General features: G+C 39.4%; 17 protein-coding genes and 2 long non-coding RNA genes across 28 annotated transcripts; 9 read left to right on the top strand and 10 right to left on the bottom strand.

Moving 5' to 3' along the window:
• The first annotated feature begins 7,791 nt into the window (after positions 1-7,791).
• Positions 7,792-9,631, top strand: LOC103453129 (uncharacterized). The gene is made up of 3 exons (XM_008392678.4): positions 7,792-8,611; positions 8,728-8,877; positions 9,009-9,631. Exons 1-3 carry the CDS (start codon positions 7,901-7,903, stop codon positions 9,300-9,302), a joined length of 1,155 nt encoding a protein of 384 aa, XP_008390900.3. The 5' UTR covers positions 7,792-7,900; the 3' UTR covers positions 9,303-9,631.
• Positions 9,632-10,105: 474 nt separating this feature from the next.
• On the top strand, positions 10,106-13,610 carry LOC103453130 (uncharacterized). The gene is made up of 6 exons (XM_008392679.4): positions 10,106-10,253; positions 10,395-10,500; positions 11,503-11,547; positions 11,715-11,823; positions 12,288-12,576; positions 13,120-13,610. Exons 1-6 carry the CDS (start codon positions 10,206-10,208, stop codon positions 13,309-13,311), a joined length of 789 nt encoding a protein of 262 aa, XP_008390901.1. The 5' UTR covers positions 10,106-10,205; the 3' UTR covers positions 13,312-13,610.
• Positions 13,611-14,797: 1,187 nt separating this feature from the next.
• Positions 14,798-16,061, top strand: LOC103453131 (uncharacterized). The gene has a single exon (XM_008392680.4). The coding sequence runs from the start codon at positions 15,174-15,176 to the stop codon at positions 15,906-15,908; it is 735 nt and encodes a 244-aa protein (XP_008390902.2). The 5' UTR covers positions 14,798-15,173; the 3' UTR covers positions 15,909-16,061.
• A 314-nt stretch (positions 16,062-16,375) lies between these two features.
• LOC103453132 (uncharacterized) lies at positions 16,376-20,938 on the bottom strand. Of its 3 annotated transcripts, none has more exons than XM_008392681.4 (6): positions 20,651-20,938; positions 20,435-20,478; positions 18,979-19,421; positions 17,734-18,296; positions 17,582-17,648; positions 16,376-17,415 (listed from the first exon to the last, which is right to left on the bottom strand). In XM_008392681.4, exons 3-6 carry the CDS (start codon positions 19,373-19,375, stop codon positions 16,997-16,999), a joined length of 1,446 nt encoding a protein of 481 aa, XP_008390903.1. In that variant the 5' UTR covers positions 19,376-19,421; positions 20,435-20,478; positions 20,651-20,938; the 3' UTR covers positions 16,376-16,996. The 3 variants fall into 3 exon arrangements, with proteins under 3 accessions (XP_008390903.1, XP_008390904.1, XP_008390905.1); XM_008392682.4 differs by having other exon boundaries at positions 18,979-19,359; positions 20,651-20,838; XM_008392683.4 differs by having other exon boundaries at positions 18,979-19,368; positions 20,651-20,833.
• Positions 20,939-39,333: 18,395 nt separating this feature from the next.
• Positions 39,334-39,813, top strand: LOC139190818 (CLIP-associated protein-like). The gene has a single exon (XM_070811306.1). It carries the CDS (start codon positions 39,334-39,336, stop codon positions 39,811-39,813), a length of 480 nt encoding a protein of 159 aa, XP_070667407.1.
• Positions 39,814-44,003: 4,190 nt separating this feature from the next.
• On the bottom strand, positions 44,004-46,205 carry LOC103453133 (pentatricopeptide repeat-containing protein At4g14850). Its single transcript, XM_008392684.4, has 2 exons — positions 44,617-46,205; positions 44,004-44,524 (listed from the first exon to the last, which is right to left on the bottom strand). Exons 1-2 carry the CDS (start codon positions 46,203-46,205, stop codon positions 44,059-44,061), a joined length of 2,055 nt encoding a protein of 684 aa, XP_008390906.1. The 3' UTR covers positions 44,004-44,058.
• An 86-nt stretch (positions 46,206-46,291) lies between these two features.
• On the top strand, positions 46,292-48,474 carry LOC103453134 (lactoylglutathione lyase). Its single transcript, XM_008392685.4, has 4 exons — positions 46,292-46,532; positions 46,647-46,877; positions 47,777-47,852; positions 48,239-48,474. Exons 1-4 carry the CDS (start codon positions 46,446-46,448, stop codon positions 48,265-48,267), a joined length of 423 nt encoding a protein of 140 aa, XP_008390907.1. The 5' UTR covers positions 46,292-46,445; the 3' UTR covers positions 48,268-48,474.
• Positions 48,475-51,347: 2,873 nt separating this feature from the next.
• LOC103453135 (late embryogenesis abundant protein D-34-like) lies at positions 51,348-52,955 on the top strand. Its single transcript, XM_008392686.4, has 3 exons — positions 51,348-51,748; positions 52,182-52,472; positions 52,581-52,955. The coding sequence occupies exons 1-3, from the start codon at positions 51,422-51,424 to the stop codon at positions 52,743-52,745; spliced, it is 783 nt and encodes a 260-aa protein (XP_008390908.1). The 5' UTR covers positions 51,348-51,421; the 3' UTR covers positions 52,746-52,955.
• A 5,273-nt stretch (positions 52,956-58,228) lies between these two features.
• On the top strand, positions 58,229-59,545 carry LOC103453136 (transcription repressor OFP12). The gene has a single exon (XM_008392687.4). The coding sequence runs from the start codon at positions 58,460-58,462 to the stop codon at positions 59,207-59,209; it is 750 nt and encodes a 249-aa protein (XP_008390909.1). The 5' UTR covers positions 58,229-58,459; the 3' UTR covers positions 59,210-59,545.
• Positions 59,546-66,254: 6,709 nt separating this feature from the next.
• On the bottom strand, positions 66,255-71,277 carry LOC139190694 (uncharacterized). Its single transcript, XR_011575039.1, has 2 exons — positions 70,658-71,277; positions 66,255-66,542 (listed from the first exon to the last, which is right to left on the bottom strand). It is a non-coding gene; the product is annotated as an uncharacterized lncRNA (long non-coding RNA).
• A 28-nt stretch (positions 71,278-71,305) lies between these two features.
• Positions 71,306-74,079, bottom strand: LOC103453128 (prefoldin subunit 2). The gene is made up of 2 exons (XM_008392677.4): positions 73,841-74,079; positions 71,306-71,957 (listed from the first exon to the last, which is right to left on the bottom strand). Exon 2 carries the CDS (start codon positions 71,949-71,951, stop codon positions 71,505-71,507), a length of 447 nt encoding a protein of 148 aa, XP_008390899.1. The 5' UTR covers positions 71,952-71,957; positions 73,841-74,079; the 3' UTR covers positions 71,306-71,504.
• A 2,424-nt stretch (positions 74,080-76,503) lies between these two features.
• LOC103453127 (uncharacterized) lies at positions 76,504-78,956 on the bottom strand. The gene is made up of 2 exons (XM_008392676.4): positions 78,762-78,956; positions 76,504-78,498 (listed from the first exon to the last, which is right to left on the bottom strand). Exon 2 carries the CDS (start codon positions 78,492-78,494, stop codon positions 76,557-76,559), a length of 1,938 nt encoding a protein of 645 aa, XP_008390898.1. The 5' UTR covers positions 78,495-78,498; positions 78,762-78,956; the 3' UTR covers positions 76,504-76,556.
• A 614-nt stretch (positions 78,957-79,570) lies between these two features.
• Positions 79,571-87,384, top strand: LOC103453126 (SART-1 family protein DOT2-like). Of its 3 annotated transcripts, XM_008392675.4 has the most exons (15): positions 79,571-79,915; positions 80,210-81,070; positions 82,411-82,552; positions 82,636-82,690; positions 83,196-83,309; positions 83,425-83,521; positions 83,691-83,757; positions 83,885-83,944; positions 84,212-84,833; positions 85,272-85,744; positions 86,089-86,309; positions 86,669-86,753; positions 86,970-87,055; positions 87,146-87,167; positions 87,254-87,384. In XM_008392675.4, exons 2-13 carry the CDS (start codon positions 80,241-80,243, stop codon positions 87,042-87,044), a joined length of 2,841 nt encoding a protein of 946 aa, XP_008390897.1. In that variant the 5' UTR covers positions 79,571-79,915; positions 80,210-80,240; the 3' UTR covers positions 87,045-87,055; positions 87,146-87,167; positions 87,254-87,384. The 3 variants fall into 3 exon arrangements, with proteins under 3 accessions (XP_008390897.1, XP_008390896.1, XP_008390895.1); XM_008392674.4 differs by having other exon boundaries at positions 87,146-87,384; XM_008392673.4 differs by having other exon boundaries at positions 86,970-87,384.
• On the bottom strand, positions 86,971-91,520 carry LOC103453200 (probable LRR receptor-like serine/threonine-protein kinase At3g47570). The gene is made up of 4 exons (XM_029091857.2): positions 90,709-91,520; positions 90,438-90,509; positions 87,991-90,360; positions 86,971-87,818 (listed from the first exon to the last, which is right to left on the bottom strand). Exons 1-4 carry the CDS (start codon positions 91,253-91,255, stop codon positions 87,280-87,282), a joined length of 3,528 nt encoding a protein of 1,175 aa, XP_028947690.1. The 5' UTR covers positions 91,256-91,520; the 3' UTR covers positions 86,971-87,279.
• Positions 91,521-91,866: 346 nt separating this feature from the next.
• LOC139190693 (uncharacterized) lies at positions 91,867-93,724 on the bottom strand. The gene is made up of 3 exons (XR_011575038.1): positions 93,110-93,724; positions 92,250-92,379; positions 91,867-92,172 (listed from the first exon to the last, which is right to left on the bottom strand). It is a non-coding gene; the product is annotated as an uncharacterized lncRNA (long non-coding RNA).
• Positions 93,725-93,792: 68 nt separating this feature from the next.
• Positions 93,793-134,284, bottom strand: LOC103453124 (cysteine synthase-like). 5 transcript variants are annotated; one of them, XM_070811115.1, is made up of 12 exons: positions 133,244-134,276; positions 97,389-97,435; positions 96,962-97,023; positions 96,750-96,859; positions 96,550-96,607; positions 95,917-96,180; positions 95,675-95,812; positions 95,466-95,517; positions 94,853-94,932; positions 94,463-94,522; positions 94,238-94,318; positions 93,793-94,154 (listed from the first exon to the last, which is right to left on the bottom strand). In XM_070811115.1, exons 1-12 carry the CDS (start codon positions 134,173-134,175, stop codon positions 94,062-94,064), a joined length of 1,977 nt encoding a protein of 658 aa, XP_070667216.1. In that variant the 5' UTR covers positions 134,176-134,276; the 3' UTR covers positions 93,793-94,061. The 5 variants fall into 5 exon arrangements, with proteins under 5 accessions (XP_070667216.1, XP_070667221.1, XP_070667220.1 ...); XM_070811120.1 differs by lacking the exon at positions 133,244-134,276 and adding an exon at positions 116,908-116,926; XM_070811119.1 differs by lacking the exon at positions 133,244-134,276 and adding an exon at positions 97,909-97,927.
• On the top strand, positions 113,775-114,445 carry LOC103453123 (ferredoxin C 1, chloroplastic). Its single transcript, XM_008392671.4, has one exon. The coding sequence runs from the start codon at positions 113,901-113,903 to the stop codon at positions 114,351-114,353; it is 453 nt and encodes a 150-aa protein (XP_008390893.1). The 5' UTR covers positions 113,775-113,900; the 3' UTR covers positions 114,354-114,445.
• On the bottom strand, positions 114,789-117,047 carry LOC103453122 (uncharacterized). 2 transcript variants are annotated; one of them, XM_017336705.3, is made up of 2 exons: positions 116,908-117,047; positions 114,789-115,929 (listed from the first exon to the last, which is right to left on the bottom strand). In XM_017336705.3, exon 2 carries the CDS (start codon positions 115,919-115,921, stop codon positions 115,154-115,156), a length of 768 nt encoding a protein of 255 aa, XP_017192194.1. In that variant the 5' UTR covers positions 115,922-115,929; positions 116,908-117,047; the 3' UTR covers positions 114,789-115,153. The 2 variants fall into 2 exon arrangements, with proteins under 2 accessions (XP_017192194.1, XP_017192193.1); XM_017336704.3 differs by lacking the exon at positions 116,908-117,047 and having other exon boundaries at positions 114,789-116,816.
• LOC103453121 (FRIGIDA-like protein 4a) lies at positions 118,442-122,595 on the bottom strand. The gene is made up of 3 exons (XM_008392669.3): positions 121,141-122,595; positions 120,093-120,268; positions 118,442-119,230 (listed from the first exon to the last, which is right to left on the bottom strand). The coding sequence occupies exons 1-3, from the start codon at positions 122,039-122,041 to the stop codon at positions 118,739-118,741; spliced, it is 1,569 nt and encodes a 522-aa protein (XP_008390891.1). The 5' UTR covers positions 122,042-122,595; the 3' UTR covers positions 118,442-118,738.
• Positions 134,285-141,021: the final 6,737 nt, after the last annotated feature.

Below are 141,021 nucleotides of genomic sequence, written 5' to 3'. Positions count from 1 at the left end.
CATAACTTCATAATTTCTATCAATGAGCTAAATCTTGTAAATGTCACGCTAATCTAGGCATGTTGTAGAAAACTCTTTATGAAATGTATAAATGGAAACTAACAATTATATATATACTATATAAGAGAAAAGACACACTCACAACCACAAGTACTTATGATGTCAAATCCGTTCAAGCTTGGAAGGTCGGAGTCCCCGATAGTAATTGCACATAAACATAATATTGGGACCCATTAGTAAAACTCAATTAAAATGTTTGAATTTAGAAAAACGGACAGTAGTTTCGGAATCAGCGCGTCGAAATACGCTAAAAATGGTTATGGGAAAAATTTGTAAAAGTCAATGAAAAAGTCAACTGAGACGCTCCAGCAGTCAACTACATTAAAACTTTGAATTTTCACTAAATGGATGTCAAAAACAAAATCAGGACGTCGAAATTAGCCTATGAGGGTTTTCAAAAAAATTCCAAAAAAGTCAACAAAAGTCAACTAACTGTCAACAGTTAACTTTAACGGAATATTCCTTTAAAATCCCTAAATGGGTCCAGGTCAGCTGGTTCAGATCCGAGTTTAGATCCAGGCTTGGGCCTTTTTTTTTTTTTTTTTGAAATCGGGCATGGTCAACTCGGTTGTAGGTTGCCAGATTCGGCCAGAATATAGGCAGCAAACTCGAGCTCCGTTCGAGCTCAAAACTCAAGCATTTTCAACGAAATAAAAGTCAAAATGAAGCCTGTGAAGTAATGGTTCGAAATATACCAATGGGAGACGGAGTCGTGGCTGGAAATGGCCTGCAAAATTCGAATGGTTCGTCGGAAAATTGGGGAGTATTTCCCCTAGGTATTTTTGCACCAAAACACATTCGTTTTTCACATGGTAACTCAGAAGCCAAGCCATCTCATCGAGGGAAAGAGAAATGATAGACATCAAATCTTACCTAGGCCGTGAATGGTGGGGTCATGCTTGAGACAATTAACTCGAAATGGACCTCTCCTCAGTTCGTACATGCCAAAGAGTTTAGATCTTTAGTAAGGGAGAAAGAGTGAGGGAACAAGAGAGTCATGATATTCACTGGTGGCTATGGTGGAGTTCACCGGGAAGGTGGTGCGTGGCAACGCCGTTACAGCATCTCGGTCCTTGCCGGGGAAGAAGAGAGAGAGAGTTGAGCGTTTGAGAGAGAAGTGAGTAGGTGGCAGAAAATAAGTGGTCCAAGAAATTTGAAAGGGAACACGGAAGAAGGGGAAGAGTGAGGTGTTGACCCCATGGCCAGAAAATATTTTTTAAATAAACCCAAAGAAAAATAATAACATAATAACATATTAATATAATAATTAAAAGAAATATATAAAATATAAAATAGTAATATTTTTTACAAAAGTATATTTCGGATTAGTAGTTCCGTAAAATCTTCATCGTAACTCCAATTTCGATTCCCCTTATACTTGCGTGTTCGTACCGTCGAATACTTAAAGAACACGATAAAATGGTAACTCGTACGCGTCACAAAAAGATGGTCAACGAAAGTCAACAATCTCGCCTCAAGGGTATTTTTGTCAATTCATTCCTTTAAAATGAATAAAATCGTAAAATTATGGACGAGTTGTCACACTAAGCAGCTGTGTTATTACCAGTGTCTTAAATGCCGATAATATCGGTGATATTTCGTCGATATTATCGGTTTTTCGCAAGACCGATATTTTAATGGTTATCCAATTGGTTTTCGTCAAAATATCGCGATATTATCGATAATATAGCGATATTGTTGATATTATCGCGAAATTTCAGAACTGTGCAAATCGGAGAAGAACGCCAGAACTTCTACAGCTCTGGCCAACTGTAAAAGAGCCCCCTAGACTCCGATCTAGGTATGAAAATGCAATAGAAGACGAAAGGAACATCTTTATAACGTCTGTTTGCCGTGAAACGGTCGGAAGTGTTCGAAAAGTTCGTCGACACCCACGGCCTTGCCGGAGATGGGTGTGCCTATTCCCGAGTCGATTTCATCCCAAAAACCTTGTAAAAACACGAGATAGAACTTCAATTTCACATCTAAGCTTCGATCTAGAACAGAAAAAGAAAAACCCGAAGCTTACCTAACCGGAGAAATTAAAGAAACTCGCCGGAGCAGGTGCGATGGTGTGCATGTGGGTTTCGGTGCAGAGAGAAATGAGAGGTGTATGTGGGTCTCGGTGCAGAAATGAGAGGTGTATGTGGGTCTCGGTGCAGAAATGAGAGGTGTATGTGGGTCTCGGTGCAGAGAGAAAGGAGAGGGAGGAGCAGAAGGCTGTGGTGTGTGTGTGGGAGAAGGGAGAAGAGAGATCGAGAGATCTGTGTGTGTGTGTGTGTGGGAGTGGAGAGAGAGAAATTGAAGAAACTCGCCAGAGCAGGTGTGATGGTGTGCGTGTGGGTCTCGGTGCAGAGAGAAATGAGAGGTGTATATGGGTTTCGATGCAGAGAGAAAGGAGAGAGATAAGCAGAAGACCGTGGTGTGTGTGTGGGAGAAGGGAGAAGAGAGATCGAGAGATCTCTGAGTGGAGAATGGAGAGAATAGAGAAGGATCGAGAGAGATAGACAAAGGTCTCTATGTGTCTGCATGTGTGATGTTTGTGTGCGTGCGTTGTTGTGTGCGTGTGTGGTTGCGTGTGTTGTGTGTGTGTGTGGGGTTCCTCCTATCAGGACTCAGGACACACTCAGGAACTTCTGACAACTTTTACAATTATTTTGACAATTTCAGACCATAGACAAAAATAATGGTGATTTCTTTGAAAAGAATCTAAATAATTCAAAGCGCAGACAACCTTTACAATTATAACTTATACAATTTCAAACCATGGATGGTGGTTTCATTCAAAACCGTGTGCCACTGTGATATTCTTTCAAGAGGTGGAGTATCGGAGTCATTCAGAGCATTTTCGTTTCTTCTTCTTCCCTTACCCCTTTCAAAGCCATTCCAGATCCATTCCAGAGCTTGAACACAAAGGGTTCCATATTTAAAGTAAGTTTACAAACTTATATTTATATTATTGTAATTTATACAACAACAAAAAAATTTGTGTGGACTCGTATGTTAATTTTTTTAAGTAATTAATACTTGCATGTTAGTTTTTGTAGGTAATTAAGTAATGTTAACAATTACATGTTAATTTTTTTTAAGTAATTAAGTAATGTTGTATAATTATTCCCTAGGATAATTTTAATATGTTTAATGTTATTTATTATTTTATTAATATTAGGTTTTATTATCAAATTGGATTATTATTCATTAATATTAGGTTTTTTTTATTATCAAATTGGATTATTATTCATTAAATTGGATTATTATCAAATTGGATTATTCATTAAATTGAATTATTATTAAATTGGATTATTATCAAATTGGATTATTATTCATCACTATGTTTTATATTAGGATTATTTTTTTTATCAAATTGGATTATTATTCATTAATATTAGGTTTTATTATTCCATATTATTTTTATAATTACTTAAATTTTTACAATCATTTTCTTTACTTCGTATTTAATTCTTCTGTAGAATAACTTTATTATTTAGGTTCTCTTATATAACCATCATCACTACTATATTTTTTGGCCAAAAAATAATTGTATAATTTTCATGAAAAATAAATATAGGTACGTTTAAGATGTCCAGTGGAGTTACTAAACGTGATCTAGCTTGGGAACATGGAGACCCAATAGACGGAAACAAACATGGCACAATTTGCAAATATTGTGGTCGGGTAATGAAGAGTGGCAGAGTGACACGACATAAGTACCATCTTAGTGGATTAGATTCAGCAAAAAATGTCCAACGATGCAATAATGTCCCCCTAGAAGTGAAGGCATTCATCAGCACATTATTAAAAAATAAAAAACAGCAGAAGGAAAAGATAACACATGGAATGGAAAATATTCGAGCCGGGCTACGAGGAGAAGTCATTGTCCAAGCGGTTGACAGTGATGATGATGACGATAAGGACGAATATGATGATGACATGGGACCTGAAGAACGACGCAGTTTGAAACAAGCATTATGTGCCTCCAAACAATCAGCATGGGAAAGAGAACACCTTCATAAAATTCCTAATAGAGCACAAGGTTCCTGGACAAGTGGTGGTGCACAAATGAGACCGGGAGGCAGTCTTAAAAAATCACAACCAACACCACCAATAGCCCCAAGTTTATATAAGTCATCGAAAGCACGTCAAAAGAGTGTTTGGAGTTATTTCACTGGAGGTAATGTGAAGGAGGGAATGGGGCGTCTAATTAGCAAGTTCTTTATCTATGAAAATGTCCCTGCTGAGAAAGCATCATCACATAATTTCAAAAATATGGTAGTGGGATGTCAACAGGCCGGTGTTGGAGTACAACCTCCCACTCCCTATGAGATAAGAAACAAATATTTGGATATAGAGTATAAAGACATTGGCGAGTATGTTAACAAGTTGAGGTCAAAGTGGGAAACTAATGGTTGCACAATCATGTGTAACGGATGGACTGGCCCGACTAGATTGTCTATCATAAACTTCATGGTATACTCCAAGGGAAAGACAATTTTTTTGAAGTCTGTTGATGCTTCAGACCATATAAAGAACTACAAGTATATTTACAAATTATTGAGGGATGTAATCATGGAGGTGGGAGAGCATAATGTTGTCCAAGTCGTGACCGACAACGATTCTGCATTTGTCAAAGCTGGAAAAAAGTTAATGAAGCATCATAATGTGATTTGGACATCATGTGCAGCACATTGTATTGATCTCATATTTGAGGCAATGGGGAAGAGAGAGAATGTTGCTACTGTGGTAAAAAGATCTAGAACGATCACAAATTATATTTACAATCACGATTGGTTGTTGGCAAAGATGCGTGAATTTTGCAAATGAGAAATTATTCGTCCAGCTACCACTCGATTCGCCACCAACTATATTGCATTAGACAGCGTACTTAAGAAGAAAGCAGGGTTGAAGCAACTATTCACTAGTGATGATTGGGCGAACCACAATTTCAGCCGCTCAAATGCAGGTCGTATGATGGAAAATATAGTGTTTGATCATGCTTTTTGGACTCAATCAGAACATGTGTGCCAAGTGTTTGAACCTCTTTACAAAGTTTTACAGATCGCTGACACAGAAGTGTATCCTACTATGGGGGCAATATATAAGTTGATGCGTGTAGTGAAGGATTAATTGGAAAGAAAACATGGTGTAAGGTGGGTCATAAAGATAATTGAAGACCGATGGTATAAAACATTATACCACGATTTGCATGCAGCAGGTATAAATTATGTCATAATTTGCAATTCATTTCTTTAGTTGCATAAGTATTATTTCTCTTATTGGAGTATGTGTTTCTTTGAACAGCATATTATTTGAATCCTCGATACCAATACAGACCCAGTGTTGGAGATGATGGTACCCTTATACGTGTTGTACATAATGTATACTCTAAATTAGACCCTGCATCACCAGAAGTTGGCCAATTTGGAAATGAGGTACACAATTACTTAAATTATAATAATTACTTTGTTGGATTAAACTAACACGATTTATTGAATTCAGCTAACATGGTTTAAAGATGCAAGAAGAACTTTTGGAGAACCAACATCAGTTGCTGCTCGAACAAAAATGTCTCCTAGTGAGTGTAAACATATTTCACGATAAGTTTATAATAGAATTTGTTGGAGTTATTAGGCTTATCAACATTGTTTTTCATTGTAGCTGAACGGTGGATCATGTATGGGACCGATGCACCAACTGTGAGAAAGTTAGCAATCAAAGTATTATCACAAACAGCTTCCTCATCTGCTTGTGAAAGAAATTGGAGCACATTTGCACTTATACACACAAAGCAAAGAAACAGGTTGGCTCATAGTAGGTTGGAAAAATTAGTTTATTGCTACTACAACATGAAGCTTTAAATTCGAGATAAAGAAGCATAAATAGATCATGTCGACCGTGGTGACCCACTAGATGTGTTTGATATTGTTGCTAAAGATGATGATACAGAGGGTAACCCATTTTATCAATGGATTAGACCTCTTCATTTAGATGATGATAAAGGCAACCCAGCTCCCAGAGTTGCTGAAGAAGCACGTAATGAAGGGATAAATGTAGAAAGAGTATTAGCGGAGGAGGTGGGATCTAGCAGCGCTTACTCTTTGGAAGAACTTTTGTGCCCAAGACCAAGAAACACTAGAATTCCACCTTCTTCCAATCCTACACAACCACAACATCGTGTTGATACTAATGATAGCTCTAGTACAAGATCAGGAGGAGACTCACCTACCACCGGAGGTGGGAATGATGAAGGATATAGTGGATCTGGAGGTAGTGGTGGTGGATATGGAAACTATGTTGAACCACCTCCAGGATTTATGAGCCCCTTCGCTGGTGAGGCAAACTTCACGCATGCAACACAGGATGAGGACCATGGCAGTAGGCGGGCAGGACCAGAAATTGGTGCCATAGGGAAGGATTATACTCGTACAGAAAAAGGCAAGGAGATTTTGTCAAGTCAAGAAGATGACTCGTTATCTATAACTTCGGACTCTGTTGGATTGGGAAGTAGTAACTATGGTTATACTTATAACCAACAATTTCCCTACCCTTCATATCCGATTCCTGTTGGGATAGAATCGAGTGACTCATGGAAACAATCCGAGACTCAATCTTCAAATGATTTTGCTTATGGACAAGGTCAACCAATCTCGGATCCATATGGGTGGCATGTTAACAATTACATGCAAAATATTTTGGGGATTTATCATTTGATAACTACTCTTCACAATACAATCACTCTACACATAGAGATGATGAAGATAGTGAAAAATTTGAACCTCATAGGAACTCTATGTGGTACTAAGTCACTCATGTATCTTACCATGCAATGTATAAAGTGTAAAATATTGTATTAATTCATTATATATAAATTATTATGGTGTGTTTAAACTTCTTTCAGTAATTACTACATATTTCTACACTCACAATGTTTGCCAGCTCGCTATATAATCAACTTGATAATGTTAAATCCATCATGCCATGCATGTCCTTCCAATTTTTTGTGATAAACTAATAGATAATTGACTAAATAAACATCCTGCAAAGTTTCAATAAAAAATTTCAAGTTTTTCTTACAATTTCCGTGGTTTCCATATTATTTTTATCGATATCGATATTATCCCGATATTTCTATCGATATTTCCGTGTTTTCGGACTTCCGATATTTCCGATATTATCGATATTTAATACCTTGGTTATTACTAAACTTTCTTTGACTAATGCTCAAATAAACAAACATCTCTTCGATGCCCGAGTTAAATTTAATGAATTTGAATTCAAGAGTTCGAGTTTCTTAACAGAAGAACCTTCTCAAGGTTAAAGGTCATGTTATTATATATTAGTAGGGTTGAACTTGAAAATGATTTTACTAGAGTATGATGGGCGTGCTGTGATTGGTTAGGTTGAGATCCATTATCCCACTCATCAAGTTAATTAACCGTTAGAGTTTGGGAGACGTGATAAGTGTTTGCTATTAAGAGTTCTGAATTGGAGCAATTTAGTACTACGGTCTAGTGATATTTCTCTTCATTTGTAAGTGAGAGGTCTTAGATTCGATTTTCGTCAAAGTTGAGTTTGAACCACATTATTGCTAGTTCATTGTAAAGTTAAGCCCACCTCCTCCCCTTAACGTAGATAATATCATTTGTTCAAAAAATAAAAAAGTAAAAAGAGTTCTGAATTGGAAAGGCTCTTAACCATACAAAGATCATGTAGAGATTTGTTACCCCATCACTGGATTCAAAAAACAACTCCCACCAGATCATGCCATATATGACCGTTGGGGATTAGAATTTTAAAACCACATCTTTCCCCACACAGCATAGTTGTGAACGCTTCAAACACCATGTCCACAAAACAAAGCCTCTCTCCTAAACCCCGAAACGCTCAAGCAGCCATGAAATCCGCCCTCTCATCGTCGCCGTCAATGACAACTACATCATCCTCAGTGAAATCGAGCACCACCACAGCCATGGACGATGACAGATCTGAAAACCGCGACAGCTGCTACTACCCAGGATGCCGGAAAGATGCCAACTGCAACTGCGAAATGTGCTTGGCCAGCATCAATGCCACTCTCGATCTCATGCCTTTCAGCATCCAGAAAAGCCCGCTCACCAAATTCTCATCTTCAAGGCCGAAGAACAACCCAAGTGTTGAACGCACTCCCATCTCTTTCGATGCTTCGATTTTGTCCACACCCACGTCGGGCTCTCCTTCGATTCCTGTGTCTCCGGAGCGTAAACCGGCCGCAAGATTGAAATCGAAGAAGAAGACTAAGAAGACGGAGAGAAAATGGGGTTTTGGGTGTGAATTCTGGAGATTGATTTTGGGTTTAAGCTTGGTTTATGTGGCGATGTGCGGGTTTTCTAAGATGGTTTCGGGTGCTTTGAAACCTATTCTGTCGCCGGAGATGGTGATAAATGTTAGTGAAAAATCTTGGGTTGTGGATGATATGAATGGCAGGCTGAGGTTCTTGCAGAAAGAAATGCAGGGTCTTGTTCCTCGGAGGGTTTCGAATTGCAGCTATCCTAGATCTATATGGGACATTAGTCAGGTACTTTGTAATCAAACTCCTGCTTTACAAGTTTAATCAGCAATTCAGCATTATTCGGTGATAAACTTGAAATGTCTGTTCCAAAATTCACAAACTTGTTAATGATGAAATGTTAGGATGGTTTGCTTCTGAGCTCACATTGCACATTGTACAAATCCGCAATTGAGGAGGTGAGGATATGGGGATGGCCTTTGCAGACCGCCGGGTTGCTCACGAGTGGGTTTTCTTCCCGGTCTTTCACAATCTTATCCGGCAGAGTCACAGAGGTAAAGCTGAAAACGTTTTTACTAGATTATTTATGTTAATGTTGTATGGTCAACCTTGAGGTGTTTCTGAGTTTTGTGTCATGCTGTACAAACATATACTATTTTCTTACCACATTGTTGTTGTTGAGAAGTGGTCGGATGGAAAGGTCGGCAGGTATGTGATTCGGAAGCCAAACAGTTCCTGGGTGCAGAGAAGTTGGGGTGCCTCAGCTGTGCAGCTAGATCCGAATACATGGATTCTTGAGTACCGGTGGAGCACGATATGTGATAACCAAAGATTGGTTTCAGCAGCACTAGCCTTTTTGAAGAATATGGTCTCAAGAATGCTTGGAAAGATGCAGCAGAAATTTTGGCTCTTATCTACTTTTGGCAACAACCAGTACCTTGAAACTACTGCAAATTACAATATCGAAATCCCAACCTAAAGAGCCCAGCGGACATCATTGGAGGTGCAATGTTTTCTCTCAGCAGATATCCGGACCTCATATCTTGGGAGAAGCTTCGAAAAAATGTCCCCTTGTTATGTTGTATTGTGGAACCGGTTGAGCTTAATTGTTAATCTAATCTCGAACTGTATATGTTCCCTAACGGTGTAATGTAATATGGGAAATTGTTGCTTTCCTGATTATGATTAACTAGCAACAAACTAGGCTCTGTTTGGCGTTAGGAATCCAGGTAGATAGTTAGTAACTCAAATTGTCCTAAATGAAAAGGCTTCATTCGCCTTTTAGCAAACGAAATATCTTTTTCAACACGACTTGTACCTGAAGAGTTTTTACCTCTGAAAATACTGCATTTGACCTGCAAATTTCCAGATAATACAATTCGTGGGAAGCATTTGTAAATATTAGAGGCCATGTAAGCGTTAATCAATCAAATGTTAGTCATCAGCAACAACATTAGACCAGATCATTGGGATAGTTTTCTGATTGATTGAATTGAATGAATTTCGCGTTCATGTTTTGGTAAGTAGAAAGAAATGTAATCTCAAACGGAGAATAGAGTTTATCAATGGTCTTTACAAGAAGAAAAACCATGTTTGTAGTGGTGAAACCTAGTCCCATATCTGACAATAATCTCTCTCATACACCTTTGAAGCAAACTTCATCAAAGTATGCCAGTCTTTGCAACTATGCGAATGCTTCAACCTTGTTTCTTACTTATCAAACCTTCCTCTTCTTACTTTATCAAAAAAAAAAAAAGGTTGCCAACGATCTGACCATACAACTATAGAACACACGACATGTCGTTTATATGCGGCTCGCCTTCCTTTGTAATTTGTATCTACAAGGAGGAAACGTTCTACGATCTGAAGCCCCCAAAAAGCAATGGGAGAAGCTTTGTTCGAGCTGGAGCAACATCTCAGGTACAAACAGGTAAAAATTTCCACTCCCATTTCACAAATTTCCCCAATTTCAGTCACCAAATTCCTCGAAACCCCAATCCCAATTCAGGTTTACCCAAGAATCACCCATTAGTTGCTAACCTTGCTGTACCAAATATGTGTGTATATGCAGGTAAAACTGACGCCTGAAGAAACTAAGATTCTTCTGACTTGCAAGTCCAAAGCTGTCAGGGAGTTTACATTCGGAGGTCTTGCTGCTGCCACTGTTGCCTGGACAGGTCTCTCTCTCGTTTGGCAATCTTCTTGTTCAGGGTTCCTGTGTGTTTTGTGAATTTTTATCTGCCAACTATGTATTTCTGTATATTTCAATTCATTGGGAGGTTGGAGTTTCCAGTTGTGTGATAGCGGTAGTGGTACAAGCGAGTGACTTTTTTCGATATTAGCTAATTTGGCACACATTTTGTTTCTCATTCGCCAAAAGCTGCAAAACCCAGTTTTGATTTGGTCATTTTCTGTTACGAGAGTTTGCATTGGTTTCGGATAGAGAAATGAGGGTTCGATTTCTCATTATTTGGATGGAGAGTTTGCATTAGGCCATTGTCGGTTACAACAGTGTGCACTGGTTTTGGATAGAGAAACATTGGTTCTCCAGTATTTCAAGTTTTCGTTGTTCCATGGTTTTGAGGTAGTTATCAAGAGATGTTTACCGATTGCCAGTGCCACATGGTTTTGAGGTAGTTATCAAGAGATGTTTACTGATTGCCAGTGCCACACTTATGTTCAAGTGAAAAAGGATATGTACTTATTAAAGTGTATTGAAGTACGTTGGTTTCGCTGCTTGGAATAATAATTCATTGCATTAGAGTTTATACATTTTAGTATCCTGTTCTCGTTTCTTCTTTTCTTAATTCTGCACTTTTTGAAACAGTACAAGGGAAAGGATATCAGCTTGCAAATTGCAATTGATATTTATGGTTCATAGAATTGTAATCTTACACATTTCCTGGGGCTTTTATGAATGTTTACCATCTGCATATCACTTTTATACTCATTTATAATCATTCGAGGGAGCAAGCTGGTGAAAAGTTATAGGATTCTTTAATAAACAATTATGTTAATTTTTTTGTTCCATTTAATTTACATGTAAAGGTTCCTCTTTTGGGTTCCAATAATGATTCAGGTTTTTTTATTGTAAGTTTGGATTGTTATTACTTCGTTAGCATAATTGTTGTTTATTTATATGTTTCATTCTTTTAACAATCTCAGTTTCTTTATCGCAGCATCAAAGAAGCTGAATACGTTTATTCGACTTAACCTTTCAGGAGGTGGGTTAAACTCTCTCTCTCTCTCTCTCTCTCTCTCTCTCTCTCTCTCTCTCTCTCTCTCTCTCTCTCTCTCTCTCTCTCTCTATATATATATATATATATATATATATATATGAATCATAGCTACCTATCACTTTCTCCTTTGAACAAGTTTTATGCTTCTGCAGGAGCTGCTGCTCTATTTGGACTATGGAGCTTGTCTAGGTCCTTAAATTCATGTGTTAACCATATTCTTTCTCAGGATGGAAGTCGTATGCAGGCGGAGTTAGCAACTATGTATGTCACCATTTTTATTTTTAGGATGTTTGATGATTCACTTTTGTGTAATTGGCTAGAAACACTAGTTTTCTTCTGGTATGCATGAATAGTCATCTTAGCCGTCTTGGTGTGGATCTTTAGCCATCTTGGTGTGGATCTATTCTTCATGAGTTGTAATTAGGAGTTGAAAATTTTGAGTTCATTGTCCTTCTTACACTTATGGAATTGAAGTCCTTCTGATACATTTATTCATTCACAAAAACTTCATTTTCGGTATATGACTAATGTCTGCCCTTCCATCACATCTCTGCCAACCCGTACTTGGTTTTGTATGTAATTATCTGAGTATATATGGGACATTACTGTACATGTATTTATCCAGAAAAGAAATGCATTGTAGTATATGACCAATATCTGCTTGTTTACTAACTTTAATTGAAATTTTTGAATTATTGAACTGTGAACTGTGATTCAAATAACAGAATGGTGAATAAGTATCAGAATGATCCTTCTATGATGGGGCTTATCTCTAAACAGTTCTATTCTGAGAAAGTTTTTGATGATGCGAACTCAGATCAGTCAACGCTGAGGTGGCGTTATCGGAATTATTTTAGTGATAACATTAGCCATGGTCGAAGAACAGATTACAGCAATTCTCAAGGTGATCCGGACCAGGCTTCCCATGGTGACCATCAGAGTTCCTTTGACATTGACTCCCGGAACACCCAGAATGACTCCCACAAAATACGTTTTGCTCCCAAACAAGTTCCTGTAAGAAACTTATCTAGTATTTTTTTCTTAGAAATGGTTGCATTACATTGCTGACAAGTTTAGTTTTTATAAGTAGCGATGGTAGTGCAGAAGAAGAATTTGGAAAATCGATGTAGCATAAACTTGTCACTGTCGAGGAATGTGTACGTAAGATAGTTTGTAGCCTTAATAATTCATAGAGTTGAACATTATACCCACCAAATGCATGTGAACCCCATTACATGGTGCAGAAAACCATACCCCGATCAAATTTGCATGCCAAAGAAAGTATCATGCCCTGGGCCTATACTGGTAGCAAACCTAACTGCTTAGGTATATAAATTTCAATCTTTTTCACAGGTGTGTCTTCAGATAAGTTACATGATGAAATCAACAGCAATAGTACTATAGTAGGATCATTTGTACTCTGCACGTTCAGAAGGGGTTTCCACTCTTCCCTGTTGCCTATGTACATATCTGAATAATGATGAGGAAACTACACTTACTTTTCATGGCATATGATAAGGGTCTCTTGTATTCTGACTCATCTATTTCTTATCGTAGGTGAACTCTGGTGTTGATGTAATGGTTGACCCTTTTGATTGCGTGTTTGGTAATACAAGCGAGGAGATTCTTCTTCCAAGTAGCTCTAGCACTGTCAATCCCCCAAAAGTACAGACTCGTAAACATAGAAGATCTCACCGTAGGCGTCATATGCACCATGAGGAAGACGTACCAAAAATGGAACATACGTAACAGAGTCGATGTGGTTGAGCATACGAGAAGATCAAAGGGGAGAGCTTAAGGGAAGTACAAATTGCCCTTTCAATTGCCTTGTGTTTGTCAGACCCCTCCAGGAAGAGAGCATCTCGGTCTCAATTTACCACAGTATCAGGCAAGTTACTGTCATTTACTTTTCACCGCTGTGTAATTATTGATGAATCAATAGTTAAGTTCCATTTGGGCTCGTTATGCATTTGAAGATGCAGAGTGCTCCTTCAATGAGCAACAACAATAAGCGGTTATTTTTTTTAATACAAGCGATATTAAAATAAGTGGTTAGTTTGGATATGCATGTATTATTTTTCCCATTTTATCATTCTGTTGGAAAGACGTATTTTTTCAAAAACGAAAGAAGCTCCACAATCCAAACGTGAAAATCTTAATCTGAAAGCTAGCAAGCAGATTTTGGAATTTTATGGTCACCAAATGTCCCCAGTTAGGAAAAATCACCCTCTAATCTTTGGATTAATTTCAAAGATATTGAAAAAATAACAAGAAGAAAAAAAACAAATCTATAGGTGCTGGTTTAGAGCAGTTTCAACGGACAATGGTTGTTTGTCAACGAGCACCCCATGTACTGCTATATGAAAACTACAGCAAGCACTGTCTCTATCTGCGCACTTAATCCAAAATTTTGTAGGGATAATAAATTAAAATTGTTTTGTTTTAGTTGGTCACCCCTTCTGCGAAGGGTCGGGGAACGTTCATTCTCTGTCTTATACTTTATACAATGCTAACAGTTTTGCTCACCGCTTTGTTTTTTTTTTTTTTTTTTTTTTTTGAAGAGTTTAAATCTTGAAACTTGTATAGAAGATAGACTAAACCAGACTTATCTTAATCGACAATAATTACACCGGTGAGCATCATTTTACGCTGCTGAGAAAAAATTTACTGTTGTATAACTAGATAGAATATGCACACATCTAAAATTTCTTGTATATTCTAAATTCTGTGATAAAAGAGCTCATGCAAAGTCGATCGATGTTAGTTTTGTAAAATGCCATATTAGACAAGGGTGGAGGAGGGAGTGTAACTTCAAGGAAATGAGTATAGGAGACGGAATGTCCCTTTTTCTTTTTTGGTAACGGAATGTCCCTTACTTCCTTCCTCTTAGAAAGTTAGAAATATGAAAATGTACCCATTTCATGTTAGTTAACTTGCTCGTCAACCTAGAAATATTAGCAAGCAGTCATTTCCATGTGTTGCTCTTCTCACAAGGACATGTCTTTATGCGTTGATCACTCGTTTGCCACTGAAAACACGTCAGAAAAAATCCCAAAACACGTTGACAAAGTTGTCACATAATAAAACGAAAACGAATTCAAAAGGACAACCTAAATTGTGTCACAAGACATGAGCTTGGAAGGTGACTTACAATTACTATGAAATTACACCCTATATATCTCTATTATTATATAATTACACAAGGAATAACCTTTTTTATCCTTGTCGTGTTAAGATTTCCTTGACATCAAAGTAGCTATAAACGATGGTGCAAAAAATTAAAATATGGCCAAAATTGTAATTATAGTAAAGTCCAAGGATGAAACCTAAACCATCTTGCCTTTTATATATTCTGCTGTGATTCTGCCCATGGCCGCTCTAGCCACTATTATGCTTACCCAGAAAGGGAGCTTTCCTTAACGCCCTTTTCAAATTGCAGCCAACATTTCTTTCATTCTCCCCAATTTCTAAATTATCAGAAAGAAATTGGGAAAATTCAATCCAATCCAATCCAATCCATTTCAATATCAATCCAATCCAATCCAATCCAATTTCTAGGGTTAGGGCATTTTCCCAAAAAATACCCAAATCAATTTTCCCACCGATCCTTTATGATTCCTTCTTTTGGTAAAAACAACAACCCAATCAGGATTTTGATTCCCACCCAAGATTGGCCTGCCTTTTTCACAAGAAGGGCATCTTTCATCTTTCTATTAGTCTTGTCGCATCCCTCTATTTCTTCTGCAGCTCCACTACCTCCGCCACCGCCGCCCCAGCAGCTGCCACTGAAGCCGCCAACCATGAAGGTCCACCCCATGCCCAGGAAGCGCAACATCACCGTCCAATACAGATCAAGAAACCCACTTTCTGAAGCGCAGGCACTTTTGGGTCTGACCCATAAGAAGCTCCGCCGTCTCCCCCATGTCTTCAGCCGGATCCTGGAGCTCCCCTTTCGGTCCGACGCTGACGTTCTGGTCCAGGAGAATCCCGATTGCTTCCGATTCGTCGCCGAAGCCGATAATATCGGCGACGGCGTGAGGGCCCACACCATCGAAATCCATCCCGGGGTGACCAAAATCGTGGTTCGCGAAAGTGGATCGGCGGAATTGACGATGGACGAGCTCGAGCTCGACATGTGGAGGTTTCGGCTGCCGGAATCGACTCGACCCGAGTTGGCCAGCGCGGTTTTCGTGGACGGGGAGCTTATCGTGACGGTGCCGAAGGATGTGGGAGTGGAGAATGCGGACGGGGGTGATGGTGGCGGAGAGGTTTGGGGCGGTGGCGACGGGAATGGGGGTGGGGGTTTCAGAGGAGGTATGGGTAACCGCCTTGTGCTTGTACAGTAATTATCTCTGTATTTTTTAAATCTTTTTACTTGTTTGGGCTATAATTTTAGTTGTTCCAATTAAGTTGGATTTAGCTTTGCAACTGAGCTTTTGAGGCTGCCGTTGTTTTATGCTGCTGTTCTTGTTGAATGAAAGAAATGTTGGTTTTAGCAATGATGATGCAATTGTGTACTGGATCTGGATTGGTCTTTTAGATCTAGGTTATTGGTATTGCTTTTGCTTTTGCTTTTGCATGCGGTGTTTCCGCCGTTGCGATTTTCACACTCCCGTTTACTCCTTTTGACACTGCTCAGTGCTGTCCTTGTTTCCGTTCCTTGATTCTCGTTTGATTTATTAATCCTAGTACCAAGAGATTGAAAACTGAAAGCTGGGGGGTTGCTTTAGCTTCATTCGTCCGAAAGTAGCACAAACCCACGATTGATGACTATTTAAATTTTCAGTTTTTGTATAAATCGGAAAACCAAACAAGCAAGCATTGAAAGGTCCATTTCATTCCGAAGAAACTGTATTTGTGCATTGTGCACACATTGTACACACATTGTACAGGAAATGAAAATGCCTACATCTGCAACCAACCTATTCACACGAACGAAGAGCAGCAGCACTCCAGCTCCAAAGTGTTCTCTAGTTGCCAAAATTTCCGATTCCCCAGTCAGCCGAACCGCCTTCACAAACATATAAAGAAAAGAAAAAATCGCAGTCGGGGAAATTGGGAGGTTGAGAGCGCACTTGCCTGATGCTTCAAACAGACTAGAATCTGCGACGACCCTTCTCATGCACCGTTTCATCAAACAACGCAATCACTGCAAGAAGGTGCAGATTCTTTGGGAGCTCATAGGATACAATTCACAACATAAGAGGGTTCCTTGAAAGTCCTTCAACGGCCTCTTCATACCTTTCTTCTGCCAGTAGGCACGGGCTGATTCTACTAGATGCCCTCGTGCTTACAAACCCTCACACAAAAATGTGACAGCCCCCGATTGCACAAAAATCTAATGCGCAATCGGTTCAAACCATAAAGAAGCCAGTTCAATACCAAAGTTGATGAAACAACGAAATTAAACCATCATAATCCAGTAAGGTTTACTTCAATCCTCAATTGCCAAACTGAAGTGCTCCTTCAGGACAGCTCTAGAAGTCTTTCCAAATCCGTTGGCCACTTCTTCCATATCCTTAAGCTTTTTGACTTCGCTTTTAATCTGCTTCACTCTGCTCATTACAGTACTCAGTAAAGCATCCGAGTCAGTTGACGCGTGCTGTACCAAATCAGACTTCTCCTTCTCAAGTTGCTGATACAGATTACAGAGATAGTTCTTCTGTGCATTAAGGCATTCCTCCGCCATTTTAAATTCAGTTTCCTGTGACCTTCTTAGTGCATGGAGAACCTGATCAATCTCTTCCTCAAGTTTTTGAGCTTCAGTTCGATAATAAAATTGCGAGCCCCTGACATCCAAGGGTTCTTGGAAGCCAGTAAGTTCCATGACAGTATCCCCATGATGAGAGACATCTGTATGCAAATGAAAACATTTTAGAGAGAGAGAGAGAGAGAGAGAGAGAGAGAGAGAAAGATGAAACCTTGTGCAAATTAACTAATTTTATTTTTTGTACAGCATCCAAAAAGTTGCAAGTAATTATCATAACATAATTACTTAATTTTAGAAAAGGAAGATTACCAGTGGAGATTGTCGAAAAATTGTCTCCCTCTTTCCAAATATCTTCAAGATTAGTCCCACATTTGAGCTGCTTAAAATAGAAATGTTATATTGCCGGAATTTTAGGAAGTGTAAGTGTGGGAGTCTAAATACTGTGAAGCTACTATATTTACCTTTTCAATGGCCACTTCAATACGTTTCAGCAGGTCCCTTGCACTGGTTTTCTGTGAACCACGCAAAATGCAGATACCAAAATTTAAAATCTTCTCAACATCATCCCGAGAATCAAGAGATTCGCAAGCAAGTAAAAGCCTTGTGACATGTGAAACCAAATCTGTTTTTTCATCACAGCGCCGGCAATAGTATTCAGAATCCAAGCCAATGCTTCCTCCTACAGTGCCAGCCATGTAACATCGCAGAGCACAATCAATGTGGGCAGCATGCCCACATATGCTACCATCATGCATCAATGCTTCGCATCGAATGTAATCATAACCTGCACAGGACGAGTTTACAGACTTGCAACAAAGAATGCAACAGCAATCACGGCAGAACTTAGGTTCAGTGCAGCAAATATCACACTCCATTACTGCTAAAACTGGGCTTTCTGCTTGTTCCAACAGACTGCTGCACTTCTTATTTCCGGCTTTACAACGCTCAGTATCAGACATGTAATCAGGTTCTGCACACTCTTCAGGGGGTAGAACACGTGACACATGCTTCAACTTCGCACTACCTGCATAAATTCCACATGAAAGTAATGCTATTGGTTCTCCAATAAGTTGAGAAGTGAAAAACATATTAGATGCGTAGTAAACTAAATTAGTAAATTCTTGAACATGGATTTTATTTTTTATTTGTGAAAAGCTTTAAAACCAAAATGAGATATATTGTTATGACAGCTTGAATTTGATGATGTATACACTTCGCTCGCTGTTCGCTATACATAAAAAAATTCAAGAATCTTATAAAGACGGAGAAAAGATCATGATAAAAAAAAAACACGACTCGGTTTGGATTGTAGATAGAAAATGAAACTTTAACGTATAGGAATGTTGATCAGAATCTAACAGCATTTAAATACCCCACTATTTTTTTTTTTCCAAAATTGACACCATTAGTTCAGCCATTCACTACAGTAAATACAAATTAGAAAATAAACAACCAAACACACGTGTCTTGAAGATATAAGTCAAGAAATAAGAGCTTAGCCACCAGTCTCCAAGATAAATTGCTCTGGATCAAATCACCAACAAAAGATAATGAAAAGGAAAAGAAAACACAGGTACACAAACACCAGATCATTTCAAAGACAGACAAAGATATTATCATTTTATTTATATAAAGATGCCCTAAAGATATAAAAGCACAAAAGTTGAGAAAATAGAAAATAAAAATCAAATTTGCTTACGGCTGACCATTTGTCAATGCTGACTGGTGTGCAGGGATCCTCCAGGAGAATTTTGTAAAAAAGTCATCAAGATTTAAACCAGGAAATGTTGCTTTGATATATCGTTCAACTGCAAGCTTGCTTGCAAAACCATATTTCCTACAAGTTGAATGTTCACGATTGCGAAGACGCTTTGGAAGATAGAGATACCTATCCAGAAAGTGTCCGGCAGCAGAAACTCTCTTCCCCACCTTCCAGCGCCAATTATCACCAGGATTAGGCCAATTCACAGGAGCATAAGGCAAACCTTCCCCAGACTCATCAGGTACAACTGGATTACAAACAAAACCATTTTCATTTGTCTCTGGTGTTCTATCACTTTCAGCATCAAAATCGATCTCCATGATTCCTGTATCAGCTGACATGTGGGTGAGGGTAGTGTACTTTCAAGCAATTGAAGAGTATGATAACCTACGAACCAACATTATTTTTTCTAGTTACAAAGTAACACAATGCAAAAACAACAACCAGAGCACATGCCAATGATTCATTTTATTCTTAGAAATAACCTCTTTGATATTATAACTACATGATATCTACGGTGTTGCAATATCAATAATTCTTTGAAATCCAGACAGGTATCCAACTTAATCCAACTTTCAGACTCCACGAATGGATAGGGAGTATGAGTAATTATGCCGTCTATCATAGTATTTGACCTAGAATTGTAACAGATTGTAATTTCACATCTATATGTAGGCACTAGGCAAAGATTTCATTCCACTTATTTCAAACAAGGAAAATTTTGAGCAAAGTTTGTTTGATACTGATTTCATATTTGAATCTCCCACCATCCATTCAACAACTGCCAGAAGCCCAAAAGCTTAAGCTATCAGCAGCGGCAAGCCAAGCCTAGGTCAGAAGTGGCCATGCCCCAAACCCATTTATTACTATCGTTATTGTATCTTGGGTGGGTTTGGTTTCAATCGGTTCGGTTTTTTGCCAAAACTGGTTTCGTTTATATATATATATTTTAACAACACGGTCACACAGTGAAAGCCTCCAATGGAGGCCTATGCAACACAAAAAAAGGACATGGAAATGCATATGCAAATTCCGACTTGCTGACAGTGAGACATACACGGCAAATAATACACTAATCAGATTACCATGCCTACGCAAGAAGCCTTAATCGATTGAGACAATAAATAATTAGGAACGAAGAAGGAAAAGACAAAAAAGAAAAAGAATTAGGAGATGAACTTTTTGATAGGAGAATGTTGCAAATGCATTCACGGAAGAAGGAAAGGACGAAAAAAAATAGGAGATGAAGGAGCCAAAATTAACTTGAAATATCAATCCTTGTTATATATGCAGACAATGGGTACCTATGAAAAATATGCAAAACCCCAATAATTATATAAGAATAAACAACAAAAAGTAATGATAGGATTAGATCTTATAGCTCGGAAGAATGTTTGTACCTCAGAGAGATTAGGGTTTCGGATTCCAGAAAGTCAGCTCGTCACTGCAACAACAAATCAAATTCATAGAAAATCAGCTAAACAAATTGAAATAGATAAATTATTAAATTATGAAAAAAGACAACGGGTTCAGAGAAACCATTTGGGGAAATGGAGGCCAAGAAAGGTAAAAGGAAGATCAAAAGGAAACAAAAATAAAAGACAAAAGAAGCAAACCCCTTGGAAAACCCTCGAACCAACGAGAGAGGGTCACTGTGGGCGTACAGATCGGATTGAGTTGCAGCGGAAAAGCGACGGGGGTCACCGGAGATAGGCGGAGAGGGAGAGGGAGAGGGAGAATGCAAATTTCTGAAAATTGGGGTATTAGGGTAATTAGCAAGAAATGGGCAACTTGTGATTATCCAAAATGAAGGGGTAATGCCTATTTATATTGTTTTACGGGCCGGGTTGACCCGCTATAAGTCAGGTTGAGTTGGGCAGAATTTATACAGACAAGTATGGCGTATCAAAAGATGAATGGGTAGATTCCTTTACACAAGCATAAGTCTTGGTCGGTTTAGGCACTTAGACAGAGTTGGACCGAGTTTGCACAAACGGGTCCTGTAGATGCAAATTTCGTTCAACGGTAGATTGACAAAAATCACACTCAGCAAAATAAGAACATTAGCAGCCTAATTGACGAACATTCAAGAAAAAGGGGATGATGTCCGTCAAAGAGCCTCGAAAACCTAAGTCGTAAATGGTTTGACTAACTATTCATATGCAATGCTTGTACTTTTCATTTGGAAGTTTTGTCAAACTTAGGGAGAGTACTCAGAAGTAGGGTGGATTTGATGCGGTCACGGCACCCAAATCTCTGTACCGATTACCATGCCAAACTTTTGGTAGGGAAACATCTGTTACCATGATCATACCAAACTTTCGGTATACCAATTAATTCAGTTAGTATGGTATGGTAATAGTAATTGTCACTTTGTTTTGGGCTATTTTTTTTGCCAAAAGTTGGTTTTTATTTTCAACCCAATTCAAGGCCCACATGTTTTTGTTCAATTTTTATGCCGTTATCTCATATATTGTAACCTAAATTCAAGAATCATCATCTATCATTCATCATCTACAATGCACACAAGTTGTGCTTTGATAGATGGACCCGCAGATAAAGATAACCCAAGTTGATGAAAGAGAATATGAGATGGACTAGGAAGAGAGAGTCGCTAGAAACGGAAGAAACGAAGATGAAGTCGCCGGCAAGATGAGAAAAATATGAAGTTGCGAGACGGCGAGAAAGCTTAGGTTTTTCTATCGAGGAAACAAACAGAGGTCTGGGAATGAGAGAAGAGAACCAGAAGATGGTATCTAATTCACTAAAAAAATAAATGAAATATACATAATAATAATTATTAATAATTACATAAATAATTATATATACTAGAAGAAACCTGTGGATGTTCCATGTAATCAATATTCCAAGTGCAAACAGACAACTCTACCCAAGAAAAAGAAAGTCATATATTTGGACTGAATGAATAATCTTAGACCATGCTAGAGCCTAGAAGAAACCCGTGGATACTCCACGTAATAGTGAGATACGAATTATAAAAAAGTAATAACAAAATTATTTTATAACAAAATTATCCCCGCATTATTTTATGCTCTCTTTTCGGCTGGTTAGAACTTTTTTGTTTGGGTGCATTTGTGTCCCATTATTTTTTGTGAAGCCCGATATATAACATAATATTAATAATATCAATTCAGTACGATATATCACCGGTAATGGTTTTGAATACCACTACCGTACCGAAAATGTATGGTTTGGTACAAATACCGTATCATTGCCAATTGGTAAGTTTCGGCACAAATTTGGTGTGGTACGGTTGGTAATTCGGTTGGTACATTAAGTTGACAAAAAATCCCACCCATATCCAGAAGTATACTCACTTGATCTGAATGTACTCTTTCCCTACAATTAAGAACATTTTCCCACTGGGTTTTTGTTACATAACTAGATTTTGATGAGGCACCCATCCTAAGCTGGTCATACCCTTGTGAGATTCTCTACTTGCATCCAGAAGACGTTTAGTTTTGACTTAATGCAATTTCTTGTTAGAGCAATATTAGAAAATACGAAAATAACACAAGAATTCCAATAATAATAATCATAAAGAAATTCACAACATCATGTATGAAATTAATATAAACAACTAGGGAGAAAGTTAGAAAAACAACTTAAAGATTGAGGCTTGCATAAATGCAATGTCCTAAAGATAGAATTTCGCCCCTACTCTTGTGCTTGTAGTTTGGTAGGCATCCATCTCCCATGATTCAACAATCTATAATCCAAAGTCGAAGCATTTCAATCTTTGTACTCTGACGAACTTTATATATTCCGTACTCTCAAGACACGACTCGGAATTTAACAAACTAAGAATGAGAGAAACAAAGTGGGGATACCTTATTTCTCAAGAGTAAAGATTAACTCTAATTTTCTATCATTTAATACCAATAGTTTCATGGGTTTATATAGAATCCAATTTCTACTTATTAAAGAGATATAACTTTTCATCTATAATGCCTCGTTTGGCACACCGTATAAGACACCGGATAGTACTAATAATACGGAGTACGGTGTTTGGTCCATTTGTATTAAATAGCCACTGGATTAAACAATCCGGGCTCACCTACTTTATACTGTAAATACCCACTTGCTTATCCTCTCCAAAACCACGGTACAATTTAGTCGAATGCTCTCCTTCCTTTCTAGACACAGCCGCTCTCTCTGCTTCAGGTTAGTCTTCTCACGCCTTCTTCTTCTTCGTTTGAATCCCAATTCATCTTCTCATTTTTCTTCTTCTTCCCAGGTTCCCCTCTCTCTGTTATTCCTCTCCTTCTGTTCTTCTTCTTCTTCGTTTCCCCTCCCTCTGTTCTTTCCCCTTCTTCCGACAAATCCCAAAACTCAATTCTTCCGCCAACCACCATGAACCACCACCACCACCAGGTTCCATCCAACCACCTAGTACAAGACTATTCTCTTCTTGCATATTCTTCTTGCTACCGCAGGATCTCCCTCCCTCTTCTCCATTACTGGATCTCCGACCTATACAACCCTTCATATGCGACCACCCCCAATGACGCATTTAAGCATTCTCTATCTGCTTCTCGTTGTGGCGATTCTTTGTTCAACATGACTTCGTCCTACTCTCCTGACCGACTCCACTTCCCCAAGACTCCGTCCCATTCCCTTGCAGCAGTCATGCCTCCTCTCCCTCCACCATAGACTCTCCGACGCTCCTTCTCGGATCTCAACCCCTCTCCGGCCAAGACCTCCTCCCACTCATCCACCTCCTCCCAAGCTTTCCACTTCTTCACCGACATTGCACATAGTCAGCTGCTAAAATTTGGCCATTTTAGCAACTCGGTTTAATGGCTAGAATTTGGCCCTTTTTGCAGCTCAGTTTATTGAAAATATTTTGAATTTGATGTATGGAATTTACTATTTTTCTTTGTTATTTGAAAATTTGTGTGGTTTTCAAATTTTCAATAAGTATAAATATGAGAAAAGTTCAACAAACAAACAAAGATTTGTCAATTTTTTTTTCTTCCCTTTCCTTATCTGGTTCAGTACCAAACACAGTATAAATAATACAATCATTAGTCTGATACTGCACCAAACGCCCGATTAATTTAGTCAGTACTATTTGGTGGCTATCTATTATATCCGACAGAAATAGTCAGTACAGTCCGAGCTACCAAACGAGGCCAGTATACATCATTAGGGAATGCACCTAAATAAAATAACCTTTATAAGAAATATGGTTAACACTATTTTTCATTTAATTATTATACAATATTTCATATATAATATATAATTTCCAACAATCCCCCATATGAATGAAAAATTAGGAAGAATTTGAGAGTACAAGCGGACGAGATGCATCGGGAGATGTGTTTTTTGGACTTGAACCTACCCTAGTGAATACTTATCTGATTTACTTGGTGACGCAATGGATGTGGAAGATCTTGAACTGTTCACCACAACAGTAAACCGAGACAATAAGCAACACACATCACTTATCTTAATATATTACGGTTCATACGGTTATGGTCATTTTGGTCCTGAACAAATTCTAGATTCATGAGAGCTTTAGAAAATTTAGCTATCTCATTCTCATAGAAGCGACCAACTTCTACTCTCACATAGGTGACTATTGATTAAGAATAATCTGCTCTTTTTTTCTTATTTATAAGATATCAATGTCATTAAGTATAAATATACACCCTAAAACTTCTGCAAACAATACACTTCTTCCACCATAGGACTGAGGTATGTAGTGTGTTAACTTCTTTGAATCATGTCCAACCAGTTTGCCTATTAGACTTAGACCATAGGATCTCCAATCAACTAAGTTAGGTTTCCACCCGGCTGATTCATTAGTTATGTTGCCTTTAACCTCATTCCCCTCGATGATCAACTTACTCTCTAGTCTAACCTTGAATAATTGGATCCACTACTAGGTAGACTTAATGGTGTACACAATCCATCTTATGAAATTGTATTTCATATGTGAGTAGTTGTTTTCCAATGTTAAGTCCTCGAAACATAGGTTAGGACTTATTCAATAATTTGCTAACACTTGGAAGTAGACTTCCCTCACATTTAAGGTATTTGTAAGAAAGTCTCTAACCTTGCCATACCTTAAACAATTACTCATTACAAGAAATGACATCTTGATTGTCGTTCAGTTAGCAAATTACTTTTAACTAACCCCCACAATTCTTTCATAATTGTGGTTGCTTTTAATATTATCACTCAATTGATCATTTTTTGTACTTTAAAAAGTAGGAAGCAATGAAGACTATATCTTCATATAATTAGGGCCTTAATGCCTTACTAGCCGTTTTTGGAAAAGCACTTATTAGCCTTCATCCTTCAGCTTATAAGCCTTCAAAATTGTCATGGGTCTCAAACCCCCACATAGGAATGTTATCTCCCTTTTTGCCTCGGCCCCCCACAATTCAATCGTCATCTTTCCAAGACAATGTTAATTAATTCATCTCAAAAGAATTTTGGGTTTCTCAAATAACCAATACTCTTGACTTATGGCAATACTCGGTTTGTAGTTGTCATGACATAACTTGTCTTAAAAGAAGCAGTAGGCCATAATCATTCTTGGCACTACAAAGCTACATCTCTGTGATTTATGGCACCACGTTCTATAGTGCCTTCTCATTCAAACGATGCCAAATGGTGCATCCTTTTAACAACCTCGAACACTATCTGGTGATAGACAGAAACCATATCATCAGGTTCTTCAGCCCCAAAGTCCAAATGGATTACATTTTGCTTCTTTCTGATTATTAGGTTTCCTCAATAAAAACCGATCATTAATCCTTCTTAGTGCCAAATCACAAAAAAGTAAATATTACCGCAAAAAACCCATTGTTTACAGTATAAACAATTTTTCCACCAACTGGTATAAGAATGCACAAGAAAATTCATCATGAACCGTTGGTGGTTACTGAATTCCTCAATGAGTGAAGACGTCTCACAAATTTTCCAGGAATTCTCAAGATTGAACAACAGATGTCATTCCTTTCTGCAAAAGGAACTTTATGCATGAACTGGGCATGATTCCCAGTACCAAATTAACATCAAATTCAAACCCAATACAACATTGTGATCATCTCTAATTAACCAGATAATGCAGATTTTGTATCATATCATTTCTTTTCTAACAGAAGAGTAAACATCAAACATAGCCTTTGAAAAGATATCTCAGATGCAAACCAATTAACAGAAAACGATATGCCTCATTTTAGGAAAGCTTTTATGTATAGCAAATGTATGTGGTGGTTGTCCACGAATATTCATATCAGTTCGTGCATAAATGACAAACAAAGGATATAATAGTCTATATAAAACCTAGCAGGCTTCAAACATCGAAGACCAAAACGTCCCTAGTTATCCTCATAACCAACACTAGTATATAAACAGAACGTAACCAGCAAATGAAGGCATGCATAAATGTCCAAGTCAATCTAAATATAAGTCTAAATGCCGCAACTATTAACGTCAGTTAGCAAAGCATTCATATAAATAAATAATATGCATTAAGTTGTCTAGTAAAGTGACCGCATGCACCGCTTCAAACATGCTTTCAGAAACAAGAACAATAGCAGTAGCATTCACAAAAGATACAATACCTTCTGGATTAGACAGGACATTTGCAGTTACAAGGTAGTTGCCATTTTTAAGTTACAGGTCCTAACAACCTCATGCCATTTCAAATATATATACAAATGGACTTGCATAATCATTCATAAAAAATGTGCAGTATAAAGCAGCGGTGCTGCACTTTCAATGTCAGATTTATACATATTAAGTAACCAGACTTTTTCCAAAATCTATCACTGAAATTCCTTTAGAAGTATAAAATTAAACAGTTTCAAAGAAAAGAAAACTGGGCACTGACATATACATGTAATAAGAAGTGACGTGAAATGGAACGTTGCTATCCAATCCACTTCATTACGATGATATCCAATCCACTTTATTCTTTATTAAACATATACCAAGTGACATGCAGAATTCAAGCATATAGATATTTGTAATTCTCATTACTAAACCAATTAATCAAACATTTAGAATTTTGTCGATTCATATTTCTTATTGTTCCATAGTGTATAAAAATTATGTCTTTAGATTGTTGGAGCAATATCAAAAAATACAAAAATAACACAAGAATTCCAATAATAATAATCATAAAGAAATTCACAACATCATGTATGAAATTAATATAAACAACTAGGAAGAAAGTTAGAAAAACTAACAAACTTGGAGATTGAGGTTTGCATAAATGCAATGTCCAGAATTTCACCCCTACTCTTGTGCTTGTAATTCAGTAGGCGTCCATCTAACAAGATTTAACAATCTATAATCCGAAGTCGAAGCACTTCAATCTTCGGACTCTAGTGCACTTTATATATTTCGTACTCTCAAAACACGACTCGGAATTTGACAAATTAAAAATGAGAGAAACAAAGTGGGGAAACCTTATTTCTTAAGAGTAAAGATTAACTCTAATTTTCTATCATTTAATACCAATGGTTTCATCGGTTTATATAGAATCCAATTTCTACTTATTAAAGAGATGTAACTTTTCATTTATAAGTATACATTATTTCACAAGGGAATGCAGCTGAATAACATAACATTTCTAAGAAATATGGTTAACACTATTTTTCACTCAACTATTAAAATTATATATTACAATATTTCATATTATAATATATAATTTCCAACACTTCTCACTTTTCTCCTTAGTCTATGAATTTTTTGCCCACCTTAAGTTTTACCAAAGCGAGGTTTTGTGAGTTTTATCTTTTATGCATTATTCCGTTGATTTGAAACTCGCATTCGCTCATTTTGCCGACGACTTCATCAATTGAACTTACTTCATAGCTGAAGGCCTGATGCTTCATTTACTTGAGTATTTACACACTCAAGAAGGAGTATTACAGTCCTAATAGTTTGGGAATGTGATCGTGTAAATCTTATATTATCTTGGGATATCTTTGTGAGATTCTGCCATATCTTATATTTAGGTATTATCCTATTAGAGTTGTAATCCTATTGGGGTAAGGAATTAACATTCTCTACTATTATAAATAAATGCACAACATGGTGAGAAGATACACCTCAATATTCACTCAATTTCCTTTGGTTGATGCACCCTCTCTCAATATCTCTATAATTCTTCAGTCAAATAGGCCTACAACACACTTAGCATTTTTCATTGACTTAATATTGAAAAGTTAATTTCTCTTAATCCTCTTTATTTTTTTTTATTAATTTCTCTCTATATTGACTTGATATTGGAAGGTTAATTTTAACTTGGATAAAAAGCATTTAGCGCCACAAAAAATTACTTTATGTGAGTCCCTTCCTCACGTAATTTTCGAACTTCACATGTGAAGGTCTCTTTTTTCATGCTCGATGGTTTCTCCAAGTGGTTTCTTTCGAGTAAGGTTTTTTCTGAGATCCCATCCCACCACATATGCTTTGTTTATTAGACATGACATTATGTTGTGTCTTCCGTGTTTGGGTCATTTTCGTGACATACTCGATATCTTAACGAGCCGTGTCGTGTAACACCTATTAAAGTAAACAGATAATATGACCCAACCTGTCACATCCCAGCCTAGGCCTCCACCACATCCCGGGTTCGACTCCGTCGTAGCACGATATTGTCCGCTTTGGGCCTCGCCCACGCCCTTACGGTTTTGTTTCTGGGAACTCAGACGAGAACTTCCCAGTGTGTCACCCATCATGGGATTGCTCTTGCACGAACTCGCTTAACTTCAGAGTTCCGATGGAACCCGAAGCCAGATAGCTCCCAAACGGCCATATGCTAGGTAGATATGAGAATATACATATAAGGCATAGAGGATCCACTCCCCTGAGCGATGTGGGATGTTACACGACCCCTTACCGGCTAAAATATATATATTTTAAAATAAATAATGCAAATGAAAAACATACTTTGACCCAATAAAATGGAAAACATAATACTAAATTAGTATATGCATACCATATTGTCACATAAATATTACTTCAAAAAAAAAATTGTCTATCAAGTATTACATACCCCAAAATAAGAGCTTAATGGAAGAATATTAGTACTACAAAATACCAAATGTTCAAGGATATCCAAAATGAAGGGAGTTGTGTTTCAATGTTAAGGAACCTTGCACGTTTTTTACAATAAAACCCTTCAATTTTCATCAATTACCAATGAAAATAGTATTGGAACTTTGGCTTGATATATTGTCTTCAAGAGTTATATTGACGATGTTTTCACTAAGGTTTTCCACATTAGCACTCTCTTCCACATAAACTAAGCATCAAAAACCAAACATTGTAACCATTGTCTAAGTGTAGATGTTGCAATCACGAGCGTTTATACATGCTTTCACATTTTTCAGATCTGTTCATTAATGATTATGAATTTTATTTATTTTGAACTTCCTTAAAATTACTATTCATGAGGGTTTGTATGGTTTTAAAAATTCAAACGACGATGTAGCCATCCTCAAAGTGTAGGCGATGCGATCATGAGCGTTTGCATATTTTTTTTCACATTTTTCCGACTCGTAAATTAATGATTATAATTTTTTTAATGTGTTTGGTATTTTTAAATTACTTGGTATTTTTAAATTACTTGGTATTTTTATTTTTAATGTGTTTTATAATTTTTTTAATCTCACTTTGCCTATAGTATACTATAAAAATAAATAGAACTTAAATTTTTAAAATTTATATAAAATAAGAATACAATAATACATATTTAATGCACAATATATACATATCCACTATAGCTATTGTATTTTATAGTTTTTTTAGTAGTTTTAAAAATTAAAATCATCAAAATAACTTTTATTATTAACATGTCGAAACGTGTTATGTAAAACCCCTCCCCATAATTTAATGTAATTTCTCCTTTCCCCAAAAAGCATTTGAAATTTACAAATTGATCCCTTGAACCTTTACCCTATTTGGATCTCTTTTGGGATTTCCTAACACTTTTCCTCCACTCTCTGCTTGCCACATGGCAAGTCCCTATCCCTTAACCCTCACCCTCTGTGACATCCCACATTGCCCAGGGGAGTGATCCTTAAATGTATATTTTCATCCCTCCCTAGTACAATGCCTTTTGGGAGCTCACTGGCTCGGGTTCCGTAGGAACTCCGACGTTAAGCGAGAAGGAGGCCAGAGCACTCCCAGGATGGGTGACCCATTGGGAAGTTTCTTGTGAGTTCCCAAAAACAAAATCGTGAGGGAATGGTAAGCCCAAAGCAGACAATATCGTGTTACGGTGGTGGAACGGGCTTGGGAAGTGGTGGACCTGGGCCGGGATCTGACACCCTCTCTCTTCTCCCCGAGCTCTCTCTCACTTTCACTATCTCTCTCTCTAACAAACTCCATTCTCCCTTCCCGATCGACACCCACACACACAAGACACCCCCATACCCAAGGGAACCACCGGAGACGACGCCGCCATACTTACCACCGTGCCATACACACTCTCTCTCCCTTTGCCTCTATGGAACACAGGGAAAACCTCTGGCAAGCCGTGGAGTCGAGCTCGAATCTCCGGTTGATTCCGTCTATTTCAAGACAATCAAAGGTAAGGAATCTATTTCTCTCACCTCCACCTTCAATTTCATGGTTAAATCGTACCCTAGAATCTTGGTTTGCCGTTAACTGGAGCACAGGAGGCTTCGACCTTCTTCCCCGGCAAGAAACGGACCTGCTCGCCCAAACCCAACGAACCCAGGCCCTTTGGGCCGTTTAGAACTCAGTCCTTAGGCCCGTCAGACCCAAACCCAACCCATTTACTTTTTATTTTATTTATTTCTCTTTTTGAAAACCTATAGGAACCGGCCTGAGGGCTGAAGAAAAGTGGGTCTTCGAGCTGTTGCATCTAAGCCCAACCCGGTGAAACCCTTTAAAACCCTAAGATCCCAGGCCTTTGGGCCATATGGAACCTGGGCCTTTGGCTCGTGGAACTTAAGCCCAACCCATTGAAGCCAAACCCAAAACCCTATTTGGACCCCAGGCCTTTGGGCCATGAATCTGGTCCACTAACCCTCGGCCCAACCCTAACCAAACCCCGGCCCGTTGACCCAGACCCATTGACCGTTGACTTTCCGGTCAACTTTAACTTTTCGTTGACTTTTCGGGTTTTGGTCGGGACCCCTTCTAGGCTAATTTCGACGTCCTGAATCCATTTATGACGTTTGCTTTCCTAAATTCAATCGTTTGAGTATAGTTTTGTTACTTGTACCCTTTATGTGCTTAAGTGCAAATATTAGCGGCAATTCCGTCATTCCTATTTCGTACGGCTCTTCGACGATGGAGTATATGTGAGTGGACCCTTTTTAAAATGCATGTTTTAATAGTAGAAATGAATACATGAAAAGCATGATTTAATGATTACATTTTGTGAAAACATTTTATAAGCAATTTGGATTTACACTTATGGATTATCATGCTATACAATGAATATATTTTATCGAACTAATGTTCTTTGTAGTATATATGATGGATGACTATATACTATTTATGAACATGTTTTCTTTACACTTCTTTATAGTATTGTTTGGGCCGAAAATTACACTATCGGCCTGAGCAATCGAGGCCATTGAATAAGCAAATATTTGACCGTTGGATGACAAGGTGGTTGAAATGATTTTTAGTTATTATTGAGAAGTAATATTATGATTTTAATCATAATATTATCTCTTAATATTAACTAGGATAGTTAAAACCTAATTTTTGATATATCCAGTTGGTTGTTTCAGAAAAGATGATCTGATCCGTCTTCAAAGGATTGCGCGAAGACATTCGAATTGGCTCATCATATCAGACTCCAAGTGTATGCAGTCTCCTACGTGGCTAATTATTACTAAAACCTAATTCCTATTTCTGATATAGAAGTGGGTGGTGCAGTTCAAATTGACTTAGAATTCATGGATGAGATTGGTGCACGTGGTCTTGTCTAGAAATTGGTGATCATACTTCATCAATTAGAATTACTTTTTAAGAGTTTAAGTTGGTAAAGGAGTCATCATGCATGCACATGGACAGAAGGTTATTGTGCATGTGTGGATAAAGGTTGTAATGATGGGATAAAAGTACCATTGGATATCCTTGGAATTATGCCAATAATTTAGTCAAAACATCAAAACAAGATTGCATCAAGTTGCAAGATGACAGCAAGTTTTAATTGACAAAAACGTGAGGTTAGCAACCAATAAAGACTCAGAGTCACAGTGCAATTGGGATTGGTTTTCGCGACTTGGGCAAGTAGATCTCTATAAATACCAAACGGCAGACAATAAAAGGTCTCCAATTCAACACACAAACTGCCATGCGCAAACTCTCACTCTACGCGAAACCTCTCAACAACCTTGAGATTTTTATTTTCTTTTTTGCCGACACATCTTCAGTTTGGATCAATAGCACTGTGAAGGCAACTGGCGAACATCTTTAGTTTGGATAAACAGCACTGTCGCCGCAAAATCAGCTGATTGCGAAGTACCTTCAGTTTGGATAAACAGCACTGCGTTGAGGCCGAATGGTTATCTATCCAAGTCTTGGTTGAGAAAGGATTTCGAATCCTTATTGGCAGAGGTCATCTCACGAACCTTCTCGGTGAAGTGAGGTGTTACGAATCACCAGACTCAGTGCATTGAAAGCCGAGTTTTTTTATGATTGGATACTCACAAGTTGGATTTAGAGTTCGGCATTCTGACGGCCGAACCACATTTACGATTAAAACGTACATCTACTTTGAATACTTATGTCCATATAGTCTAGTGTCAATTCGGCTTACTTATACTCCTACGAATATAATCACCGTGACCGAATCCGACGACGATGATTTGTGAACTTCGTAGAACTAGCAACCTTATCTTCATGCTCTAGAACGTGAAGGTCGAGACTGTTCCTTCCTCAACCGCAATCGCAAGATCGAGAAGTCCGCAACGCACCCAACGCAACATCAACATATTTTACTCCTCGGCCGACAAGTTGGCAAGCCCTGCATCAACCGAAAGACGTAGTTAGCTCATTAGTTACTCGGCATGTGCGCCACGTATGCTTGGTAGTTTTTAGGGTCAACAAGTATATATGATGGATGACTATTGTGGAGCCAAAAATAATCAAGAGGCGACACGTGAATTTTTGGGTGAAAAAGACAAAATTACCCTCGAGGCACACCGGAATTCCTACGCGCAAGCAGTGGACAATCATCCCTCAATCAAGTCAAAAGTGCCCAAATAGGTATTTATTTATAACCTATTTCATCCATCCCTCATCATATCTTCTCCTCGAGGTAACCCCTAAATCATTCTTTTTTTATTATATTAATTAGCTAATTAATTGATTAATTATTCAATTAATTTGCTAATTAAACACAAATTGTGAACCTAACCCACAAAATCATTCAAGTGTCTGGTCCTTCCTTTCCCAAGGGGGCCGGCCACATCCCTATATAAACCCCATAATTCTCTCCAAAACTCAATTCCAATTCTCTTGCTAAATTCTCTAAATTCTCCAAACACTTTTCCCTCAAAATTCTAACTTTGGCATCGGAGGTTCTTCGGCCAAAGCCCTCCCCATTCATCGTGGGTGTGTGAGGCTCGTGGCCTTGACCTAAGGTGTTATTTCTTTTGTAGGTACAATTTTGTCCAAGAACACGGAGGAAGAAATTTGCATCCACAACCATATGCTATGAAGATGATTTTGAGATATTTGTACTTATGTTTTGGGAAAGACTATATTCAATATTTTTGTGCATATCTAGTGGTCATTGTTTTGCCTACGGGCAATGATACTTATATTGGCTTCGGTCGGGCATAGGTTGGTGCCTATTTGGCAAATGAAGTGTTCTAAAGGAAGTATTCTAAATGAAGAGTTCTCTATGCCTTCGAGCGATACTGATACCACTAGTTAGTGATAACTCATATATTTCATGCATTTATACCATCCATTTCTAGTCTATTTGTGATGTTTTTGAGTTAAACTGGTTGCATTTTACCTTACTTTGTGTTAGTGTGAAGTTACATGTACTTTAGGATCAATTTGAAGGCAAAAGAAGTGAAAATATGCCATTTTTTTGGTTGACCCTTATTCAAACATGAAGAGAAGTTTAGTGGCCTGTTTTGGAGCCCAAATAAAGTCGTTACTTGTTTTGAAGCCCAAATAAAGAATCCAAAGCGAATCTGGCTGGTTAGGAGACCAATAGCAGAATGGGAAAAGAATTGGATTATCTAGCCTGATTTGGAGGAGACAAATAAGGAAAAACTTTCAAAACTTTGGCTTAATGGTTAGGATCACCTTGCAATCAGCTGCAGCCCTATTTAGCAAATAAATATTAGGGTTTCAGATCACTTTTACACAAGCCCCCTTTGGGGTTGCCTAGAGCTCTCTCTCTTCTCTTTCTTTAGCCTTTCTTCTAGAAACAAAACCCTATTTCCCTTCATCATCCAATGCCACCGAAGAAACCACGCAGCTGTGCTGTTCTTGGAGAAGTTCAACATTAGAATTGCTTCAAGGGGGTTTCTTCTATGAACTTTAATTTCACTCATGTTGTTCTTGATATTTATATATTCTATAATCATGTTGTGTAATTTAAGTTCATAGCTGGGGATTTTGATGTAGCCTTGCAAAACTATTCTATGTTATTAAGTTAAAGTATTCAAATTATCAATCTGTGTTCTTATTTCATTCACTGGTTTTATAGTTTAATTTATTTGATCATCTTAATGTTTGATCACCATTAGGGCTGTTTATGAATTATTTAATCAAGATTATAGTACACATCATGCTTAATCTTGGTAGACATGTGAATGAATGAAGAAACTGCTATGCATACATCCTGCCATGTGATTTATTTGGTTCTTTGAAATTTTCTTGTTCTTAATGGATTCTTACTTGCTAATCTACGTTGAACATCACAACTAGCTTGTAAATTAGGAGTACTTAATCAAAACCACACATCAAATGGATGATCATAAATAAGTAAAACGAACCCTAGTTGTAGATTGGAGAGTTGAATGCGTTTTGACTTAATTTTCATGGAATTGGCTTGTAACGATGAAATCGGTATCCCTAGTTCCGTTCCCATCGTTTCTGAATCAATCTATCATTCATCTTTATCTTGTCTTGCATTTTAAGTTACTTTAGTTTTCAAAACAAAAATCTAAATTCAGTTTTCATTTTCATTACTTAGTTAGGGTTCTCATAAAGCTAGTAATTTGTAGAGTTCTAATCAGTCCCTATGGTTTGACACTCTTACTTGTGTTATTATACTATCCTTATATTTTCACTTGAAAGGAATACAACAGTTAGCACACTATATACGAGATATATTTTATGAAAGGTTTTATGGCATGCTAGGGTTTTCGGAAAAACCTATTACATGTTATACTATTGAATTTCCATAAAACTTTGGGGGTTAGTATGTTATTGAATAACTGTTTCCGTATTATATATATATATATATACACACACACATATATATATCAACTTGGTTCACTCATATTTGTTTTGCGCCCCCTCAGGACATAGGAACGAAGAATACGATTCAAGATACGAGGCATTAGTTGTATGCTATGAACATGTCATGCATTATCATTAAATTCATTGTTGGCAGTTGAATATTATTATTGTGATAGTATCTTCACGCAAGAATAAATAGTTACATCCTATTATTTTGCTACAATTTATGTAGTTCGAACAAAATTTATACACATGATTTACATGTTTTCAGCATATGCATTTATTAAATGGCTCGCGTCACCTTTAGGTGTCGGCCAGCATGTGGCCATCCCAATGTCCCTAGGACATCGAGATCGGGGCATGTCAGGTTACCCGCATGTCACTCTCTTGTAAACCTGTTAAGGATCCATTATTAACAGGTTCTTATTTTGTGACCTGATAACAACCTGATTAGTTATCGTCTTAACCCGAAACCCGTTATTTTTGTGTCATTTATGTGTCGTGTTAGAAATTGTCAGATCTACTATTTATATACTTCTTTACGTTTGATTGTCGAGTAAAATCCAATTATACCCTAAAAAACTTTTTTTTTTTTAAATACCAAGTGCATAAATGACACTCGATCTTTTGGTAATTTTATGTGATTACCATATGAACTAAACTTTTTAACAATTAACAGCCTTAACTTTACACCACCAAATTGTATAGGGTATGAAGTTATGGGATGCCATTTGTGCAATTTTTTCTTAAAAGAGGAACAAATTAATCGTTGTGAGATTTTTTTTTCAATACAAATCCTTATGGGAAGGAGGTGGTGCTAGCACATGGTGAGACAAAAATGCATAAACATATGGTATAATATTATCTAAATTATCACTCAGTACTACAGTCTGGTGGTACTCATCTTCGCTTAGAAGTGAGAGATCTTATGTTCGAATCTCATGGATTATGAATTCGATATCAAATTAGGTTGCTCATTGTGTGGCATACCCAAATCCCTTTTCCCTAGTATAAAAATATTGATGTACTCCAAAAAAAAAAAAATATTACCCAAATTAGCCATTTAGTAATACAGTCTAATGATATTCCTTTTCACTTGTAAGTCTTAGGTTCGATTTTCGCCAAAGACGAATTTGAACCACATTATTACTAACTCATTATGAGGCTAAGCCTACCCTCTCTCTGTTAGTATAGATAATATCATTTGTTTAAAAAAAATATTACCCAAATTAATTACCTGTGTGCAATTTGGTAACAAATTGGAATGATTTTCCAACCAGATTTGCTGATATCTAATGGTTCCGATGCAAGTATCCGTCATTTACAATTATCAATTGTTCTCTGATGAAACAACAACAATAACAAAGTTTTTCTCATTAAGTAAGATCGGCTATATAAATTCTAGAATGTCACTGGATTCAGTTTTGCCAACTGCTGGGTCAATTAATTGCAGAAAAGTATGATGATTAAAAAAAAACTGCACCAAATATTTATGTATGGACAAGATTTAAGTCTAATTAGATATAAATGGAAATCGTAAAAACTAATCACATCCCAACTGATGATCATGAATATACAGGAACATCTATTAATTAATTTTAATCTAGGGTTATATCGACATTAATCAAAGCTTATACATTCTAATTAACTAGTGTAATTGTTTATAAATCATACGAGAGAGTAGTATTATAGATGTACACGTATGATTCATATATACCTCCTCGATTCCTCAATGCCGAAAGAGAGTAGCGTACGTTCGTGGTGAAAATTTTCTACATCGATATCTTCCACGTACCGTGGCACCGCACATCAACATGTTATTATATATACGAAGACGTTCTCTTGCCAAATAATGACATTAAAGGTGATTGTATAATGATTAAGTTATAAGTAAGTGGTGAATTGAAATAAAGTTAAACAGAACAACGTACCTTTAGAAGAAAACCAAGAGAGCATATCGACAGAGATTTGTTGAGCTTTGTGGGTGGAGTCTCGGCCACCCCACTGGTTCTGGAAAGCCATTTCCGGGGCATTGGCCATTCCATTGCGACAGAACCGTTGAAATGCCCTCTCGCATATGATCATGGTCAAAGAACCTGTCTACGGTAGACGATTATGAAGCTGCTATCACACGTCCACCGTTGATGGATCCCATGGCATTAGGTACTAAGTTGTCGCCACCTTGTGCGACCGAAATGCCCTAACGAAACTCTCTCTCTCTCTCTCTCTCTCTCTCTCTCTCTCTCTCTCTCTCTCTCTCTCTCTCTCTCTCTCTCTCTCTCTCTCTCTCTCTCTCTCTCTCTCTCTCTCTCAGAGCGGACGATGATCGAGGAGTACAAATAGAGAAAAAGAGGAAGAGAGTTGTAAATGATTTTGAGAGAGAGAGCATGAAATGCGTGGAGTGAATAGACAGAGAAAGAGAGACTCGATAAAAGTGTGTGAGATGTCGGAAACGGAACAACTTAATTAGTTGGCTTTTTTGTCTCAATATTTGGAGCATATAATATTCACATGGATTCTTCATGTGTGATGCTTTGTAATAATAGAGCTTAATTATTAAGTCGATTTTTATTTAAATAAGGAAATTTGTTTATTTTTCCCAATCAAAAGATGACACATGTTTCTTGAATTTAAAAGTTTATAAAAATTTAAATAACATATGTACTAGTTTTTAGAACAATAAAACATGTGTTAGTGATTTTGTTAGAGAGCTCCTGCAATCAACACTCCCTTGAGAACACTATCTTTAAATCACATCCTAGCAGTGGCCGTGCAATAAAAGGCGATGCAGACCTCAATTGCTTGCAATGCAAGAAATACTGATCGAGCCAAGAACATAAGCCACAACTCATAGAATCGACTGGTCGAAATGATACAACATATTTGACGTTATAGATTATAAATTCAATCCGAATTGGTTCATGTTATAGATCAGGTAATTATTGATGATGTTTATACCATACTTAGGGTCTCCGTATTTAGATCTCGTACAAATACTCGGATGACTCAAATGTAATTATGTAATAAATGGAGGGGCAAATATGTAATAAGTGAGGAGCCATTATTCTATAAAATGACTCCTCACCCTCACAATTAGGGGAGATCAATTCCTAGGCCCTCTCACCCCCTCTCGAAGCCTCTTCTATCTAGAGCAAAGCTCTCACACTCTCTCCCTCACAAATACTCTCAGAGAAATACAATCAGTGTGGACGTAGCCCAAACCTTGGGGTGAACCACGATACATCTTATGTTATTTACATTTCTTGCAGATTCACGGTCGGATTTACGTTGTTCCAAGACCTCCGGTTTTGTGCTTCAACATTTGGCGCCGTCTGTGGGAAATGATACGAAAAGTTGTGTCAGTTCTCTTTCATTTGTTCACCTCCACGTGAATCTGCAGAAACCTAAGAACCAAACGAAAAATACATGCTAACAAGCACCCACCTTTCTTCCTTCATCTGGAAAACCCAACAGGTGTCTTACTAGCACCCACCCTCTTCTATCCATGTCTGACAGTCGCAGATCCAGAGCAACTGTACTCTCTCACCCTCTCTTCATCCTCCACATTTGGATATACTAAATCTACCCAGCTCAAGCTGTTTAGCTATGGCCTCCGAGGCCTTATGGTTCGGAGCTCTGCTCCCTCTTCTCCAATGTCTCTCAGCCATGGCGAAGTAAACTTATTTGAGTACTAGATACCAGCAACTTCCATGGGAACCACCTAATTCACTAGATCTGAGCTCGACCGCACCAGATCACGCCCCCAGAGAACCCTAAAGTTGATCCGATTGAGGAAGGGCTGGAGCTCGCGCGTGCCAAGGACACCAAGGAGCGCATGGCGGGAGTGGAGCGCCTGCATCAGCTTCTGAAAGCATCCAGAAAGAGCCTGAGTTCGTCGGAGGTGACGTCACTCGTCGACTGCTGCTTGGATCTTCTCAAGGACAACAACTTCAAAGTCTCTCAGGGTGCTGTGCAGGCATTGGCCTCCGCCGCTGTGCTCTCCGGCGACCACCTCAAACCTCATTTCAATACGCTTGTTCCCGCCGTCGTCGAGCATTTGGGCGATGGCAAACAGCCTGTTCGCGATGCCGCTCGGAGGCTCCTGCTTACACTCATGGAGTTTTCTTCTTCGACAATCATTGTTGAAAGAACAGGATCTTATGCCTGGAAGCACAAAAGCTGGAGAGTTCGAGAAGAGTTTGTGCGGACGGTCACCTCAGCAATTGGACTTTTTGCATCAACTGAACTTCCACTTCAGCGTACTATACTTCCTTCGATTCTACAGATGTTAAGTGATCCAAATCCTGGCGTCTGATCTCAAGGTTGAGGTCATTCAATAAGTGCAGAACCTCATCACATATACCAAGTTTTGCAGCTACCAGTGTCCGCCACAATCACAGTGAAGTTTGGTCTTGCATGAAGTGTTATTAGAGTAGTATCAACTGTTGTCTTTACGTGGAGATGGGTTTTCTCCTTCTCCAATTGGGTTCCACTTGGTTTTTCCTGTTTGGGCAACCCTACAGTACGGGAACTATCAGCGTCGAATACTTGCTGAAGACCTAAACAAGCAATGGAAGAGATAGAGAGATGGCGACTTTTCCTTCCACCCATTGCTGCCACACCTACTATGATGTGGTTGAGAGAATATTTCAGAAAAAGAAAAAGAGAAAAAGAAAAGAGCAAAGCTAAAAGTAAACAAAAGCAAATAATATTAATGGGGTGCATAGTGGGATGGTGCAGTCTACAACCATGATGATGATGGGCCAACAAGCCAGCTCATTCGAATTCAGATCTGACAGCAGCTGTTACTCCCAGTCTCTAAAAAAACCATCCAAGCCAACGAACGCTACCAACAAAAGCAACCCAGTACGCAGTAGGCACAGTACGCACCAACAATCTGTAAATGTCGAAACCTTTATTTTTGAATGATGTAATTTATTTTTCGTATCTTTCGGAGATATCTGTATAAACCCCATCAGAGGGTAATAATAATAATAATAATTAAAAAAAACGGTAAGCCCAAAATAATGGGCTGCAATGTCATATGGAGGGCGAAGGCCCATATGCCAAAAAAAGCTAGGCCCTCTATTATCACCAACCAGGTGACCAAAAGTACGCCCAGTACTCCAAAATTATTTGGCAACCTGCCGCTATTAGCACCAATCAGGTGATCAAAAGTACGCCCAGTACTCCAAAATTATTCGGCAACCTGCCACTATTACCACCAACCAGGTGATCAAAAGTACGTCCAGTAGTCCAAAATTATTCGGCAACCTGCCGCTATTAGCACAAACCAAGTGATGATATGTACAACCCGTACTCTAATATCATTTGGCAATTAACCATTCATGCCACCAATCAGGTGATGAAATATACAACCCGTACTCTCCTTCATGCCACCAACCAGGTGATCAAAAGTACGCCCAGTACTCCAAATTATACATGAGCATTACTCATGTCATTCATACATAAACATTCATGAGCATCACTCATGACAATCATACATAAACATTCATGACCATTATTCATGTCAACATTCATAAGCATCACTCATGTTAACATTCATGAGCATCACTCATGACAACATCCATGAGCATCACTCATGTCAATCAACATAAACATTCATGAGCATCACTCATGTCAATCAGCTTCAAAAGCTTCATTTACATAGCTCTAGCTTCAAAAGGTTCATTTACAGAGCTCTAGCTTCAAAAGGTTCATTTACAAAAGCTCCAGTTTCGAAAGCTTCATTTAAAGAGCTCTAGCTTCAAAGCTTCACTTGCAAAGCTTCACCTACAAAGCTTCAGTGCAGGGTATACAAATACCACCTCCGAACAACCGCCACTTCGGCCCATACATGGATTCAATTTGAAGTCTCCAGCCAACAAACTCTATTGACCGAAGACTTGGGGGACTACATTATGTACCATATATTGGGCCTCAACTGGGCCTCATGGAAAATACTTAGGGGACTTAGCCCATAATCTATGTACTGAGGAGCGAGCCCTTATTCTATAAAAGGGACTACTTCACTTTCATTAGAGAGCACTCATGAAAAATACTTGGGAGACTTAGCCTATCATTTATATATTAAGGAGCGAGCCCTTATTTTATAAAAGGGACTCCCTTACCTTCGTTAGAGAGCATCGCCGCCAGTTGAGCAACCGCATCGCCACGAGCATCACTCCTAACCCATTATTCATGTACTGAGGAGCGAGCCCTTATTTTATAAAAGGGACTCCTTCACCTTCGTTAGAGAGCATCGCCGCTAGCTGAGCAATCGTCTCGCCGCGAGCATCACTCATAACCCATCATTTATGTATTGAGGAGCGAGCCCTTATTCTATAAAAGGGACTCCCTCACCATCATTAGAGAGCATTAACTCTAGCCCATCATTCATGTATTGAAGAGTGAGCCCTTATTCTATAAAAGGGATTCCCTCACCTTTAAACGCCACAAAGCCAAGTCAACCAAGGCAACATAAGCCACGAGCCGAGCAGCCGAGCAGCGTGTGCTACTTCTAGTTGAGCATCATTTCAGATTGAGCACTGCCCCATATCGAGCATCAATTCAAGACGGCATCTAGTTACTTCGGCTCACACATGGACTGAATTTCAAGTCTCCAGCCAAAAGACTCTCTTGACTGAAGACTTAGGGGACTACTGTTTATACCATACTTAGGGCCTCCGTATTTAAACCTCGTATAAATACTCGGAGGACTCAAATGTAATTATGTAATAAAGAAAGGGGCAAATATGTAAAAAGGGGAGGAGCCCTTATTCTATAAAAAGGCCTTCTCACTCTCACAAACCCTAAGCCTCTCCTATCTAGAGCAAACCTCTCACACTCTCCCCCTCACAAATACTCCAATCAGTGTGGACGTAGCCCAAACCTTAGGGTGAACCACGATACATCTTGTGTTATTTACATTTCTTGCAGATTCACGGTCGGATTTACGTTGTTCCAAGACCTCTGATTTTGTGCATCAACAGAAGACAATCATAAAAGCAAACATATATATATAACAACACTTGAGAAACAGCTGCATACGTTGTAAGTTTGCAACTTGTTATATATATGTAATTAAAATTTAGTGATCGTCTGCTTCATATCAATCCCACTCGACCATTCGAAAGCTGCCCTAGGTGCTGCTGCGGAATTCATTGAGATGCTCCAACCTCCAGGCCATTCCCTGCACCAGTAAAGACTGATTGAGAAAAAGAAGGGAAAGCGTCCAAGAATTGAAGAATTAATTTAAAACTAAAATCTTAACTGAAAGGAATGACAAAGACTCCTAGTATGATAATGGCGAAACTTATTCAAATTCGTAGTCATAATATACCTGTATATATAAAAATAATTGTGATACGAAAATCTTACCGTCTATATCAAAGAAGAAGACTTGCTGGAGCGTACCATCATTTACGCACCTCTCAGAAGTCTGAATTCGCTTTTCCTGCACGACCAAACTTGTTCTGATAACTCGCTATTGAGTCGAATAGAGGAAGGAATATATAAATAACCAGCAAAAATAAAACATGCATTGCATTGCATATATAGCTTGAGGGTTTGGGATACGGATGGGAGATTGGAGTCAGTGAAGCAGATATGGTGGGGGTTTGGCCAATGGATCTCCGATGCCTAAGTCAGTTTCTTTGAAAACAGGGAGAGTTTAGAGCTTAATTACATACCAAAAGCTTACTAGAATTTGGTGGAGAATGAGGTATTTATAGAGAGATAGCTGACCACATGTGTGTAAGGAGGAGGAAGGACAAGAAGAAACAGTACCACTCCAAATAGCCCTGGCAAACGAACAATGCAAAATGATCTACATCTTCATCATGCAAAAAGACACAAAGGATCCATAGACAGAGTGAATTGTCAAATACGGTCTTTCATTCTAAGTCTTCCGCTAGCAAATAATTGTGGAGTTACAATCATCAATAAAGAATCCAAAAGAAAATCTTGAGCTTCTTCCAACCAAAGTTCCTCCGCGTCAAGAGACGTTCTAAATTGAGCTAAACGATCATATTTTTTTCTTTTAAAAAGTGATTTTCACACTATTTTTTAACTTCTCACTTTTTTATTTATTACCATCAGACTAAATAAATCAGATAGAATCAACGGCCAGACTTAAATAGGTAAAAGGCTAAAAAAGATATGTGAACATCGCTTCCCAATTTTAAAAAGTTGAATCGCCAACTTTTATCATAACATAGGTCCTACCTGATGAGTCAATATGCCAATTGTGCTATGTTCATGCAAATTGACATTAAAAAGTTGAGATCAAGTTAGTGACCGTAGTAGCATTACTGTTATCTACAAGATATGCTGTGTGCGTAGCTCAATAATTTCCCGGTAGAATTTTTTTTTTTTTTAAATGATTAGAACAAGGGGTGTGTTATCCACACACTCCATTTTACTTCTCACACACCCCTTGATAATTTATGTCCGTTGATCTTCTTCAATTCATCTAATCCGACGGCCGAAAATTAAAAAGGTGTGTGAGAAGTAAAATGGGATGTGTGGATATCACACCCCTTAGAACAATTTTAAATTATCACCAATAATCTCTACACGAGCAATGACCATCTCTAAAGCGATGAAACCGATTGTTATCTCTCACAATAATTTCTCTACCTACAATTCCAGAAATGAACTTGATTGCACCATGGCAATCCCCACAGATCCTAAGGTTCTTTGTTATCCTTATAGGCACCCCGGGAGGGAGGGATATGAGTCCAAACGCTAGCGCAATCTTCTCGCTGTGGTACCAAACTTCCGACACTTTCTCTTCTTCCTCTATATCAAACAGCGCAAAATTGGTGTCAGCAATATAGCCAGCTTCGTCCATTTTCCTCCTTAACTCACTTAGCATTGCCTGAATCTCTGAATTCCTTTCGTGGGCGGTGTCCTTTGCTTGGAAGACGTGGACTGCATTCTTGACTGCGATCCAACTGTAGCCTGCACCCTTTTTTATCCCAACATCTTTCATTCCCTTTCTCACAAGCGTTGCTTCTTCCCACCTGCATTGAGAATTGCCAAACAGATATCAGTTTGTTTAAACGCCACAAAGCGTGTAGGATTCTAGATAGCAACACTACAATGGGATATTTACCTGCCGCAAGCTGCAAACATGTTAGAAAGCACCACGTGGTTGCCGGAGTCTTTAGGATCGAGTTCAAATAACTTGTCAGCTGCAATCTTCCCCAATTCTGTATTCCTATACATTTTACAAGCCCCAAGAAGTGCCCCCCAAATGGAAATCGTTGGCCGAATTGGCATCTTTGTAATAAACTCGTAAGCTCGCTCTATCATCCCAGCTCGCCCTAGCAAGTCCACAACACATGCATAATGCTCTGCCCCTGGTTCAATTCCATACTTTGCTTTCATTGACTCAAAGATCCGCATCCCCATTTGCACAGCCCCTGCCCTACTACATGCCGATAATACACACACCAATGTAACATAATTTGGTTTAAACTCGTGACTTTGGGTGCACATTTCCTTGAACAATGCCAAAGCCATATCGGCAAGCCCTTGATGTGCGTACGCACCTACCATTGCGTTCCAAGTGATCAAGTTCCTCGAAGGCATCTCATCAAAGGCACGCTTGGCATCTTCTATGCAGCCACATTTTCCATACATGTCAACAAGTGCACTCCCAACAAATACATTTCCCTCCACACACGCCTTCACTGCAACCGAGTGAACTGACCTACCCTGTTCAAGCCACGCAACCCCAGCACAAGCACTTAGAACACTCGAAACCATGAAGTCAGTCGGCTTAACCCCTTCTTTCATCGCCCGTAAAAAGAACTCGCATGCCTTCTCCTCCTCATCATTCTGCACGCACGCAGCCACCATAGAGCACCAAGAAACATCATTCCGCTGACCAATTCCATAAAAAACCGTCATTGAAAACCCGACCTCCCGGCACTTCCCATAAAAGTCAATAAGCCCATTTAAAACCGACACATCTTTGCCAAACCCACATCGCATCACAAACCCATGTAACTGTTTCCCGAGCTCCAGACTCGATGTATCCGAACATGCATTGAGAAACGCACAAAACGTAATCGAATTAGGCTCCCCACCCGCCCGCAGAAACTCAATAAACTTGTAAACCGCATTTAGCGGCCGCCCGTCAAGAACCGCATTCGACATGTACGCATTCCACGTCGCAAGGTTTCTCTCGGGCATTTCATCAAACACATTCCGAGCCTCGTCTCGGAGACCCGTCTTGCAGTACATATCAAAAGCGCTGCACCCAACAAAGACATCGCATATCTGCCCGGCCTTGACAGCTAGCGCATGGAGCTGTTTTCCTGTGACAGGCAACCGCAGCAAACCCGAGGCCTTGAAGGCGCAAGGGAAGGTGAAATCGTTGGGCTGGATAGACTCGCGGCGCATGTTAGAGAAATGGAGGATAGCGGAGGCGAAATGGCCGTTTTGGACAGAACCGGCGATGAGGGAGGTCCAGGTGACGACTGAGCGAGATGGGCTGAGTCGGAGGACGAGTTGGGCTGAGTCGGGGAGGTCGAGTTTGGAGTACATGTTGACGAGGTGATTGGAGAGGAAGGAGGGGAGAGACGCTCCGAGGGTTCTGATCATGTGGGCATGCGCCGCCCGGGCGAGCAGAGGGGAGTGCGTCGACACGGCGGATTCGACCAGGGAGGCGAGCGTGTTGGGAGCGAGGAATGGCATTGTTAGTAATTAGGGTCATGATTGAGGGGTAGGGAGGGAAGTTAGGAGTGCATTAGGGGCTTTTGTGAAATTTCCTTACCGGATTTGTTTGTGAACTGTGGCGGCCTATTACACCAGTACTTTGCTCAACTACTATTTACACGTTCTGAATTCACAAAGCAATGACGTTTCACGACGTCGTTTTCACATCAGCCTTATATAAGGTCCCCCAAAGCGCTTACCAAAAGAAAGAAGAAAGAAATGGCGGCAATGGCAACAGGAGTGAGTCTCAACCACATTTCGAGAGAATCCTCCGACATTCGGCGTCTCGCCGATTTCTACAAAGAGGTCCTTCACCTTTCCTAATTTAATTCCCTATTTCGATTCTTATAATTACGTCACTTTAACAAGCTAATTAGCAATTAGTTAATCTAATTAATTTTGATTTTACGATCGTTGTAGATATTTGGGCTCGAGGAGATTGAGAGCCCAAACTTCGGGGAGTTCAAGGTGATATGGCTCAAGGCGCCTGGGAATTTCGCTCTCCACCTGATCGAAAGAAACCCTAGTTTTAACCTTCCGGAAGGACCATGGAGCGCTACGTCACCGGTTGCTGACCCGAGCCACCTCCCCAGAGGCCACCACATCTGCTTCAACGTCTCCAATTTCCAGTCTTTTGTGAAAACCCTCAAGGTATAAAACTATGAATCCGTTTTTAAATTTACCCTTTTGGGATTTTTATGATTTGAATTGAATTTGTGATTGCTGCCCTGTTGGTTTTCATTTGGAGGTGAAAAAGATTTGTGCTTTGTGGAGTTTGATTGTTACAGTGAAAAGTGAAAGTTTTTATGGACCATTTTCTTTTTACAAAGACGATATTCTAAACTACTCAATTTTATGACTAGTGGTGGTGGGCGGTCGAAGTTGCGTTCGAGGGTGCCGCCGCTACCGCTGTCAACTGGCCGGATCTACTTGTGTGAACCTTTATGGAATTGAGTCTTGAAATGTGAAATCAAATCTTAGGCTAGATGAGGCATTTGTTATGTACAATATGAGCTCTCGCTTTTATTTGCTAACTATTTTTTCACCCTATATATACATGTTCGTATAACTATGAACTGATAGTAATACGAACTTAGCTATATACTAAGACGCGGAACAGAACATGAATGACATAGCTGAAGATTCAATGCAATGGAAAAGCTTCAAAACAAGCTCACGTGCATAAATTTTGGGAGAAAGAAGAACCAAAAACGCAACCTTTGACCTTTCTAGACCAAATGAGAGAGTGGGAGACGACTAGTTAAGTTATCCTCATGACGTACAAAGTCGTTTTTTTTATTGGTTCTGTTTAGCTTGTTTTGTTGGGGTAAGAAGTTGGGAAGCTTTAAGAAGAATTTGATTGGAGCCGTTTTCTTCCCCTTAAAAACAAAGTTGGTTTCTAAAACAGGCTTAAATAGGTTGGGGCCTTTTTTTAGAAGGGGCAAAGACAAAGGTTTAAAGGCTTTGTATGTTGGTTTGTTCTCATTTAATTTATTTATTTTATCAACCATTCTTTGATGCGAGTTCTATGAACAAATTTGGTTGTGCAGGAAAAGGGAATCCAGACGTTTGAGAGGTCCTTACCTGATGGTAAGGTCAAGCAAGTCTTCTTCTTTGATCCAGATGGTAAGCCTTTCTAATCATATATTGTTGATATATGTTGTGTTCAAGATTGCAACTTAAGCAAGAGCCATTTATCTTGGGTTAAAGGTGTTAGAATTTTGGATAAGCATGCGGGGATTGCTGGGATTACTCATCGCTTTATGAACAAAATGACAGGATCAATATGATATGTTGAGAAACTAATTGAAAGATTGAACACAGTATTGAATGGCATGCCCGATTTTGAAGATGGAAGATCATTTACCGACAAACACAGAGAATCTTCTCTCAGTTGTATACTGATTATGCACTATGGATTTCAATCAGCTTTCCCATTGCTATGCTATTACTAGAGAAGAACATTTGTCATTCCTTTCCTTTCAGTTTCTCAATCATGCTTTGTTGTGCAGGCAATGGATTGGAGGTTGCAGGTCAATGAACTGCACGGCAACACCGAAGCCTGCTCCGAAAGGTCAAGTAGAATGATCCGAAGCAAATGATAATTAAAATATCGTACATACAATAAGTAGCAATGATCACTTTCATTTATGCAGCTGTACCTCAAGTGTTACTGTATTTATGATCTTAAATATGTTGTATGCTTTTATGCTTGACATCAATTGCCATCGTAACGTATCATGAGCCAGTACGGATTGCATAATATATGATGGTCGAGTATTTAGGCTTGGTAGAAGTTAGGGATGGGCAAATACCCATCAGTTGTGGGTAACCACGGTTACCCGTCCATTTACATGTCACGGTTACGGTTATGGGTAACTGTTTAAATAAATAAACGGTTATGGGTATAACCGTTTACCTGCGAAATTTAAATGGACGGTTATGGGTATTAACCGCGGTTATAAACGGGTAACCATTTACCCATTTATTTTATATATGTAAAATTAACACAAACCATGTTCCCTGTAGGACAAAACTTAGATCAATGCTTTTGACTATGGTGTATGATTTCTATACTATAACTAATATAATATAGTTTTCCTTAACCACTTTAAATTTCATGGTCCATTATATATATTATGTTAATATTTTACATTTCGAGTCAAATAATCCAAGAATACTATCTTTTAACAGTTTTCGTAACCCAAGAATACTTAGCAAATTTTATACTACCTTCATTGCTAACAGTTAAAAATATCGTCTGTAAACTATTATTTCAATTATTGGAATGGTATAATGACTTAAAAAATTAAAATGCGGAAATGTATGACAAATTTTTCTTTTTTAATTTTCAAGTTGTTCAAAAAACACTTAAATGGGTAAAAAAGGAGTAAATGGTAAAAAAGAAAGGATAAACGGGGTTTAAAAATGATAAATAGGTAAACGGGTACTAAACGGTTAAGGTTAAATGGATACACAGTTATGGGTTTGGTTAACCGTTTATAAACTGTTATGGGTATGGGTATAACCGTTTAGACAATTACCCAACGAGTAAATTATGCGGGTATGAGAATAAACGGTTATGGATAAATAATTGCGGTTACCCGCCCGCCATAACCGTTGCTCATCCCTAGTAGAAGTTGAATGCAAGTTTGTTACCATGTGACACTTGAAGTAGAAAATTTTCAAGTCATAAGAGCAACTCCAGCGTGGGCTGGTGCTCAAGGGACAGGGCACAAGGGACGAAATAGGGCCAGATAACCCAGCCTTGAAGCTCCAGCATGGCTAGCCCAAGGGAGAGTGGAGGCCCGAGCTCCGGGGCTGTGAGGAATTGCCAGCCTGAGAGCCCGAGTGGATGTGACGCTAGGGCTGACTTCAGCCCAATTTTATATTTTTTTTCTGTCAGGCGCGTGCGACTCACTCTCGCGTGGGGGCGCGTCAGCTGACAGCTTTTTAGAGTATGGGGCCATGTCGCAGTCTGCCGAGGTTACCGTTGGGAAGCCACGTGGCTTCCCACGGTCTGTTCGATCTCAACGGCTCTTTAAATTGGACCGTCCGATTTGCAACGATAATAAAAATAAAAAAATCTTATTTAATAACAACCATTGGATTTGATATCAACGGTTGATATTATTCTGCTTTATAAATAAATAAAAGAAAAAATAGTTTTAAAATTAAGAAAAGTTACCGTTGTGACACGTGGCACAATCTGGAGTGTTAGAATTCAATTTTTTTTTAAATCCAACGGCAGAGATTAATTAGTTCAATAAAAAATTTTAAAAAAATTGTAAAAAATCCGGAAAAAATCTGAATTTTTTTTAAAAAAATTGTTTTTACTTTTCTATAAATATCTTCTCATTATCATTTACCTTACACCACAATTTCATATTTTTTCAACTGCTTTCAATCGAATTTCTATCTTTCTCTCAAAGTTTCAATCCAATTTTTTTCAACAAAATGACTACTGATGCAGGTACGATTAAAAATCTGATCGAAATCTATCCTCAAAGATTCTGAAAAAGTAAGGACATGTGGCACGACGGCATTGGATAAAAATCTTATCGAAATCCATCATCAATAATTGTCTTTTCGGATAATGACATGTGGTGCAAAGAGAACGATTAAAAATCTTATCCGAAATTACAAATAAAAAATTATTCTATATTATTTTAAAAAATATATATTTTATTGCCTATTGCCAAGGCTATTCAAGTGCAACGGTGGAGATACAAAATGCAGTTATTGTTCATTAAGGCCGGTTACTGTTCACAGGGTGGATTAAATAGTGAATAGCCTGGGGGAGAGCTTCCACGCTGGAGTTGCTCTAAAAAGATATTTGACATTTTTAACAAAACAGTCCCCTCCTATACTGAAGCCCCCCTTGTCAATTACATTCCCTTTTCAACTTGTTTGTGGCTTATGCTCTTTTTCGCTTATTTGGCTCGATCTGGTATTCTTGCATCACAAGCAATGTCTGCATTGCCTTATGCTACACCGCCAGGACGTGGTTGGAAGAGTGTTTTCGCAGTGCTTGTGTGTATAGACAAGGATTTTCAAAAGAACACTCTACTTTCTAATTGAAACGTGAAGTATTCGGGAAAAATCTCTGTTTTGCTTAGCTCAAAGACACTTTTTTTTCTTTGTCATACCAACACTACTAGGGTGGGAGTAACTAAACCCTAAACGTGGGTTTTGGTGCAAGAGTAAATGTTCTTAACCATTTAAAAATCGATTTTTAATTAATTGAGTTAGTGCTCATAACAACTCCAACTGCAGAAGGGTACTAGGATACGTAATCGAACACCAGTTCTTGGCTCTATGAGTAAATAGTAAAAACTTGAACTACAACCTTTGAAAGGATACTAGCATTAGCGTCCAATATCAGTTCGAACATTCGATGGAGTGACGAGGGTCCTAAGCCGACAAGTGTTGGCAACCTCTGTAGCGACAAGTGTCGGCAGATTAACTGCAAGCACAGCCACCTGCTTACATGTGTACTGCTAGAATTCGAAGTGTCCTGGCCTTTATATCGACACGTGTCTCAAAATCCACGTGTCAATCACGTTCCATAAATTATATATAACCTTATATAAAGTCTGCCATTCTTCCCTAACATCTACACGTACGTATAGAACTAGTCAGAACCACCAAAACCGTTGAAATAACGTTGTAATTCATCACAAATACTGATAAGAATGAACCAGGGACAGCCACGGAGGCCTCGGGAGGACGAGGCGCGGCCGATCAAGTACGGAGACGTTTTCTCCGTCTCAGGGCAACTCGCTGACAAACCCATTGCACCGCAAGATGCTAACATGATGCAGACCGCTGAGACCATGATTTTCGGGCAGACCCAGAAGGGCGGTCCGGCCTCTGTCATGCAGTCGGCCGCCAGCCGGAACGAAAGAGCCGGTCTCGTCCGCCATGACCAGGCTACTGATGTTGCTGGAAGTGAAGGTGTCACTGTTACCGAGACTGATGTCCCCGGCAGCCGCATCATCACTGAATCAGTTGGTGGACAGGTTCCCAACCTGCTATCTCATATTCCTGATCATTTAGATACCAAAGATCGATTCAATTAACGATACAACTCACTTTTAATATGTTAATTCTGTCTAATATATACGCTATATTTCTTCATACGGATTGTTACGTCTAATATTATCGTGTATATATATTATGTTATCAGTCTAATATTATCGTGTATATATATTATGTTATCAGGCTGTGAATCTAAATTATTAATTAGTACTATTCAGTACTAATTTAACATGTATGTTGTAGGGTTGAATTGATCATTCTGCTATTTGTATTAGTAGTATAGTTTGACATCGTAAAAAACATAAATATGAGGCCTGGCATTGTGTTATACGTCCAACACATAATGTATGCTATGCTGTTATGGATGTAAAGGGGGTGGGTGACCCTTTTTCTTGTGTGTTCGGATGTGGTTAGGTGGTTGGGCAGTATGTGCAGCCTACCCCGGTGGCGCAGGCAACTGCGGCGGGGTTCATGCAGCAGAACTCAATCACCATAGGTGAAGCACTGGAAGCCTCGGCCCAAACAGCGGGTGACAGGCCAATTGATCAAAGCGATGCTGCGGCCATTCAGGCAGCTGAGGTGAGAGCGACAGGCAGCAGTGTGATAAGCCAGGGTGGGCTGGCCGCCATGGCTCAATCCGCTGCAGCGTACAATGCTGGGACTGAGAGGGAGCAGGACAAGATCAAGCTCACTGATGTGTTGTCGGTAATTAACTCGACCATTAGGCATATGGATACTGTGTGGTTTTATGTATTTATTCAATATGGTCAGTAAGGTGTTTGATGTGAAGTAGTTTTTGTTGCGTGGCTGAAGGGTGCAACTGCGAAGCTGCCCGTGGACAAAGCCGCGACGAGGCAGGATGCTGAAGGAGTTGTGAGCGCTGAGCTGCGAAACAATCCGGACTTGGGAACCCGTCCCGGTGGAGTGGCAGCGTCGGTCATAGCGGCTGCTAGGCTGAATGAGAGTATAAAAATGTGACATGCGGCCGTTCATGCTTTCTGGTAAACTGAATAGGTGTTGTGATCAACAATCTCTAAATTAGTTAGCAGTTTTAAGCCACGTATCTATATGAAATAATATGTAAACGTGTGGCCATGGTTTTGTATTCGCGGTAAAATACCAAGCTGTGTTGTACTTTGAATGTCAGTGCGTTCTTCTTATATGATATGTAAATATATCTTTTAACCAGTTTGAGTTCTGTTCTACAGAACTATATGAAGGTTGCATCTTTAATTCTTTATGTTCTTCTGTTCTCCACTTCTCTCTCGTCCGTTTTGGGTAGACGGGTAGGATTATGTTAGATTTTTGGACTGGACTGCTGGTTCTTATTATGGGGCTGTTTGTGAAAAATAAAACGTTTGGACTGGGCTAGCCCACACAGCCAATGCTTCTGTTTGTTCTTATTTTAGGGGGAGCATCGCATCTCATGCTGTAAACAACTTAAGTTTTGTATTGTTTTTTTTCACCAAAATCAAAGTGAAACAGTAAAAAGGTGTTTTGATAAAATAAAGGGGTTTTTGAACATTAATCCTTGCAAAAAATTAAAATTTAAAAAAAATCTGGTGCTAGATTAAATATTCAATTTAATCCCTTGAGTGTACTTTTATCAAAATTTACATTCAATTTTTGTTATTTAATGTGTATTTTTATTTAATTTCTCCATATTAAATTTTAATTTTATTAATATGCACATATTTAGTTTTTTTAATTAGAAATGAATGTAAATGAGAAAATATTAAAAAAAATTTGTGATACAAAAAAATATAAATACATAAGTGTTCAGAAATGATTGTGCCAAAATATATAAAATTGACTTTTTTGTACCGAAATATTTGTACCTACATGATTGTACCGAAATATATTATAATGAACCTAAATGTATATACCGAAATGTATTATATTGAATTAATGTATCTAAATGTCAATACCGAAATGTATGTACCTAAATGTCAATACCGAAATGTATGTACCTAAATGTCAATACCGAAAATATATGTACCTAAATATCAATACCAAAATGTATGTACCTAAATGTATTTACCGAAATATAATAATTGAATTAATGTACCTAAAAGTCGATACTCAAATGTGTGTATCAAAGTGTACGTAACGAAATACATTATATTGACCAAAATGCATTATATTGAATCAATGCAACTACATATTTGTACCGATGGATATACCAAAATATTCAAATGTATTAATGTACCTAAATAAAGAACATACAAAATTATTATCGGAATATATATTATAAAAAAATTAGTTGCCTAAATGTAGACATTAAAATATATTATGATGAATGAAATAAAAATTAAATTTAAATGTAATTAATACATTAAAATAAAAATAAAAGGATAAAATAAAACATCAAAATACAACTAATAAATGATATGATTAAATGTGCTAGGGACTAAAATTGGATTTTAATCTTACATATGGTTATAATCTAAAACTCGTCTTTTTTAAAGATTAAAATGAAATTTTCTATAAAATAAATATTCCACTTATATATAAGAAATAACTGTCAAATATCAGCTTTTAAAAGTAAGGGTTGCTTTTAAAAACTGCTCTAATAAAAAGCGCAATCGAGTTTTCATGAATATTTTTAGTTTTTATAATAGGCTCATTGATTTTACAGAATGTCATTCCAAATACATTATATTTTTGAAGCAAAAAGCAACCACAATCACCATTACAAACGTAAAAAGCGACAACAATCACCATTACAATTCTTAAGGAAGGTTACTATCACCACCATTGCTATCACCCCCCACACAACCACCACCACAACTACAATTGCCACAACCATCGTTGCCGCTGTTACCACCACTATCATTATAAACACAACAACTACCATTGTTGTCATAACCACAACTACAATCGTGATCCTCGCCATTGTCGGTGCTCCTACAACTATTGTTACCTCTATCGGCCTAACCACCACACCCTTTTATTGACACCACCAACACTACCATCAAACCATTACCTAGCTACCGTTGGTTTTGTTGTCCTCCACATTTGTCCTTTCCATTTTTGCCCTTATATGCAATTATATCACTTTTACATTAAAGTTTACCAATCACTTTACACTAGTTTCCATATTCACAATACTTTTAAATTTACATTTATCGAACGTTTAACTACTTTATTTTTCAGCTGATTATTATTAAATTATAGCAAAAACAGTTTTTAAAATAAGCACAACAATTCTAAACTAGACCCAAGACTCGCTCTTTAAATTTCAACTATTCACTTTTTAAATAATGAAAAGTAATAAAATTTGAGGTAGACTCTTAAGTAGGTTGTGTTTGAATTGTTAATAATAAAATATTCAAAATTTGTTAAAATAGGAAGTGGTGTTGGAAATAAAAGATTAACTGTTTTTTTAACAATATTTACTTCCTAGTTTAACAAAAACTTAAAAGCTCTTCGAGATGTAGTATCTTTTGCCCACTGCAAAGTATCCCAACATGTAATGAGGTGTATCTTTTGCCAACCGCGTCTCAAGTTTAAACTATTTTCCTCAATGTGTGTTAGTGTAGAATATCGTTGGTACTAATAAAGGTGGTGCTCTCCACACATTTTTTTTACTTTCCGCACATCTCTTGTTAATCTTTATCATTTGATCTTCTTTAATTAGTTTGATGTAACAATTATTTATTGAATGGGACGTGGGAATAGCACCACTAAAAAAAACATTATCACCATTAGACTCTTTCAAACTTCACATTGACGTGAATATAAACTAGCTAGTTTACACCAATTAAGTGCTTTTTATTCTACGACCCATGTATAGTTTGCACCTATACATCACTTAAGTAGTCCCGACATCTCTATGCTTAGTAATCAGCCTCTAATAATGGACTGCATGCACAATGATCCTCTCCCAAGCAAGGACAATAATTCACATGGATGTAGGGTCGGGGCAATGGCGCGGTTATATTTCCACGAGTAAAGAAGAATCCAAAACGGTAAAAGTAAGTGTGGGAGTTGGTGGTTTCCTGGAAATAGAAAAATCATGCACGTACTTACAGGACTGAGACCCACAAGTACCTACTCTCATGCCTAACTGCGTAGTGCCATGCATCATGCAACAAATAATAATATGAAGGTGACAGAGATTTGTGGAGTGCAGTACAACTTGTGTTCCTGGTTGCGCGCATATATACATATGCTTTCCTACAGCGTTGTTTGCGTTACTTCATTGGCAATGATATGATATGACGGATGGCTTTGTTTTCTTGCAGTAGAACAATCAAATCATTGGCAGAGAATTTGATTTTATAATTGCAAGGTGGAGATGTAATGGTTGGTGTCATACACAGTAACACATTTTTGCTCTGTGTAATTTGGTTTGCATTATTCGTGTTGGTTCCCTTAGACCTCGTGATTTAAAGAAAATTGTGATCACTCACTGCTTGATTTCAATTCTCCATCGTTGGATTAAAAGATTAAACAATTTGTGATCACAATTCTTAGACCATGGGGTAAGTTTAAGGAGAACTGGACTCCATTTTAAGAATCACTGGCTTGTTTTTTGGGATAGATTTGAGTGTGATATGCCTAAATGCTTAACTCAAACCTTGCTAGATACAAATTTTCCACAATTAGGATGTACATTCTTGGTCTATGTGGGATATGCCATATGGCCGCTTGGTTTTTACATAGTTTGGCTGTTCCATTCCATTTTCTATGTTAAATGTTGCAATTGGGATGTGCATGCATGAAGTGAAATGATTGGATGCCAACGATCCGATGTTGTTACTAAAAGCTGATGTGATGATGAAACTACATGGAGCTCCAGGCCCTCCATTTGAAGCCGCATCATCAGCAGCAAGATGCTTTGAATGGAAGTGAAGAGCGCCACTGTAACTTTTTGTTTACGGTTAATCAGATATGGTAGACCGGAAGTGACTTTTTCAAAGTGGGCATAGAAAGTTCACGAAAAGCCAAGAAAAAGTTTTCCATTTTCAAGCAGGGGGTTAAAACCATGTTAGGTCTGCAACTTTGCAAGGATAAAAGAACGTTCAATGTTGGACTAAAAGTCATGAAAATGATTAGTTCCTCTCTCTCAATCTTCCTACCAAGAATTAATATTTACTTTTCTTGCAAGTAAAATTGTAAATTGAACAATGGAAAGGATTTTTTTTTCAAATGATTTGAGAATACAACTCATCATGTGGTATTTTATGTCACGTGTTATAATAGGAGTAGACAATATGACTGAGATGTCCCACCTTGAGGATATATTAACAAAATAAATTATAGTGTTATAATTTGAGTTTAATAGTAACATCACGTAGGTGCGGTTATACTAAAAAATTGCTCGATGAAACAGACTAAAGTACTACTTCTAGATTTTTTTTGCATAAGTATATATTGGACTTTACATCCCACCCATATCATATGATCATTATAGTAGATAAAATTGTATACAAGTTATCTTATTGTTATTGATAAAAGTTTAATATTTCTAGAAGTAATGTATACTAATTTCTAATTAAGGGTGGTTGTGAGAGCTTGAAATTAAGATAGATTTGAAATTGATTAATTAACTCTCATAACTATTAATTAGTAAGCTTTTCTTTTCCTTGTTCTAATTTGCTTGGCATCCCCATCCCACACCAAACATTCGGTGAAACAAAGCACAAGTAGCGAAGTAGTCTCCTAATAGTATTTCTTAAAACTAGTGCTATTTCAACCAATACCTAATAAGCCAAAAAAAGAACATATGAAATCTAAGTGTATCCCACTTTAGCAGTAGACTTTGCTTGAACATGAGTTTTAATGTAAATTTGTAGCTAGCATCCATATATATGTATTGACAAAAATAAAGGAATTGTTAAGTAAAGTAGGGGTCATCCACTTTGTATGTAAAACAATTAACAAAAAGATGAATCTTGTTGAAGGTCAATCTTTATGCTTCCAAATTGAATGTGATCACGGACATTTCAGATTGTGGATGTACGTAGATTGTAGACTTTCCCAAGTGGTTGCAAGATTTTTTTTATCGTATAAATCATGTACTAATAAATTAATTAACATATATAATCTGAGTTAATATACAATTATACATGAAAGCTTGGTTAGTCGTTTATATGAGTGGCTGGTCCTCACCATTGATACATTGGACATTAAGCTATGCGCTCGTGTACACTCTAGCGCTTCTTATATACGAGGCTTTCATCCAACAAAAAAAAGCGAAATTTTCCTTGCCATCCTAAAAGTAGAAATATTAAAACTAGAGTAATGATAATTGCACACAAACTAATCACATTGCTAACTATATTTTTAATACAGATAAATTTCATAACAACAATATATAGCTTATTTTTTATTCGAGAGATAGATATATATGAGTTAAAATGTGATTAGTTTTATATGACTCGTAACAATGTTCGTATAAATATAATATTGTATGAAGAAATAGAACAAAACAAAGAGAGAACCTTTCTTGTTTGGTCGGACCAACAATTAAAGAGAGAACAAAACACAACTAAATCTCACGATTCTCACCTCCCTTCTCTCCCTGTCCCTTCGGACTTTTGCAGTGCTCTTTCTCTCTCTCTCCCCAAATAAAAGCCAACTTATAATTCCACCGTTTATTTTATCTCCAACTCTCATTCAGCTAACCCATATTCCATAACTCACAACAATAACCAGCACACCCTCCTCCCTCTCTCTCAAAAACCATGTCTAAAATCCTATGCAAGAACTTCCACTGCTTCCCTAATTTCATCAAATGCCTACCCACAATCCAAGCTCCACCGGATCAAGCCTCAAACGAATTAGACCACCAAAACCAGCCACCACGTCCCTCTACCACCACATGTACATCTCTCATCATCAAGAACTTCAACTCCGTCTACCATGACTTCAACTTGATGAACTCATCATCAGATCACTCAACCTTCAAATCCCTCACAGCCTCCTCCTCCTCCACCGACGATCACTTCTACCACTCCTCCGACGATTCAGACGCCGACCAGTACTCCCCTCCAGATTTCGCCACCATCTTCGCCTCTCAACGCTTCTTCTTCTCCTCCCCGGGACAATCCAACTCCATCGTCGAGTCTCCAGACACCACCACAAAACCCAAGTCTTCTCAGAAAAGAATGTTGGTCACCAAAGGCGTGCGCGTTCCCAAGTATTCCTCAAACCCTTACATGGATTTTCGGCGTTCGATGGAGGAAATGCTCGAAGCGAATCGAGATGATATATCGGCAGGTGATCATGTTCATGCTACAAGCGATGACATGGAGTATTTACATGAGCTTCTCTTGTGCTACCTTTCGCTCAATCCGAAACACGCGCACAAGGACATTATCAGTGCCTTCACCGACCTTGTCATCGGCCTACTGTGTGCTGAAGATTCACCAGCACCTGCACCAGCCTCAGCGGCTGATATGAACGTGAAAAAAAGCCGGAAACTCATTAGTTAGTGGCGACGCGACTAACATTTGGTGGCGGTTAGCGTAACGGTTCGAAAAAGAGAAAAAAGACAAAGAAAGATAAGTCGTTTGTCTTGGCTCTTCTCTTTCAATGGATGTTCATGTTTATGTATGAGGACAAGGAAAATACGTATTTTGATGATCACAAAACCAAGGAAGGCGTGGGATATGTTGAGGTCTCGAGATGTATGTTTATACATATTTCTTGTAGTATTTGTTGATTGTGTTGCGTAAAAAATTGTTTTTAGGTTTAACAATGTACCCTTTTTGTGGTTGAATGTTCGTCATTGGCAATGGTAATTGGTGGCAAGAAAGTATGGTTTACTATTCTTGGCTCTTTGTGGACCTCTGGTGGTCCTGCTAACATTATTAAGTCCCTGAATGCAATTAACAAGAAGGAGAGCTAGCCTAACTATTTCTTAATTCAAGGTAGAAAGGAATTGAATAGTCACATTATCTAAAATAAATAAATAAATAAATAATCCAAAATAAATAAAGTTTAATCTAAATAAAGAAGTTGGTACCTTCTACCACCCCTAAAACATGCATGAATGAGATGAAATATGGAACAATGCTGCCAAAGGAAAAGTGATACATGCGTAGCCAATTAGGGTGACTATATATCTTTCTATTCAACACACCACCCATATATGGAGAGTAACCCACTTTACTTTTGTAAGTCTTTTTTTTATCGATGCAGATTGCAGACTTTTTACCTTACACATCCTCACACGCCCCTCGCATGTGACGAATTTTCAAGCCAAATATGTAGACAACACAAATTGAGTGACGTGAACCACATGTGGCCGTTGGGCTTCATATGTGAGCTAATCTGCTCTGATATCAATCACAGAAAAAAGTTGAGGTTACATCCTAAAACTAATTAACAATATGAATAGTAGCCCAACTTACTTTTAAATACTTGTAAAATTTCTACTTTTACAGACGTGAGATTCTTTAACATTCACATTCTCACATGAATGACTTGAATTCAACCTAAATTATTAACGAGATAGAACTGAACCCGAAAATTAAATAAATTAAACATTTGCGTGTTGGAATTGATCACGTCTTGACATGAAACTAACGTGGTTTGCTAACAAAGGCTTATGATAATTGATAAACAATTAAATCTAGTAAGAATAATGTTATTTTGACACATAAAATTTAATTCTCTCCTCTTTTATTGAGGGATCCCTCAATATAATTAAACACTCCACATTACATTTATATCAATTTTATATATCCAAATAAAATTATTAATTTACTAAACACCAATGATTTTAACGCAATACATAAGTTGAGTTAGGATTGACTAGTATTTTACAAGAACGATGACCACTCGTTTCTCACCCTTCTAGTCAACCATTGGACAAAAGAATAAAGATTTATCCATAGTAACTTTTAGCAAACTTTTACTCCAAATTAAGGTGATTAAGATAACAAGACTATATTTTGGTAAAGAGATAACAAAACTTGCATAGGCTTGGAACATCAGTTATATATGGGGCATACTCAAAGCTCTTTAAAAATGAAGGCAAAGATATGCATTCAGCCAAGAAAGATGCATGCTTTGATTAGAAACTTGGACGGATCGATCATGCATGAAATGATATATATGCATGTGTGTGTGTGTGTGTGTGTATTATATTGTGGCTAAATCCAAAAGAAATTAATCTTAAAAAATAAGCTCGGCTCTGTAATCCGTGTACAAATCACTGAGAAGAGGTATTGGGCAACCCAAAGTTACAAGTGGGCGGTAAAACAAGGTTAATTTGATCAGTGTGGTTATACTGTTTTTTATGCATAATCGAGAGAAATGGGGGGGACAAAGTAAAAAGGATCCAAAGAAAGTATACCCCAACAGCTACAAGAAAAGAAGGAATTATTGCTTTCTTATTTTATACTATACACTAATTCATAGAGTTGGTTGGTTTAGGTAAAGTTTACACCAGACCATTTGTCTTTAAGTGTGATCTGCATTATTTTAAGACTGAAATTGTCTGGCTCCTTACATGTAAGATCATTCAATAACAATATGATATTATTTTCTCTACAAATATCGTAATTATAACCGTTTATTTTCTTTATTATCATTTATAAATTATCTCTAGAAAAATTCATTAAATTTAAAGACCATTTAATCATTCATACGAATAAAAAAATTTATGGCTTATCATGAAAACGTAATTTGTCCGACACAACGATTAAGTAAACAACCTTCAAATTGAATAATCTTTTATAAGTATGATTACTAAATGATGTTAAAGAGAATGAATAGACTATATAATACAAATAAAATTTATGTGGGATATTAGAGGATCTCTTAATTTCATATTTCTAGCATGGCCATTAGGTTGTGGCCCTTGTGGGTGGAGATGAACAGAACTGAAAATTTTGAAAAGTAAACTGAATAATGCTGGATGAAAAATGATTCCAAATGGCAAATGCACAAGTTGGAGAGATAGGCATAAGCGAGTACGCCAAATTATATACAATCATGTAGGAGAATCTTGAAAAAAGCAATAATGGGGCATTTTGATATAGACGCCTCGTTTTTTAATTTTTTAGACTAAACATACACTTCTTTTGAAAATTTGATCAAACATTTTCCTAAAATTTTGGTTATTAATTTCAATTCCTATTATCCCTATATTTATGCATTTATTATTCATCTCCTGGGCATTTCGTTTTCTTTTTTTTTCTTTTCCTATTATCCCTATATTTATGCATTTATTATCCATCTCTATGCATTTTTTTTATTGTTTGTTATAATATTTAATTTTTTTTGTGAATATAGTAGAATATTTATAAAAAAAATTGTCAAATTTTATTATTTAGAAGACCCAACACATAGTAAAGATTTGTTTGATTATATAGCTACGTCTAGTTACCTATAATATGGACACATTTAGTTTTATAGTGGATTTGATTTTTTGTATTTCTTGGTACATTTGGAATGTAAATGTACCAAAAGGGTTATCTGATAGAGACATTTGGTTTTGTGGTACATTTGAGATTTTTTGTTCATTTGGTCTTTTGGTACAATAGGAATCTAAACGTACCAATAGGATTACCTGACAATGGGCACATTTGGTTTTATGGTACATTTGAAATTTTGGTACATTTGGTTTCTCTGTATATTTGAAATCTAAACGTACCAAAAAGGTTACATAACAATGGGTACATTTGGTTTTATGGTACGTTTGAATTTTTGGTACATTAGGTTTCTCGGTACATTTGAAATCTAAACGTACCAACAGTTGATACTTTTGTTCTCAAATGTACCCTAAGTTTTAAGTATATTTTTTATATATCTATACATGAAAAAAATATGTATTGAAGACTTTTTATTGATACAATTTTATTAGAAAGAGTTTTTTTTTTTTAAATACTGATAATAAGGAAATGAGGAATTAGTTAATTAATTTTTTATTTTATTTTATTAAAAAATGTCATTTAATGCGCAGAAGGAGATTGAGGAAATTAAATTCCTATATTATAGGCAATTAGTTGCTAAGCTACCTTATGCCTCTATATAAATGCATTTAAATTAATGACATGAAAATTAAATAAATAGAAAATTATTGAGGTGGCAATTGATTGAAACACCTTAATCAAATCTTTAAAAGGGATGAATGTTTAATCTAACAACTATAGAAAATATGTAGGGGATTAACAATTGGGGAATTAGACATTAGCAGGCCTTTAAGGAAAGGAATTCCCATTTTTCAAAAAAAATGGGGACACCTTCTGGACCGTTTGATCTTGCTTTAATGAAATTCTATGGTTGAAATTAAATCACAGGCCACAGAATCTCAACCACATAATTTCATTAAAGTCAGATCTAACGGTCAAGACAGTGTCCCCATTTAAAAAAAAAAAAAATTGGGGATCCCTTCCTTTAAAGGCTTCCTAGACATTAGTATCTGTGTTGTTCTTAGATATGATAAAAAGTTGAGAACCATATGCGTACACACATAAAAAATTATTAAAATCAAAATGTCAATGTTTTAGCATTCAAAACAGCTTCAAATCACGTCCCCAATAAAAGATAAAAAAAAAAAAAAACTTTATACTTTCATGATGGAAAAAATTGAAGGAAGTAGAGGTATTACTTCAAAATCAATTGGCATGATGGATAAAGTCCTTCCAAGCCATTTGGAAAAAGAAAGAAAAAAGGGGACAATCAAATGATGTCATAAGATTTTAGCTCTTAGATAACATAAAGAATATGTTCATGAACAAAATCAGTGACATGAGGTTCCATTATAAAACCAATTGATAATATAAGAGTATAGCCCAACTCTTTATAAACTCTTGCATGATTTGGTCCCTCACTGATGTGAAACTTTCTCCTCGCATTCTTACAGGTTGAAGGGAATAACTTCAATTTTCTTCACATTCTTAGGCGCGGGTGCTCACATGTATGGTATCGAGTATGAGAAACTTATCTTGAAGTGCATATTTATTTATCCTTTTTGTTATATTTACTTTTCATATCTTTTTAATGGATACATTTTTTGTGTCATAGATTAAATGGAATAGAAATGATTTAGTGGTAAGAGTCATAGAAACAAATATTTCTTTCATATTTTAGTTGATATATTTGTGTGTACAATATTTATTTTGTGGTAAGTGTTAATATATTTCTAGTTATCAAACATATTATCAAGGGAATCCAACTTATTATTTATGAGTACATGGATCGACGAATCAAGTGATAAGATAGAAATAGAGGTCGGTCGAGAAGTTGGATTATCTCTTATAATTAGTAGTAGTCATTAACTTTTTTTGAGGATATAGTAGTTTTTTTTTTCTTCTGAATAAACGATATTATCTACATTAAGAGAAAAAATGTAGTAGTTATTAACAAAATGGCAGACTACAAACTTGGAGAAACAACCAAATAATATATGTAGAGGTACAGGATATATATATCATCTTGACAATCAAATAATGCAAAATAATGCAATAGCAGGAGAACAGGAGTACTGTTGGGAGGATTGTCGGGTTATGGATGATCATATATGAATCAACTTAACATTGATTTTCTTGGACCTAGAGATCTTTGCCAGGGAACCCATGATTTGGATTAAGTGTCTAAACTCCACACATGCAATATACCTGTATATGTATAACAGTATATATATGTATATATGTCTTTGTGCGTGTGTGTATAGGAATTGCTTAAGGGGAGGGATCCCCATTTTTTCAAAAAAATGGGGACACGCTCTCCACCGTTGGATTTGAATTAAATGAAATCCTGTGGTTGAGATTCTATGGCCTGTGTTTTAATCTCAATCACACAATTTCATTAAAGTCAATTTAACGGTGGGGAGCGTGTCCCCATTTTTTTTGAAAAAATGGGGATCCCTCCCCTTAAGCTCCCTGGTGTGTATATATATTAACTTTATAGCAAGTATTCTGTTCGTAAAGCGAGACATGTTATTACTCACATATATACCACACATATACATTACATATTTTTATCCATGTGTGTAACTCAAAATGTGAAATCATATAGGTGATATAAGATGAATATACGTGTTATATATGGGCAATAATTTATCCCGTTCCATGAACATGAACAGTAGAGCAGATCCCCTTCAAAAGGAGTAACTATATATATTTGTAGTTGTACAGAAACACTCCAGTGCGGGTGGAGGTATAGTGCAGTAGTTTGAAAATTACACTCAATAGCACTGCCACGGAAAGAGGAGAGAGAGAGAGAGGGAGGGACTGTTGGAGGCCATGCCAATGGAGGATGCTCTTCCATTCAAATACAGGAATGAGGATTCTTTCCTGATCCTCTTTGTAAGGATTTCGGGAATTCTTCAATTACGTCTATTTATCGTATATTGTGCGGTTAATTTTCATCAGATAATGTTTATATTCAATTTTAAATACAATTTTTTTTTTAAATTTATGACTGTACAATGTACGATAAACGAACGTGATTAGATGAGATTCTCACAAAAAGAATTTGAAGAGTATCGTCCTCGTGGCAAATACAGCAACAAATCTGACAAACTTTGCTTCATATCAGATGGAGACAATTCTTCTGTCTAATCATATGCATATGTACTTTTCCTTTTTTGGGTCTGATGGAAACAATATATTTACAGCTCCTGCAGTTTCATGAGTTTAATCGTACTTGGTTTTCCTCGGGAATGGAACAGAAATATTTTGTCATTTCTCCTGTAGGCCATGCACATATTCTTGTGCTCTTGTTTGCACGCGTCCAGACACTTCTCACATTGCATATATGTTACTGTATCAAATCGTAGTCGGCACAAGCGTTTATAAATGTTAAAAAAAAAGGTGTAGAGCGATACAACTTGACGAGCGCGCCCTGTACCTGTTTCCACTCGTTGGAAGCATATGAATATTTTAATAATTTTACATACTTGTCTCAGACTTATTATAAAATTAATACGCAATTTGAATAGGTGTACAATTTCTAACAAGTCCTTGCAAAGTTTGGTTATTCTCTTATGTGAGACTTTACCCTTCACATCTCACAGTTCCGACAACTACTATTACTAACTTTTGAATCTTGAAAATACAAATAATTTTCGATAGTGCATGATTATAAGATTATAGTTGGATTTATTTGGTCTTATTGATTGTTGTTCGGTGTTTCACCTTTAAAATAAAATTTCAAAATCCATTCTCATCAAAAGTATTTCTTAATGGGTAAAACACGTCGAGTAGCGTAACCCGTTATTTTAACTAGTCGAATTCGGGTTTGAACAACCGATTGATGCAATGCGACTTGTTAAGATAAGGAGTGAAGACGAATACAACAAACACGAGTCATTTCACATCGACTTCCATGTATGCACTCAAAAAGTGTGTGAATAAACCCAAAGTTTGGGCCTAAAAGCTAAACTTAACCGGTTACAACAGAAAAACTGAATTCTGGGCTCCAAAACAGAGCCCAAGTTCGACCCAACCCAGTAAACAAGCACCCATGATAGACCCCACGAACAAAAATTTGCTAGTACAAAAAAAAAAAAAAAAAACCAAAAATCCCCCACCATCGAAATTCAGTCTGACCAGTTACCACCACCCAGAAACACCAAAACATGGCTCTACGCATGTTCGTACAGTTCCCGGTTAGCTCACCCTTCCCGCCACCCACAATATCCGGTAGCCTAAACTCACCTGTACGGTTGAAACCGCCATGTGCCGGTGGCCACTCAATCCCCCTATCCCAACCCAGACGGCCCCTAACACAGAAGAACAGAAGACAATCATTTCTCAGAGCTGTCGACGAAAGCCAGACGAATTCAGAGTCGGGCGCGGAATCGGTGAGAACCTGTTTGGACCCGATTTTACATTACCGGCCCAAGTAATTGAGGCTGTTGGATGAGCGGATTCTAGACTATTGAATTTTAATATTTTTCTAGGTATTAATACTGAATTTGGGCGATCTCCAAGAAATCAAGAGTTTAAAACGGAAGAGTCCAGCTTGAGATTGAGATTGGTATCATGCATGTACGTGAAGGATTGGAAGACTATCTCCCATGCATTTATGCAAATATAATGGAGATAAAGATGAGATTAGATTATCATTAGCCAATAAAGGTGCTTGGATAAAGGTGCTGTTTATTTTGAACTCAGGCACGGGAAAATATGGGATAAAAGATGGCATATGCCATTTTATCCCATGTGATCTTACCTGATGACTCGGTAATTGTTGATTGGGATAAAGATGGCTGTGGCTTATCATCAGAGATGGTGGGATGTCCACGACTTTAATTCTCCAGCACGGCTAAGAGTTTTGATGCTATAAATACGAGAGCGCAAGCAACATCAGGGACCCCTGCAAATCAATACAAAATTGCCCTGCGCAAATTCTCACAACTTGTGATTTTTCTTTTTTCCTTTTTCGTTGACACATCTTCCGTTGGCATCAACAGCACTGTGAAAGCAACCGGTGATATCTTAAGTCGGCATAGATAGCTCTGTCACCGTAGAGTCAGTCGGTCTCGCAGTATCTTCCGTTGGCATCAACAGCACTGCGGCGAGAACGATTGATTACCTATCCAAGTCTCGGTCGAGAAGGGTTTCTAAATCCTTGTTGGTCGAGGTCATCTCATCAGCCTTCTCGGCGAAGTGAGGTGTTACAGTTATTACATTCGGCACATGGAAAGCCGAATTTGATATTGAACTTCGTAAGAATAGTAACCTTGTCTTCAGGTTCGAGAGCCCAAGAGGCCGAGACGTGTTCCTTTCTCGGCCGCAATCGCAAGACGCAGAAGTCAGTAGCGCGACCCAACGCAACATCAACAAATTTACTCCTCGGCCGAGCTCGGCCGACGAGTTGGCACGCCCCGCAATCACCGAAGGACGTAGTTAGCTTATAGATTACTCGGCCTGCGCGCCACGTAGGCTTTGTAGTTGCTAGGGTCAACATTTTGGCACGCCCAGTGGGACCCAGTGCTAATACTACGAAGTTCATATGATATATCAAGATTCCAATCTGGCTCAACGTAGCCGATTGTACGAGCTCCTAGAGGAATTGAAAAAACACAATGAGGAATGTAAAAGATCTTTGGAAGTGGAAAAAGTTCTTCGTGGCCATGGAGAGATGCAAAAGTCATTCGCTTGCATGTTGAGAATAAAAGCTCCTGTTACCCTGCAAGAGCAATGGGTAAATGAAGACAGAGCTCGATTTAATGCCTGGCTAGATAAAGAAAATTTTCCTTACGTTTCTGATTACAGATCAATTCCATTTGAAAAATGGTTAGGTCCAAAGGCCGGGGGGCAATTTTCCGCTCCGGCCGTAATCAGACATCGGCCTAAGAAAATTGTTAATTTGGCCAAAGAACAAAGGCCACCTATTTTTTCGGTCTAGGCTGAAAATATGGTCGGCCAAGAAGACAAACCTAGGCCACCTATTTTTTCGGTCGAGACTGAAAGTGTGGTAGGCCTAGATGGAAAAATTCAAGTTTTTGAGCCACAAATCGACTCAGAAAATAATTTGTCAAAAGAATGCTCCAATGACGAACGAGGCCGAGATATTGGCCTAGCCCAAGAAACTACGCCAATTGATATGATTATTGGCGATAAAGTCGATATGAAGAAATCTCATTCGGCCAAGTTATTTGAATTAAAAGCCGAAATTATGCCTAGGGGGCATAATAATTTTTTAACACATTCGGCGACCGATAAAAAATATTCCTTCAAGCCGAACGTATTTGGAGATGATCTTTTATTCGGCTTTGGAAAATGTCAAAATGAAAATTTTGATGTAAAAAGATCTCGGCTTGGAATAAAACATTGTTGGCCTCCTCCTCTTGATAGCTCGGCCACTTTTGTTTTCTTTTATTAAGAAAAGGAATAAATTATTTTCTTAATCATCTGGCTAATTAAGCCGATGCATAAGAAAATAAGGGGGCCAACGGAATAAAAAAAAAATGTATCGATGCATAGAGGGTCTGTGGTAGTTGAATGATTGATCAAGACCACATGGTTTCGTGGTGTTGTTGCACTGTACAGCCAAGCCCCAGGAATAATTTGTAGATGGCCGAGTAAAATAGGTTTTTATATATAGGCAGACCGATGTCTTATTTTTTTATTTTTTGGTATCGGTCTCGACCTCGGCCACTCTACAAAGGCCTCGGCCTCGACCACCTCATATATAAGCCTTGGCATATATATATATATATAAAGGAAATGGGAGATGCTCTCGGCCAAAACTATATATATAAAGGAAATGGGGGGTTGTTTTTAATGAAGGCATTAGAAACTCGGTGGACCTCAATTTGAAGGAATAAGTTTGACTTTCAACGGCCATGTGGGGCCGACATCATCATTTCATGGGATATATATATATATATATATATGTATATATATAGTTGAGGAGAGAAGCAGGAATGAAGAGTGAAGGTGATTCACGGATTCGGTCAAAGAATATGGTTGTGGCCATGGGGTGCTATTCTTCAGCAAATTATTTATTCAGCCGAGATGACTGATTTAGCAGAGATGAAGTCGAGCATTTTATGTTCACACTTGCTCGGCTGTTAGGCTGCCGAGTAGTGTATAAAAAAAAGAATGGCTTTTCGACAATTGTTCTTCATTGATAAGTTGGTGTATAGTCTTTCGGCTGGTGTATTCGGCTAGAAAGACAGGAAAGGTAACAACTTTGATAGGTGACAGGCCGAGCTGCCAGGAATGGTTTGCCTCGGCCCCTATTTTTCTCGACTCTCCAAAAGTTTTTCGACCTCGGCAGTCGAGAACTACGACAGGTTTTTATTGGCTGTGAACAATTAATTTCCTTAAACCTTCAGCTTACGGGCCGAAGATCAAGGAAACTGGGGGGCAATGTTTGGACCCGATTTTACATTACCGGCCCAAGTAATTGAGGCCGTTGGATGAGCGGATTCTAGACTATTGAATTTTAATATTTTTCTAGGTATTAATACTGAATTTGGGCGATCTCCAAGAAATCAAGAGTTTAAAACGGAAGAGCCCAGCTTGAGATTGAGATTGGTATCATGCATGTACGTGAAGGATTGGAAGACTATCTCCCATGCATTTATGCAAATATAATGGAGATAAAGATGGGATTAGATTATCATTAGCCAATAAAGGTGCTTGGATAAAGGTGCTGTTTATTTTGAACTCAGGCACGGGAAAATATGGGATAAAAGATGGCATATGCCATTTTATCCCATGTGATCTTACCTGATGACTCGGTAATTGTTGATTGGGATAAAGATGGCTGTGGCTTATCATCAGAGATGGTGGGATGTCCACGACTTTAATTCTCCAGCACGACTAAGAGTTTTGATGCTATAAATACGAGAGCGCAAGCAACATCAGGGACCCCTGCAAATCAATACAAAATTGCCCTGCGCAAATTCTCACAACTTGTGATTTTTCTTTTTTCCTTTTTCGCTGACACATCTTCCGTTGGCATCAACAGCACTGTGAAAGCAACCGGTGATATCTTAAGTCGGCATAGATAGCTCTGTCACCGTAGAGTCAGTCGGTCTCGCAGTATCTTCCGTTGGCATCAACAGCACTGCGGCGAGAACGATTGATTACCTATCCAAGTCTCGGTCGAGAAGGGTTTCTAAATCCTTGTTGGTCGAGGTCATCTCATCAGCCTTCTCGGCGAAGTGAGGTGTTACAGTTATTACATTCGGCACATGGAAAGCCGAATTTGATATTGAACTTCGTAAGAATAGTAACCTTGTCTTCAGGTTCGAGAGCCCAAGAGGCCGAGACGTGTTCCTTTCTCGGCCGCAATCGCAAGACGCAGAAGTCAGTAGCGCGACCCAACGCAACATCAACAAATTTACTCCTCGGCCGAGCTCGGCCGACGAGTTGGCACGCCCCGCAATCACCGAAGGACGTAGTTAGCTTATAGATTACTCGGCCTGCGCGCCACGTAGGCTTTGTAGTTTCTAGGGTCAACAGAACCCAAGACAAAGAATCGGCCGCGAGTCAACCCGTCAAGTTGAGCGAGTTGGGGAAGGAGATCAAGGCAGCGATGCAGAAGAGGAAGGAGGAGAAAGAGGGGGATTTTTTTAGCGGAGTGGCGGAGGAAGTTAGGGAGATCGAGTGGCCGGCGTTCGCTAAGGTGTTGGGAACCACCGGGGTGGTGCTCGGCGTCATTTCCGGCTCCAGCGTCGTTTTGCTCACTGTCAATGCTGTTTTGGCCGAGTTTTCCGATCAGGTTTTTGCCGGGAGAGGGGTTCAGGATTTTTTCAGCTGAGAGAGAGAGAGAGAAGTGATAATGTTGGGCTTCTGGGCCCACTATCATACCCGGGCCGGCTCATATGTGTTGTGTTGTGTTGTCTTCATGGAAGAGAGACAAACTGTACATCATGTAATGGAAACCCATTTCTTTGTGTTTCATAAAATGACGGGATTGAATTTAATTTTTTTTTAAATTACAAGCGACATTCCTACTCCAAACTATACGAAAAAGAAGGAGAATTTGATTTCCGACCGAATGTGTTAAACCAAGTAGCATTGCATCAAAATTTGCCAAGATTACGGAGATAAAAATCATACTTTATCCTTCAAAATTTGTCAAACTTTATGAATTTGTGTTTTCCCCCGAAATTTTAACCAATGTAAGAAAAACATAATTAAATAGGGTACAAATACAATCATATTTCAGTACAATAGTTGTAACTTGTTAACTATTCTACTACCCTGATCAACCACATCTCTAGCACCTGCTACACTTAAAAACACATTTAACAAGTTCGAGACGACGAAACAAAGGTGGTGGAAGAGCATAGAAATGGAGACTTATCATTCATTCACTCCCGCCAGCGGGGCCGACCAGGACTCCTTGAGCAGTCCCTTCTTTCCGAGCACTATCATCTTTCTCCTCGCCCTGCTCCTTCCGTATCCTGATCTTGTACTTAGCCTCAAAATCAGAGATTTCCTTTTTCTTCTTTTCCAATGCCTCGTTCAGCCTAGCTATAACCTCCTCAATCCCCTCTTTGTTGCGCTGCACAGCAGGCAGAACCTCCTTGATGGTTCTCTCCACTAGAACACCTCCGATCATCCGGTAGCATCGCCTGGATGGATCAAGTGGCTGGATGGCATTGATCACCAACGAGTGCTCGCTTGCTTCCATCTCTAGCTCTGTGATTTTCGAGTAAATTTGGTTGAGTTCAGACCTCATAGCAGCAAACTTATTTGCAACTGCTTGTTCATTTACATATTCCTTCTGATCTTCAGCTTTACTAGTGGCCATGGTTCCCTACAAATGATGGAGCAAACAGTATTCAAGAGTAGGAAGAATCCACATAAACATAAATTCGCTAGCTAAGATAGATCACAACAAAAAGGCATACAGTATATTGCATTTAGTACAAACCGTATAGCTTCTGCTTCCTGGTTCTCGCAATGTAAGCAATTTATTTTAAAAAAGGAGAGTGCTATTCACATACCCACTTTAATTCTCACACACCCTTATTAACTTTTGGCCATTGATCTTCTTCAATTGATTCAATCTGATGACCCGAAATTCAAAGAAGGGTGTGTGAGAAGTAAAAATGGAATAGCACTACCCTAAAAAAAAACAAACACAATTTTGCAGCTGCATCTACCATTAGTCATAGACAAAGTTCATATGCTCCTTGGAGCAAACTCGCATTATTTCTATTGACCAAAAAAAAAAAAAAACTCGCATTATTTCATTTAGGGAAAAAATTCAACCTTAAAGCTTGTTGCAACCAGGTAACAATTTTTCAACATGATAGACAACAAACAAGTTCATCTAGTATGAGTTTATTCATTCCCCAACAAAAAATGAAAAAGGAAGAAGAGCCTTATTCTAGTTGTAACTATAATTGGTTTGACTATGATACACACCAATTATTTTAATAAAGTGTTATCGTTTCTTCTCAAAAAAATTGGTGTGACTATGATACTATCCCCTCCCCAACTAAGGATGCAAAATGACTGCATCCCTCCGGGGCTATTTCTGGTTGTTAACTCATCTTTGTCTAGCACACTTGCACTGCATAAACACATAAGTAAAATCTGTTGTCAACTTATCGTAAACTCCTTGACCAAATGTTGTTATCTGACGGACACAATATGTGGTAGGTAGCAGTTAATTGAAGAGAAAACATTTAAGTAATCAATTGATTCTGTGAATCTTCTATAGTATGGTTGCATTAAATATGCACATGCACAGAATCTGCTGTTAGCAACTCCTCTGACCATATGAGTTTTTTCCAAATGTTAAATATCAAGGCAAACACTGGCCTGGACGAGTATCTCTACTATGTTTGATACATTGAGTTGCACCCTTTGGACCTTTGAATATGTCCTCCGGTAACAACTCAACTAGAAATTTGAGTCTTCAAATGAGTCTATCTTAACGCTAAAGTATCTTGAACTGGAATTCGAAGATGTACGTAATAACCAGAATAAAAAATGTTTCAAAAATAATTGATTCAAGATAATTTATTAACAAACAGTTCTTTACTACATCTAAAAGCATCGAGATTACTAATCTATTCCTATATCTCTACCTAGATCAAAATGAAGCTGGAATAGGTTAAAACTTTAGTTTCGTCTTGAAGAATAAGTTTCCCTTCCCTGTCCTATGATTTTTCTTCAACACACTAAGACCCCCTATTCATACTGAAATTGACGCAGCGTGAGATATTAACAGGCATTGGTTGTTGAATATCTTTAAATTTTTCAAGAACTTGAAGAAATTTTATGATTTCGATTGGATAGTTTGTTATAAATTCACATATAATAGCTTGGCTTAGTACCAACTTCCCAATATTTACATGTTTAATGCGAAAAATGTTGTTTCTTTGTCTACTTTATGCAGTTACAGGAAGACGAATCCAGAATCGGAGTTCGAATCGAATACAACAAGAAAAACCTAAGCTATTTCTGCAGATACTGACGAGTGATGAACATCTTAATATTCCAACTTAAACAGAAAATCGCAGCTACCCAAGTACCCAAACACTCCCTTTTCTCCGTGCTCTTGGCCCAGTTAAACCCAAGCTGTTATTAATTTTGATTAAATTTACAGAAATCAGAGGTTTCGAAACCCTATGATCGTACTTCAAATTAAAGAACACGAAGTTAACACCCATGGCGAAGGAAGCGTACCTGACTGGTGGCGCGGAGGAACTGTTGAGAAGACGGAGGGAGAGACGGTGGCTCTGTGGACTATAGAGAGAGTGGCAGCGACGGAGGAAGCGAATGACGAAGCTGCTCAACCGCTGTTTGACACAGCGAGTATTTTACTTTGGTTTTTTGGCGGAATTACACAAATACCCTGTGTAGTTTACTAATTTTTCACTTTCATCCTTATGTTTGTTGCATTTTCATTCCCTCTTGTCCATTCCAGTTAGCACTGTTAGTCCGTGAAATTTTTTATGGGCAACCGTGGGCACTAAGTCACGTGTTATAATAAGGGAAGACGACAAAGTTGATATATCATATTTATAAGTATTAACTGAAAAATAAACTAACGATTAAAATTTGAGTAGAATAATAACGTCACGTGATCGTGTTTCGAGTATGTAGAAAAATCACTCACTCAGTCCAATTCATCAAATAAGAAAAGACTTGATGTCATCGAGGATATAGTTTCATGTCTCTATAGCACTTACCAGGATTTGAGCGTCACGGAGGATATCCTAGGTTATATCTAGTTAGAAAACCAAATCAATGAACAAGAAAGATCATGGACATGAAATAGATTATTTATTACATTATATCCATCTAAAAGGCCCACAAAAATAAATGAAAATGATATTCAAACCTAGTAACTTAATAAAAGCACAAAATATAAATTTATACGCATTTGTCAAATTACAATTAGTATCTATTAAGAGAAAAGATTTTTGAATTTATCGTTATTGAAACCTAACAAAATTCCACATGACAAGTCCTTTTCAAACCAATTTTGAACATGGAAAGTTGCTTGTGTATCTCCTGCTTATGTTGGTGAAAAAGGTAAGAGACCTCGCAACAATACAAAGTCATTTTCTTGATAACAGTCTCGATTATACAAACTTGTTTCGGATAATTAGAATTTGAGTAAAATAATAACGTCACGTGACCGTGTTTTGGATTTTGTAGAAAAATCATTTACTCAGTCTAATTCATCAAATAAGAAAAGACTTGATGTCACCGAGGATATAGTTTCATGTCTCTATAGCACTTACCAGGATTTGAGCGTCACGGAAGATATCCTACGTTATATCTAGTTAGAAAACCAAATCAATGAACAAGAAAGATCATGGACATGAAATAGATTATTTATTACATTATATCCATCTAAAAGGCCCACAAAAATAAATGAAAGTGATATTCAAACCCTAGTAACTTAATAAAAGCACAAAATATAAGTTTATACGCATTTGTCAAACTGCAATTAATCTTTATTAAGAGAAATGGTTTTTGAATTCATCGTTACTGAAACATAACAAAATTCCACATGACAAGTCCTTTTCAAACCAATTTTGAACATGGAAAGTTGCTTGTGTACCTCCTGCTTATGTTGGTGAAGAAGGTAAGAGACCTCGCAACAATACAAAGTCATTCTCTTCATAACAGTCTCGATTATACAAACTTGTTTCGGATAATTAGAATTTGAGTAAAATAATAACGTCACGTGACCGTGTTTTGGATTTTGCAGAAAAATCATTCACTCAGTCTAATTCATCAAATAAGAAAAGGCTTGGATGTCACCGAGTATATATTTTCATGTCTCTATAACACTCATCAAGATTTGAGCGTCACGGAGGATAAATCCTAGGTTATATCTAATTAGAAAACCAAATTAATGAACAAGAAAGATCATGGACATGAAACAGATTATTTATCACTTTGTATCCATCTTAAAGGCTCACAAAAAGAAATGAAAGTGATATTCAAACTCTAGTAACTTAATAAAAACACGAAATATAAGTTTATACGCATTTTTCAAACTGCAATTAGTCTCTATTAAGAGGAATCGTTTTTGAACTCGTCATTCCTGAAACCTAACAAATTCCACACAACAAGTCCCTTCGAACCAATTTTGGACATGGAAAGTTGCTTGTGTATCTCCTGCTTAGGTTGGCGAAGAAGGTAAGACCTTGTAACAACACAAATAGTCATTTTCTTCGTAACAGTCTCGATTATACAAACTTCTTGTTAACGTCTTCAATTCAGGAGCAGAGATGATAAAGTCCTGACCATCTTTTGGGAAATATCCCCTTACTTCCAAATCTTCGACGACGGGGCAGTTAGAGACGAGCTTTCTGGTTGATGCAATACCTGTAGGATTCACACAGAGGCACTTGAGACTTGGGAAACAAACTGATGCAGGGGAATCATAGGTAATTCAATTGAGTCCACCTTCATAACCAAGAGTGTTTTGCTCGTGAAAACGCTTTTAGGCATTGTGAACTCTAACTTCCCGACGTTATAAAGTTCAAAAACTTAAAAGCAGAGATCAAGTTCAACAAAATCTTACACGGTGGAGAAATATTTCTTTTGAGAAAACAGTGTTCGTGAATCTTGGCATCTCTTTTCGGTTGTGCAACATGTTCATCGTCTAAATTGGGGTTTGATTTTGTTGCCGATTCATCAGCTGTGTAGCTTATGTCTTAGTCTCTTAATCGCCTTCAAGGCTCGTACCGTCAACCGATGGAGACTTGAAGAGAAGAGTGATTGGGCTAAGGAGGGAACCTCCCGAGAGAAAAAGTAAACGATGGAGATTTCATCCATACTTAATGAAACATTAAACGATAGTGCTTTCATTTATAATTCATCAAACATCAAACAATAGTTCTTTCATTCATAATTCACGGTAAAAAAAGACCGGCACAAACTACATCTGTTCAACACGAGTTTTCATATTATGAAAACGTAGCATAATAGCTTCATTATCAATACAACCAAAAACATCTTTTTCAATATAAATAACCAAACTATCCCTCAACCATTGATTTCCCATTCTGTTGCAGACTGAACCATCACCAACTTTCATGGCAGAAAATGCTCTCTCCACTGACGCAGTTGCAACCGGCAAAACCAAAGCAAGTGTAATGAGCAAATACACATAATTAAATTTTCGATGCATCCCTTTCTCCAACATTTTTTTTGCAAGATTACTAATCCCTTGCAATTGAGAAAAATCACTACTCGAACGCATATATTGAATATAAAGCCCAAGCTGACCTTCAAGTGCAAATAGGTCTTCATCGGAAAAATCTTGAGGATAAAATTGAGCAAGACGAAGTAGCTTTTGTTTGTCAAAAGCTATGAAAAAATTATCCGGATTCAAACATGCCAAACAAACAAGTAACTCAGTATTCACCTCATTGAAGTGATCATCCAACTCCGTAAGTTGCTCGTCAATGACACAAAAAAAGACCTCTGCATAAAATTGCCGGTTTGTCTTTAATGGAGCATTACGCCGTGACCTCCCTTGAACTACACATGTCTCATCCAAGCTAGGATTTTCAATATCATGCTTGATACAAAAAGAAGATACTTTATCAACCAAAAGATCAAACTCGCTATTCCTCATGTGGCGCAGTTGTTGCTTACATGATTTGACTAAATCCATTGCAACCACAATCTCTTTATCTTTGTTTTGTAATGCAAGTGACAAAACATTTGTGACTTCCAAAATTGATCTCATAAAAAAGAGGTGAAAAACAAACTCAAAAGAGAGTATTCCTTTCAATGTCCTACATGCTTCACCAACAATATCAATGTCGCAATCATCAACAATCAATTCAAGAACTTTTACCACAGACGAGAACATGGAAATCAAATTGAGCAATACACCATAATATGAGTTCCAATTTGCATCGCCGGTATGTTTGAGACTAGTTTCTTGATTCATGCCTCTCTCCGTTAGAAAATCATTTCCAAAAGCTTCCTTAAGCTCTTTATGGAGTTGCTCTCCAAGTGCATCAGGACGGTGACAAAATGCTCCAACAAGATTAATTACACTAATTATATATGTGAAAAAACTGGCTATTTCAACATTCTTCTTTGCTGCCGCAACAAGACATATTTCAAGATTTTGAGCAAAACAATGAACATAAAATGCACAAGGTTGTTTACTCATAATCTTTGTTTTAAGGTCACTGAACTCTTCTTTCATGTTACTAGTTCCATCATAACTTTGTCCACGTAGCTTGGAAAAACTTAATTTGTTGAAAGAAAAGAATGAGTCAATGGTCTCCTTCAGATTACTTGAAGTGATGTCGCCAACAAGTTGGACTCCCACAAACCTTTCAATTACTTCCCCTTTCTTGTCGACATAGCGCAACACAATTGCAATTTGATCCAATGTCGAAAAATCACGAGATTCACCCACCAATATAGAAAAGAATCTATCTTTTACGTCACTCATGATAGCATCGATGGTTTCAATGGCACATGAATTGACAAGATTCTTTTGACCTGAGGGAGCTAATAAGTTGAGATCCTTCGGAGCATTTTCCAACACAACCTGCTTAACTTTCTCATTGTGATCGGCAATAAATTGGAAGAGCTCCAAATAATTTCCCCTATTGCTTGAAGTGACACTATCACAATAATCAAAGAAATAAAGATCTTGTCGCAACAAAAACTTAATGCAATTGATTGAGACATTCAAACAAGTGTCATAAGCCACACGATCTTGGTCTGACTGATTGATAACGACATTCTTTTGATTCACTAGATTCACATCCGCTTCATAATCCGAACTTGAACTACCCACATTATCTGAACTAACCGTCGATGGTTTTCGCTTATAATATCGTTCCATAATTCTACACATGTCAATTGATCGAAACAAAAACTCATATCAATTAATGAAAGACACCAACTCTTTAGCACTTGACCAAAATAACAGCACAAGCCAATTAATCAAAACACAAAACCCATAACAATTAACCAAAATGAAACTCGTAATTAATTAATTAAGCTAACAAGCAATACCACTCCATATACAGAGAAGATACATTCAGTCCGAAATTGAAATTTGACACTGAGGAGGTGAAGGAAACATCCAAGAAGGTGAAAGAAAGCGTACCTGATTGACTGCTGCCGCAAAAAAAAAAACTTCTGACAAGAGCGGGGGAGGGAGACGGTGGCTCCGTCGACTGTACTAATACTGTAGGGTCGCAGCGACGCTGGAAGTGAAAGACGTGGTGAGGCGAATATGGGTGGACTAAACCCTAAACTCGTGCGGGTTGGAACTTGGAAGGCAAGCCCAAAGCTAGCCCACCATCGCAATTTGTTAAACATTTTCAATCTCTTTTTACCCAGTAAATCACATTAATTGTTCTTTTAAAATACAAATCACACTAAACTAATCACATTAATTCTTCTTTTAAAAAACAAATCACACTAAACTAATCACATTAATTCTTCTTTTAAAATATGTATATGAAAATTATCTCTCTGTTAACAAAGTATTAACAATTTTTTTTTTGTCAACCGAAATATGTTATAAAAACTATTTAATCTCCTATCATAAAAAAAAAATTAAGAACAATAATGTAATTTTATAAAAGCAATTATTTATTTATTTATTTAAATCTCAGCTACATGAGTTTAGCGTATATCTAATATTAAAAAAAAATGAAAAACAAAGACATCTCTCCTCACTCCACTCCCAACTTATCATTTTAGAAACAAAAATAAACATAATGTTCACACCCGAGGTAAAAACAAATAAACATATGTAGCTGAGATTTAAATAAAAAACTAAAATGAAAAACAAAAATAAACATAATGTAGCTGAGATTTAAATAAACATATGCTAGTAAAAACAAATAAAAAGTATTAGTGATTTTTTAATAGAAAAACTAAATTTTAAAAATGAGAGAGAAAGAAAAGGCTCGGTTAAAAGGTGAAAACTCGAAACTACCCCAATAGACTCCTTCCTTTGTTCAAGTCGTTGCACTTCCTCGCTTTCGAACCCACGCAAATCCGCCACACCTCCTCTCCCCCCTTCTTCTCACTCAACTATCGTGCTCCCATATAGCTTCGAAACGCAACAAGTTCAAGCGCCCAATCGCCATCGCCGCCATCCTAATCCGGATTCCGCTACTCACTTGTTACGATTTACCAAATCAAACAAATTCCAGTCCAAGTTTGCAAAACAGAGCTTATAGATATTTGAGATTGCGAAGGAAGCTCCGCCGACGCTTGCCGCCAAATAAACCCGATACAATTCATAAGGTATCGGTTTCTTTCTAAATATTGATTTTTTTTTTCAGTTAATGTCGATTGTTTAATTTTGTTATTGCTGATTAGGGTTTTTCAGTTTTCATATGTTCATGTAAAAATCGTGTTCTGTTTATTTTTCGAAATTAAGTGAAATTGTCAGAATTTGATGCTTTTTCCTTCGTTATGTTATCACTTTGCCAAGCACACCGGATATTTTGAACTTAATACTTTACAATGTTCTTGGGTTTTTGGAAAGTTATATCGGTTGTTTATGTGGTTTGATTTCTTTGATTTTCGATATTCCAGTGGTGGAGTTTCGCAGTTTAGTGTGTTGCAAATGGAAGTGGAGTACGATCGGGCTGACTCTCCAATGAGGGAGCACCAGGATGAGGGAACAAATGATGATTTAGACGAGAATGGGGCTGACAAATCAAGCAGGCACCGGAGCAAGGATAGGAAGAAGAGTAGCCGAGGGGAAGAGAAGGATGCCAGAAGTAAAGACCGAGAGCAGTCGAGGAGTGATGTTGTGAAGGAAAGAGAAAAAGAATATAAAGATTTGGAAAAGGATCGAGTATATGGCAGGGAAAGGAGGAAGGATGATAGAGATGACCGGTATAAGGATAAGAGTAGAGATAATAAGGTGAAGGAGAAAGATTATGATCGAGAGAGTCATAGAGAAAAGGAGCATGATAGGGGGAAAGATAAAAAGGACAGAGGGAAGGAAAAAGAGCGGGAGAAGGAGAGAGAGGCAGAGAAGGATAGTGATCGAGGACGAGAGAAAGAGAGGGGGAATAGGGATAAGGACAGGGAAAGGGAAAAGGAAAGGGACCGAGCAAAAGAAAAGGAAAGAGAAAAAGAGAGAGAAAAACATAAAGATCGAGAGAAAGGGAGGGAAAGCTATAAAGATACCGATAGGGAGAGGGTGAAAGACAAGTACAGGGAAAAAGAGAGGGAGGTGGATCAAGATAAGGATAAATCAAGAGACAGAGGAAGCAGGAGAAGCGTTGAAAGAGATGATAAATTGAAGCTAAATGGTGATGATAACAGGGATAAAGACATTCTTAAGCAAGGGAAGGTTTCCCATAATGCTGAGGATGAACGGCATGCTGATGGCTTATCAAGTGGAACACATCTATCAGCATCGGAGCTTGAGGAACGCATCTTGAAGTAAGTACAGCTTCATTTATGTTTTCTTTATGCCATATTTGATTTATGTTATCAACCTATTTTATCTTTTGAATTCCGCTTCATATCCCATTTTGCATTAAGCATTATTGCATCTCATTGTTCTTTATTGGGAACTGAAGAAGTTGGATTTTGGTGCATTCAAAGGAATCATATAAAAGTTATCCTATGGGCAACCTGAACTTGTCTGTGATATACAATATGCATAATATTCTTGGGCTATGTGCTTCGAAGTTAATAGTAAGCAGAATGAAATATGCAAAAGCATACTGGGTGTTTAAAAAAAAAAGTTGAATCAACATCTCCCGAAGGATGAAAACAATTCATTGTTATCCATTTGGTTTATTGTGTCAAAGTAAATGGCATCATTTGAAGAGAAAGATGATTGTAGTATGTTAGCAGTGTTCTCTTTGAACCAACTATCAATTAATTATTGACAAATTAGCTTGGTATACTATATCTTGTGATTTTATGCCGGTAGGTATTCGTTATCCTAATATTGCTTGCAATTTACTGAGGAGTGACTTTATTCTTCACACAACCTCAGTTATAACTATGGTTGTACAGTTTGCTGAGGAGTTATTTGTGCTCGACACAATTGTGGTTACACTATGGCGGTTCGGATATTTTATTTTATTTTATTTTTTGCATTCTTTTTTCTGGATTTGCTGCCTTTTATTTTGAATGTAGCCAAGGTTCTAGTAGGCGCTAGTCGGTTGACAGCTAGGCGTCTACATGGGGCCTAGGCCTTTTTTTTTAATTTTTATTAAATTTATTATATAAATTATAATTAAATATGTACTTATAATTAAATAAATACATAACTGTATTGGGATACATAAGTTGTAAAATAGAATGACATATAGATTATAAAGTATTAGAACATATTGAAAACATGGGAAGAAGCATATAATGAGTGTTTATCCAAGTATTCAACAAGTTTCTTACAATTTATTGAAAAAAATAAAATGCAAAATGAAAGTTATCTATTTTTTGTCTAAGTGAGAGCCGTGACTTAGGCGGGCTAGGCGTCCATTTTTAATTTTCAAACGCCTAGTGGTTAATCGGGGCGATGGCCAGCCCCCCAGAGTGGGTATTGTTCTTTCTGAATTTTTCAACGTTCAATTACATGGGGTCTACTTAAATCTAATTTGAACACACAAATATCATAACACTCTAGCAGATGGTGGCAATACAATTATATTGAGTTGCATACATAGATGTACGTAAACACTTATTTTAAGGACATTGCCATGTGTAACATGTCTATATTTCTTTGCATGGTGCTACAATTAGTTATATTGGGTTTGCTTTTTTCTCAGGACAAAGGAAGAGAGATTAAAGAAGAAAACAGAAGATGTTCCTGAGGTTTTAGCATGGGTTAGTAAGAGTCGTAAGATCGAGGAGAAAAGGAATGCAGAAAAGCAGAAAGCTTTACAGCTTTCTAAGATTTTCGAGGAACAGGTCAGTTTGATAGTGTTCCTTTTGTATTTTGTTTACAGCTTCTTGATTTTATAACTACCATTCATATAATTTTAATTTCTCAGGACAATATTGGTCAAGGAGAAAGTGAAGATGAGGAGACAGCCCAGGATCCCACTCGTGAGATTCCTTCTCACTTGAGATTTTTTTTTTAATATTTCGTAATAGAAGCTAAGGGTCTTTGGGACATCAACAGGAATTTGAATTTAGTTATCGTTTCATTTTATATTTGAGAACATACGGTATGTGGCGCTATGGCTAAGTTAGAATGCATATATTATGTTAGAACTTGTAGAGTTATGGAATTTGTTTTACGCCTGAGCACGAAATAAAAAGTACATCAACCTTGAGGTCTTGTGTCTGTATGCCTCATTGCCTCTAGAGGTTTGATTCAGTATTCTGACAATATGCACCTGCTCTTGATATATGGTTTCTATATCTTTAACTGTGACCCAACAGTTGCAAGTTGTGGGGTCTAATATTGTTGATAGTACTTTTAGAGTTTGGTTCACATTTTCAGTTGAGGTGTCAATACTGTCTGAATGACTTAGTTACAATCTATGACGTTTTTTTTCTGTGTTTATTGGTTTTTTGATATCACCTTACTCTGAATACCTGTTTACAGATGATCTAGCTGGTGTTAAAGTTCTTCATGGCCTTGACAAAGTAATGGAAGGCGGGGCAGTTGTTTTAACACTCAAAGATCAGAATATTCTAGCTGATGGTGACATTAATGAAGGTAAAGAAGTTTTGAGTTACTTTGTTTTTTTTCACGGCCCACAGCCTCTTGTAGGCATGCCATGGATGTTTTAATTTTATACTGTTTAATAGAGGTTTTTGTTTCAATGTAACAGACATTGATATGCTTGAGAATGTGGAAATTGGAGAGCAGAAGCAGCGAGACGATGCTTACAAGGCAGCAAAGAAGAAAAGGGGGGCTTATGTCGATAAGTATGTTAACCATAATTATAAAGTGTAATAAAAATTTGATTTGCCAAAAGCAACTTAATTATTGGGTGACATTGTCTATTCTAACCATCTCCTATAATCTGGATTTTTTTCACATCTCATTGCCGACATTGGTTGGTATTAACGACATGTATGTGTTATGGTGCATCAGGTTTAATGACGACCCTGGCACCGAGAAGAAAATGCTTCCACAGTATGATGATCCAACCCCGGATGAGGTGAATATATTATTATCTCCCCTACATTTTACCTCACAACCCAGTGTTTTCCCTTGTTCATGTACATTTGTTTGAAACATTGGTCAGGGAACATGGTTTTAATATGTTAATTTATGTTTATTTTCAGGGCTTAACTTTAGATGAAAGAGGACGCTTTACTGGCGAAGCAGAAAAGAAACTTGAAGAGGTATTATTTTCTTTCTCATCATAATTTGTGAGCGGTAATAAAAAGGAGGATAGGACTTCAGGGCATTTGCTGCGGTGAATTGAAATGGTGTTCTAATAGGTGTTGCTTTCATTGTTTTCTGTCTTTCTTTTTTTTTTTTTTTGGTTCCCTATCTTTTGAGTTGTGATCAATTGAAGTTTGTAGTGCAATCTTACTGCTTTTAGATAAAGGCAAAGAAATACAAAAGAAATTGAAAAGACTAACAGTGGCTTTACTTCTTTCTGCTAGCTACGTAAGAGGATACAGGGTGTTCCCACGAAGGACCGCTTTGAAGATCTCAACATGTCTGGAAAGATCTCATCTGATTTCTATACTCAAGATGAAATGCTTCAGTTTAAAAAACCTAAGAAAAAGAAATCCTTGCGGAAGAGGGAGAAGCTAGACTTAGATGCCCTTGAAGCAGAAGCAGTATCTGCAGGGTTGGGTGTTGAAGACCTTGGTTCTAGGAATGATGCAAAGAGGCGGGCCAGTAAAGAGGAGCAAGAAAGATTGGAAGCTGAAAGGAGAAATAGTGCATACCAGCTGGCTTATGCTAGAGCAGACGAGGCATCTAAATCATTGCGACTGGAACAAACTCTTTCTGTTAAACGAGAGGAAGATGAAAATCCTGTTTTCGCAGATGATGACGATGATCTGTATAAATCCTTAGAGAAAGCAAGGAAATTGGCTCTTAAAAAGAAAGAGGAAGAAAAAACTGTATCTGGTCCACAAGCGATTGCTCTCCTTGCCACCACCACTGCCAGCAGTCAGACTGCAGATGATCAAATCCCCTCAACTGGAGAGTCACAGGATAACAAGGTTGTCTTCACTGAGATGGAAGAGTTTGTCTGGGGCCTCCAGCTTGATGAAGGTATCTTCTATCTTTGTGTTTTTGCTTTTATTAATCAACCTTAGGGTATTGTTTAATTGATTTTCTATTGGCTGAGGGTGGGAGTGCTTCCCTTTCCCAGCTTAGACATCATATTATAATGGTCATCATCTTATAGTTAGCTGGTGACCATCTTCCTATTCCACCAAATTCTGGTTCGTTAATTATCAATGTCCCATGGAGCGGTATAATGTTGCTCCTGCTGCTTTTTACATGCCAATTAGATCTTTGTTTTTCTGCTGTAAATTTGTTTAATGGTGTGTTAAATTATGAGCCTTCTGCAAGCTTTACAATGTTATTCTCTAGGAGGTTTTGATTATAACCTTCTAAACTTGTGGAAATTTTTTAATGTCCTGCCACTACATCACAGTTTCATCTATAATTAGAAAATGACTTTTATCCTTTGTTGTACTTTTTCAGAATCCCACAAGCCTGAAAGTGAAGATGTTTTTATGCAAGAAGATGAACCCGAAGTTCCCCATGAAGAAAAAATGGATGAACCTGGTGGATGGACTGAAGTTAATGATATGGATGAAGACAAACAGCCTGAGAATGAGGATAAGGACGAGGTAGTTCCTGATGAAACAATTCATGAAGTTGCAGTTGGGAAGGGCTTATCAGGTGTACTGAAGCTGCTTAAAGATCGAGGAACCCTTAAAGAAGGTATTGACTGGGGTGGCAGAAACATGGACAAGAAAAAGAGCAAACTTTTTGGTATTGTAGATGATGATGAGGAGGAGCAGCCAAAGGAGACCCATACATCACGTCAAAAAAAGGATGAACCAAGGGATACTCGTTCATCCTCTTCCAGCCATCAAAAGGATACTCGTGCACCTAAAGTCTATCAGGAAAAGGATATTCGCATTGAGAGAACCGATGAATTTGGCAGAACTGTAAGTACTTCTGTTCAGTTCCTTTACAGTTAATTGTTTTTATGGTTTGGCATGGTTACACTGTGGTGAATCTGGTCATAGAGTTATATTAGCCTTGGTCAATTGATAATTTTCTTATGCCTTTTACATGGGCTCAATTTTAGGTTTGGATGTGTAGTTTTTAAAAATGTGTAGTAGGGTTAGCGACATTCAATTTAAATATTCCTGTGCTTATTCTACAAAGAAGTTTTGTGTTTGGAAAGCTGTGGTGCATGCATTATTTTGTATGTTTTTATCTTTGCTTCATCAGTGATCAAGTAGTTTTATTATTATGCGCTGCTAACGTATTTCCTTGTTTTCACCAGTTGACACCCAAGGAAGCCTTTAGGATACTTTCTCATAAGTTCCATGGGAAGGGGCCTGGAAAGATGAAGCAAGAAAAGCGTATGAAGCAATACCAGGAAGAACTAAAGTTGAAGCAGATGAAGAGTTCAGATACACCATCACTGTCTGCGGAGAGGATGAGGGACACTCAAGCTCGCTTGCAGACACCATATCTTGTCCTCAGTGGCCATGTTAAACCAGGGTATGCTTTTCAATCATTTCATTCAACTCAGATTTTTGTTTTTGGTTTTGAATTAGTTATTGCTAGTTTCAATAGGATTTGACCAAGACAGCTCCAAACAAGAAAATCAGTATAGTGAGTAGGCTTGGAGTTGGTATATGTGAGATATTCAAATGTTAAAACGGTGCTTTACAACTTTAAGAAATGATTCAATTAATTCTCTAAATTTTTAAACACTTTTCTGAATGTCTTAATTTAAAGAATTGAATAAGAAACATGAGCTGTGGTATATGCTTCCCTGCTTTATCCTTTCTGTCTTTATTCAACATTAGAATTCCCAATTGATTTACCCTTTTCCCCCTTTGTTCTCATGCTTCCAGGCAAACTAGCGATCCCAGAAGTGGTTTTGCAACGGTTGAGAGGGATCTCCCAGGGGGCTTGACACCCATGCTTGGTGACAGAAAGGTGAGTGAACTCGTACAGTTCTTTGCCCTCGTTTCTTGATCTTGATCTATATAAAATGCTTCTAGGTGATATGTTACGTACTGTTGTCTTGCGTGCAGCAGGTGCTGATAGTTTGTAGTAAATATCGATTCATTCATTTGTGACGTTCTTTTCTCTCCCCTTTTTTTCCACTTATTTCCATAGAAAGAATAATTCTCTATTTTATGTTTTTTTCAGGTTGAACATTTCCTAGGGATAAAGCGCAAAGCAGAGCCTGAAAGTTCAGACACACCAAAGAGGCCTAAAACTTGAAGTTCACTTTGGTTGAATTCTGGAGTTGACCTTCAACATTTTCAATTTCTTCCGCTATTTGTTCGCTGCTACTGACCGTACATAAAACTTATTTTTGACAGAGCCGTGGAGAGAATTTTCGAGGTAGGCTCTGATGGTTTCGACAGTATTAAAAGAGATGTTATCTTATGTTGTGAGAACATACGTAAAACTATTTTTTCCTTGAACAGGGTGTTGTATTTGCCGTCCAAAGATTTCATTTGATCTGAGGTGTGACTGCACCTTGGGAGTTTAGACGAGAATATAATCGTGGGTTGGAGGTTTTTCTACTATGCATCAATGCATGCGATGAATTGTTCAATTGGACTGCTACATTTGCTTGTCTTAGACGACGAAAAATTATCGTATTTGACAGGAGAAAAATTAAGACTCGAGTCCTCCACAATCCTTCAAATACTTGATCCTGATTTTTTTTTAGTGCGACGAGAGCGTCTTGCATGCTAATCCTCTCTTCCGGCAATTCTGCACAACACGCTAGAGCTAATCTCATGACCGATGATACGCAATCTCTCCTGCTCCCGAAACCACCATCTTCCTCCGTCCCTAGTAAACCGGCATCCACGATTTCAACGAATGCATCATCCGAAAGTAATGAACTTGCAATCCATTGCTTTAAACTCGTTTCCCCAACAAACATCTCATCCGTTGGCTTCCGTTTTGTGAACGTCTCCATCAGTACAATGCCAAAACTGTACACATCCCCTCTTGTTGAAACAATTCCTTCCATCCCCAACTCTGCATAATTTAATTTACGTGAATTTAGTGATCAATAATACTATTTGTAAATAGTTGACACTCTCTAATACAAGTGGGTTCCACATATAACGGTAGGGCTCAATTCTATCAGAGAGTTCAACAAATATGTCCAGTTTTTGTGAGAGCGTAAACTTAGCATGTAGCACATCACCTGGAGCCATATACCCAACTGTGGCTAGGGTCATGGTTTGTGTCATGGAGTCTCCTTCACCTATGAGTTTCGCAATTCCAAAATCAGCAACATGAGCAACCATATCATCGTCCAGTAGTATATTGCTTGGTTTCACATCACAATGTACGATTGGTATCGAATAACCGTGATGAATGTATTCCAACGCGGATGCTGCGTCCGTCATTATGTTCAACCTGTGCAGAATACTCAACGGAGAGCTTTGAGAATACAACCAATTCTCAAGGCTCCCATTAGGCATGTATTGCAGTATGAGGGCTTTGAAATCAACTTGACTGCAGCAACTGATGATTTTGATGAGATTTCGGTGAAGAATTTGGCTCAGCACTTCACATTCACTGTCGAAACTCCTAAAAGCCCCTTCAAGCTGTAAATTGAAAACCTTTACAGCAACATTTCTCCCATCAGAAATTGTACCTTTATATATTGAGCCAAAACACCCCGTGCCAAGTAAGTTGCTTTCGTTGAATCCATTTGTCGCCCTTACAAGTTCTGCACGTGAAAATCTTTGCCAAAGAAGTTGAGGTAGCAAGGTAGTCTCTGTTACAACTTCCGCTTTCCTTTTCCTCCGTTGTATCAACATTGATGCAGAGGCCACTAGGAGCATTGCTGATACGATCCCTGGAATAATATATTTCAAGTTGGATGTGCTAGCTTTCTTTGAGTTCCGGTTAAGCGTGCTCTTTTTGCATCGTGGAACATGGAGTCGGGCTTCACCACAGAGCGCACCATTTGAGACATATGACAGCACAGAGAAGTTTTGGAATGGTCCGCCATTCGGAATTTCTCCTTCAAGTCTGTTGAAGGACAAATTTAGATACTTGAGATGCGAGAGTACTTCCAGAGACTTTGGAATCACTCCGGACAGATTATTTTTGGATAGATCGACGGATTCCAGGCTTACCAAGTCGCCAAATGAGCTCGGAATAGCGCCTTCTAAATTATTAGATTCCAATGAAAGATCAACCAAATCTTTAAGGCCCCCAATGCTGCCTGGTAAACCACCTGATAAATGGTTATTTGATACATGGAGAGAGATCACAACTTTCAGTTTTCCGATATCTTCCGAGAGAGATCCGTTCAGAAAATTGAATGACAAGTTTAGGTACAAGATATACTCAAGTCCCCACAAGGTAGACGGTATTGTGGAAGTCAGCAAATTGGACCCTAACGATAGACGTCTTAGAGCTCGGGCGAGGCTACTTAAGCAAGAAGGTATCGAACCAGAGAGTTGATTACCATCCAAGACTAATTCAGCTAGGTTTTCTAGTTGACAAATTTCAAATGGGATACCTCCTTCAAACTTGTTGCCACTCAAAAACAAACCTTGGAGACTCCCTAGTTTTCCCACAGAAGTTGGAATCAACCCACCCAATTTATTGTTTCTCAAATCTAAGACTAACAAGCTGCTCAAGTAGCCGATATCATTGGGAATGTTACCCCTCATGTTGCAGTTGCTTATAGCAACATAATGAATCGATGCAGAGAAATTCCGAAAGGAAAAAGGAAGTGTGGCATTCAATTGATTACCGCCCAAGAATAACGTCTTCAGTTTTCTAAGATTAACCAAACAAGAAAGAATGTTTAGTTCTGGAGTTGAAGTGTCAACCGTCAAATTGTTTCTGAATAAGCTGAGGTACTCAAGGTTTGGTAAGGTGCAGAGCTTGGTAGGAATGAGCCCGGAAAATGAGTTCCCGCCCATGTCTAGCCTCGCAAGCTTCGAAAGATTGGAGATAGAGTTGGGGATTATCCCACGGATTTTATTACCTCCAACATAAAGTTCTTGTAGGTTTGGAACACCGAGACCAATGTCTGCTGGGAGACTACCGGAGAGCTGATTCTCAGTAAGGTCAATTGCTGTCATCATGGACATATTGAAGATTGCGGATGGGATGGGACCGCTTAGATTATTAACTCCGAGAGTCAAAGCCTGTAGGTTTTGAAGATTACCAATCTCATCTGGTATAGTACCTGTCAAATTGTTGAAGCCAAAATAAATCTTGGTTATTTGAGTCAAGTTCCCAATACTTTTGGGTATGCCGCCATTGAAATTGTTGAAATCGAGTCCTAAGATGGATAACTCTTTGCATTGCCATAACTTGGATGGAAGTGGTCCATCAAACTGGTTGTGACCCAAAAGCAACCGCTGAATGCTAGAAAGATGCAGACATACATTGTCCGGAATACTAGCATTCAAGCTGTTTCCTGCTAGAGCCAAGAGAGTCAAGAAAGACATGTTGAAGATGGCCGCTGGAACAGGCCCCGTCAGGGCATTGGCTTGCACGTACAGCCTCTCCAGCTTCTCTATGGATCCAATCTCGTTTGGAATTTCTAATTACAAAAAAAGTGTGCAGAAATCAGTTCCCTGATCCAATAGTGCAACAAAAAGTCGAGTGCACTGTACATACCTTTGAAGTTGTTGAAGTCAAGGCGTATATCCTTAAGCATTGTTAAATTTCCTATTTCTCTTGGTATGCTGCCTGTTATGTGTGCCACCAAAAGAAGCAACAAAAATAAACAACCAAATCTTACAGATAAACGTTAAACATCTAACAAGATACTAAAATTTGGAATTGTTATCTCGTTTGTAAAATTTTCATCACACACTTCTACCTAGTGTAAAAGTTGGAGTGTCAATAACAGCTCCCTTAAATTTAATGATCGATCAACAATAGGTACCTGTTAGCTGGTTATATCTCAGATTAATTGCTTGTAGTGCAGACAAGTTGAAGATATCAGCAGGAATGGAACCGGAAAACTGATTGCCATACAAATTGAAGATTTGAAGTTTGGGTAAGGACCCGAACCACGAAGGAATGGTTCCCATAAAGTTGTTGAATCCAAAGTTAACCAACTTCAACCGGCGCAAACGAGCCAATTCCTGGGGGAAGGTACCATGGAAACTGTTATTCACAAAGTCCACCTTAACAAGAAACGAGAGGTTGCCTAGGTGGGGAGGAATGGTGCCGGTGAGACCCATGTAAGAGAGGTTCAGGGCTGCGACTCTGAGGTGGCGTGCGCCGCAAGTAACGCCAACCCAGTGGCAAATATTGGAGGCAGTTGTGGACCAGTTGGTGGTCAAGACGTTCTGAGGGTCACTGGTGATGTGGGATTTGAGAGAAAGGAGAGCAAATTGGTCTGTGGTGATATTACTGGTTTGTGCTTCCGCTGCTGCTGCTGCTGCGGCTATAGTGAAGAACAAGAGGAGACGATGAGTTCTCTCCATTTTGCACAGAAATGTGGAATTGTCCAACGCTTTTCGATTCAGACGAAGTGTTTGCACTCAAAATATACCCATTTTTACTTATTTGGACAATTTGGGTAAAATATGGTATTTGAAGGATTAATATGCAAGAAAGCTAACTTGGAAAGATATTTGGTTGCAAGTGGATGGGAGAGCTTTCGGGCAAGAATGTGTAATGAAAGAAGCTAGTTTGCTTCTTTTAATTGTTAGTTTATTACAAGTGGGAAAACATGTGCTAAAAACATGTGGTGGAGATGCAATTTCCCCTTTTAATATTGTTTCTACATGCAAGTTGGCAAAAGCAATGCAAGCTACCCAAGTAAGGAAATGCAAGCTGCCCAAGTTTCTTTCGGGCAAGTACAAAACCTCAGCAGGAGGGTTTCCTTCAGACCTCTATAAAAAGGAGCAGATGCACAATGATTATAGACACTCAAACAAACAAACAAATGCAAGCACAAACTCTGCTCAAACCAAATTTGCCAAAAGCCTTCTTTTATCTAGTTTATTAGCTCTGCTGCTCACTTGCGGTATCGATCTCATTTGTAGCTTTTATGTACTCATTTCCAGTCATATAAATTACAAGCAATCTGCAATTTTAGTCACTTTCCTCTGTCATTTATATTTCCAAGCAACCTTGTCATTTACATATTGTTCTATCTCTCCATATAAGTAAAGTCCTTATTTTTAAGGCAAACAAAGAACCTTAATTTGAGCAACTCCCACTCAAATGGTACAATCTCTTGATTTGAAGTCAAAAGGCGCAACCTCAATCATTCAAAATCCTGTCTACTAGCGGCATCTAGTAGTGGCACGCCCGCACCTACCAATCTCGTATGTGAAGTAAATCCCCAGCTTGCCCGCAAGGCGCCATGGCGAATTTAGGGAGCGAACACGAAGATCTGAAAATTAAACAGTTTGGATCATGAGAAAATATTGTTGAGTGGCTAATATACATTCATAGAAGGAGGTCATGTACCAAGCACAAGGCAATGCAGAATGCGCCAAGGAGTGGACCACATGATGGCAACATCAGAGACGAAACTGGCACGCGATTTGCTTTTTCCACGGCCCCCGAATGATGTCTCATCATTACATACCCATCTTTTCTATAGTTGTAAGATTGAACCAGTCAAAGAAAACATTAAGAACCAAAACTCAAAAATGTATGAGTAATGTTATTCATACCATGTTTTATACCACATTTATATATCATCTTAGGTGGCATCTGATGTGGACAACCACATCATGTGAAAAATTTGCAAAACCTAAGGACACGAAGGAGAAAGACTCCTCCTCGTATACCACAATCATCATTTAATTAACTAGTTTTTCTTAATTATTAGTTTATTAAATAATGAACTAAATTTCAAAATCTGATTAATTCAAATGATGTTGTTGTCCACATCAAATGTCACCTAAGGTGATATGAAAATGTGGTACAAAAACATAGTATGAATAACATTACTCAAAAGGTATACAAAAATTTCGAAGACCATTCTCCAACCGAAAGAGCTAAACCTAAACATAGCCTCATCCAAAATTGTAGCCTTATAATTATTTTATTTTTTTTAATTTTATGAACAAACGATATTATTTACACAAAGGGGAGGGGGTGAGCTTAGCCTCACAATGGGCTAGTAATAATGTGGCAAGAATCAAATTTAATACCTCTCACCTACAAGTGAAGGAGAATACTACTAGACCATAGTACTAAGTGGCATAAAAAATTATTTTTAAATGAACAATGTTAGGCCATAGTCATACGTCATCACAACCGAAGGGGCTAATCATAGCTCCTCAATAATAGACTTTGATTCAAAGGCAAGGAATCCATACATAAAGATATCACGAGGGTCTTTGCTGCCGAATCTCTTCCCTGCTGTTTTTCCAAATTAATCCTGCAGATACATATAATTCCGAAGAGAGAGAATGCGCTAGGGGACTACAGGGCATAATTAGTTCATTTAATTAAACTACCGTTGCATGTTTTCAAATCTAACCGTTGAATTTGAATTAATTATTGCAATTGAGGAATTGGGCCCTATAAAAAAAATTTTAATTTTTTTTATAAAATTAAAAAAAAAAAAGACTAAGGGGAGAGCTATTTTTGGCTAGCCTGATGCCCCTTTAATAGCCTGATGGACTCCATAAAATTATAGCCTAACCATCATTTGAATGCGAGTTTTTGAATAAATCTACTTATTTTTTTACTTTTGAACCTTTAACCATCTCCATTGAAGATGACATTAATGGTCAAGGTTGCAAAGGAAGCGTTGGCAGTGCCCTGTCAATTTCATATGAGAAATTGCCTTTCTCAAATGGTGCCCTGTCAATTTCATATGAGAAATTTTGCCCTTGTCCAAATCATACTAGGCAACTGATGGTGTTTTACGCGGCAAAATCTGGGCCGATTAGTCTCCAATATGGAGGTCGAACGGTGCATAGGTTTTCAACTTTTAAAATTAAAATAAAATACAAAATAAACGTTTAAAAATATATTTAGAAAAAAAAAATCAACATTTTCTTTAGCATAAATTATTTAATTATGCATTAAAAAAATTAATGTGAATAGTAATAGTCTGGAAAACTCTTAAACGGGTGAAGTTGAACTTCAGAATTGTATAGAGAACCAGCCAAAACCCAGACAACATAACGGGGCTCAAAGGTTAAATGGTCATGTTTTCACGTAAGAAAAACACTACCAGATTATGTTAGTTTTAACTTAAGAAGCGAGACAATTCGGTTCCACTGGTTAAAACTTGAAGCAGCCAGAAACCGAGGAATCAGCTCAGGGCTCGAAAGTCATGCTTTCGGCTTCCCGTCTCACGGACTCAAACAAGACAGAGGAGAGATACCTCTCCCCAAAGCTTGGAAATATCACCTACATTGCGTAGATGTGTATTAGCAGTTGATTAGAATGCTGATACATGGTCTATGCAACTGAATGGGAGTGATCCAACTTACAACAATGAGCTTTCCAGCATTTTCTGGTCTCTTGGCAATTTTAATTGCAGCGGCGGCAGCAGCTCCTGATGATATTCCCACCTGGAACAGATAATCAGACACTTGTAATTCAATACAGACGCTGCAACACGGTGATTCATCCTAGATATGGCACAAATTCGAATGTGATGGCTCTATATCAAAGATATTAACTCACTACTAGTTGTTTGTAGGTTAAGAACTTACAAGCAAACCCTCCTTATGTGCGAGAAGCTTTGCTGTTTCAATTGCTTCATCACTTGATATCTGCAACACATCACAGATTTAGTACACGGGCAGCAGTAATAGGCTAATAGCTGTTAGAAACAAACTAACAAGCTGTGTCTTTTCCTAAGTTCTTTGCAGAGAGTTAAAGGAACTCCAAATGAAAAATCAATGGCTGTGTTTACACCAGCTCACAGAAATTGTTGGCCATTCATACACTCGTCCATTAAAACACTACGAAAGACAATACATCCGGCTTGACTGCTGTTTCCATAAATGATTGTATCGCAAATAATAATATAACGATTTATGAAAAATGTCATGCACTTGAGTGATTAAGATTGATTAAGTAAAAAAACCTTTGAGCCTTACTTGAACAACTTCATCGATGATGTTGACTTCCAAAACACCCGGGATAAAACCAGCTCCTATTCCTTGGATCTTGTGGGGACCTTTACATTAGAAGGAGCACAATAATTAACATCAACAAAGTGCAAGCAAAAACTAGAATTGACAGTCATGTATAAAGTTATAAATATATAAGCTAAGTATGTATAAGATTGAGGGATAATTTACACCATGTATCGTAGAATTGGGGTTTAGGAAGAATTTTCACTCCAACAAACTTTTGAGTTAATCAATCAGAAGCCAACTAAAGTTGAAAGCCAGAAGCTACAGAAAATAAGAGTCAAAACATTCTCAGTAATAGAAGCAAGAGACTCATTCCACCGAAGTAGTAACTGAGTGTCCCTCAACGAAACTCCTCTCTATGCTACCAGTCACATCTGAGATCAGTACTCTCCAACTGTTTATTACAGCCCTATCTCCATCAGAAACCAAATTACATTCGCAAGGCCAAAAATCTCACATGAAATTACGAACAAAATTTTCTTTAAACTAGTGAAAAGGCCAGTAAATAGATTGCAGAGGCCAGATTATGCAAGGAATACAAATATTCTCAGAGCAGCAATGCAGTATAACTCACCAGGCTTTCCTCCAGTTAGGACTGGACTTTCAACCGGTTCCACACCATACAGCTAACATTAAGAAAGAAAAAGGAACACAATAAGACAAAGTAAAAGAGCATAAAAAACGCGAAGAAAGTACAGGCTATTGTTCAGATCTTCTTCAAAAGAAGCTCATAAACAAATTTACCAAAGAACTTTTTAGTTAACCTTTAAAATGCGAGCTAACCTTTATGTCAGGGTTCTTCTCCTTTAGAAACTTCCCTGCACCTGTTATAGTTCCACCTGTACCTATCCCAGAAACAAAAGCATCTACTTTCCCTCCCGAACCTTCCCATATCTCCGGTCCAGTCGTTTCATAATGTATCTACAGTAACAAAAATCGAATAACTTTTTCCAAGCACAATATACCCTTTGTTTTTCTGCAAGTTGCGCCAGCTTCATAACCTGTAGAATTGATTGAGTAGATACCTTAGGGTTGGCAGGATTTTCAAACTGCTGAAGAATGTAGGCGTTAGGTGTCTTTGCCAATATCTCTTCAGCCTTCTGAACAGCCCCTTTCATGCCCTTTGCAGGATCTGTGAGAACCAACTCAGCTCCAAAGGCCCGGAGGATGATTCTTCTTTCAAGACTCATTGAAGCAGGCATTGTAATGATAAGCCTGTAATGCTTAGCTGCTGCCATGAAGGCTAATCCTATCCCAGTATTACCACTTGTTGGCTCGATGAGGACACTCTTCATAAAACACCATCCAACCAAAAGTCAGATTCAATGAAGATCCGTGAGCTCACAATATTGGTGAAACCAATATTTTTAGTAGTTTTATGAAATGTAGACTATTATTACATGTTTGAAATTTTTTCTTAACACTTGTAATGCAAAAAATCCTCTCTAATTACACAGTCCACTCATGTTTTCAGCCAAAACATCCCATGAGAAAAGCATGGTTGCATCTTTTTCATCATTTGAAATTACAATAAAACGCCTGCTAGGGGAGAAACCAAGAATAGTATACGGGGAAGGCGGTTGCATCCTCTCTTTCATGCACAAATTCTTCAAAACACAACGGTCCTAGCCAGCAAGTTTCCCTATCAAATAACTAACCTGTCCAGGTGTGATAAGGCCCTTCGCCTCAGCATCTGCAATCATACTATAACCAATCCTGCATTGTTTTTCAATAATCAGTAAACAATAACATAAATCAGAGCAAAAGCACAACACATCCAGGTATCGCCGCCGCGAAACCAACAAGCATAACAAGAAAATGACCAAACAGTAAGCCATACAACTAAAAGCCTATATACCTGTCTTTTACACTGGAGCAGGGCTCCATCATTTCCAATTTGGCAGCGATACGAGCAACACAACCTTCCACGACATGGTTCAGATACACCAACGGCGTTTTTCCAATTAACTATACACAACGAAATACATATTTTCAGCATCATAAACATAAACAAACCATTGAAAACACAATACTCTAGTACACATAAAACTCGGATATTCGACAACTTACTTCAGTGACATCTTTGGCGATGCCGGCCTTCTCAACTGCCATTTTGCTTCTTTTGCAGATTACTGCAACCAAAAACACACCAAATTTATTCCTTAACCATAATTACAATAAATTTTCATTTTCATTTTCATGGAATAAAAAAATTAAATAAAAAAATTAATAAGACAGAAAAGTCTAACACGATCATTTAGCAAAAATTAAAGAGTATTTTCTTGAATATGTTTCAATTAACTTTCATTAATGATTTCATAATCTGGTTATTGTAAAGATTAGTGGGTTTATCGCTATTTTTCAAAACCCCAGAATTTTTAATGAGTTTAATTTGCAGAACGATAGGGTAACTCATCTGTGGATGTGATCACTGAAACAAAAACAGTTCTTAATCTGTGAATGTGATTAACACTTAATTAAAGACTGAGAATTTCACCTTTTGAGACTGAAAGATGATCACCACCACACAGCTGATGAGCACGCCTTGTGAAGAAAAAGATCAAAAATCAATGAAGCTACCAAGAATCATATATATTTAGTTCATAAATATGACGTCATAAATACGATTATGTTTCATTGGGTTTTATGGAAAAGAATCCTCGCCGGATCATTTTCCTAAGAATCCCGTAACCATGACTGTTCATCGTATATTGTACGATCAGAAATCATTCTAAAATTTAAAATTAAATATAAATAGTATCTAACGAAAATTGATCGCAAGATGTACGATAAACAATTACGATCACGGGATCCTTAAGAATAGAATCCGGCAAGAATCATTTTCCGGGTTTTGTATCAAATGTAGCTTACTTTTATGTCTTCCTACTTTTACGGTAAACATGGCATGCGAATAAATATGACTCCGTATATTTATTTGTGCAAAGTATTACAATGTATACAGGGTTATATAAAGCCTTGTTTTGGTAGAATTTTATTATAATTAAATAGAAAATTACCTTCATATAATACATAATACTTGTGGAGACAACTCCGGATTAATTGCCTATTTTAACACCCCGCAAAATGTCCGAACCTAATTGGACAACCTTGAAACAAAGGAGCTCATGACGAGACTGATGAAGAGCCTTGATGAGAAGATAAACCAGTTGAACAATAAAGGTAATTTAGCAAACACGATGACTACCAAGACAACTTTTTCATGAACAAAAAATAATAATCCAGTTCAATGTGAGGTGTGCGAGCATTATGAACTTGGTTAGCAGCAAGATAGTTAGCACTCAGTTTAATGCAGTAAATAGGAGTAGACAAGTGAACGCCACGCTCACCAAGAAGAAAGAAAATCCAAGTGGTCTCAGTGCATGCATGAGCATGGGAGTGATGCCCAAACTTTGCATAGGAGCGGGAAATTGTGGGCTGCTTTTTAGAGCAGCAGGAGATGAGATTAGAACCCATATAATAGTAGTAAAGTACCTGAGTATCCGAACAACCCGCATAATTAACATTAATGTCATAAAAAAAAATCAGATAATCAGAGGGCAAAGTTAAACAAACAAATACCTAAGATATAAAAAAAAAATTAAAAAAAAAAAGAGTGGAAGTCATCTCTCATATAAATTAGAAACCGTTTGATAATCAGTTCATTTTCAGTTTATTTTTTTTAGCTGAAAACTCATTTATTAATTACTTTCAATTTTTAGAAAAATGAAAATGAAAAACTAAAAATTAAAAGCTATTTTGCTTTGTTTCAAATTTTGACTTTTGATTTTCTGTTAAAAAAAAAATAAAAAATAGTTATCAAACAGTGCTAAATCAAAGCGATTTTCCTAAGTATGAGGTATTTAAGTAGTATTCCGCATGACATACTACAAGTAGATGAAATAATATATTTTTTCGGGTCATTCCACTTACTAATAACACGTAGAATACACTTGTAGACATCGAAATTTCTGTAAATAAATGTTGACCGATAAATCAAAGTTTCAACGCTCATGTATTACATAAATTTTACACGTAGCGTGTGTCTAAACAAAAAATCAAAATAAGTTGGAAAAGTCATCAAACAGGACACGTGTCAACACCTGGCAAAAACGACTTATTTCATCTGGAATATTATATTCAAAATTAGGCCTTGGAAATTTCTATAAATAGAAGGCTAATTCATTCATTTGGGGAGGAATTGATATTACACCTTGAAGCTCTGAAGCTCTGAAACCCCGAAGCTCTCAAGCATCTAGGTTCCCGAAGAATCAAGAAAGCCTTCTTCGTTCTTCGTTCATCGTTCTTCCAAGATCAAGCCCCAACGGCCCTTTGGATCAACAATCATCCACCAATTCAAGATCAAGCCCCGACGGCCCTTGAAGAAAGTGTTCTTCGTTCTTCGTTCATCGTTCTTCCAAGATCAAGCCCCGACGACCCTTGGATCAACCATCCACCAATTCAAGATCAAGCCTCGACGGCCCTTGAAGAAAGCACCATCGTTCATCATCCGTTCATCCAAGATCAAGCCCCAACGGCCCTTTGGATCAACAACGTCGACAAATCCACACATCCAACCGTTCTTCAAGATCAAGCCCAAAAGCCCTTGAAGATTCGTTCATCACTGTTCTTCAAGATCAAGCCCAAAAGCCCTTGAAGATCCGTTCGTCACTGTTCTTCAAAGATCAAGCCCAAAAACCCCCTTTGAAGATCCGCTCAAATCCACCTTCAAGATCAAGTCTACGGCCCTTGAAGAACGTTCATCCTTAGATCAAGCCCAACGACCCTTTGGATCAATCGTACATCCACAAATACACACCTTACGGAGATCGAATCAGAGGATCAAAATAGAGAGAGATTGTAACCCAAAATCATCAAATACGAATATTTGTTTGTGCACGTTTGTTCTTGTCTCTTTCGTTTCAGGAATTTTCCGTGTTCACAAATTGGCACGCCCCGTGGGATATCTCTACTTCTCATCTCTTCCTCCGTTCAAGGAATATAAGCACACTTCCAAAATCAATGACTTCAAGGAAGGCTCAAGCTGTTCCCATAACCGGCGCAAAGAACAAAGGCGCCCTCGTCGCAAGTGGTGTCACGTTGGGTATCACGACTCGAAGCAAAGCAAAAGCTACTTCTGCCACCTCTTTCACCTTTGCATCAACTCTGCCAGGGGAACGAGAGTACCCCAGGTGCGAGCCTGTGATCACCTTAGCCTCACTAAGGGCACCAAGGGGGGAAAGACCAAGGGAATACTCCGAATCCATGCTCTCCGATGACGATTCAAGCGGCAGTTCAGCCATGCAAGTCATGACCGCTGGAGCAACTTCAGTCGAGGAACAGCTTGCTCAAATGAATGAAGCAATCGCAAGACTAACTCGAACTGTGGAAGAAAAAGACTTGTAAATCGCGGCATTAGTCAACCGACTGGAGGCGCAGGACAGCGAGAAACCCGACCCAGAGGATGATCCACTAAAGGGAGGAGCTGGCGGAGACGAAGAACCCCCGGTGAAGAAAATCGATGGGAAGCCGAAACCAGACCAAGCAGCGGCACTCATGGGATCTCTTTCTATCCAGCAGCTGCAAGAGATGATCACCAACACCATCAAGGCACAGTACGAAGGGAGCTCATATACCTCCGGGTTGTACTCAAAGCCGTATTCAAAGAAGATCGACGCCTTAAAGATGCCGAGGGGTTATTAACCACCAAAGTTCATGCAATTTGATGGAAAGGGAAACCCGAAACAGCACGTTGCCCACTTCGTTGAAACTTGCAACAACGCAGGAACCGAAGGGGACTACCTCGCCAAGCAGTTTGTGCGCTCGCTGAAAGGAAACGCCTTTGAGTGGTACACGGATCTGGAGCCTGAGTCCATCAACAGTTGGGAGCAATTGGAGCGGGAATTCCTCAATCACTTCTACAGCACCCGCCGCACTGTGAGCATGCTAGAGCTAACAAGCACAAAGCAGTGGAAGGACGAGCCAGTCATGGACTACATCAACCGATGGCGTAATCTAAACCTCGACTGTAAGGACAGACTCTCCGAGATTTCTTCAATCGAGATGTGCATCCAGGGCATGCAATGGGTTTACAATACATCCTTCAAGGTATCAAACCACGAACTTTTGAAGAATTAGCCACCCGTGCCCACGACATGGAGTTGAGCATCGCTCACCATGGAAAGAAGGAGCCAATCACCGATTTCAAAAGGGATAAGGTGTTCACTTCAAGAGCAGACAATCATGGGAAAAAGCCCGCTAAGGAAGCTTTTACCACCAATACCACCCCTATCAAGACCTCGTCCGCGCCCGTCAAAATCTCTTTCAATAAAGCAAGGGAGATAAAAAAAGGTGAGCCTTCCCACACCCAAGATAGGTACAAAAACACCTTGAGGGAATTGGAGCAGAAGGTATACCCTTTTCCGGACTTCGACATGGACGCAATGCTGGACGACCTACTGGAGAAGAAGGTGATTGAGTTGCCCGAATGCAAACGCCCTGAAGAAATGAATCGCATCAATGATCCCAAGTACTGCAAGAACCATCGTATCGTGGGTCATCATGTGGGCAAATGTTTCATCCTAAAAGAACTCATCATGAAGTTGGCACAACAAGGACGGATTGAGCTCGACCTAGAAGACACAGCTGCGACGCACACCACTACAGTCGTGTTCGGATCCTTTGATCCCGTGCTTCTTCAAGAAATGCCTGACCATGCTCGGCAATACTCAAACCACACTGCACATTCTGCACCACCGTCACTGGGGGCAAGCAACCAGGACGCACCTACTGACGATGACAGAGGATGGACATTGGTGACCTATAAGAGGACGAGGAAACCAAAACCGCAAGCTATAAAGCAAAAGGGGGAACAAGGGAGAAAGCACCGCCGTCGCAGCAATAGGAAGCCTAAGAGAAACATAGGAGCTGCCAAGCCAATATATGCTGGGGAACCTGCGGAGCAAAAGCCACGCATTCCCGTCTCATTGCACGAGTACTTCCTGGAGGACTTTTTCCAACATTGCACTATCACCGCATGTCACGTGGTCGAAGTAGAAACGGAAGAACCCTCAAAGGGCAAAATTGTCGCCGCTGAGGGAGAAAATACTCCGACACCTGAAGAAGGTCTGCCAATACACTTTAGCATCGAGGAAGCGCTACAATTGCCAAAGAAGATACGAAGGGCATTGGCAACGGTTTTAGCGAGTCCAAACGACCACGAAGTGCAAGAAAGCAAGAACGAAGGCTTGAGGCCTCGGCCACACGAGTGTGCCACATGCTGTGCCACCGAGGACACAATCCATTTCACCAACGAAGACTTGTTGCTAGGATCCAAGCCTCACAACCAACCTCTCTTCGTCTCTGGGTACGTAAGGGAGCATAAAGTCAGCCGCATGCTTGTGGACGGCGGGTCAGCCATAAATATCATGCCAAAGTCAACAATGACCGCAATCGGCATCAAGGTGGAGGAACTATCCCTAAGCCGTCTACTAATCCAAGGTTTTAACCAAGGAGGACAAAGAGCGATGGGCATGATCCGAGTGGAGATGACCATTGGTGAACTCAAGTCAAGCGTGATGTTCCACGTGATTGATGCAAGAACTTCCTACGGTCTGCTCTTAGGAAGGCCTTGGATCCATGCGAACGGAGTGGTACCGTCCACCCTTCACCAATGTTTAAAATTTTACCAAGAACGAGTGAAGGTGATCTATGGCGACACCAAGCCATTCACCGAAGCCGAATCATATTTCGCAGACGCCAAGTTCTACATGAATGAAGACACGGTGCCCGAAACTCTTCCAAAAGAGATTAAATCCATGAGCAAAGCAGCGTCTAAAAAACAGGAGTGGCAAGCTATACCCAAGAAGCAAGAAGAAGAAGCTATGCCATCTTCAAGCAAAAACGACGATGAGCTTTCTAAACCTGCAACAACCAGAGGAAGTAGGACGACCCCAAACGGACCAAGCGTACCCGTCTTCCGGTACATCCCGACGTCGAGAAGAAAGAATGGTCAATCCCCGTTTGAAACTGCAGCGAGCAAAGCCGATGCACAGCGGCACATAGATAATGTAAAGTTGCTCAAAACGAATGCAGTTTTGCCTCTGACCCAGCTAGGTGACACTAAGGTTGTAAAACCATCACAAGGCTTCATAAAAGGCCTGCCAAAGGGGGTAGAACCAAGCTTTCTCCCAACCAAAAGGACCGAAGAAGGTTTTGATCCAAATGCCTACAAACTTATGTCGAAAGCTGGGTATAACTTCACCTCCTCTGCAAATTTGGGAAAGAATGATTTGAACACCGTCAAAGACAACGAACGTGATCTCACTAAAACTCAGAAGAGGTTAGAGAAGCATGGTTACGGGGTTAGCAACAACAAAGCTGGGCTTGGTTTTACACCAAATGCACCGGTGAAGATCTCCAGCAAGGTAAAAAATGCTAGCGCTCAACACATCAGCGTACGCATTATACAAGATAAAGAGGAGCCTCAACCTGCCCCCCGGACATCAGTATTCGATAGAATGAATTGTTCAAAGCCCAGAGTTTCGGCACCTAAACTCATTAGCGGTCAAAACAAAACTTCCGTCTTCAAAAGGCTTAACACGTCAGTATCTCGAGGCTCTGTTTTCAAAAGGTTATCAAAACCTAAAAAGCAAAGCAATACGACTAGCTTTCCTCCACGACAGTCAGTTATGGAAAGACTTGGAGAAGCCAAAGAGCCTTCCAAAAGGAGAAAGACGACACCAGAAGTAGAAGAGATCGATCGCCTGGCAGAAAAGGATGACGTTCGAAGTTCCATTCCTTCAAGAATGAAGCGCCAAGCAATATTGGAGGTTAACACAGTTGGATCACTGAAAGTGAAAAGGCGCACCATCATTCACACTGGACAATCTTCATGCCAACTAGCTCGAGAGGTTAACACCGAAGAAGAAGCCCAAGACGTCTTCCACATCACAATCCAAGAAGGTGAAGAAGATGAAAGCCTCGAAGAAGATGTCATTGCAGCACCGTCACAACTCGAAGATGGGGGGCAAGCCACAGTTGACGATCTCAAAGAACTCAACTTAGGCACAAGTAAGGAACCGAAGCCTATCTTCGTGAGCGCATTACTAAGTGCAGGCGAGATAGAGAAGTATTACCAGCTGCTATTAGAGTTCAAGGACGTCTTTGCTTGGACCTACAAGGAAATGCCCGGCCTCGACCCTATCATTGTTGTGCATCATCTTGCAGTCAAGCCTGGAACGCGACCAATAAAGCAAACTCAAAGACGCTATCGATCCGAGCTCATCCCACAAATCGAGGCCGAGATTGACAAGTTGATCGAAGCAGGCTTCATTCGAGAGGTGCAATACCCCAAGTGGATCTCCAACATCGTCATAGTCTTTAAGAAATCTGGACAAATACGTGTTTGCGTGGACTTTTGAGACCTCAATAATGCTTGCCCAAAGGACGACTTCCCCTTGCCAATCATTGAAATCATGGTGGACGTAACCACTGGCCATGAGGCACTATCATTCATGGACGGCTCTTCTGGATACAATCAAATTCGTATGGCTCTTGAAGATGAGGAACTAACAGCCTTCCGCACTCCAAAAGGTATTTACTGCTACAAGGTGATGCCCTTTGGTCTGAAGAATGCTGGAGCTACATATCAACGCGCAATGCAGAAGATCTTCAGTAACATGCTACATAAGAATGTAGAATGTTATGTAGACGATGTGGTGGTCAAGACAAAGAAAAGATCAAATCACTTGAAGGATTTGCGAGTAGTGTTCGAAAGGTTGCGAAAATACAACCTCAAGATGAACCCGTTAAAGTGTGCATTTGGCGTCACATCTGGAAAGTTCCTTGGCTTCATTGTCAAGCATCGTGGCATTGAAGTGGACCAATCAAAGATCAAGGCCATTCAAAGCATGCCCGAACCAAGAAACCTGCACGAGTTGAAAAGTCTACAAGGTCGGCTAGCCTTCATCAGACGCTTCATCTCCAACCTTGCAGGGCGTTGTCAACCGTTCAGTCGACTCATGAAGAAAGATGTCCCGTTCGTATGGGACGAAGCATGCAACAATGCTTTCGAAAGCATAAAGAAGTATTTATCAAGTCCACCTGTCCTGGGGGCACCTGTACCAGGGAAACCGCTCATATTGTACATTGCTGCTCAGGAAAGTTCAGTTGGAGCACTCTTGGCACAGGAAAACGAGGCCCAGAAAGAAGGAGCGCTCTACTACCTCAGTCGAACGCTTACCGGCGCTGAATTGAACTACTCCCCAATAGAAAAAATGTGCCTGGCCTTGATGTTTGCCATCCAGAAGCTCAGACATTACATGCATGCTTACACCATCCACTTGGTTGCTAAAGCTGACCCGGTCAAATACGTCATGTCTAAGCCAGTTTTGACAGGGCGACTAGCTAAATGGGCATTACTTCTCAATCAATACGAGATCATCTACGTCCCAGCTAAAGCCGTCAAAGGACAAGCGCTAGCAGACTTCCTTGCCGACCATCCAATCCCAGCCGATTGGAAAATCTCAGACGACTTGCCCGACGAAGAGGTGTTCTGCATCGACATATTCCCGACATGGACGATGTTCTTCGACGGATCTGCACGAGCAGACGGAGCGGGGGCAGGAGTAGTATTCATGTCGCCACAAAGGCAAGTACTACCTTATTCATTCCAGCTAAGCGAATTATGCTCCAACAACGTCGCTGAGTACCAAGCACTGATCCTCGGGCTCCAAATGGCAATCAACATGGAAATCGCAGCCCTTGAGATATACGGCGACTTCAAGCTCATAATCAATCAACTCCTGACTGAATATGAGGTGAGGAAAGATGACCTCGTCCCATACTTCCGGCTGGCAACGCAGTTGCTACAAAGGTTTGAGGCCGTGACACTAGAACACGTGCCAAGAAAAGATAATCAAATGGCAGACGCTCTCGCCAACCTAGCCTCGAGCATGACATTAGGAGAAGACGAAGCTACAAACGTGCCAGTCTGCCAAAGATGGGTAATCCCGCTTGTCACTGAAATAGTACTAAGTGATACAAACGTTATTTCAATACTTCCGGTCAACGTTGAAGAATGAAGACAGCCTCTGATCAACTACTTGGAGCATGGAATGCTTCCAGACGATCCGAAATGCCGCTCTGAAGTACGTCGACGAGCACATCGATTCCTCTATTACAAAGGGACACTCTACCGGCGATCTTTTGAAGGAGTACTTCTGAGATGCCTAGGCGAGGAAGAAGCCAATCAAGCCATGGAAGAAGCACATTCAGGAATATGTGGAGCGCACCAGTCCGGACCAAAGCTTCATTTCCAGCTCAAAAGAATGGGTTATTACTGGCCAAGCATGGTAAAGGACTGCCTGGAATACGCCAAGAGGTGCCAAGCCTGCCAATTTCACGCCAACTTCATACATCAACCGCCTGAACCATTACACCCCACAACTACTTCATGGCCATTCGATGCATAGGGATTGGATGTCGTGGGACCAATTGCGCCAAAGTCATCTACAGGAGAGGCTTACATCCTGGCTGCAACAGATTACTTCTCTAAGTGGGCTGAGGCCATACCCCTAAAGGAAGTCAAGAAGGAAACTGTCGTCTGTTTCATCAAGGGGCATATCATCCATCGATATGGGGTGCCTCGCTACATTGTCACCGACAACGGAAAGCAGTTTTCAAACCGACTCATGGACGAGCTCTGCGAGAAATACAAGTTCAAACAGCACAAATCCTCCATGTATCATGCTCCGGCCAATGGTCTTGCAGAAGCATTCAACAAGACATTGTGCAACCTCCTGAAGAAGGTAATCGGTAGAACAAAGAAAGACTGGCATGAAAGAATAGGCGAAGCCCTATGGGCATATAGGACAACATATAGAACGCCTACCCGAGCCACACCTTATTCTCTTGTATATGGCGTAGAAGTTGTTCTACCACTCGAAAGTCAAATCCCCTCGCTAAGGATGACTATATAAGAAGGCTTGACTGACGAAGAGAATGCAAAGTTGCGTCTTCAAGAACTGGAGGCACTGGATGAGAAGAGACTCGAAGCCCAGCAACACCTGGAGTGTTATCAAGCGCGACTTTCTAAAGCCTTCAACAAGAAAGTTCTCCCTCGGTTTTTTCAAATGGGAGATCTCGTCCTTTCATTGCGTAGGCCTATCATCACAACTCACAAGACGAAGAGCAAGTTCACGTCAAAATGGGATGGACCATACATAGTACAAGAAGTCTACACCAATGGCGCCTACTTAATCATGGCGGAAGACGGCTTGAAGATCGGCCCTATCAACGACAGATTCTTGAAGCACTACTACCCCTGAAAGGCAACAAATTCCTGCTCCTTGTTCGCACGAGCCTAAACTGCACGAACCAAAGCTCCTCGTCTGCACGAGTTGAAACTGCAAACGACACCAACACTCCTTGTCTGCACGAGTTGAAACTGCAAACGGCACCAAAAGAAAATACCAAAATATATATATATATATATGTATGTATTTGAACTACGTTACGACTTGATCTCTTCTTTGGAGGGGTACGTAGGCAGCTCGAATATTCAAAATTTGAGTTCAGTCACACCAAAATAAGGAATAAAAATTTTATTAAAAGTTTTAATGCTATTACAATTTCTTTGTACCAAAAAAAAAAGAAAAAAAAAGGGAGATATATGTTTTATGTATTTACAAAAAAGAAGAAGAAAAAAAAAATACATATGTTTTATGTATCTAAAAAGAAAAAGAAAAAAAAAGGAATACATATGTTATTACTTGTTTACAAAAAAAAAATACATATGTTTTATGTATTAAAAAAAAAAAAAAAGGAAAGAGAAAAAGGAACATATTCATACATATATATGTGTATGTATGTCCTCTATCTAGCAGCAATAAGCCCATCAAAAGGAGGTTGTCCAAGCCCAAACCTATTATCTAAATCCAGCTCCAAGAAGAAGAAACCCAAATCAAATTGGGCCCACACTGCGCTAGCCTCGCTGCCCAGGATGTCGCAAAGGACCCTGCAATACTGGGCTAAATACAAAAAGCCACAATCCACTGCGCTACCCCAGATCGATCGATTCGTCTCCCTCCTCAGTTATTCGGAATCCATGGCGAAATGACCAGCTCGCATCCTTGTCACTGGAGCCGCAGGACAAATTGGATATGCGCTTGTGCCAATGATCGCAAGGGGAATCATGCTCGGAGCGGATCAGCCAGTGATTCTGCACTTGCTCGATTTTCCACCAGCTGCTGAGGCTTTGAATGGTGTCAAGATGGAGTTGGTGGATGCCGCTTTCCCTCTGCTTAAAGGTGTTGTTGCTACAACTGATGTTGTAGAGGCATGCACTGGAGTCAACATCGCCGTGATGGTGGGTGGTTTCCCAAGGAAAGAAGGCATGGAAAGGAAAGACGTCATGACAAAGAACGTTTCCATCTACTGCCCCCATGCTTCCACAAGCTTCTGCTCGCCACCAAGAACCCCTTCCCCTCGGGCCTCGGGTGTCGAATCTCTGCTCATTCTTTGAGCTTCGGCGGCTCCGTCGCTTTCCCTGCTCATCGCCGATGTGGATTCGGCCTCCGCTTTCGTCACTCCGCCGAGGAAGAACAGTAAATGCAAGTAAAAAACCCACAAATAAATGGTCAAATGGTTTGCAAAAAATTGAACTTGAAATTGTTGAACTGTAGAAGCTTACATCAGGAAATTGCTTCCAAGTTCCGAGCCTGTACAGAGAAAGAGAGAAAGTGAAAAGTGGAGGGCTCCTGCAGTCCGATGAGCTCGCCCCGGTCCCACTACGCCCTGGTCGCCCTGATCGTGCTCTTCCTCAGCCTCCTCTTCACCCGGGGATTGAAAGACGGGTCGACTCGACCCATGTTCACCTTCGAAGAAGCCCTCGACTTCCTCCTCCAGAATCGCCGCAAGATCTTCAAGTCGTCGCCTGGGGCGATTTTCCAGCGGGTTTTCCGGCCGGCGGAGAAGGAGAGGGAGAAGCTCTTTCGGAAGACTTTCGGGGAGCAGTTGACTCTCAGGGACACGATGAAGTCGGTGGGATCCCCTGCTACGACATGTCGTCCCGCACGCCCTTCTTGTTTTCGCCGGACGCAGTGAAGGTGGAGAGGCCAGCTGGAGTCAAAGAGCTCGAGAATGGTGGTTGCGACGATTGGAGGTTGATGGCGCTCTCTTTAGGCAGAGAGGAAATACGAGGACGGCTGCGTGGAGCAGGTTTGTCTTTGGGGGAGCCTTGGGAATTAACGAGGTGGAGTCTGTTGGCTGTGCTCGGTGGTTGTGCTCACCTTCTCCTTCTGCCCATCAACTTCAGCAGCACGTACATCCCCACCTCCTCCATCTCTTGCCTCGCAGCTGCCACCAACTTCAAAGACCGCTGTCAAACGACTAGCCGGCCAAGAAGCTCTTCCTCAAACTCCAGCTCTCCGTCCGTCTTCGTCCTTCCCTACAAATCCCTCCGCCAAGCATCCTAATTTATACAGAAAGAAATACAATTAAAAAAAAAAAAAAAAAAAAAGAGGTGGTGGTGCATCTGGCACCACGTGAAAAAAAAAGAGGAATGGTGGATCAAAGATGGGGTACAGCCCCATGGCAGATCAAAAGTTTCTGGTGGTGCATGGGCACCATGTGCAGAAAGAAAAAAAACATTGTAAAAAAATAAAAAAATAAAAAAATAAATAATAATAATAAAAAAATGATGGAACTTGGTGCATCCAGCACCAAAAGAAAAACAAGAAAAAAAAACAAATGCATAGAGAGAAATAGAAGGTCCATTTTATTTATTTTTCAGGAAATTTTTACATAAATTTGCATTATACATACCTTAAAAAAAAAAAAAAAAAAAAAATCAAATCAAATCAAATTTACAAGAGGGTATCTTCAAGGACGATCAGGTGCCGCCTTACCACTCGGCAGAGCTCCAGAAATGAGAAGCGCCGAAGGTTGACTGTTTGAAACCACACCACTCGGCGGAACTCCAGGAAGAGGAGGCACCAAAGGTTGATCATTTGGAGCTTCATTACGCGGTACAGCCCCAGAAGACGAAGGCAAATGTTGTTGGAACAAACCCACAAACCTCCGATGATCAAGTAAAATCTGACCATCAGATTCCTGCATCTGGTCAATTTTCCTCTTCATGTTTGTGACATAGTTGTGTGCGAGCTTGTGCAACTGTTTATTCTCATGTTTAAGCCCTCTAATCTCCTGTTTGAGACTCATCACTTCAGCCGCCAACGATTCAACTTGACGGGTTCGAGCAAATAGGCGTTGGGCCATGTTGGACACAGAACCCACACACTGCACACTAAGAGCCAGAGACTCCTTAACAGCCAACTCATCAGACCGCCTGGAAAGTAGTCTGTTATCTTTGGGAGTGACAAGGTTCCGGGCCACCACCACAGCGGTCATATCATTCTTCATCATCGAATCCCCAACGGTAAGAGGACCAGTGGGGGATATGAAGGATGGGCGCCATATGTTGTCTGGAGAAGGCGGGACTGCCTCTTCACCAAGATTCAAGTCAAAACGACGGTCGGAGGGTCCAGACATTTTTCAAAGTGTTGAAGGAAGAAAAGATCGGACAAATCAAGATCTTAGAAGTACAAGAGGGGAGTTTTCACAAGCGAAAATTCAAGTGTGCTTTGAAACGAACTGCATGCCTCTATAAAAAATCAGCACTCGACGGGATTTCAGAGATCGAAGAGGCGAGCTCAGAATTCGAAGAGGCCATTCAAAAATCGAAGAGGCAAGCTCAGAAATCGGAGAAGCATCTTGCTTTTCCAGACACGTCGGCACCCGTCACACGCAAACTCAGCTTTGCGAAAATCATGGGCAATTTGTCGAAGCGCCGATCCCAGATATCGAAGAGGCGCCAGTCTTTTTCAGCCTCGACAGCACCCATCACACGCAAACTCAGCTTTGCGGAAATCACGGGTGGTTTGTCGAAACGCCGATCCCAGATATCGAAGAGACGCCAGTCTTTTCCAGACACGTCAGCACCCATCACACGTAAACTCAGCTTTGCGGAAATCACGGGTAATTTGTCGAAGCACCGATCCCAGTTATCGAAGAAGCGCCAGTCTTCTTCAGCCGCGTCAACAGCTGTCACATGCACACTCAGCTTGGCAGAAATTACGGACAATTTGTCGAAGATTTTTGATAAAGAAGAAAGCACGTGAAACCATACTGATCAATCACGCATTGGTTACTGACACGAGTGAAAGAGCAGTACCTCTACAGGTATCAAGGAACCCCCTATAACTGTCCACCTTCACCCTCCATAGCAAGGCAGACATACAAAGTCTTTCTTCATGTCCAAATATGCTTTCCCAACGAAGCCTCTCGAGTCATTCAGTGTTCCTTATTCCTTGGGGTACCTCTGCAAGCCAATGACTCCAAAGCAAAAGTATCTCATATCACCAGGGTAGAAAGCAAGAGTATCTCATATCATGCACTCTCCCTGTCCTTTCCTTTGTCCTTGTTCCTACCTACAAAGACAAGGATAAAGAAAACAATATGCCGGAACTTCCACTCAAACTCGGGTAAGGAACCGACTGCTTGGAACCCTTCCCTGATTGCCTACCTAGCACTACTCTCGAGTACTCGCCTTCCACTGCTGCTGTACTTTCAAAGAAGCTGCCACATCTGCTGGGAGGACAGATAAGGCAAGTGAAAATGATACCTTGCAGCATGTGGAGACAAGGTGTAGAAGGAACAAGCAGAGAAGAATGCGGTCTGCACGATCAACTCAGCAGAAGGAGTCCGAACTGAGGAACTCGAGAAGCTGCCACATCTGCCTAAAGAAACAAGCAGAGAAGAATGCAGCATGCACAGTCAACTCAGCAGAAAGAGTCTGAGATGAAGAACTCGAGAAGATGCCGCATCTTCCTGAGGACGGTGAACTCGTTTTGACCCTCAAATTCTTGGGTCGACTTACTAGGCGTTGTGGGCTGCACGTGCCGATTCACCACCCTTGAATCAAATCCTTAAAGACCAAGTCACCAATTGGAAGAGGAGCCCATCAATCTCGAAGATCATATCGTTGACCAAACTACTCAGGTGTGAATTAGAAAGATTGAACAAAGCAACAAGTCGTCACCTTCACCTCGTGCCTGCTTGCCGTGTGTTCGAGTCAGCCTTCAAGAATCAAGCCTCAACGGCCCTCGAAGAAGCTTCCAGCCAAATTCAAAATCAAGCCTCGACGGCCCTGGAAGAAATCACAAGTCCGATTCAAGATTAAGTGTCTACCACCCTTGAATCAAAACCTAGTTCAAGAATAAGCTGTGGAAAATCAACAATTGGAGGAATCTAGAAAATCCTTCAACCCAGTTCAAGATCAAAGCTGTGGAAAGTCAACAAAGCGCAACAAAATACGTGACGATTCACCCACTACCAAAGCCATAGATCATCTACCACATGAAGCTCATTGTGGTCCAATTTCAACCTTCAAGATCAAGCCTCGACGGCCCTTGAAGAAATCTCAAGCCCAATTCAAGATCAAGCCTCAACGGCCTTTGAAGAAATCTCCAGCCCAATTCAAGATCAAGCCTCGACGGCCCTTGGATCGACATCTACAGTAAGGGACTTCAAAACGCATCTCCTACACGTGACAAGCACATGTATACGACGCACCTTGAAGTGGGGGCATTTGTAGACATTGAAATTTCTGTAAATAAATGTTGACCGATAAATCAAAGTTTCAACGCTCATGTATTACATAAATTTTACACGTAGCGTGTGTCTAAACAAAAAATCAAAATAAGTTGGAAAAGTCATCAAACAGGACACGTGTCAACACCTGGCAGAAACGACTTATTTCATCTGGAATATTATATTCAAAATTAGGCCTTGGAAATTTCTATAAATAGAAGGCTAATTCATTCATTTGGGGAGGAATTGATATTACACCTTGAAGCTCTGAAGCTCTGAAACCCCGAAGCTCTCAAGCATCTAGGTTCCCGAAGAATCAAGAAAGCCTTCTTCGTTCTTCGTTCATCGTTCTTCCAAGATCAAGCCCCAACGGCCCTTTAGATCAACAATCATCCACCAATTCAAGATCAAGCCCCGACGGCCCTTGAAGACAGTGTTCTTCGTTCTTCGTTCATCGTTCTTCCAAGATCAAGCCCCGACGGCCCTTGGATCAACCATCCACCAATTCAAGATCAAGCCTCGACGGCCCTTGAAGAAAGCACCATCGTTCATCATCCGTTCATCCAAGATCAAGTCCCAACGGCCCTTTGGATCAACAACGTCGACAAATCCACACATCCAACCGTTCTTCAAGATCAAGCCCAAAAGCCCTTGAAGATTCGTTCATCACTGTTCTTCAAGATCAAGCCCAAAAGCCCTTGAAGATCCGTTCGTCACTGTTCTTCAAAGATCAAGCCCAAAAACCCCCTTTGAAGATCCGCTCAAATCCACCTTCAAGATCAAGTCTACGGCCCTTGAAGAACGTTCATCCTTAGATCAAGCCCAACGACCCTTTGGATCAATCGCACATCCACAAATACACACCTTACGGAGATCGAATCAGAAGATCAAAATAGAGAGAGATTGTAACCCAAAATCATCAAATACAAATATTTGTTTGTGCACGTTTGTTCTTGTCTCTTTCGTTTCAGGAATTTTCCGTGTTCACAACACTCTTGAATACCGGTCACTTGCAAAAATTCCTCCCTGAACCACATTAAAAAAAAAACTTGGGAAAATTTGAAATAGGTCCAATTTTATAGGCCAACTTTTGAAATATGTCCAATTTTTAATGATTTTTGACTTTTGAAATAGGTCAAATTTTTAGTTATTTTAGACCCATATCAAAAACCCCAAAAAACTTCTGGTTTGGAAATCAAATAAAAACCTTGATTTGCTTGGAAACCCATATTAGCCCATGCCTCAGAAGTAAACCACAGAAACATCCAAAACCTTATCTTTTTCCACACCATAAACAATACAACACTTCGCATTGCCACAGAAACTTCCCCTCGTTTCCCACCTCAGAACCCAACACACTATGGCTACGCTCCACCTCACTCCCTCCCCTTCTCTCACCCTCCCAAAACAAGTACGCACAACCACCAATCTCTCCGCTTCATTCCAGCTCAATCTCCGGCCGCGCCACCGGTCACGGCGGTCCTACTCCTGCACCGTCCGATCCTATAAGGTGGTGGTGGAACACGAGGGTCAGTCTACCGAGCTGGAGGTGGAGCCTGATGAGACCATACTGGAAAAGGCATTGGACTCCGGCCTCTCTGTGCCGCATGACTGCAAGCTCGGCGTGTGCATGACTTGCCCTGCCAAGCTTCTCACCGGCACCGTCGATCAGAGTGAAGGAATGCTGAGTGATGATGTGGTGGAAGGCGGGTACACATTGTTGTGCGTGTCGTACCCCAAGTCGGATTGTCTTATTAGGACAATCCCGGAGGATGAACTGCTCTCACTGCAATTAGCAACTGCTAATGACTGAAAATTTTCGGATTTTGGCAACTGAGGAGTTGACCCATGTTTGTATTGAGTTGTGGGTTGTTGAATACAAGTAATTTCTGCTTTGTTTTATCACTTAAATCGTTTGATATCTTATGCTACCAGTTAATGATTGTTTAAAGCTTATGAATGAGTACGCCATTCATTTTTGGTAAGGCGATATTCTAAACTACTTTAACCTACCAGGAGAGATTTGAACCTTAATGCAATGGGTGGGCACCCTGCCGTGACCCATTGATTGGCCTAACCGTAACATGCACTAGGCCAATGGGAGCAAATAAGCTAATCAACTTAGGCATATACATGAAGGGATCCTAGAAGTAATGGGATTTAACGTAATCACAGAATTCAGACCGCTGTTAGGGATCGAATCAGTTAGGTTAAACAGATGATAAATGCACTAATTTCTCCAGCTCCATTCAAAAAAATTCAATATGGCATAGTGCATATTCAATGCAGAAAGAGAGAGAACTGATCATTGTTTATACATTACAGAGAAGAAAAATTTACACTAATAGTTCCACAAGAGTAAATTTGTTTAATCAATGCTAGGGGATTAAGGGACTGCAGTCCACTCGATGAATTCCTCTCGTGCCGTGGTTGGCTGTGCAAATAAAAGAGGGGTGAATACCTAGTACCTTAAATAGTTACACCATCATGGCGGTTGTTGCAAGTCCTCATCTCTCAGAAAAGGAGGGCAGGGCAGTCCCCTCTCCTAGCTTGAACGAAAGGAGTTTCCAACACAAGGAGTTTTTTGTTGTTGAAATTGTCTCAACCAGCTTCCTAAGTTGCATACGAGGAACTACGTTTCTTCCTGTTTATTTGCCTCAACTTCACCTTCACATTAATCCCACTATCAATGACAGACTGAAGCACAATTTGAAGCTTACCCTCCAATTTATCCCCTTTCCTAGGTGTGTAAATCACATCATGGATATCATCATCCAATGCCCTCTGCGCGAGAATTTCCCCCACAGCAGCACAAGCAGCTGCATTCCTAGTCGAACAAAGGTCAAACTTCATGTCCTTCGATATGGAATGTGCCACAACAACCACCTTACTGGTCACGCGGTGAATGATGCACGCACGAACAGAAGCCTTTGATATGAAAATGTCCAGGCAAAATGGCTCATGGAAGGGACCTGTTAGCTGATTATAGGTCGGACTCCTCAGCTTCTTCTTCCCAACAGAAGTAGTGTCCAATTCATCAAGCGGAGAATCGTTCACAATTCTAGATTGTTTCTCGCTTCTGGAGGGCAAGTCAAGACTTGGGTTGCCTCTTTTGCTGTCCTTTAACTCATTATCCTTCCTTTTACTTTCCTTTGGATCATCCTTTTGCTTAGAAGACTTCTTCCTGCGATGGAAGTCAAAATTATACTCCTCGAACTCTTTGGAATCGCGGTCAAGTTTAAAGAACAGATGGCCACGAATTCTCATGTTGTCAATGTCATCAAAGTCCGGGTCACCTTCAACAGGTACTGAGCAAGTATCAATTGGCTCATCAACCACTTCATCTGATAACGAATTTGAGTCCAATGCAGACCCCTGCATTCCTCCCCCTGCCAATGCCAAACCGGATGAAACTTGCCACGCCTCATGATCAACAAGCTCAATATCATAACCGTCCAAATGAGGTTTACAATCATCGGTGGAAAACAAAGGAGAAAGATGAAAGTTACTAGAGTAATTGGCAACCTTCCCGGAATGATCTGCTACGGGAAGTATGGTTGTGGGGGTTGGCTTGCAGCAAAAGTTACGAGCAGCCCTTGAAAGGAAATGCGGAGACAGTGCCGAAGCAAATGCGATTCCTCTCCTTGAGAACATTATAGTAAAGAGTAATACTGCTGTATCGCGATTTGAGCAAGAGAGTTCTCTAAGGAGCAATTCATCAAACAGTTGGTAGGCGATTATTGTTATACCTCGTTTGGCACCCGTCTCACGCTAGTTATCCCCACAGCTCGTCCTACCCAGCTGCCATGAAGCTCTCTCTCTCTCCCTCTTTGAAAACTGGTCACTCGGTTGGTTGGTCAATCCTAGGGGCTAGGACGCAGGTCTTATGGAGGGATACGCCATTAAATGTATCGTGTTCAAACCTAGACAAATGCAATTTACAAGGAAAGGCGGCATCAATCTGATCAAAGTGGCCGATTTGAATTCTAGGGCCGGTTTTTGTTTGGTTTTAACTTTTGACCAAATAAAAAGTCAGTCTCTATTGGACTAGATTGTAATGAATTATTTGGTTACGATTTTGGCTTTTGCAAACTCACCTAAATTAAATTGAACCGATCGCCTAAATTAAATTCAACCAATCATATGAATATACATTATGTAATAATTCAATTAATTAATCAATAATCAAGAATTCAAATTTTAATTTTCATCCTAAAAATAATTTCATACTTTCATACCAATAATCATAGAATCATATCAATAATCATATTAGTGCATCACCATATGATTCTATACCAATTAAACAAAATTCGTATTAAATAATTAATTAGGGTTAGGATTATAAATTTAGGGATTAAAAATTTTACCTAAAGAGTGGCTTTGAAAGTTGGAAGCTGGCGGTTGGAGATGGCTGGCACGGTAGCAAAAGGCCAAACGGTGGCCCGGTAGGTGCTGATTGCTGGGATTTTTATGCTAGGAATTGGGGGGCAACGCTGCTGCTGCACCTTTTACTCTGATTGGAGATTGAAAAAGAGCACAGAGAGAGAGACTGAATGGAACAGGGGGCACGTGGTCCCCCCTATATATTTATTTTTTTTCCCAACTTATACGAAACGGTGCTGTTTCGTTCTACTTTTTTCAAATTTTTTTACCAGACCAAAACGACGTTGTTTTGGCCTGGGTGTTTTGAAAAAAAAAATTGAACGCAGCTCTACTGTGCGCAGGGCAAAACCATATAGCACCGGAGGAGACGAAGAGCAGCAACAGGAGGGGAGGGGCTGGCCAACGCTCCAACCTTGTTTTTTCGGCGAGGGAGTGGCGACCGCCACTCCTCGCCCTCACGTGGCTTCGCCACTGCTAGCATGTTGTCACGCGCATGTTCGCGTGGCAATTGGCCTTTTTACGTTAAACAATTTTATAACTGAATTCTATTTTGTTTAAAATAATATTCAAAGAAAAGGAAGACCACCGTAACCACCCACCATGTGGTGGGTTGTGTTTTTGTTGTTTTTAATGTATAATTTTCGTTCAGAATTCAAATGGTCTTGAATTATTATATTAAATTGTCTTTTTCAAAAGCTTTAAAAAGGGAGAGGCGCGTTTTGAATGTTTTGCCTTTTTATTCTTCTCACCTTATATATAGATTAGTGTTTATATGATTTTATTTTAGACGTGTAATCTTTTTTATCAGCTAATAACTAAGTGCTTTAAATCTGAAAGTCGATGCAACATAAAATAATTGAGTCGTAACAATATTAGTTACCATAACTTTGATGGCATGTTGCAATTTAGGAAGCTTTGTTACACAAAACAAATGAAAATATGCAGCAGATAATGAATATTTTCTGAATATATTTGGTTAAATACTTGAAAAAATGAAAACGAAAAATTAATTAGGTTTTGGCGTGAAGGTTCCCGCTGAAGAGGAATACTGGTAGAGCAGCTTGGAGCTCACATGGGGAGCTTTCTTACCCGACGGTATCCGTTACACCGCAGAGAACCATAGACAGAGGGTGAGAGAGAGAGAGAGAGAGAGAGAGAGCGTCATAGAGAAGAGAAACATATAATCTAATCCAGGTCCTCGCTGGATCCTCTTTGTGAGAATCCGCAGATTCGTGAATTGTATATCGTGCGGTCAAAAATCATTTTAAATATTTTTATTTAAAATTAAACACAAACAATACCTGATAAAAACTATCCACACAATGTACGATGAATGAACACGATTTAAGAATCATCATGATCCTCACTAACAAAATCCGAAGAGGATCCTGTTGGCATATAATCCCCTGATATGTGCGGTCTCAGCAGATATAGGCCCTCGAAAAATGAAGATTTGAGACCGCCATAGAGAACCATAGACAGGGAGGAGAGGCAGAACCATAGAGAACAACGTAGAGAAGCATTAAATAGTCTTTCTACAACTAAACTGAAGAAGAGTTGGTGGTGCCGTGGGTCGATGTTTTAAGTCATCCTAACAACATTTTCACAATGACCTACTACTACTACAGTTTGATCAACATTAGAAATACAACTTCTCACCGTGACGAAGCAAGAAGCATGACGAAATATCATGATTAATACACACATCGCTACCATGAAAACGGTTAGTGATTACAAACAAGCCCATTATAAAAGCGGATGAGATCTCGGGTCATCGTATCAGTGCTTACCGTCTTCATATGAGGTTTGTCATGTCTATCGGTAGTAAGCCGGCTGATAAGCTGGTACCATACCATTGCCATAAGCCCCATATGCAGGATAGTTCATCGGAGGTCCAGGGTATGATCCGGCATGAGGAGGAGGGGGTGCTGCTTCCGGTGAGTATGCATAAGGGGTTGGTGGGCTTCTGCTACCATACATGGTGGGTGGGGAATGGTACGGTGAGAACCCAGCAGGATACTGGCCATGGGAAGGAGACCTGACAAATGTAGGAGGTGTAGGGAACGAAGACACATATGCATTCGTCAAGCGGCCAGCCTTGGCCGGAGGCATGGGACCGCCATTGTTAGCTCGTACTCGTTTGTTGGCTGGTACTACAACTGGCCTTTTCTTCTCTGGTTTCACCTTCTCTAGCTGTTCAAGGCGCTTCTTGAGGTCTTCTGGAGGAAATTCTGCCTCAAGGTTATAATCTTCAATGCACTTGATGACAGCCCGGACCGCTGACAGCTCTTTGCGTCCAGCTAGGTTCTGCATACAAAGAGTTAAGTGATCAAAGAAAGTGCAGTTTTTTCTATAGGTTTAGTTTCTCCTACAACTGAGGGCAGCAAACTTAAGTTCATGCACTTTTAGGGGCATCTTTCCGAAGAAATCAGAACGCAAACAAGGATGTCTATGACTGCACAATGCCTCATCATGAAGAAATCCATCAGAAATACCATTATGCCTCATTTGCAAAACTACCAACAATTTGAAGATAAGGCCACACCAAATACTCGAGCGAACTTACGTTCATTTCTATATGAACTGCCTGCAATTATTGTTGAGAAAACAAAAATTCTAATAGCATCTTGACTACTTAATTGATGCATAAACTGGAAATCATATTCCACCCATATAGAAGAGTTTATTGTCCCAAAACTTGTCAAACTACATACATGTTCCAACAATAAGATGAAACCGACATGGATAAACACTATGAGAGCAAAACTGATGAAATAAAATAGTAAGAACTGTGGGAAAGAAATATGATCATGTTCACATGTAATAATTAGTAAAGGGTAAGATGTTAATATCATGCATATCTTGTAGATGGCTGTCATTCACTCCATTAAAGGAGAGAGTTTTTTGCAAGGGCAGGGGAGTTCCCTCTTCTACTTTATGCACAAACAAAAAGGCATAAGATCCCTTCCCTTTTCTTTCTTCTCTCTCTCTCTCCTCCCAATCATTTGAGAAAGGGGGAGTGGGAAAAAGGAAATTTTAAGGAAATGACGGGGAGTTATGGGAACCAGAAGGTGACACACACACACACACTTTGAGATGCACATTCAGGACTGAAAGTCATGACATACGAGATCAAGAACAAGAACAGATGCAATGATTAAAATAATACCGCAGCTCGCCCAGCGTTATTGGGATCTTCCAAAATAGAAGCCGCAGCTTTCTTAGCATCCTTCAGAAAAGCTTTCAGTAGAGGAACAGGAGGAAACTTGTGCACAAGTCCAACCCCATAGGTGAAATGCACCGCATCAAGCTGCTGTCCCCTGCTGATCAATTCTTCAATCATATCTGCACACATAGTAACAACCTCCAAACATTAAAAATTGGAGAATGGTGCCCTCTTTATTGTATGTATAAAGAACCATATCAAAACATTCCCAACTAACACAGATGACAAGACGGAAGGAAAAAGCAAATCTTTACGAAACTACCACAAGGTCCATGAGTTACCACCGTAATGTTAAAACATTGAAGTTCTACCATCCACAATTTCTGATTTCAATGGAAGGTCAGAGGTTCGAATTAAAAAATGTTTGGGATATAGGCAGTCCAACATACAGTCATGTATGAGTTTTGTTTCTTACAGAAAAATGTGATATATAAAAGAAACACATACCACAGTAATATCCGATTTATAAGGTAAACAGTACATTGGGAACAGCTGAAGAGTAATGCCGATCATATGAATTACTATTAAACAATTCTACAATTTATCATTGGAAAGAGTAGACATTTCGACATAGAAGCCACTGTCGGGGAAATAACATGACCTAAAAATTACACATGTCTCACTCAAAATTTACTAAAGGTCGTACCCAGTGCACAAGGCTCCCGCTTTACGCAGGGTCTGGGAGAGGTGAATGTCGGCTAGCCTTACCCCCATTTATGGAGAGGCTGCTCCCAAGTCTCGAACCCGAGACCTACCGCTCATGGGCGAAGGCACTTGCCATCGCACCAAGTGCGACCTCTTCACTCAAAATTTACTAACCACATATAAAAACCACCACTTCATCATCCTACATATATAGAGCTTATAAAGTAACACATTTTCCATGAACTATAAGCAACACCAAGCAATGGCAAAAGAACTGCATCGAAAATGTTACAATTACAAATAACAACAATAAAAGAAAGGCACAAGTTAGCATTAGGGAACACACCCGGCATTTGCTTGGCGAGGCCAAGCGAAACAGCGAGCTTCGGCATCTGCTTGCGCCAGGCTGAGCTAACCACAAGCTTCCTGTACAACTCAACATCCTCCTCCTTCACAATCCCGAAAGTCACCAAATGCTGCAGGAACGTGTGCACATCAGGAGTCTTCACGTTCTCTATGCCGCCTCTCTCCTCCAAGCTGGCCTTCCAGGTCTCGGATATCTCGATGGCGCGTTGCTTCACGCTCCGCGTCACCAGAAGCCTCTTTCTCCCGATCTTCGGGTCCATCATCACCGGAATCAGTGACTCGAGCAACAGAACGCAGGCCCAGCCCAAATCGTTTCCCCTATCGCTCCTCTCCACTCTCTTGTCCACCGGGAACACCTCCGATATCGCCTCTAGCACGAACTTCGCCGGATCGACACAATCGCCCAAAGCCAGAGGCATCTGCGACCTCAGAGCCTCCAATTCCTTCTTCCTCGCCGTCACGAACCTCCAAAACCCTCCAGAATCCATCTTCAAGCACAACGACTTGAGATTCATCAGCAACCCCTCGCCGTCGTCCACCTCCCCGTACTCGTCGTCGCTGCGGGCTCTCTTCAACACCTTGAGCGCCGCCTCCTTGCTCTTCTCAACCTTGCCAAGCGCGACTTCGAAGATGTCCCTGATCGAGACCTCGCGCTGCTCGAGCTCGTCGAGCGAGGCCTTGGTCTCGTGCTCCAGGGTCTGGATTTTGAGCTTGATGGCCTCGGATTTCTTCAGGAGGTTCTGCTCGAGGGACGAGAAGTGGTCGGAGAGCTCCTTCCAGAGGAGAGTGCAGCTGGTCATGAGAGAGGTCTGCCGCTGGAACTCGTCGAAGCTCGGCGGAGTCGACTCGGTCAACTCGCCGGGATCGGGGATCGACCCCATGATCGTCGTACGGTGCAGTCAGCGGCCAAAGGGGAACAAGATATGGTAGTGAGAGAAAGGAGAAACCCTAGAATTCGGAGGTAGAGAGAGAGAGAGAGAGAGAAAGCAAAACCTTAAGCAGTGAGCTTAAGCTAAAGCTAAGACAGCCGGTGGACAGGAGAAAGAAGAAGACATTGCGCTGACGTGGGTGAAGGAAGGGTTGACACGTGCGGAGGCGTCTCGAAAAGGTGACTAGAGTGCGCTGGTGGCGGGAGGGGAGGGTGCGCAGGATAAGGGAAACGGTAAAGTGGGAGTAAGAGGGGAGGATGACGTAGGATAAGGGGGTGTTTGGATAAGGGTATTGTGCTTTCCCGGAAATCGAAGCTGGATCGAGGGAGAAAAAGCTGGAAGAGGCGGGTGTGGGGGTGGGGCAGGCCCACTGAGAGCACCACATGGGAATAGGAATAGAAATAGGAATGGGATTGGATTGTGAGATAAAGTGCCGGATTATGTAGTCGTGCATGTATGTGAACAAACAATGACCGCATGCGCGTCATGATGAGTCAGCCGTCTGTCACACATTCATTATCTACGCTTCAAATGTTTTTTGTGTGCTTCGAGTATTCGGTTCTTTGCATTTAAACAAAAATCCAATGCTTAAAACGTATTTAGAGTCTTCCATACTTCCATCTTCGTGTGTAAGCAAAAGGAAGTTTGTTAGGTTACGTTATTCACGTGATATAGTCATTATTCCATGATCATATATGATAATAGTTTTTTTATTGAATAATTACATTTCAAAAGTACATACTTATATGTTAAGTATATTCAAACACAATACATGCGCGATGAAAATTCTTAGATATTAAGTATACTTAAATATTAAGTTGAACAATAAAAATTATTAACTTCAACAAATAAATGCGCGATGAAGGATTAAAAAAATAAAATAAAACACTCACTCAAAGTCACTTCAAACGCAATACATACCATCCATACTGGTCATACGCATACATACAAAATAGAAAATAGGCAATTTTACATTATTCGTCCCTTAGTGTGTCGGGCATTTCATTTTCGTCCTTGTAATGCAATTTTTATCTTTTCCAAATTCGTCTTCATGCTCAGCAGTCAGCACAGATATGGTTCATAGCTATGAAGATTGACATATGAACCTTAGAAAGCTTGCCATAGCAGGCGATGGTGGGCAACTACACAAAGTTACAATTGTTTCAGGGAACTTTAACGAAATATTCCTGGTACTGTTCATTTTAACGAAAAACCACATTTTTACACTAAAAAGTCAATCCTAGTACTATTTACTTTATCATTTATTTTGTTCTTATCATTAAAACTCAAAGTTTTCAAGCCATTTTCATTAGTTTTCCTAATGTTTTATCCTGCGCACCGGGTCGTGTGCATGGGTTACACATAACTCGGTGCAATCTAATAACATTATAACGATATTTCAATAATTCAACGACTGACGACACTGACATGGATTGTGCATGACTTGATTTTATTGTTGTTGTTATAGTGATATTATGGGTTCAAATAGTTATTGTTATGACGTCAAATTATTGTTGTTGACAGCGTTGTTATGGGATCATTAAATTGAGCACATGTAGTCTTGTGACGTCTTGTATTACTGACGTTGCATCAAACATTACAATAGCGTATGCTCGTGTTATTTAAGTTGATTTGCCTAATATCATTACATAATGTAACTACTTTACGAGTTCATATTTTAGAAGGGTCTTTTATAAGTAGTCCTTGAAAAATTCCTACAATATCAAGATAGTCTTTAAAATTAACTAATAGTATCAAGATAGTCTCGGAAAATGAAATTATTTCATATAATACTTGGATATGAATGCCTCAAATTAATATGATGCGTTTGTTAAAATTCCGCCAAAATTTTGTTTGTATGTTAATGTGCCACACATTCTCATTAAGCAGTGTAACATAGTGAAAAATAAAAGAATTAATATGAAAATAATAACAAAAAAGAAGTATAAAATAAAAAAAGAAAAAAGACCATCATTGATTCGACTGCAGAACCATCATACCATCGTTGTTGTCAACCTTCCCCCTCACCTCCTCACCATGACCGCACCAACCAACCCCAACTCGCTTCCCTTCAACCCAACAGCCAACTCATCCCAATCTTCGGTTGACAGTGACACCAAGCCAGCTACAACCGCCAGTCCCCCATCGCAACCCCTGATCCCAACTTTGAGACAGCGAGCCAATCTATGAACGAAAAAGTTTTGAGACAAGCTTGGATGACGTCTTCGGCTCGATCATTGCAGCAATGGTCTTTGGTGGACGATGATCTTCCTTTGCCTCGGCTCTCTCTCCTTGGTACCAATTTGAGTCTTCCACATCGTGAAAGTAAATACGGCTTTTAAATTTTTTTTTTTTTATGTAATCATTTTGAATCTAGTTTGTAATGATTTTAATAACTAAATCGTTAAAAAAAAAAAAATTCAACCATCAACTGCTACGTTGTGGGATTTCCAAATTATAAATAGAGTGGGTGTAAATTAGCTGTATAACTAACACACAGACAAAGGCTTCAATGAATCGGGCTTTTGCGAGTGGGTGGGGCAGAGGAACTTCAACCCTCTTTGTGTCACGTGATTAACCGATTATTAGGAGCATTGAGCACGTGACACTGAAGCCCATGGCAAATGTTGAGCAATTATACAACCAACATGTAGCCATTAAACGCTTACTATTCACCAAATAAAAGTTACTAAGCAATTATTGGCTGCCATACAAGTTGTTCATCTCAGAAACCATACAAATACAAGCGCTCGTAATAAATCCTTTTGCTACACTGAATTCTCTTGCTTTATATCCCAACACACCAAGAGCTGTAGCACGAAAAAACTCCGTCCAAGAATGATCGGCAGGCATCCGAACGGGCTTCACGCCTCGGCCTTGCGACATTAGAGAATGCTGCTCGTATATTACGTAGAGCTTCCATCACCTACGATGCCATGAGACGGGATGGCTGAACCCAAACAAGGAAACGAAAAGGCCTTGAGGTTGATGACCATATGGTGTTAAAAGTAATAAATGGCATATATTAAAACGTACATCGATACCTTGAATGTTACCACGAATCTACTTGGATGACTTGTACTCCCTAAGGCTTTCGATCACGGCCTTCTTTCTTGTGTCGAAATCAACTTTGTCAAGATCATAAGCTGTTCCGAGATAGCCATATAGGATCCTCTTCTTCTCCCGCGTCTTTTCATCAAACTTGACAAGGTTTGGATTGTTATCATCATCCCTACTGCCCAGCGTTGGCGGCTGTACACGAGCCCAGCCCCTGCGCCCATGATTTTCCTTCTCAAAGAACTCTGCCATTCGAATGGCATCCTTTAGGCCTGCTTCGTCACCGGAAAACTTAACCAGAGTCATACCCAAATGACCATCTCTACCATATAAGGATTTCGACTTCCCACTTCCAAATCCAAGATCTGTTTACCAGAAATTCCATGAGAAAACATGCAACTTGTCAAAAGGACCTAATCAATCCACATGAAATGTCATGATAATGGCTGCCTACAGCCATAAAAGTGCTTAAAGTAGCCCCCATGTCCCTATCGTTAAGAACCATTAAGAAAACGGCTTTGTTGATGACCACCAGACCAATGTCAAAATGTTCCAACATGGTACAATGTTAACATACCATATATACTTGTGACTCGATTAACCCGAGTTGCCAAACATATAGAAAAAACAGCGTAGAGCCTCAAACGCTAATATATCAGACTAACAACAATGACAGACTGCAAATATCGATTGTAACATACATAAGCATAAAAGATCCAGTCAAAGAATGATAAACTATCAAAAACCCAACAAAATAGAAAGTATTATATGTTAACGGCAACACCACCTTTTCACCCAGCCTTTCCTCGACTTGGTTCCAAACCCAGATGTATCACCTCAAATTCTCCTAATATAATGTAGTATGCAACAACGTAACTTCTTCATATCCACTGAAAAGTAAACTATAAATACAAACTTGTGTGCATGTATCACAAGGGACCAACTCTCCGCCCAGGCTAAGGTCACCATCGTAATCCTATTCAACTGGCATCATGTTGCATTTGACTGAAAAGGCTAGGACAAACTGAAATCTTATGTTATGCTGCAGAAGTTAGAGAGTTGGTAAGGAACTGCCTAACTAGCAACCAAGCCTATTAAACAAGCAAAAGCCATTTACCAAAAGGTTAAAATCTAACGTTAGAGTTATCCTCTCGAGTTTATCTAGGTTCTATCTATGAAGGATCTGCAAGAACATTGCTCGTTCTGCCAGACAGTGCCCCTTGTTGGTTGTCTCAGTTCAGTAAGAGATCTATCCACTATGCCACTTTTGGCTGAACTGGGTTGAAGTTCAAGTCCATGGACTTGGAGGATCCGAAGTTTATTATGTAGGATAAAAAATTTGGCAAAAAGATGGGGGAAAGGATGTGATAAGAGGTCCAAACCCACTTAAAACCACTGGTTTTCAATTCGGTTGCAGGTGTAGGTGAGGGACGAAAAGTTCTGACAATAGACACAAGCATTCTTCCCCCTCAAGATCACCCAGCATGAGACAACACCCAAACCATCAAATAGGAAACTAACACATCCTTTCATTTCATGACAAAACAAAAAAAAAAAGTTTCAACGGAAAATTTAAGACAAATTGACAGAGATTGGAATTCAGATGCAACCAAGACATTTAGCAAGCTACAACTAGCTACCGTAGCCTTTAGAATTCTTGGTTCTTGATGATCTTTGATATTGAAGCCCAAGATCCCGGTAATCCTCACAAAAAAATCTTTGTTCTTGATGATCTTTGATAATGAAGCCCAAGATCCTGGTAATCCTAACCCTGATTCCCTCATTGTTAACCAGCACTAAGAGCGGTTGTACAGGTATGAAGAAAAGCCATGCCTATGTGTCGGGATTATTTCATTCACCACACAATTTAAAATGAAGAAATCAAATCAAATAAGAAGGGTTGTAAAGAAAATGCAGCTATAAAAAGTAAGTACAACATTCTAGCTCGACTGAGATAAATTAAAAAATTTGGTCTGAACTGGATCACAGAGGTAGTTATTGCATGTCCCAAGCAATGTTTTAAAAGGCTCGCCTTAGGGCGCGCCTTGGCGTCCTCTAAGGTTGGGCACAAGGGCTGACGCCTCTGTTTTGATGGAGTAGGCGAAAGGCTCCGCCAGAGACGCCGAGGCGGTGGAGGCGTGCCTCAAGGCGTCCAAACGCCTTGTCTGCCCTTTTTTCTTTTCTTTTTTTTTTTAAAAAAAAAAAAAAAAAAAAACCACCCAAACCCAAAATGACACCGTTTGGGTAAGGGTTTTTAGTTTTAATCCAGAAATCCGTCCATACGGGGACCATACCTTTGATCGTCCTCTCCCTTCTTCACCCTCTTCTCCAGACTCCCGCGCGCCAGAACACAGCAGCCGCCGCCCACTTGGAGCAGCACCGGTCGCCATGCCGCCGTCACCCCAGCGCCGTCAACAAGCCCACAATTCCCCAATTTTAAAGGTTAGGGTTTTTTTTTTATTTTTTTATTTTTATTTTTTTATTTTTTATAACTGGTGTGAATTGTGAGTCTGTGATGTAATACTTTTGGCTTGATATGGGAGCAATTTGGGATAGGGGTAGGAAAGAGGGAGCTTTCTGGGATAGGGCTGGGTGCGACATAAATCTGGAGCAGTGGACATAATTCTGAGGAGCAATGTGTATTCATAATTCTGGGGTAGGAAATAAATCTGGAGCAGGTCTTTTATTTCTTTTTAAACCTGCTTTCACCATCTGTACTGGGGAAGCTTTTCTGACGCCACTAATGACTTAAAAGTATATGATGACACAGTACAAGGAAATTGATGACATACCGTACAAGTTCATCTAGATTTGGCAATGAAGAGGATGATGTTGCCTTTGATTTAGATGAAGAGGATTTGGATGAATGATTGATTTCTTTGTTTGTATTTTGATTTAGATGAAGAGGATTTGGATGAATGATTGTTTTCTTTGTTTGTATTACCTTTTGAATGATGAAGTTGGATGATATTACCTTCGAATAATAAATTTAGATGATATTATCTTTTGAATGACTATAGATTTGAATGATAAATTGAGAATGGATGTTTATTTTACAAAGTATTATTTTTATACAATTATATGTATAATATATAACAAAAAATTAATCCCGTGAGGCTTTGAGGCCTAGGCCAGGCTTACCCTCGGACGCCTTGCCCATGCCTCATGCTTTTAATACATTGGTCCCAAGTCACTAGATCACAGAATTAGGAACTAATCTGTCTAAAAGTAAAAGCAAGAAAATGGTTAACAATGTCAAACTGGTCCAAGAAAAAGGCAGGGGGTGGTGGCAGACTGAAAAAGGGTGATATAGGACTTAAAACTTAGACCTCAACAATAAAAAATACACGATGACTACTACGAGTACAAACCATAGGCGGAACCATTAAAAGTGAAGAATGAGGTTCAACTAATCAAAATTCCTCCCTGGTGATTAGAGGGCAATGCAATAATAACAAAGTGCATGAATTAGGAACCCTACATTACGCTCAGTTTGTCGCATGCTCATCTCAAGCATACTTTAATTGCCACATAGAGAACACAAGTATCGCACATAAAAGAAGATTATATGGAACAACTAATCTCCACACGTCATATAATCCCTGCAAACTACAGTTGCAAATGCATTCTGTATTTTCCATTAAGCTCGACCTAAGGCCATTCCAGTAAGATCAAGAAGTCCCGATAAAATATATAAAACAAAAAATATCTATTATGAAGGGAGGCACTAATACCTCACATGGACCAACTAGACCTTCCCTTTCCATACTCAATCAAATAAACTGTAAAGGGTGACAGGAAACTAAAGGTACTAGCACGCATGGCTTTTCTTTTCACCTCACCTCCCAGTAAGCCCTATGAATATCCTTGCGAGATACTATGGCTTATTCTATGCCACATTTTTTAACCTTAAGTCCCCAGGGGGTGGATAACCTAGGAGTAATATTCTATGGAATAGGCATGCTTCATGCTGTATCTAAGAAAGGTTGACTCCATCCAATATAGATGTCAATCTATTAAAATGGTCTCTGAATATACTATATGCATTTAAAGATTCAAAGGAAGGGCTCACAGCTAAAATAGGACGCGTACAGAGCATTTGACCTGGGACCAACCTCTCCAAAGAACATTCTGATAGAAAAAAGCATAAAGAATGACACATATGAACTATGAAGGAGTATACCTCTAATATTACTATCCATTGCTTTATTGCCCAAACCCTCCATGCGGCCATCTTTACTCTTTCCCGTAACAGTATTATGAATTATCACCACAGGTGGCCACATAATCAGATCATCCACATTTGCTGCTGCTGCTTCAGCAGAAAGAAACTGATACGCCCTTGAGTTCTCGGGAGGCTTCAAGTAGTCCCAACCCATTAGAACACACAAAGCCTTGTGGAACCCCAGGTGATCCACGCGCAAGTCAGCACTATCATAGTTGTAACTGTGCATGATGAGACTATGCATATCTGGAAAATCTTTAGAGGACCTGAAATAATGCATATCAAGGGAATTGAACAATGTATTTCAGGTTTACCTCTTAGATAGCATTAATGCCCTACAGCTTCGAACTCAAAAGGGCAATGAAGAAGATGCATTTACCAAGGCAATTCATGTGAGCTGATATCATTATATCATCATGTGTAAAGAATCTAAAGATGCATTTTCTTAGTTTCATAAAATGATATTACTTAGATATTTTCATTTAATGAAAGACCTTGAAACAAGGTAAATATTTTCATTTAATGAAAGACCCTGACACAAGGGAACAAAAATATGTGGAAAGAAGAAAATAGTAAAAAAGATGCCACCCAACAAAATCCTTTTCGACTCACATACAAGACAGAACTTGGATGTCAATAAGGGCATCAACCAGTCTGAACCAGTCAGTAGCAAAATGTAGAGCGGTATCTGATTCTTTAGAGTGGGGAAACAGAAAGGAGATGTATGCATAGGGAATCCTTATCAATAAATTAGCTCAAAACGCATAAGGGAAGTTATGGTGTGCACTGTGTAACCAATCCCAGTCCACTATATCCACTAACCAACAAAAAAACAGAAGCAGAGCAAACCAGAATAGGAAATGGAACCAAGTGATATCTAGTAAACCAAATGTCACAAACAAGTATTAAATAGCAATTATAATTCATCCTCACATTTGCTTTGCTCCCATCAATCACAATACCAGATCATTGAAAAGCAACAAGTTCTTCTCAAAAAGAGAAAGCAAAGATAGACACTTGGGGACAAAAAATCTACCGGGTACTTAGAAGCCTGATGATGTAGGAAACTAAATAATAAACAATGTAACTCATTGCAGAATATTCTTAATTCCATAACAAACAGGAAAGTAAATGCTAATATCGTAGATACTATTGTGCATCATCTGAGACCAGAGAAAAAAAGATAGTATTGGATATTTACATATGGATTCATCCTGGTATGGCAAGCATACCAATTTTACACCAATGTTGTGTGAATACAGTTCAAAATATAAGCTATTATAAACTATCGAAATCCTACTAAACAACAACCACATGTGCATGAGCTTCCTTGTATAAATATTCTCACAACGAACAAAATGGGTTCCAACAATTCCAAAATACCAAAATAAAGATTCAATCGAACAAATTCAGCCTCTAGACTTGAACAGCTCATAAAGAAAGAGCTAGTGCCCATTTTGCCACAAGTTAGACAGCACTGGTAACAATCTAAAAGAACTGTACAGACACAACCCACTCTCTTATGAGAACAGAGCATGAATCAAATCGAATGCCCACACCCTATCAATTGCACTGAATAATCCTGGATCTACGCTGGGATGGACTGAGACTTGCCCAAGTCAAATATATTTCTTAAGGGCCAGCTCAGCCCATCTGAGTCTTAGCCTGACCTGACAACAGTCAGTAACATCAAAAGAAAACCTCATCTCAATCAGCTTTACGCTAAACCAACCAGGTCGTTTGAGCTACCATCCAACTAGTAGTCTTAAAACCTACAAATCATCACAGCCATATATGTCCAAACCTTTAGGAATAATGAGCAACCACCTTCACTATAAAGTATAATCGAATATCAGATAATATGGGCATATACATATAGTGATAGTAAGGTCGTACATAAATAACAACTCTTTCATACACAATAAGTAAAGGATCAATGATTCTCCAAACGCTGTCTGGGTAGATTTCTAAAGGAAATCTAAAAAAAATAAAATAAATAAAATAAAAAAAATAAAAAAGCAAAACATGAAAAGAAAACGAACTTTAGGAGCCACTCATTCTCCCCTCTCGCTTGGCACTTTCCAGGAGGTAATAAACTATTTAATCTGTAACAGAAAATATACAGCACCTCTTACACATCAATAAAAGGACCCACTGATACTCCAAACTTCGTTGGAGCATAGATCCCTAAAGAAATCTGGGAAAAGCCTAAAGCAATGAGACTCTTCCTTATCCTAAACACACATTTAGAATTCCCACAGCACAGTAATGATATATGTATAATGTTCCTACGAATCATTCGTGATTCTTTCACATATGCAAGCAACTTCTTGGTATTCTCACAAACCTACTTATCATTTTAAAGGATATCGAACAAAATTTTTTACTTTGCGTTGAATGGCTAGCATCAGGTCACCATCAAATGCCACCACAACAATATACTTACCAACTCTATATGAATTTACATAGAAAAGAAGCATCATATGTGTATGTGCACAAATCTTAACTAATAATTATCAATAAAGATAACTGATGAACTAAAAATTAAAAACAGAAACCCATTAAAGCTTCTAACTAGTCGACATTACATCCATTGAGTTCTTTGACATAGCCTTGCAGCCTTCAAAGTCAACTAAGCACACTTTGCTATAATGTTCACTTGATAGTTGATACATAGAATTGCAGCCCTCAAAGATTAGATTCTACAATTAACTTTCAGTTCCATGCAGGGGCAAAAAACAAAGACAAATGAAAGAACCTCCTTGGAGATATACTATAAACAGAAGCTACCATGCAACAAGCTGTTACTTAGCGAGTAAAACGCAAGCTTTCAGAAACCTAAAATGAACTCTCGTACAAAACAAGTGCAACCCTTGTAATTAGAGAAAGGGAAAACGATTCTCTCTTCCAAGGAGATAACCAGTCTTCATTATCCATAACCAGTCTTCATTATCCACCAAATGTGAAATGACTTTTCCTTGAAGCCTAATGCAGCACATACCATAAAGCACAGATCCTCGTGCAAGCATGTCTTAAATATTAGGTGGGAGGTACTATATCCTAGAGGAAGATAAAACACACGCAAAAGAAGAGTAAAACATTTATGAGGACCAACATGGCTATCCTTCAAGTTCACCAAATAGCTAATACCAAATATATATTAATTTTTAGTACATCGATTTTTTTACACTAAGGGGAGGGGGAGTTCGACTAAGCCACAGAATGGGCAACCTAATTTGGTATCGAATTCGTCATCCATGAGATTTGAACCTAAGACCTCTCACTTCCGAGTGAAAAGGAATACCACCAGATTGGCGCTAATACCAAAAACATAGTGCCAACAACAACAACAAAGACAACATAATCAGCAAACCCTACTTGCATTTGAGAACTAACTCTATACGCGTAGATAACTTACATCTCTTAAGACAAATTCTCACTCCTAAGTAGACCGTATTTGACCTCTTGTGAGTTAGACAATAGTCACAATACTTACAAACTATGCCATTAGTCCATTACTTTATCAGCCATCCTATCTTTTAAAACATGAAAGCTCCTTCTTCCCACCATACTCCTTCAAAATGAATGCATTGTAAGCACCGGATCTAACTTGTGAACCAAGAAATTCCTAAAGCTCCAAAAAGATTTCTTCCTCCCATTCAATACGAATAAACGCATAAATCTGGTAGTTGGATAGTGATGGCTTATTATGGTAAAGGGGAAGAACGTAAATGACAAAAGTTGAAAAACTAGAATAGTTGGGGTCCTAAGTATAAACCACCGACACCCAAATCAATGAAACAATACCAATACTAAGTACGAACATAATCGAAGGACAGAAATATAGATAAAGCAATTAATTTGCACAAGACCTGGCACAAGCAATGCAGTGCAGACGGCCATGCTTCCCATCCTCCAAGTAAGTCTTCCTCTGCTGCGTATTCTCATGAATCAGCTTCACAAAGTTAAGAAACGCCTTCTTCAACGCAATTTGATCAACTTGAAGATGCTTCAGACCCACATTCTCGCCTCCGCCTCCGCCGCCTTGCCTAAACCCCACACTCTCATGACCTCCACCCCCACCCCCACCACCACCAACCCTCATGTACTTGTTAGCTCTCCCCTCACTGCCGCCCGCTTCCCGCCGAAACGGACTACTCGGTCCCGGCAAAAACTCTCCCCGACCTCCTCCTCCGGGACCCCCCGGAAAACCATTTGGATTCCCATACTGCATAAATTGCTGCCGACGCATCGCCAATTCTTCTGCTTTATCCATGTGCCCCTCTTCTTCGGCGTACTTCCTCTTAGCGGGCCCTTCTGCAGGCCCACGCCCGTCGAGCCCGAGCGAATTCCAGTAATCCGGCCCACCTGGTCCACCGGGACCGAATGGCATGAACCGGCCAGGCGGGTTCATGGGCGGAGGGAAGTCTTGATAATCTGGCGGGAGAGCGAAGTAAGATCGAACACTACCGTCGGCAAGAACAAAAGTCCGGCGCTCGAGCATGTGGAAATCGTATACCGGCGGAGGTGGTGGGCCGAAAGAAGCCGGGTCGGAGAAGGGGAAGGGAGCAGCTCTAGGAGAGGGGCCCGTCGGGTTTTTGGGATGGGCGGGGCTGGGTTTCGGGGATGGGCCGGGTTTAGTCTTGGACGATTTGGGGTCGGGTTGGTTTTTGTTTTTGTTGGTGGTGGTGGGGGTGGCGGTGGCGTTGGGGTAGGATTCCCAGCGAGATTTGCGGCTGGAGGCGGAGGAAGAAGAAGATGGCTTGTGGAGTGGTGGGCCCTTGGGAGGGGGACCTCCGGCCATACTGGAGGTAGGGATTTGTCTGAAAGCGGGAGAGAAAGAGGAACGAGGGGGAAGATGCTTGCTCGGAGTTTTATATGTTTTTGTTTCTACGGGAAGGCCATTGTAGCAAGACTGGCAGTTACTTACACGACGATGATATGGTATGAAAATAACACGAAAATAATATATTTCGGATCAACACGATAATTAATCGGATCATTATCAGATAACGGGTTCTTAAAGGGTATACACGTGTATAACCCATTTCGATCCGTTGAGAAAAATAAATTATAATTTTAAAGTTTAATTACTAAAAAATTTATTATAAAATACAATAGCCATATTATATATATTGGTATATTCTATATTAAATATGTATTTTTGTATTATTATTCTATATAAGTTTAAAATGTCATCAATATAAGTTATGATCACACTGAAAAGAGAGTGTTAATGTAGAAAGCCTCATTAAAAATATCATCAATATAAGTTATTGTCTTCAATATAAGTTATTATTCTATATAAGTTTAAAATGTCATCTATATAAGTTATATTGATGATGTTTAATTTTAAATAAAAATATTTAGAATAATTTATGATCGCACAATTTACGATGAACATACACGATTTCAAAATCTTCACAAAGAGGATCCGAAGAGGATTCTCGTTGCAAAGTTCCAACACCTACTACAAAAAAAATTGTTTTTTTTTAATACATCGATATTATTACACTAAAAAAAATAGGGAGTTCGACTAAACCACACAATGGGCAACTTAATTTAGTATCAAATTCGCCATCTACGAAATTTGAATCCAAGACCTCCCACTTCTAAATGAAGATTGTTTGTACCATACTTGACCAATCCCGAAACTACTGAGCACCGGTTAACGTTATACCGTCAATGATCTAGAAGAGTTTTCCTCCAATCAGGAGGCCAATCACAACGCGACACATGTCGACATCAGAAGCCAATCATAGCGTGACACGTGTCAATATCAGTAGCCAATCACAACACGACACGTGTCAATGTCAGAATGAAACTAGAAACTCTCTTCTATAAATAGAGACCATTCTCTCACAATATTTCCAAATGTTATTTGTACTAAATCATTCACTAGCACTCACAAAATGAGAGCTTAAACCTATGTACTTGTGTAAACCCTTCACAATTAATAAGAACTCATCTACTCCGTGGACGTAGCCAATCTGGGTGAACCACTTACATCTTGTGTTTGCTTCCTTATCTCTATCCATTTACATACTTATCCACACTAGTGATCGGAGCAATCTAGCGAATGTCATAAACTTAACACTTTTTGTTGTACCAAAGTCCTTACTGATTTTGTGCATCAACATTTGGCGCCGTCTGTGGGAACGACACTTATTCCCACTCTCTTTAGCTTTGCCAAGCTGGTTTCCACCATTTATACACTCTCTTTTGACCAGGCATCCCTTTCCAACATGGGGAGCCAAGGAAGCCACAACACACATAATGACACCCCTCTTGCACCTAGTGCGAAGTAACGAAAGAAGGAAGGAAAGAGGGTTGCTCTTCAAGCTAAAGTCGATGAGTTAGAAGCTCAGAACAACAAGATAGCAATGAAGAATGAGGTCCTCCAAGAGCAGTATGAAAAGCTCTTTGAGACGCTTCATGAAACTAGGTGTACTCAAACACGCAAGCTCGTTGCCCATGTGGACATTAACCATCATATGGGTGCCCCCTAACACGGAAGGTCACCTCCCTTCGACATGGGTATCTCTGATGAGGAGCAAGCTAATCATCAAAACATTGATCAACATGAAACTTCTCTCAACCCAGATGCTTCGACCCCAAGTAGAAGAAGTGGAGGAAGACACCTCCTTGCAGAAGGGTTGGAAAGATCGAAAGTCGTTTATCGTGATTGCCGAGACTTCCTAAATTAACGTCTAGAGAATCCCCTCCACATATGCTCGAAGATCAATGACCCAAGGGTTTATGAAAGACTCAGTCCCCTCCTACGACCCAGGCCAGATGCCAATCTAGGAAATGAACGACAGGTCCTAGAGGAACATGAAGGTACATGGGACTTTGAGGTATTTCGACAAACTCGCCCTTAGAAGTCAGTATGGCGAGTCTAAGAAAAAACCACACGCCCTTGCTCAAACTTTCCTACTTCCAAGAGGTGATGGAGACTGATGAAAGAAAATTCCAATGGTACATGACTTCACTCAGGACCCCCTTGTCCTACAGCTCCTTAAGGAAGTAAACAAGTTGAAGGCCGAACGTCAGGCCGAGATACCTGATTGGAACCAACTCAGGCCTGGCCCTCTCATAAGAAGGATCTTCGACACCCCCTTCAAGCGAAGACAAAACAAAAGCTTAGCTTACAACTCTATACTGGAAGGGAGGACCCAATTGAACACCTTAACCTCTTTGAGTTCACCATGGCATATCGGATGCACACCGACGAATAACGATGTCTTCTCTTCCCCTCCACCCTCTCTGACGGAGCTCCAAACTGGTATTGTCGTCTTCCACCTGAGACAGTAGACTCATTTGAGGAATTGAGGAAACAGTTTGTCTCTCAACACATCTTCCAGACCGATCACTTGCATTCTGCAGATGACTTGTACACTATTCGCCAAAAGCCGGACGAGTCACTACAAGAGTATACCGGTCGCTTCAGCCATGAGTATTCTCGCTACGCTGAGGCAGATGACAAGACCGCCCTCAAGGCCTTCGCGGCAGGCCTACGTGATTGTTTCTTCAAGTATATTATCAATGGCAACACTTGGAAGACTTACTCTGAGGTGATGGCACAAGCTTACAACCACGCCTCCGCCGAAGCAAGGACATACCAAGGGAACCCCCATATGGTTAACCCCTATCAACAAATGGGAAGTGGAAGTCAAGTTCTACAAAGTGAGGAGATATTGGCCATTCAGACATCCATTGCATCATCTCCTGCCTCATTTAGCTACTCACTCAGTCGCTAAACGTATATGTGTCTTGGTAAGAGGAATGATTTTTACTCTCAACAAGCCCATTACAACAAGAGGGATAAAAGTTAGTATCAAGACAACTAGGGGTCAACGTACCGTCGACTATTATGACTATGGGGCCAAGCCTCACTCTTTCAAAGTGGAGGACTAGGTACTGAAGGAAATGCTATTATAAGAAGGCATACACATTACAAATGTTTTGACTTTCAACCGCTTGAGATCTTTTGTCACACAAGCCATTCGACAAATATTTAAAGAAGAGGGAATTCAGACAACTTTTTCTGAGTTTTTTGCGTTCCTAGTACTGGAACACTTGGCCTCCACTAACCTACCCTTATATTCCAACTCAGAGCTTCAACATGCGTACTTTGACACAAAGTATGTGATACTAAGTCTTACAACCAACATGGTTCACATATCAAAAAGAGTTTCATCAATGGAGGGCAACTACAATTCTCAAAAGCTTCACACACTTTTGATCAAGACAATGTGAAGCAAAACCAATTTATGGTGTAAACAAAAGCTTCATCAAAAGAGTTCAACCACAATTCTCAAAAGTTTCACACACTCTTGATCAAGACAGTGTGAAGTAAAACCAATTTATGGTGCCAACAAGAGATTCATCAATGGAGGGCAACCACAATTCTCAAAAGTTTCACACACTTTTGATCAAGACAGTGTGAAGCAAAACCAATTTATAGTGCCAACAAAAGCTTCATCAATGAAGGGCAACCACAATTCTCAAAAGCTTCACACACTCTTGATCAAGACAGTATGAAGCAAAACCAATTTATGGTGCCAATAAAAGCTTCATCAAAGGAGTTCAACCACAATTCTCAAAAACTTCACACACTCTTGATCAAGACAATGTGAAGCAAAACCAATTTATGGTGCCAACAAGAGCTTCATCAATGGAGGGCAACCACAATTCTCAAAAGCTTCACACACTCTTGATCAAGACAGTGTGAAGCAAAACCAATTTATGGTACCAACAAAAGCTTCATCAAAAGGAGTTCAACCATAATTCTAAAAAACTTCACACATTATTGATCAAGACAATGTGAAGCAAAACCAATTTATGGTGCCAACAAGAGCTTCATCAATGGAGGACAACCACAATTCTCAAAAGCTTCACACACTATTGATCAAGACATTGTGAAGCAAAACCAATTTATGGTGCCAACAAAAGCTTCATCAAATGAGTTCAACCACAATTCTCAAAAGCTTCACACTCTTGATCAAGACAGTGTGAAGCAAAACCAATTTATGGTGCCAACAAAACCTTCATCAATGAAGGGCAACTACAATTCTCAAAAACTTCACACACTCTTGATCAAGACAGTGTGAAGTAAAACCAATTTATGGTGCCTGTTGATGCACAAAATCAGCGAAGACTTTGGTACAACAGAAAGTGTCAGGTTTGTGACCTTCGCTTGGTTGCTTCGATCACTAGTGAAGATAAGTACGTAAATGAATAGGGACAGGGAAGCAAACACAAGATGTACGTGGTTCACCCAGATCGGCTACGTCCACGGAGTAGAGGAGTTCTCATTAATTGTGAAGGTTTACACAAATACATAGGTTCAAGCTCTCATTTTGTGAGTTCTAGTGAATAGTTTAGTACAAAATGACATTAGAGATTATTGTGGGAGAATGATCCCTATTTATAGAGGAGAGTTTCTAGTTTTGTTCTAACATTGACACGTGTCGTGTTGTGATTGGCTTCTGATGTTGACACGTGTCGAGCTGTGATTGGCTTCTGATGTCGACATGTGTCGCATTGTGATTGGCCTCCTGGTTGAAGGGAAGCTCTTCTGGGTCCTTGATGATATAACGTTGACCAGTGCTCAGTAGTTTCAGGATTGGTCAAGTATGGTACAAACAGTGCTCCCCTAAGTTCCCGAGTGAGGGAAGTTCCTCGGTTGGGGACTTGCAAGATCCAAGCCATTGAGTAATCACGAAACTTCTAAGTACTGAAGTGTGGTATCATTTTCACGTGCCTTATCTGTCTCATATGTAGATGTGGCATCTTTTCTGGAAGTACTTTTCCTCCATCCATGGGTGGTATCTTTAACCGATGAAGATGCACAAGGTAATGTATCAATTTCACTTGAAGCTTACTTGTAGTTTCGGGCTTGGTCAAGTGCGATACAAACCCTATAGTAGGAGTCCCCCAAGTCGCCGAGCTAGGAGATCTGCCGAAAGAGGTGACAGACAAGGTAAGCAGTCAAACTTCCAAGCAAGCAACCCAGGATCGGAGGTTCGACTTCGGCTTCCGGTTGATTGTTCTCCTTCTCTTTGTCTCTCATTCAGCTGCCAGGATAAGGAGAAGCAAATGGAGAAGAGATGTTATGAGATACTTTTGCTTTTGAAGAAGTAACTTTCCACAGGCTTATTCTTGAACTGTGCTGGAGGGTTTTCTGGTTCCCTTCAGAGTATAAGGCCGACTCAAGAATTTGAGGGTCAAAACAAGTCCATCAAATCTAGAGTACGTTCGACCTTGATGATATGTGATACTTTTGCTGTTGACGGAATAATGAATGTGGTATGGAAAGGTGTCGTGATGTAGTGATCTGTTTCAGCTCACCGTTGAACCTTCTGCTTCAATCTTTTGCATGGCAGAAGTGGTGTGCAACCTTTGCATTTAAATGGTCATTCAGAACATTCCTTCATAGTGACTCATCCACGCTTAGCAGCTTCAGTGTAAAGAGCCAATATCTGATCAACTGTCATGAGGTATGTGCCGATGGAATTCATGACCTTGACAGCAGTTGAGGATGAGTTCTCGAGAGCAATGCTAAGTAAGCAACCATGCAAAGGTCTCAGGCAGTCAGTTCCAGATTGGAGGTTTGATTTCAGGTTCCGACTGACTGCTCTCTTTCTCTTTGTCCTGCAGGTGTGGACAAGGACGAAGACAAGGACATGGAGAAAGCATGATATGGGATACTCTTGCTTTCGACCCTGATGATATGAGATACTCTTGTTCTTGATGTGGCTTATTTGCTGAGGTATTATCGGGGGGAAATAAAGCTGAGTATTTCGAGAGGTTATGTTGAGGGTGCATTCTCGAATGCGAGAAAGGGTTGAGCATTTTTGCAGGTTTGCCTGTCCGTTGAGGAGGGAGGTCGATGTATATAAGGATTTCCCAATAACAAGTAGTAATGCTATTCCTTTACCCTTCTTGGTCACAACAATGTAGTGGGAGCTGCTAGCTTCACGTGTTTTAACTTTGTCAGAGCACTTTGAAAAAGTGGTATGTGGTATCTGGAAAGCTGATGTTGCGTGTGAAGATTATAGACAAGCTTTATCTAAGGAAATCTGGCTCTCGAAGTTCTGAGAGCTGTGCCTCTTCGGTTTTCGAACAAGCAATCTCGTCGGAGACCTGGCTTTCGAGATTCGGAAAGCGGTGCCGCTTCGGTTTTTGAGAAAGTAATTATGTTGGGAGTCTTTTCTCGAATGTGAGTAAAGGTTGGACGTTCTTGCCAGCCTGTCTTGCCACAAAACACGGAGGTCGACACACATAGGGACTTTCCAGTTGTCAAGCAGTGGTTCTGTTCCTTTACCCTGTGGGTAATAGTAGGGTAGCTGGAACTTCAAAATTCTCGTGCCTAAACTTTGTCAGAGATCTTTGGCAAAGTTATATGTGGTACCCGAGGAGTTGATGGTGCGTGTGGAGAGTGGTGATTGAACAGTAAGATTCACGTGCTTTCTACTTCACCAGAAATCTTCGACAGATTGCCCGTAATTTCCACAAAGCTGAGTGTGCATGTGACAGGTGCTGACGAGGCTGAAAAAGCAGGTGCTTCTTCGATTTCTGAGATCGGCCATCGTGGTCTCTGAGCAGCTCAGCTTTCGAGAAAGCAAACGCCTCTTCGATTCCTTAA

The sequence above is a fragment of the Malus domestica genome, chromosome 13, assembly GCF_042453785.1.
Source record: "Malus domestica chromosome 13, GDT2T_hap1".
NCBI lineage: Eukaryota > Viridiplantae > Streptophyta > Magnoliopsida > Rosales > Rosaceae > Malus > Malus domestica.
The sequence above is the reverse complement of the archived record's forward strand: the minus strand, read 5'-3'. Positions and strand labels throughout refer to the sequence as shown.

Excerpts from the sequence above, each read along its gene's own strand:
- LOC103453129 (XM_008392678.4), top strand. The coding sequence starts at position 7,901 with ATGTCCACAAAACAAAGCCTCTCTCCTAAACCCCGAAACGCTCAAGCA. Across the intron at positions 8,612-8,727 it reads CTATATGGGACATTAGTCAG|GATGGTTTGCTTCTGAGCTC; the intron begins GTACTTTGTAAT and ends ATGAAATGTTAG. Across the intron at positions 8,878-9,008 it reads TATCCGGCAGAGTCACAGAG|TGGTCGGATGGAAAGGTCGG; the intron begins GTAAAGCTGAAA and ends GTTGTTGAGAAG.
- LOC103453130 (XM_008392679.4), top strand. The coding sequence starts at position 10,206 with ATGGGAGAAGCTTTGTTCGAGCTGGAGCAACATCTCAGGTACAAACAG. Across the intron at positions 10,254-10,394 it reads AACATCTCAGGTACAAACAG|GTAAAACTGACGCCTGAAGA; the intron begins GTAAAAATTTCC and ends GTGTATATGCAG. Across the intron at positions 11,824-12,287 it reads CAGGCGGAGTTAGCAACTAT|AATGGTGAATAAGTATCAGA; the intron begins GTATGTCACCAT and ends TTCAAATAACAG.
- LOC103453131 (XM_008392680.4), top strand. The coding sequence starts at position 15,174 with ATGATTCCTTCTTTTGGTAAAAACAACAACCCAATCAGGATTTTGATT.
- LOC103453132 (XM_008392681.4), bottom strand. The coding sequence starts at position 19,375 with ATGTCAGCTGATACAGGAATCATGGAGATCGATTTTGATGCTGAAAGT. Across the intron at positions 18,297-18,978 it reads CCAGTCAGCATTGACAAATG|GTAGTGCGAAGTTGAAGCAT; the intron begins GTCAGCCGTAAG and ends GAATTTATGCAG. Across the intron at positions 17,416-17,581 it reads TTTTTCGACAATCTCCACTG|ATGTCTCTCATCATGGGGAT; the intron begins GTAATCTTCCTT and ends ATTTGCATACAG.
- LOC139190818 (XM_070811306.1), top strand. The coding sequence starts at position 39,334 with ATGGCGGGAGTGGAGCGCCTGCATCAGCTTCTGAAAGCATCCAGAAAG.
- LOC103453133 (XM_008392684.4), bottom strand. The coding sequence starts at position 46,205 with ATGCCATTCCTCGCTCCCAACACGCTCGCCTCCCTGGTCGAATCCGCC. Across the intron at positions 44,525-44,616 it reads ATGTTTGCAGCTTGCGGCAG|GTGGGAAGAAGCAACGCTTG; the intron begins GTAAATATCCCA and ends TTCTCAATGCAG.
- LOC103453134 (XM_008392685.4), top strand. The coding sequence starts at position 46,446 with ATGGCGGCAATGGCAACAGGAGTGAGTCTCAACCACATTTCGAGAGAA. Across the intron at positions 46,533-46,646 it reads TCGCCGATTTCTACAAAGAG|ATATTTGGGCTCGAGGAGAT; the intron begins GTCCTTCACCTT and ends CGATCGTTGTAG. Across the intron at positions 47,853-48,238 it reads CTTCTTCTTTGATCCAGATG|GCAATGGATTGGAGGTTGCA; the intron begins GTAAGCCTTTCT and ends TTTGTTGTGCAG.
- LOC103453135 (XM_008392686.4), top strand. The coding sequence starts at position 51,422 with ATGAACCAGGGACAGCCACGGAGGCCTCGGGAGGACGAGGCGCGGCCG. Across the intron at positions 51,749-52,181 it reads CTGAATCAGTTGGTGGACAG|GTGGTTGGGCAGTATGTGCA; the intron begins GTTCCCAACCTG and ends GGATGTGGTTAG. Across the intron at positions 52,473-52,580 it reads AGCTCACTGATGTGTTGTCG|GGTGCAACTGCGAAGCTGCC; the intron begins GTAATTAACTCG and ends GCGTGGCTGAAG.
- LOC103453136 (XM_008392687.4), top strand. The coding sequence starts at position 58,460 with ATGTCTAAAATCCTATGCAAGAACTTCCACTGCTTCCCTAATTTCATC.
- LOC103453128 (XM_008392677.4), bottom strand. The coding sequence starts at position 71,951 with ATGGCCACTAGTAAAGCTGAAGATCAGAAGGAATATGTAAATGAACAA.
- LOC103453127 (XM_008392676.4), bottom strand. The coding sequence starts at position 78,494 with ATGGAACGATATTATAAGCGAAAACCATCGACGGTTAGTTCAGATAAT.
- LOC103453126 (XM_008392675.4), top strand. The coding sequence starts at position 80,241 with ATGGAAGTGGAGTACGATCGGGCTGACTCTCCAATGAGGGAGCACCAG. Across the intron at positions 82,553-82,635 it reads CTAAGATTTTCGAGGAACAG|GACAATATTGGTCAAGGAGA; the intron begins GTCAGTTTGATA and ends TTAATTTCTCAG. Across the intron at positions 83,758-83,884 it reads ATGATCCAACCCCGGATGAG|GGCTTAACTTTAGATGAAAG; the intron begins GTGAATATATTA and ends GTTTATTTTCAG.
- LOC103453200 (XM_029091857.2), bottom strand. The coding sequence starts at position 91,255 with ATGGAGAGAACTCATCGTCTCCTCTTGTTCTTCACTATAGCCGCAGCA. Across the intron at positions 90,361-90,437 it reads TGACTTCAACAACTTCAAAG|AAATTCCAAACGAGATTGGA; the intron begins GTATGTACAGTG and ends TTTTGTAATTAG. Across the intron at positions 87,819-87,990 it reads AGTTGGGTATATGGCTCCAG|AGTTGGGGATGGAAGGAATT; the intron begins GTGATGTGCTAC and ends TAAATTATGCAG.
- LOC103453123 (XM_008392671.4), top strand. The coding sequence starts at position 113,901 with ATGGCTACGCTCCACCTCACTCCCTCCCCTTCTCTCACCCTCCCAAAA.
- LOC103453122 (XM_017336704.3), bottom strand. The coding sequence starts at position 116,194 with ATGTTCTCAAGGAGAGGAATCGCATTTGCTTCGGCACTGTCTCCGCAT.
- LOC103453121 (XM_008392669.3), bottom strand. The coding sequence starts at position 122,041 with ATGGGGTCGATCCCCGATCCCGGCGAGTTGACCGAGTCGACTCCGCCG. Across the intron at positions 120,269-121,140 it reads CCTCGCCAAGCAAATGCCGG|ATATGATTGAAGAATTGATC; the intron begins GTGTGTTCCCTA and ends CTATGTGTGCAG. Across the intron at positions 119,231-120,092 it reads ATAACGCTGGGCGAGCTGCG|AACCTAGCTGGACGCAAAGA; the intron begins GTATTATTTTAA and ends CTTTGTATGCAG.
- LOC103453124 (XM_070811115.1), bottom strand. The coding sequence starts at position 134,175 with ATGGCCGGAGGTCCCCCTCCCAAGGGCCCACCACTCCACAAGCCATCT. Across the intron at positions 96,860-96,961 it reads TCGCCAAAGATGTCACTGAA|TTAATTGGAAAAACGCCGTT; the intron begins GTAAGTTGTCGA and ends CGTTGTGTATAG. Across the intron at positions 94,933-95,465 it reads CCTAACTGGAGGAAAGCCTG|GTCCCCACAAGATCCAAGGA; the intron begins GTGAGTTATACT and ends TCTAATGTAAAG.